The sequence below is a fragment of the Poecilia formosa genome, unplaced genomic scaffold (assembly GCF_000485575.1).
Source record: "Poecilia formosa unplaced genomic scaffold, Poecilia_formosa-5.1.2 Scaffold20, whole genome shotgun sequence".
Taxonomy (NCBI): Eukaryota; Metazoa; Chordata; class Actinopteri; order Cyprinodontiformes; family Poeciliidae; genus Poecilia; species Poecilia formosa.
The window spans coordinates 852,111-996,289 of NW_006799959.1; the positions used below are offsets into that span (position 1 = coordinate 852,111).

The 144,179-nt window shown below is 37.0% G+C and overlaps 3 protein-coding genes across 3 annotated transcripts in view; 1 reads left to right on the forward strand and 2 right to left on the reverse strand.

The window, feature by feature from the left end:
- The window catches only part of LOC103134882 (SEC14-like protein 2), a 21,473-nt gene extending 16,250 nt beyond the window's left edge, over window positions 1-5,223 (forward strand). The window contains exons 10-12 of the mRNA XM_007547366.2: window positions 3,587-3,726; window positions 4,649-4,818; window positions 4,899-5,223. Of these exons, the coding sequence (XP_007547428.1) occupies window positions 3,587-3,726; window positions 4,649-4,818; window positions 4,899-5,047 (459 nt within the window). The 3' untranslated portion in view covers window positions 5,048-5,223. The remainder of the gene's footprint in view (window positions 1-3,586; window positions 3,727-4,648; window positions 4,819-4,898) is intronic.
- A 4,920-nt stretch (window positions 5,224-10,143) lies between these two features.
- LOC103134976 (protein unc-13 homolog B-like) lies at window positions 10,144-92,796 on the reverse strand. The gene is made up of 34 exons (XM_016669155.1): window positions 90,139-92,796; window positions 87,636-87,920; window positions 87,427-87,514; window positions 58,615-58,664; window positions 58,445-58,520; window positions 57,370-57,375; window positions 55,722-55,796; window positions 53,114-53,333; window positions 52,376-52,603; window positions 47,976-48,117; window positions 47,344-47,513; window positions 46,984-47,099; window positions 46,134-46,297; window positions 44,854-45,004; window positions 39,130-39,198; window positions 38,477-38,566; window positions 38,076-38,216; window positions 37,074-37,195; window positions 36,390-36,475; window positions 34,201-34,327; window positions 33,014-33,110; window positions 30,645-30,788; window positions 27,296-27,373; window positions 27,084-27,161; window positions 16,321-16,409; window positions 16,082-16,219; window positions 15,137-15,260; window positions 14,173-14,217; window positions 13,346-13,417; window positions 12,229-12,376; window positions 12,081-12,137; window positions 11,740-11,823; window positions 10,751-10,910; window positions 10,144-10,677 (listed from the first exon to the last, which is right to left on the reverse strand). Exons 1-34 carry the CDS (start codon window positions 92,487-92,489, stop codon window positions 10,395-10,397), a joined length of 6,354 nt encoding a protein of 2,117 aa, XP_016524641.1. The 5' UTR covers window positions 92,490-92,796; the 3' UTR covers window positions 10,144-10,394.
- Window positions 92,797-103,959: 11,163 nt separating this feature from the next.
- Window positions 103,960-140,028, reverse strand: LOC107835740 (uncharacterized). The gene is made up of 12 exons (XM_016669115.1): window positions 139,762-140,028; window positions 126,577-126,606; window positions 118,704-118,803; window positions 111,805-111,922; window positions 110,673-110,796; window positions 108,609-108,682; window positions 107,741-107,798; window positions 107,338-107,373; window positions 106,806-107,019; window positions 104,240-105,657; window positions 104,088-104,157; window positions 103,960-103,981 (listed from the first exon to the last, which is right to left on the reverse strand). The coding sequence occupies exons 1-12, from the start codon at window positions 139,865-139,867 to the stop codon at window positions 103,960-103,962; spliced, it is 2,370 nt and encodes a 789-aa protein (XP_016524601.1). The 5' UTR covers window positions 139,868-140,028.
- Window positions 140,029-144,179: the final 4,151 nt, after the last annotated feature.

The window sequence follows — 144,179 nt, forward strand, 5'->3', positions numbered from 1 at the left end:
GATACAAAACTTTTACAGGTTCAGCCTGTACCAATAAGTAATAAACTTAATTTGTATGATGAATTAAAATAAACTCAGTAATTTCCATTTGCATTATTTACAGTTTTTCTTTTCTCTCCCTTTCTACCAAAACCAGGATGGTAAAACTTTTCAGTCTGGTGCTTTTGCCTCGACAATTTTGCTTAGAGACGTCATAATTCATTTTATTTGTTGTTTTTGTTTCTTTGTTTTGGATAGTTAAAACATATTCCAATTAAATGTTCATTAGAGTTTAAAGTTCATTTATCCTTGAAAATGTGTTCTTGCATTATTTAGCCATTATCATTATATTAAATGAAAATGGTCTCAAAACAACAATTATTGTCGTTTATCACAATAACTTCTGGAATAATTTATTCTCCAGCAAAATGTATCTTGACAACTTTAGCGCAGCCTGTTCCTGCCTGCTCTGTCCAGTTTGCCTTCATGCTGCTGCTGTGCCGCTTCGCTTTGCTGCAATAGGAAAAGCAAATCAATAAAAATCTCCCTGGCAGATCATCTGTAGCTGATGCAGTAAAGGCATGGGCCGGTTTGAGATCCTCACGCTGTCATAAACATAACACCATGTCATTTTATTTACACAAACATTTAAAGTAAAACAATATGTTGTCTTTCTGCTTTCTGTACAGTTACATGTAACCTAAGGAGTGAAGGGTGGCGAAGTTTTACCTTCTAAACTCGCATGTTTTACACCAATATTGTATTTATTTTTATTTTTTTGCTATGCTGAATTTAAGAAATGTATATATTTTAACAATATTATTTGTCAGCTGTGCTATGTACTGACTGAATAAATAGGAAAATTGTGGTTTTCTCACATTAATAAACTTAGACATATTTATGAAATATAACAAAACAGGAATCTCTGAGATTGCTGAATACACAAATTTAAAGTGAAATTTAAGGGGTTTGTCGAGTGTTTACATTTCAAAACAGAACTTCATAAAGTGCAATTTGCATTCCAAATTAGGTTTTTAAAAAAGAGGATTTGTTAGAAAAAACCCTGAAATTTTAACAGTAATCTCAGAACTTATTTTCTGAGCTACAAAGGTCGGATATTTGCAAAGAAAAAACTTAAAAACTTTTAGATTAATCTCAGAAATTGTCTAGAAAAATAAGAAAGTTGCTGAATTTGAAATCGGAAAATTTGCTAGAAATGAAATGCAGTAATTTTTTAGATTAATCTCTAAATTTTTGACTTTTCAAATTTTGAAATTTCCATTTTTTTCTATAAAATTTCTGAGGTCAATCTCTGTGACTTCTGGTGGAAACTTACTCTTGTTTTTTTGTTCTTGTATGCCATCATACAAACCACCCTCTGGTTCTGGCATGAGCCCCGCCATCTTTTTTTCTGTATCAACTGGCTCCCCTTCAGGATGGCCAGTGATGCCCCCTGCTGGATGGTGGTCAAACTACAACACTGAAAGAAAGTTTAAACAAACATTATAAGTTAATTGACTGGAACTAATTTGAATCTACTAAACCACTAATCGTGGATTATTTGTTTTTATCCTCACTCTGAAATGCGACTCCTTGATCAGGTAACTGGCCCATGCCTAACGTAGAGCCAACCCAGTAGAAGCTGCTCTATGATCTAATCGTAAAACTGATTCATGTTTGTGGCTGTTTCTTCAGATAAAAAATTGGGCCCAAGACGGATGAAGAACATGAGGAAATTCATTTGTCTGCATTCAGGATGTTTGGGATTAACTCGGCCTCTAAATGCTCTGGGTTTAGCTTCTCGCCGGTTAGCTAGCTGTGTTCATCACATTGTTCGGTGATATTTTGGTTAGTTTGGGACCTGATCTCTGTTCACATTGTTCTTACATGATGACACAACAAACATTATTAGAAAACATTATCCGTCGCGAGGGTTAAATTTAACTTCTAGGTTTTTTATGATCATTTTAGCATTCATGCATTATTAAGCAACTGTAGTAAATATGTTTTAGTGCTTTTGTTTTATCTAGGTAAGCGTAAAACAAATAATTTGATAAATAATTGTGAACTGCAGAAATCAAAGTGCTAATGTTATTTAAAGTAAGTGCACTGCAGACTGACGTGAAACGGATGTTTTTGTGTTTGGTTGGATAATTGACCCTTAAGATATTAAATTATCATAAAAACACCTGCTTGATCTTAAAAATTGCCCGAATATCTTTTTTTGTTTTTGTTAATTTAAGAAGCAGAAAAAACATTATTTCAAACGATAAACTATTTTTTTAATTGGAAAGTTTCTCCTGCTCTAAAGATGATGAAGAAAAACATATTTAGCCTAAAAATTTATATTTTTGTTGGTTTCTTAGAAAATGTCAATGTTGCAAATGAATCTTCCTCCTGTAATTATTTTTGAACTAAGGGTCTCAGATTCAAATGGCAAACATCAGAAATCACTATTTATTTATTTGTTTATGTTTTTTGAAAACATAAACTTGAAAAACTTTGAGCCTTATGGACTTTTGTAAGGTATTTTATTTTAGTTTATTTCTTCTCAGTTGGTTTTAATTGTGCACAGTTTATTTAATGGGAGTGTTTTAAACCTGAACAGCCTTCAGTCTGCTTTGCTTCAGTCTGTTTTTATTGTTTTCTCCATGTGAGTGTGTCCACATTAGTGGTGGGTGTTTATTTTTTGTGACTGCATGGCCCCACAAACACAAATATTCATCTTAATTTTTTTAATTTGCTTCTCTAGGACACCAGTTACATAAATAAATGTGATTTAAATAATTCAACTTTACACAGTAACTTCATTTAATCATATTTTCCAGTTTATTGATATTTATTGATGCTTTCATTGAACAAACAGTGGTGTAAAAAAATAACAATCCCAACAATACTGACAGTTTTTTATGTTATGATTGGGAATTTATTGTGACAACAATAGGCCTGTTGCAATAAGCAATAAATCAATTAATTGTACAATAAATTAAAACTAGATCAATAATTTCTATTTGCATAATTGATCATTTCTTTTCTCTCTTCCCACCAAAACCTGGATGATAAAAAGTTTTCAGTCTTTGGTCTCAACTAGCCCTTTATTTTGAAGGGCAGTTTTGTTTACAGAAACTTTGTAATTGATTTTATATTACTTTAAAATTATCTCAAAGGAACTGTATTATTGTTAGTAGCAATAACTTCTGGATCTTCCAGTAAAATTTATTGTGAAAGGCCCAGATAACGTCAAATCAAAATGATCATAAAATAAAAATAAGTGCCCACCTCCAGTCCAGATTACACTTAGTTTTCACTGACACTCATGTAACTACATTGCGTAGGCAGAGTTCACATCAGGAAACAATGGCCTGTCCTTTTAGTTGGGGTTATGTATGATACTACACTATTCTGATTTTATTTGGCTGATTTTTGTGTGAATAAATGGAAAAAAGATCCTTTCTGCGCTTGGTGTGACCTGCTGTTGAATGTCTAAATAACATGGTTACAAGCAGTCAGACAAAACGGCTCCGTAAGTCAAGCCTCGATTTCTTCTAACCTTCTACTTCCCAAGTTTTCATTCCCTGTATTTTGACCGTTTGTGACTCTTGTGCAGATAAACCATGTCGGACCAGTTCCTCCTTCCTACTACGTGTGGGATCACGTCAACGTGGATTACGAAAACTGCCTGACCGTCAATCGAGGTTCTTCCCAACAGCTGGACTTTGAGATCTTGTTCCCAGGCTGCGTCCTCCGGTCAGTGGACTGATGGGACGTCCGTCCATCCGTTTGTTTGTTCAATCATTTCTTTACACCCTTGTCCTTAGTGGGGTCGGGAGCTAATGGGACAATTACAGATCAATTTCAAATTAAACATGCATGAAGAGAAACATCCTCCATCCCTTTGACTGGATACAAACCAAACAAGCAGAACGATGTTGCAAGTAAAATGTGGAACCGCTATTTACTAAACTGAACTATTTGGAAACAATGTTAAATGTTTATATTTATTTTATTTACTTATTTTAATTTTTATAGTTTGCTATACTGGGACAAGCAAAATCCCACTCCGCAGGCGATCTTATAAAGTATCTTAAAACCAGCTGGCCAAATGTGCTCAAATCCAGTTGGGTTGCTAGGTAACGGGCTGGGCTTGCCTGTAGGGGTTGCTAGGTGAGTGGCTGGGGGTGGTAGGAGTTGCTAGGTAATTGGCTGGGCGTGGCTGGGGTTGCTAGGTAACGGGCTGTGCTTGCCTGGGCGTGGCTGGGGTTGCTAGGTAATGGGCTGTGCTTGCCTGGGTGTGGCTGGGGTTGCTAGGTAACGGGCAGAGTTCCACTGGGGTCACTAGGTGAAGGTTAGTGCCTGTTGATTTGTGACTTTACATTTCCATTTTCCAGATTCAATAAAAATGTCAACTTATTGTCAGAATACAACCAGGCATCTGTTTTTTAAACACTCTGGTTGTTTTTAGAAGCAGTAGAGACTCAGATGGAAATATAAAAATGTCCAAAATGTGAATTTAGCACATTACGTCGCCTTTAAATCAGAAGTTTTGTGTAGATTTTAGTTCATGTTCATCTCGAATACCAACACATTCTTTTGTTTGGGAATACATTCAAGTTAAAGTTGATGTCATTACACAGTTGGTATTAATGTTTCCTATCTGCGACTCTTTAAGGTGGCAGTTCGCCTGCGAGGGCGCAGACATCGGCTTTGGGGTGTTTCTAAAAACGAGAAAGGGTGAGTGGAAGAAAGCGTCTGAAATGCAGGAAGTGATTCCCAGCCAGCGGTACAACGCTCACCTGGTTCCTGAGGACGGGTCGCTGACCTGTGAGCTTCCAGGAGTCTGTGAGTCGTCCGACTGTTTACCCAATATCCCCACAAATCACGAACTTCCCCTTTAAAAGGCTCCACTTCCTGTTGAACAGATGTGCTGAGGTTTGACAACACGTACAGCATCTTCCAGGCCAAACGGGTCAGCTACACGGTGGAGATTCTGCTGCCGGACCAGCTCCAGTCCCAGCAGGAAGTCCAGCCCAACGGGACCAGCGACCAAGACGCACAGACTCGGCTCTGAAGATGAGTTCAGGATGGATTAAACGATGAAACAAGCACAGCCTGATGTACTTGATGTAAATAGAACCAGGCTGCTCTCGCGGTTTTAGCTAGAAGTCCAGTTTAACGCTACGGCTCGGTACTTAACTCTGTTTCAAATGTTTTGTTCAACCAAAAATTAAAAATGATCTCAAGTTATGAGGTTTTTTTCTCCCTCCATTATTTAAAAAAAAATGGCAAAAATGAATAATTAAGTCTGACTATGAGGAGTAACAGTGGGCAATAAATATACAGATAGGTTTTGATTTAAAGTCAGAAATTTATCTTTTTCAAATCAAATTTGAACTAATAGTCTTCCACAAGCCATTTGTCAAAACGCTCCAGTTTGAAAGATTACATTTTAAATAAAGTGAATTTATTTCATACGTCGGCAATACAAAGAAAAAATAAAATAAAATGACAGGAATAAAGTCATAAACTTTATTCAGGTAATACTGCAACTTTATTCTCATATTATTATGACTTCTATTTTTATTTTCTTAACGTGAGTCTATTTCTGTGTATTCATTTCAAGAATGCTAATAAAGTTTTCCTTTTTAATAAAATGTTTATATTTACAGCCGTGTGACAGCAGACTTGGTAACATTTATTTAGAGTCTGTTAGGTTTATAAAACCCCTAGTATCAAATTTAACTGCATTTATAGACAATCAGTGATTTAATGTTATGCAATATTCATATATTAGCCTAAAACTTTTGCAAACTGTTAATTAAAAGCAAGCAGGGAGTTTATGAATCTCCTGCAGCGTGACGAACATTAATGTTACATTCCTAATTATTACTGAGGGCCACTAGTTAGTTAACAAATAGTTAAATATTTATATATGATAATTTATATAAAAGTTGAATCATACATTTCATAAATACATGTGAAAATTATTCAAATTTATTTTAATTAAATACATTTAACTAAAATTTATTTGAATTATTTGAGTAATTATTTAATTGCTGATGTTAATTCTAGTTTTAATTATTGATTTTCATGTTTAATTTGTGTTTAATACATTTTTAATATTAATATAAATATTCTATTTTTATTTAAAGGTATTTTTTATATAAACTATTAAATATATAAATATTTGATAATCATATCTGAATATTCAGACACTTTAATCATCTCCATTTGAGACATTTAAATTTATTTTGGAGTTTTAATCGTCAAACTGTTTTAAAATAAATACGTTTATTCCACTGTCGTCGTATTGGACATGATGTAAAACTTAGTGTAAATATGATTTATGGGGATTTTCCACTAATTAACAAATAACTAAATATGTTTTGTATGTATAAAGTAAATATTGATTTCTGATCGTGTAGCAAAACAAGCGTTCTAACATTTAATCAATGTGGACAAAGTTTGAATTTTTGTTTATAATGGCAAAGATATTTAAAGCAAAAACACTGCAAAGATGTTTACATCTCATATGAAGTTCTTGAAATTAAATGTCATGTTCAAATGATGCTGATGTTAAAATCCTGATGATTTTTAATTCCTGGACTTCAAGTCAACGGTAACTAACCAACTGTCACAAACATTTCCATAAATATTCAATATAATCAACAGTTTGTGACTACAGTTTATTTATGCAACATTAACTTTTGTTTCTATGTTGAATCAATAGTATTATACATTCATGTTTTGCCTGTTGAGGTAAATAAGTTTTGTTGTTTCATGTTTATGCAGTCAGATAATTACTGGATGTAGACTGAGGTCAAGATGAAATCCATTTTTCTCAGCAATACTTAATTTATTCCAAATTATTCCTGCTTTTGGCTTCATGTATGTTTATTTTTGCAGATTAATTCAGGTGTTATTGTGTGTGTGTAATTAAAGCTGGATTCAGATTTTTATACTGGACTGGTCATCATTACCTCAGAAAAAATATTTAATTTCATCATCAGTATTATCCTGAAACAAAAAAGTCTTTAAAAAATTTTGTAATCTTTTACTATATGGGATTGTAAGAGTAATTTTTGAAAAATTCTGAAATTTTCTAGAAAATAAAAGGAAATTTCAGTCCCCAAAATTAAAAATTTGCTAGAAAACAATTACAAAATTTGAACATTTTCTCTAGAGAATTTCTGAAATTAATCTAAAAATTTCAGATTTTTTTTCTAGCAAATTTTTGACTCTTCACACTGAAATTTCTTCATTTTTTGGTGGAAATTTAATCTTTTTTATTTTTCCAAAAAAACTCAGAAATTGAGATTCTCAAATGTTCTAGAAAAGTTTCAAAAGTTGAAAATTTGGTACCGGAAACTGAGATTAATCTCAAGTTTCAACAGGCACATTTTTGACTTGGAAATTTTCTGAGTTTGAAAAGTCAAAACATTTCAGACTCTGGAAACTCAAATCTCCATGTTTCTTTCTTTTTTTTTGTTTTTAAGAAAACTTATTAAATCTCAAAATTTGAGTTTTATCTAACAAATTTGTGGCTTCCAACAAATTGTTTGACAGAAAAATATTTTCTTTTTCTACAACAGCGTCATCTATGGTGTCATATATTCCCAACAGTTTCATTCCCTTAATTATTTCGTCTGGTCAGAATGACGAAAACTGGGTTGCAGGAAGCTGTGAGCTTTAGGAGTACAGGCAAAATAACTGCAAAGTGAAAGGAGACTTAATAAAAAACAATAAAGACTTTGATTCATAAATATTTTATGTACAAAATATTGTTACAAGTATATTCAACATATGTCACATTGGGATATTTATAATTACATAAATTTACTCGATTTCACAATACATACAGGAAAAAAAAAATCACAAATCTAGTGGATTTTGTGTACAATAAATACATGCTTTTATATTTTTACAATTTTGCTGTAAGCAGAGTGCAAGTGTTCAGCTGTCACTCCAGATGTGGCCGTAGGTCTTCAACTCACTGCAAACTGTTCGGCTTAATAAGGGCTAGGCGGATTTCGGCAAAATATGGGACTCTAGAAAGGCCACTTTTGTCTCAGAAAGAAACTGAAACACCAAAAAATTGCGACTTGCTGAACACTCGCCATCCTTGGCATGTAGTCAGCGCACAGGAGCGCAAAACTAAACGATGTACGCCATTCGGTTTGATCAATGCTGCAGGTCTGTTAGAGAGATCGCAGTGGTGGGCACCGCTACCTAAAAAGCTAGCTACGCTAACCCCAAAGCTAAAATGCTATGCCAACAAGGTGTTCAGCAGAAGCTAATGCTGAATTCAACCATGTTTACACTCACTGTGTGACATATGTAACCCTGAACAGTCAAATTTATTACACAACTAGGACAGGAAATGGAACTGCTGCCTATACAGTCTTGACTTGCTTCAAAATAAAAGCATGAGTAAAAACCTCTGACTACCTGATCAATTCTTAAGTTGATAACTAAAACTTTGACCCAGATGCTGAACAACTGAAAATTTGCAAAAGAGCCAAGGAAATGAGCAAATATATTAAAATGCTAAATGAAAAATTAGCACTTCTATTAGCAGGTTAGCCAACGTGTGCCCACCACTGCAACACCGTATGAATGCATTTTAAGGTTACACCATCTGAATTGCTCTTCAGCTTGTGGAAACTGTAAATCCAGTGAAAAAAAACTAAAAGTCTCTGCCAGTGGTGAATCAAACAAACACTAGTTTACTGTAATCTTTCAAAGTAAACTGAGCTAACCTTGGCAGCTAACCATCTGTTTAAGGCTTTGTCATAAATGAGAACTTGCTACATCATCATAGTCCTGTATGATTTTTACACCATCAATCACCAGCCATTCAATGATTAAAAGCAACGATTGGAGATGACACACTTCCTGTTGGGACCATAATGAAAACATCTACGTTAAGACACATCTGGTGCTACGAGTGTTGATCAATGGATTTAAGCTGTAAAATCAGGCTTGAACCCAAAAGGGGAGAGAAGAAACCATTTGCAACTGAATTTTCAGACTAATTTACGAAGAGTTTTCTTTCATTATCCCCTCATATTGAGTCCAGTGTCAGAATAAATGGTGGTACTGATGGCACAAGAGATATTTATGAGGACTCTTAAAGCCTCAAAGCAGTTAAAAGGTGCATAGGTGCATTCACACCAGCCCTGTTCAATTCGATTGAATCCAACTCCAGTCCATTTGTCGAGAAAGTCCGGTTCGGTTGGGAGGTGTGAACGCTAACTGACCAAAAAAAAAGCAAACTCTGGTCTGCCGAAAAACCTGTTTCAGTTTGGTTGAAGTGAACTGTGGCGCGGTTCGAACGCATATGTGGATCCGAAGTGGACTGAAGACTGCTCCAAAACCAGGAAGTGGACTGCAGTGCAATGCATTCTGGATAAATGCAACCAAAACAAACACATTAGCCTAGCGTTAGCTGGAGAAATGGCTTGTTTTTTGCCAGATAAAAGAGAAATCCTAAAACTGAAAAAAATCTGATGCCACTCCATGTTTGTCTACATTTCATGAAGAAGGAAGTGACGCTCAGTGTCTTCAGAGGTTCTTGTGTCGTTTCATTCTGCACTGCCCCCACAGGCGAGGAGGGGAACGGGTTTTTTCGATCAGTTTGGATCATTTGACACTGAAAATTTAACAAATGTTGAAATTTTGGTTCCCAATTAAATCGGTGTTTAAACACCCTGAGTTGCCTGTTATTAAACAGACCTGCTGTTTTTTCCTCTTAAAAGCGTTTTTTGTAATTAGCGTCCACTGCTAGCTAACAAACATCTGTTGTGGGATTTTAAGATCTTTGAAAGTGCGCCCTTTAAATTATGTTTAATAAGTAGCAAGTTGAATTGCCATACAGTCAGTAGCTGTATTTGTATTACAAATATGTGCAAATCTGTCAATTCACAATCAAAATATGAAATTAAAATCACTTGTGAATAAGCTCGTTCAGACGACAAATCATTAAAACTCATGGATGTAAACAGTTACATGAGATTTGTCGTTTCTGCCAGTAGTAACATCCGGTTGTTGATCATGTGACTTGTGATGCGAAATAAACAAATTTTAATAAAAACACCATCTTAGTGCTAAAACCTTTTCATCAAAAGTGTTTTTTTTTTTTTAAAACTTGGCGTGTTTCCATTAAGATAATCTATTTTCATTATTTCAATTTGTACAATTTTATGGTTAATGGAAACAGAGCTAGTGAATATTTTTCAAGGGGAAAATTGATTTCTTATAAAACTACATCAGTTCTGCATCTGATATTTAGGGACATTAGTAGCCTTTTTTTTTTATAAATTGGTGTGTTTCCATTAAGCCAATGATTTTTCATGATATCAATTTGCACATTTTTCGATGGAAACGCAGCGATCACTCAGTCCTGAGTCAGAATCGGCTCATCTGCCCTCCTCCGCCGGCCGAGTTTCAGACTTCAGCTTCACAAACTCCTTGGCCACCTCGTCGGCCGGCCGCTGGGACAGGATGCGCATCACCGTCAAGCCCGTGTCGTCGGTGTGGACGCGCGGCCCGAGGGGACACCAGCACACGCAGCTCTTCCTGTCGGCCACGTCTCTCAGCTGCAGCACGGCCAAGCCGACCACGCGGTCCGCCCGGCCGAAGCAGTAGTCCTTCACCGTCGCCTGGAGCTCGTAGCAGTCCGGGGACTCCTTACCCAAAACGCTGCAAAAGCACAAAAACGAGCAAATAAACAGAAACTAACGCAACGCATTTATGAACGCATGGCGGTACTTACAACTGGAAAGTCTCGTTGAACTTTGCGGTCCAGCTGTTGTTCTTAGATTTCGTGGTGAACTTTCGCTTCTTGTCGGCCATAAAGGGGCCGACCATGGAGACCTCGACAAACGGACGAAACATCCCGGAGGTCTGCCACTTCATGTCGTTCACCGCAATGACTGATGGGACAGAATGCAGAAACAGGAAATTAACAACAAGAAAGCAAACGAGGAAAAGAACTTCAGCATCCAGTCTGTTGGACTGATGGATAAATTATTATTCATGAACCAACGTAAGAACTAGACAAGAACAAATCAGAATTACAATCATTTTCTCCATCTGTCGTGTTTAGCTCATTACATCGGTACAATTCTTTCCATTAATCAGGTTTTTTTCATTAACATTTCAAATTACTCATATAAACTTCAATGGCTGTTACTGAGCTTGTTGCTTTATGGACTGAAGCTAAAATTGAGTTGCTTTTTATCCTTTTTTCTGTCTTACTGTTAACCTTATCAGGTAGAAATGCAGTCCGTTACCATAGCTACCGCAACAAGAAAGTTACCAAAATAAAAGCATAGAACCCTAGTGGTAGTTACAATTAACTTTCTCTACTGTTCATTAGTACAGATATGCTAATGTTAGCATTGGATAGGGTAGCAATTGGCAAGCTTAGGCTGGTCGCCCTCTGGGTTGCCCACTTTCTCTAACATCCATTATGCTAGCATGAGCCCTGGATAGGCTAGCGTTAGCGTTGCTATCCAATGCTGGTCACACACAGATCATACTTTTCCTCTAAAGAAAACTTTATCTAGAAAAATGGTTGACATGCAACGTCAGCAACATACAGAGTGTGAGCGCTGAGATCTATTAAATATCTACTAAACATGCATACTCTTCTATTTAATCAAGAAAAGGGAGCCGTCTTTGCTGCTTCCTTCGTTTCAGAGGCTTTGTAGTCTGATTTTCAGTAAATACGTTTGAAGTTTCAGCGGGATAAGTTCTCACCCCTGACGTTGATCTTGCGTTCCTTTCCAAGCAGCATGTCGACCTGCAGAACAGCCTCTCCGATTGGCTTCTCCACCCCAGAGCCTGAATCACAACCAACAATATCAATGTGAGTCACAACACGTTTATCATGGCTTCGGATACCCATTTTATCATCTTCAGTTCCCACTTTAAACTTATTAAATATCCTGTAGTCCCAACAGAAGTTGGTAAAAACAATGGAAAACAACAAAGACACTCTCCATTTTGCTGTGGTACGAGTTGAAGCTGGAAAATGTTAATCAGCAGAACAAAACAAACCATATGAATCCCCAACACCAATAAGCTGCAGAAAGCCTCACCTCTGTCGGGTTTAATCTTCTCATTACCAGTGATTCTGATGCCAATCCCATCATGCACTGAGACAACAACAGATAAAACAAATAGATGATTTTAAGACAAATAAACCACACAACCAGCGTCAGACACATGCGGAGTGTGTGGGATCACCTTGGGAATGCTGCGTGGTGACGAAGGTTTTGATTAGTGCGTCGGTGCTCTGGGAGTAGAGAGAGAGAGCGTAGCGCAAAGAAGCTAGCTCAGGACTTTTCTCCACGAACGCCTTCTTGAGCCCGTTTCCTCCAGCGTGAAAGTATTGCTGATTGGCAACAGAGGAAGGAAACGTTTCATTATCTTACGCCATTCTGTCAAATACTGTAAATTAGTCTACAGTGGCAGAAGGTTACACAAATAAGCTGGTGGTTAAATTCATAGTCAGCTAACTGTATGGCTATGTTGAGTGGGTTAAAGTATACACATCCCATTTTATTGTATTTTTCTATTGAAATTTCATGTAAAACACCAACTGTGAATACTTTTGTAAGGCACTAGTTTCTTTCTCATAATGTAAAATTTTAGTTTCTGCAGCAGCAGTTTTTATTCATAATGCCAATTTTGTTTTATTTTTACACTTTTTATTTGTTAAAAAGTTACATCAATAATTGCCTGACTAAATTAATGCTAAAAATGGGTTAAAAAAATTGGGTTTGAAATATGATCAGTGAGACATCTCTGATCAAATTTCAGAGATGTCTCACTCAGAGATGTCAGTGAAGAGTCAAAAACGGGTGAGGTGGACGGCTGCGTCTGGAGATCTGGTTTCTAATCTGTCCTCTCACTGTGTTTCACCAGTGGTCGAGTTCAGAATGAGGATTTGCGGTACAAAATATCTTTGGCATGTAGAAACTCGACTGAGTGAGTCCTCTTAGCACCAAACTATCTTTGATGTGTACTTGTCCGGTAACCATGTCAACAAGAATTCTGGCAGTTATGAAAAAGTAAAGGGCTCTAGAACATTCTGAATGGACTTTAATGGCTTTTTACCTTGAAAACTTTCGTCTATTTGAGCTTTTATGTGTTTGAAAAACACTTAGACATGTGGTTGATTATTTAGCTAGTAATTACTTTTATAATATTTCAGTTTCAAAATCGTTTTGAGTGCAACAATAAAATGAGTGTATGATTCACTTTTTCCTAAGCGTTTTAAAATAACGATGATAGACGGATAAATAACTAAATTAAATTCCGAGCCCTATCTTAGTTCATTAGGAGTGTTTGTTAAACCTACCTTGATGGTCTCCAGTCCTGCATCAATAATCACACATTGCTTAGGAGTCAGAGTTTTAGCTTCAGCTCCTCCCTGGAAGAACAGACAAAACGTAAATAAAGCAACACTCAAGATGAAATCAGCAGATCCACAAGTTAGAAATGCAGTCAGAAAATTAGTTATCAGAATGAGGATTTACAAGTGAGGTGTTCAAAGTGCGGTCTGGGGGCCATTTGCAGTCCCTGAACTGATTGTTTCTGGCCCCTGATTTCAGTTCAAGAATGATACAAATTTACTCCAGGTGGTTGCCGTAGATGGAGACTTTTTATTTTTAGTTGGGGCAAATTTAAATTTTACAATAGAAAATGTTAGCAACAGCAGTTATTTCTCTGTCCCCAGGAAGAACAACATCGAGTTACTTTTACTCAAAAGCTGCCTTTGCTGCCCAAATCTGCTTTTAATTAATTACTAAAATAAGCAAACTTGTTTTTTTCTAGAAAATTTATAGGGTTAATCTAAAAATTTTGGAGTTATTTCTAACAGGTGTTTGAAAAAAAAGAGAAAAAAGAGTGGCCTAAATCCTGATTTTATTGTTCGGAAATGACTAAATTTTGTTCCAAATGTTTGAACACCTCTGCCTTGTGAAAGTACTCACACTCCATTTATTGCATTTTAATTTCTAGCCAATCAAAGAAAAGCAGTGTGAATTAAAATGTCTATTTTGAGGCTTTTTAATTGTATCTATCAGCAATTTATTTATTTTTATTCATCAGTAATTATTAATAAGGTCTAATTAGGCCCCAGGAACGTGTCAGAGAAATAAATGCCTCTGATTGAAGCTTTGCTACCTTGAGATTAGAGAGTCCCTTCGCTGCTGTGAGGAGCTGAGCTCCCTGAAAACAAACAGAGAAAATTTAATCTGAAAGTGATTTATCCCAAACACACAACCAGACAACAGAGAGAAAATATTTAGAAAAACCTTTGTAATATCCTGGAAAAGCAAAACAGTGACTGACAGCCACCAGCAGGGGGCAGCACAGCCTATGACTTACACGTCATACAGGTATAATGCTATGAAATAGGAAAAGAAACATAAAATTTTACTTTTACTCAATTTATTTACTATTGATAAATTAATACATTCATTTAGCATAAAGCAACTTGATACATTTGACTGCCAGCATGCAAAATAACGTTTTCCTGAATCTTTATGAATGTTTGTCTGTTGTCATGAGGCTTCATTCAATAGACATTTTTAATGCAAAGTTGCATTAAAAGTCCATTAAAAGTGTAAATTTTACAGTAAGTGTCATTATTTACCAAACAGTCAAACCTTCATGAAGACTTCTTCATGTTCAGTGTTATGCTCACCTCTTCACATAAAGTGTTACCATTTTAACTTATGTTTTATAAAAATGAATGAAAAAAGAGATTACATTAATAAAAAACAATCTGATTGAAAAATATATTAATTTTAATGTTTCCATTTTTTTCTCATCCTCCCTCCAATGCTCTGAGGCCTCCACTTTGAAAAACAGAATCTTACAATAAAAACAACTTTTACTGTAAAATGATGAGTTTCATTTAGCTAAATATGGTTCTAACCTGATTTTCATTGTCGTGTGAAACCTTTTCTCCTCTTCCTCTACTCTTATAATTGGCAATTTGTCTGGTGCATTGTAGATAACAAGGGAGACAATTACAGTCCTGCTGCTTTGATTCTGGAGGTTTTTATGTATAATTTTTAGAATAAATCCCATTATCTGAGTGGTTTTGTGAGTCTAATTTCCTCCAGGTCAGAGTTTCTCTCACCAGGCTGTCGTTGCTCTGAGGAAGGACGACGATCCGCTCCAGGCTGCTCAGGACAATCTTCCACAGATCCTTCAGGATCCTCTTCAGCACTGTTTTCTCACAGATGCCAGCGAAAATGCTGAGGCTGGATCACAAATAGAAAACATGGCAGTTTAAAATATTAAATATTAAAGAAGTCAGCCTGAGAAAATACGCCAAATGGCACAAATTAACAATCTACATTTTATTTGAAGATATTTAACCTTCATTTTCAATTATGAATGAAATTATTTGTTGTTTTGTTTGTAAGGCAGATGTGCAACGACATACTAGATTCATCTCAGAAATTTTCTAGAAAAAAACTCAGAAATTTCTTAGTTTGAAAAGTAGAAAATTTGCTTGGAAATTTTGAGATTTACCTCAAGTTTTTTTTAGTTTGAGAATTTGAAAATTTACCAGAAAAAAAAACTCACATTTTTAGAGTAATATCAGAAATGTTCTAGAAAAACAAGGACATTTTTCAAAAGTTGAAGATTTTTTACCTTTGAAACTCAGAAATGTCCCAGCTGTTTTTCTAGAAAATGTCAAATATTGATCTAAAAAATTTTTTTACCTTAAAACTCAGAAATGTCCTTGTTTTTTTGGGAAAATTTTGATGTGTTTTTCTAAAAATTCACTCCTTTTTTATCTACAATGGCTGTCATAATGAAATGAGCAGGGCTGGAGGTGGGAGATTAAGGGCCCGAAGGCTGGGCCAGTTTTGGTGCCTTATCCAAAAAAAACAAAAACATTTTACTCAGGAAAATTATGGTACATTATTAGTTGGCCTACACATAAGCAGGTTTAAAGTGTGACTTGTGAAATGGTTCCATCTGGGTCCCAAAAAGAAGTTCAATAAGTTCATAATGTATATATCCATAAAATGATCCTACTCTACAGTAGATGGTGAGCATCTGGATGACTTACTTCCCATCCAGGAACTCCATTAGGGGCCTCAGCGTTGTGTCGGCGTCCGCCTCCGCAGTGTTGTGGTTGGGCGGGCCTTTCATCTGGTAGAGGATCTCCGCCATCTGTCGCATGCAGCCGTTTATACGATTCTGGAAACTGGAGGGGATTGAGTTAGCAAAACAGATTTTGTTTTGTTTTTTAACATTATTCACATTAATTTGGGGTTTAGGTCCGAACCGGGTCCTGAGGGTTGTTACCTTTTGGCGAACACGGCACTGAAGTTGTCCAGGACGGTGTTGAGCTTCACCTGGAGTTCGTTGAGGATGTTGGCTGCTTCAGTATCCAACTGCAACATGGATAGAAACAAAAAGGATTAAAGAAATAAGCTAACAGGGCCGACGCAGTTTGGAGTCGGTACCTGCAGCCAGAACTGGGCTGCAACGTCACGTTCAATGTTGCTCAGCTGCTCCGTTAAGGAGACACTCCAGTGTCAGTTTGCATGATTTCAATCGTTTTTCGATTTTCAGCTCATACCAACATCTTTTTGCTCTTCAGAACATAAATATTGTTGTTGTAGGCCTGGAAAAACCAAAATCAAACTCCAGACTTTTCCCACCTAAATAAGGATTGTGTTTATAATAAATTTAATGGGATAGATTTAAGATTTAAGAAAAAATAGCAAATAAGTGTTAACAGAAAGCCAACTTCTGTGTTTTTCTTGTTTTTCCTGTACAGAAAAGAATATAGAAGCCAAAACGAGCCAAAAATCATGGGCACAACATGAAGCTTCTTCATGGAAAAAACCCTTCACCATTAAACTTGGCCTTGAGCTGCTTGGTAGCAAACCATTAAGGATAACCATTCTAGGAGTAAGAAAACTGCGGCTCATTTGGATGCTTTGCGTGCTCTCCGTGTTACACCAGTCAAAGCAGCAGCAGCTGGACGAATACAAGGCGAAGCGTCCTAATCAGTCTTTATTAAAAAGCTCCATCAATAACGCAGAAGAGCGTTATTAGCTAGCAGACACTGGGCACGCTGCCACAGAGTCTATATAAGCGGGTTAAAGCTTTACCTTCTTGCATTATAATTGATAAATGTTGGAGGTGAAAGGTCGGTCAACAAAACACACAGCTGTGTTTATGCAGAGTCACGTAAAACATTTTTATGGGCATGTAAACATCAAAGTTAAGGTCATGCACAGTTTTTCCATCATATGATACGATATTTAGGATTTAAGCTAGTATATTCTGTTTACCTTCACTGCTGGAAGTTTACTCAGTTTAAAGCAGCAGATTATAAGGACAAAACTGACACTGTCCCACTGCAGCTTCCCATAAAGGGCAAAACGAACAGGAAAGAAGCTTTTTTAACATTTACACAAGGGCTGAAACGATTAAGCAGATTAATCACGATTAAACGATAATTGTCGACGGAGCAATAATTAAGCCAAAACTGTATAAAAATATGCATATTTTACATTTAAAATAAATATGTTCAACCCAGAACTCCTGAGGTGGCGTAGATTTAGCTTCACTTGATTCAAATTCCTTTTTTTTTTTTTAAATCTCCTCTTATTAATCAATAAAATAATCAACAGCTCAGCTCTGTACTGTATCGATAAGTTGATCAGATGTTGATGTCAGGAGTATTTGCATCCTTTGCTACAAATGATCAAACATTCACTAAAAGAATGCAATAAAAATGTTTATTTTCTTATTTACAAAAGAAATTGAGTTTTTTTTTATGTATTTTCTAATATTCTGTAAAACAATAACGGTGAAATTAAATAAAATCTGCAGACTGCAATGTCTGCAGATTGCAGTCTTGGATGGGATGGATCGATCAACAAAAAGCAGAGATGTTGAATAGTAAGCAGTGGGTTAATGTTTGAAAATTATCTAATTTTGCTGTATATGGAAAAAATCAGTTCACATAATCCCTGCTCTGTTACTATAACAAACTTGATAAATTAAAGTGCAGCAAAATCATCCTTTACCATTTAGTTTCGTACCTTCTTTGTGACCACAGCAGTGGCTTCAGTCTTTCCAGACAGAAAAATAAAATTAAGAAAATAAGACAATCAGAAGTATCACTTGATGACAGATGGGCACAAAGCGACAATAATTAATTCATGATTTACTACAATGTAAAATCATGAATTAATTTAAACTGTCATTTTCACAAATCAAACTCACTGGGCGGGATTAAGGGACACCCTAACGTCTGATTGGCCGCTTCCACAGAGACCCTGAGGTTTGATTGGCTGCTTCACACAGAGAGTCAAAGCAACGTCTTTGAAGTTTGCTACTGCTCTGAGGTGAATATTTCCACTGTAAGTGTGGAGAAAATCCCAATGAATTGCTGTAATTTATTTACTACAAACTCTGGGTGAGCAACTCCAGCCTCTATATCTTTAGTTTGGTCTGAAATGTCGGTAAGAAGTTCACGGGATAGCGTTAGCCGCTGCTCGCTAGTGGGCGGGGCTAATGTTGATACAGTCGTCGGTGGCAGCTTCATCCATGCTATTATTATCGATATTTGATATTTCAGACCAAACTAGAGCTGTAGAGGCTGGAGCTGCTCACTAAGAGTTTGTAGTAAATAAAGTACAACTACTTATTGGAGATATTTATGCACTTTCAACTAGAAGATATTGACCTCAGAGTTGTAGCTAACTTTGGGGAAATTGTCTCGACTGTTTGAAGCAGCCAATCAGACATCGGGGTCTGTACAGGAGCAGCCAATCAGAGATCAGGGTCTCCGTTAGTCCCACCCACAGAGTTTGATGGATGAAGTTGACAGTTTAAATTGATGTGCTGTAAACACCGGAACATGAAAAATTTATTAAATGATGAAATCATTTTATCTAGCTTTTAATGAAAACATTTAATGTGTCATTCATTTTAGTAAATGAATGACGCATGTAAACAATTATTTCATCAGTTGTTAATTAGGTACTCTCCATGAGTCATATTCCAGTACCAACAATCTATATCTATCACATAAAATGGGAAGGAAAGATGATGTTCACTAAGCAAACAAACCTTGTTGACTTCGTCTTTTGACTAAAAAGCAAACCAAACAAAAAAATGAAACATTAAACAATGTTTAACCCTAACCATCTAAAGAAGCCTTTTCTCCCCGTTATGCTAGCAACAATTTAAAAGCACACTCAGCAGAGGTAAATAACAGACAAATAGATCCAAAATGGGTTTCTAGCAGCCACTGATGGTAGAATTAAGTTGAAATACTTCTGGGAAATGTGGGAGGAAACTGGGTCAGCAGACAGAACCATTGACCTGGTCGGCTTTAATTGGGTTTCAAAGTTATCGCACACGACGACATATAGAAACATGGACATCTTTACAGTTGATTTGTGGTTGTTTATTTGATCTAATAATAGGATATGGATTATGTTTTCCTCTAAAGACAATAAAAACTCTAAAAATCATAAATAAATATATGTTCTTTAGTTTTTTTTATTATTTTAAGCTGGAAAAAGAAAAACAAGCTAAACAGTTTCAATTAGGACATACAAGAAGAGATTTTGAAATCTGTTGTTTTTCCTCTCCATTCAAATGTATAGAGTTTTAATCTATATTTACATTTCCTAATTTTAAATGCAAAGTCTTGGCATATAAATAAAGAAGTGAGCTTCTTCTGAGTAACTAGTGGTTCGTTTTCTTTTATCACCTTTTTTTCTTCCACTTAACTAATTAATAATGTGATTTAAGAACCCACCTCTTTGGTGTTAGACTCCTCCTTTGGCAAAAATGAGAATAAAAACATTCAAGAAGGAAGTTATTCAATATTTTCCTTGCACAATAAACAGATATATTTTATGGCGAGTATTAGGGCCAAGACGTTTTTTTCATTTTGGGAATAAAGTCATAGGTTTATGACATTAATGTTATATTACCAGAATAAAGGCATAATATTATGAGAATAAAGTCAAAATAATATGAGAATAAAGTTAAAATTATGTGCAGCTACAGTCAGTGTTGCAAGAATAAGATAATACTATGAGAATAAAGTCATAATATTACAATAAAGTTGGAATAATGAGAATAGTTGTAGTCGTGTGAGAATAAAATTATACAACAAAGTCAAAATAATAATACAAGAATAAAATTGTAAAATTGCAAGAAAAATGTTTATTACCAGCAAAACGTTATAAGAAGGTTGCATATTAATGAAGTTGTAACTTTATAAGAATTCACCCACAAAAAAATAATTAGAAATCAAAATTATGAATGTTGAAAATCATTTGCGGTTATATATTGGTGTCAGTTTTACAAATGAAAAAATTCTTAATATTTTAATACATCAGCATCAAATTATAATCAGCAGCAGGACTTTGAGGCAATTGAGCAGACGACTGAGTTGGATTGTTAACTATCAAAGATTTTTCGCGTATTTTTCTACTTTCTTCTGGTAATTTTATGACCCAATTGTCACATTATTAAGATATATTCTAGTAATAAAAAAAAAATTTAGTCTGGCCCCAATAATCATGTTTCACAACTAGCGGAGGCGTTTTGTTATAAGTTAAAACATCTACTGTATGTATTTAAAATAAGCTAATCATTAAGGGAAATAAGCAGCAAAACCTACCAGTCTAAGCTGTAACGATAAGGCAGTTCAAAGAGCATCGCATTAAAGAAACACTAAGAGGAAGTTTTCCTCAGATGGAGGTGAAATGAGATCACAAACCTGCTTTTCTTCGTCTTTCTTTTCAGCCTGTAAGGACACGTGTGTGTGTGTGAGCCACAGTTTCTACTTCACATCCTCACACACACACTAAGCAAAAACAACATGCTGGCGGCCATCTCGTTTTATCACTTTCAGAAAGTTCACCGACCTTCTCCTAAAACAAAAAACTAATCAATAATGATTGATGGACTGATAAGAAACGTTTATATCGTGCTTTTTTTTTCCAGCCATATCATCTACCCCAAAAACTAGCTAAAGATTTGTGAAATACTAACAGGATGAGGATTTAGAAGCACAAACAAACCTTTTCCTGTTTGATTTCAGACTGAAAAGAGATTGAAATAGAAAAAAAACAAAAAACAGAAAATAGGTTCAAATCTTAAATAAAACCAAAAACAAATGTAAATGTCAGTTATTCTGCCTTCAGCTCACCTTCTCCTGGTCAAGCTTTTGACCAAAGAAAGGAAGAACAGAAAAACATGACAGTTTAAATAAAGATAAGAGGAGGGAAATGTATTAGGGAGAGCTACTGTCCTGCAGCTTTTGGATGCAATCCTTCCCAAAACGGCTGAATGGAAGCAGCCATTAACCTGATCCAGCTGCAGAAGAGACGCATCTGAAAGCTGCAGGACAGACGCATCTGAAAGCTGCAGGACAGACGCATCTGAAAGCTGCAGGAGAGACGCATCTGAAAGCTGCAGGAGAGACGCATCTGAAAGCTGCGTCTCTTCTGCAGCTTTCAGATGCTGTCGTGCAGGACAATGTCGCACGGAAACAAGAAACCTGGTCAACACAGGAAAAACAAGAGGATATGATCCAATGTGAGGATTTCCATGAGCAGCAACGGTTCGTTAAATAAATGATGATGGGAATAAGGATGCAAGTTAGTTATCGATTAATGAGCAAATGTTATCGATTGACTAGATATTGGTTGATAAATAGACATTTTCTTAAAAAAAACTTTTTTCTCTTGTATTAAAAAAATCATGAAATTTCAACATTATTTTGTCTCAGTTGTATTTTCACATTCTCGCTTTCGTAGCAAATAAGTAATTTTTTGTTGAGGAGTTAACGCTCCTCCATCATGCAGCTCAGTTGAATTAAGCGCATTAGGAGGAAAACTTTAACGAGTTTGTTGAGTTTTTATTTGAAAGAAGAAAGGCTAAAGCCTCTTTATGGCAGGAGATTAGGGCCCCTAAACAGAATTAGACATTTTTTCTCAGACTTCTGAGAAAGAAGTTGGAATTCTAATATTTAAACCAAAAAATTGAGAAAAGTCAAAATTCTGGAAAAAAAAAAAAAAGAAAATTCTGGAAAATGCTGGAATTCTGAGATTTTAGCCAAAATTTGGAGAAAAAAGTGAGAATTACGAGAAAAGTCAAAATTCTGAAAAAATAAGTATGAATTTTGAGAAAAAAAACCTCTGAGATTTGAGTCAGGATTTTGGTATGGCCCCGCCATCTTTGTTTCTGTATCTACTGGTTCCAGTTAAGGATGACCAGCGTCGCCCTCTGCTGGACGGCAGCCAAACTAAATACTTAAAGATGGTCTAAACGGATGTTAGTAGCTAATCGATTGTATCTAATTTTAATCTAATAATCCATTAATCGATAATCATAAGTGGATTAACTGCTTGCATCCGCAGTAAGAAGCCAAACAAACCAAACCTTCTCCTGCTCGTCTTCGCTCTCATCATAAGCTGAGGAGTCGTCCTACAGGAGGGCAGATAACAACTGCTCTAATCACAAAACAAACTAAAATCTATTAAATTCAACCAGATTTCACCAACAGCCATGAAAAGGAAACATCTAAAGTCAGGTTTCTTCTACCACTATGAGAGACGTTCTGTGCTCAATAAAAAAAGCTTTAGATATCTCAAGTGTTTGATTTCCACTTCAGCTCCCTCCTCAGTCATCTCTGATTAACTGAGAGCAGCAGCCAGAAATCCATATCTTTTCTCTGAGACAGAAAAAAATATGTCTGGAAACTCCATGTAACAGCAGGAAGCTAATCTTTTTAATTTACTTTGTTTTTTGACATCTATAACTGAGCACAGCTGCAGTTTCTGGCTCTGAGGGGATTACTTGTCTTTCAACACAAACAGAAAACCTCACTATAACAAAGCACAGCTCAAAAAACGAATCGGGAAAAAGTTTAATGCTTTTTCTCACTTATTTCAGAAAGTGAAACTCATATTTTATTGATTCATTACAGAAAACGGCTGCAAAATACAATCGATTAAATTCCACAGATTTATTTAAGCCTTTCTTTATTCAACATTAGAAATCTAACCAAGCCGTTTCTAATTCAAATATTTTAGTGCACTTCAAATGAGACAAAACTAACAAGGATCTTTTCAGCTAAATATACTTGTTTAAGTCAATTATTAGTTATTGTTTAAGTCAGTAATTCCTTAATAATGATGAAAAAGTTATATTTCCATTAGTAGATTTCACTTACAAGATGCAAAATATGTCTTGTTATAAATAAAATTAGTACTTTTTACCAATATTAAGAAATTATTTACTTAAAACAAGCTCCTTTTTGTAGCTGAAAAGCTACTTGTAAACCAGTTTTGTCTTACTGTGAGTGTACTGAGATATATTAGAAATTAGACCGAAAATACTTGGAAAGATTTTCTTTTATTCTGAGTCTCACTTTCTGAAATAAATTATTAAACTTTTTCACAACATTTAAAATTTTCTGCTGTATTTCTACAGCACAAAACACAACGGCCCGACCGACCTTCTCCTTCTCTTTGTTGTCGACCTGCGACGGGATGCAAAGAGAGCGGACAGAGTTACAAATACAAGCTGCCCTCTTTAGATGCCACACAAAAACATACAGCACAGGCGGGCACAAGTCTACACAACTAAAAACTGACTTTTTTTTTTTTAGAGAATTCTGATATTAAAGCTAGATAAAGGTCAAAATTCTGAGGAAAGTTAAAATTTAGAGAAAAAAGTGAGAATTCTGAGAGGAAATCAGAGTTATTAGAAAAAGATTTAACTTTTTTTCAATGGTCTTCAAACTGCTTCTCCATCACAAACTCCAAAATCCCAGTTTCCAGTTTTCAGCCATTTTGTGTTAAAAAAAAAACTTTTATCATGCAAAAAAACCCAAAGAAAATGTTTAACTGCTGGTTTTACTAAATGGTTTAACAAATAAATATTTTTGTGTGCATTTATTTATTCTAAAGCATGTGCACTTATTAAAACAACTAAGCAAAGTGAATGTTTTAAAGTGGTATAGTCAAAGTTTGAACTTCAAATTCAACTCAATTGAAACTTTACATGTGTCTGAATTAAAACAAATTTGCAAGAAGAAATTAAGACACATAAAAGACAAACACTTGATAAGTGATTAGTTTAGGGGGAATTACTTTCCAACTTAAACTCAGGTTTAGCTTAGAACATAATCTAAACTAAAAAATGGAGCATATATGGCATAAATACACTTAAAAGTAAAATTTGTCCAAAAACTAGTAACTAGTTACTACCCAACTCTGTTGCCATGGCTTTAGTCTTACCTCAGATCCCTCAGAGTCTGAGCAGCCAGACTGACATTTGGTAGAATAAAAGTAAAAAACATTAATAAAAAAAATCAAAGAAAACGGTAAGAAATGAGACATTAACTAAAGAAAATGATGAGTTCAGTGATCTTCTCTCACCTTAGAGTCCTGAGACTGAAGGTGGGGAAGATTTAAACCAAAGGAACCAAACAACGGACGGTTATTTTAAAACATAAAGGCCATGAAGAAGAGTGAAACTGAAAGCAGGTTTTTAGTTTCTGCTGCTTCCTACCCACCATGGCGTCCTCTCCTTCGTTATCGCTAACGGCCTGCTGGCGACGGGCGAATGGGAAATAACAGGAGGTGACAAGAATTAATGGAAAATAACGGAAAATAATTAGAAATAACAGGAAATAACGGGAGATAATTAGAAATAATGGAAAATAACGGGAGATAATGGGAAATAACGGAAAATAACAGGAAATAACAGAAAATTACAGGAAATAATGGGAGAAAATGGGAAATTTGAAAAGAGACAAATGAAAACAGACAAAGAAACGTGATTACAGAGAAATGAGATCTGATGAGAAACGAAGGTCAAATCCATCCATCCACCTATCCATCCATCCATCCATCCATCCATCCATCCATCCATCCATCCATCCATCCATCCACCCACCACTAAAAATAAATTGTGTATTTCAGAGAAACAAAGATATATTATTTATAAGTTTTATCACATCTTTAGAGGAGAATAATAATCTAGATTAGCTCCTTTATAACGAATTAAAATTATTTTATTCATTATACCGGCAGCAGTTTAACGCAGTAACCAGTTTATGTCACCAGGTGGCATAGTTGAGTCATGAGGGATTTAACCTGAACTACATTCATGATGAGATGAAATGTTTGAAATACGATGGAAATATTTAAATAAACCAAGATTACATCAACAGTGTAGCTGTTCTGATTTGGGTTTTCTGATCTTGAAGTATATTTTCTTCTCATTTATGTAATGAAAACCTTAAACTTGGTAGCGTTTCAGGAGATGTGACATCTCTGTTGTGACTGTGTTCGTTCGAGCGCTGGGCTCTGGTTTTACTTCATAATGAATAAAAACTTTGGTTTTTCACAGGCGTCCCTGAGCTCCACCTCGTACGTCACCTTTGACCTTATGGAGTAAAAATAGCAGCACTCCTCATTATTAATATTCTTCTGGACAGGATTAATATGAAATATATATAATAGGTTTGACCCATGGAGCAAAACGTTTTAGCTTAAGAAGGATGTACATCTTTCTCTCTGTATCTGCAATTTAAAAACTGGTTTTAAATAATAAAACAACAAAGTTTGCATATTTACTAAAAAATATTAATACATGTGCAAAAAACTTTTTATATGTTGTGTAATTTTCAATTAAAACTGCATCTTGATGTTCTGATGTTCTCATTGTCAAAAGTTGAGTTTTCTGGTCATCCTGCTTTGAAAAAAAAAAAGATTCAAATAAATAATTAAAACTCCAAATTAATGATTTAATGTAAACTTCTGACAACTTACCTTTATACAACATTTAAAACGCAAAAAAACAAAATTAAAAACTGAGTTTATCCATAAAACCCACCTCTTCATCGCACTCGTCAGGTTCCTCCTCATTCTCAAGCTTTTTGGAAAAAAACGCAGCAACGGATCAGTTGGAACGGGAATATTTTTGGTTTGTTTTTTATTCGTAGGGAAAAGAGGAATTGTCAGAAGGAGAAAGAGGAGTCTAAAAATATCGGGATGTACAGGGAGGGAAAAGGTTTATCTTCCCACTGACAGGAGGAAGGAGGGTGAGAGAAAATTCAGACGTACCCTCTCCTCCTCAGCTGTTAACTGCACAGGAGCAAAGAATCAGCATTACTTCTGACATAAAGTTGCTATTTTAAACCTCCAGCTTTTACATTTCCACAAACAAGCTTTGAAATTATGAAAAGTTTTCTTCACTTTCATATCCGAGGAAGAGATTAGCATTTTCTCTGAACATTCAAAGCTTCTCTGCAAAAACACAAAGTATTTCCAAATATTTCTGTTTAGTTTTTAATGTAAACATCTTAGTACATTTGAATTAAGACAAAACTAACTTACAAGTAACTTTTCTGCAAAACACAGGAGGTTGCTTTAGGTCAGTAATTCCTTAAGAATTGTAAAAAGTACTAGTTCTTCTTGCTGAAAAGTTATTTGTAAAATAGTTTTGTCTTATTTCAAGTGTACTAAGATATTTGCACCAGAAACTAGACCAAAATACTGGGTAAAATTGTGAGTTTTTGCAGTGTAACACCTGCTGACCAGTAGTGCGGACACTTCCACTAATCCGCTAATTTTGCATTTAGCGCTTTAGCATTTTTACTATACTAACATTGAAAAACATTTAGCGCACTTAGATCCCATAAATAAAGTTTTCGGGATAAATCCTAAATCGCTAATTTATTTGGCTGTTTTGTAAACTTTCAGTTAAAAAACGTTTGACGTTTCGGTTATCGATTATTAGTAATACATAGTTCCCACAGGAACCGCCATCTTGGTAGGCTGGATGTCTGCCTTAGCTTGTAGATAAAAGCTACATTAAGCTAATTTTGCTAGCTCTGCAGTAAGCACTACAGTAAACATCACTGATATTTATCATAGTATTAAACAGAGATTGGTGATGGAGTCAAAATATTTATTTAATAATTCATCCAGTGAAATCTGGATTTGAAGAAGACATTCAAGTCGTTTCAGGTCCGTGAGTTAATGGTAGGAAAGGATTCTGTTGTTTACCTGTTTTGCTCCCATGGACTCGAACATCTTCTCCAGCAGGACCCTCATCTGCTGGACGTTGTTCATCAGCACACAGGGCTGCAGGAAAACACAAGAGACGACTGCACTTAGAAAAAATAACAAAAACAGACCAATCAAAGTGATCAAGGCAAAGGAAAGAGAATAAAATCAGGTTAATTTGAGCTCAAAGTTGTATAACAGAAGCTACTCACTATCTTCTCCTTCTCACAGTAGGATGGGAAGCTCTTGGCCAGAACCGCACAGTACTGCAGCAGAACCTTGGTGATGGTCTGTGGAAACCAGAAAAACAAGAGAAAACGCTTTGGGATATTCTGGAGATTCCAAATGTTGGCATCTTTTCCTGTCAGAAAATAACACTGCTTCATGAAGCTTGATTTTTTTCATCCAATCAGCACATTCCTTGGAAGAAAAGGAGCCAATCACAAGCAACAAGTAAAAATATTCCAGGAAGTGAAATAACAAAACAAAACTGTACATAGCACACTAGAATTTTGTAGCATAATACAGAGTAGTTAAGCAAACAAATACGTTTACTTTGTGCATTTCAGGAAACATTTCTATAATTCTTGATCTACTCTGTGATGCTGCTCAGTTCTGCCTACTTTGAGCTTCTTTCAGAATGATGATTTTAGAGGATCTGTCACTTTAAATTCAAATGAGCTGCTCAACTCAACCTTTAATGAAAATTACTACAAAAACAGTAGATGTGCAAATATGCAACTGTACATCTTTGAAAAGCATAAGTGGAGCCTCCTGCACAGCCAACAAGAATGCAGCAAGCTTTCCCAGGACTATAAGTTGACAACAAAACACTTTTCTTTTCCAGTAGCCATTGTGCAGCGCACCAGCTGACTAAGCATGCTGGAGCTCAGCTGGGGTTGCTAAGTAACAGACTGGGCTTGGCTGGGGTTGCTAGGTAACGGGCAGTGCCTTCTGAATTGTGATGTTACGTTCTAGAGGTTTTTGAAACGGCTCATTTTCCAGACACCACGAAGAAATATAAACTTATTGACAAATAAAACACACGTCGGTGGTTATTTCTAAGCAGTTTTTCTGTTTTAAGAAGTAGTGAAAACCCAAATGGAAAAATGAAAACATGCAAAATGTGAATTTTGCAAAAAACACCCTTTAAAGACCAAAATCTATTTCTTTGATTCTGAATTAATTTATGTTTTCTATGTGTTTTCTTCTTTTCTTTCTAACTACTATCATTTATTTTGTTCTTTCTGTGCACCCTGTTTTAAAATGCTATATAAATGAACAAAGTGAGCACTGAACTTGTTAAAGCTAAAAAGCCAATAAGTTATTGGAGCAGCATGAGGTTATTTTGACTTTTGAACAGATCCAGACTGCATATTATCCCAGAAATTACTCTTAGACAGCAAAGAAAAAAGCTTGGATGCTTATCCAATGTTGTTTTTTGTTAAAAAATGCAGATTTCTGAATAAAACAAAAGGTCAAGAAAATGTTAACGAGCGAGGTTGCACAGAACACTCTCTCCTGGTGAGAAACCCTAAATGTCAGGTTTGTTTACGTCCAAACCTCCGTCGGCCACATTTTTAAAAAGTCAGCGGTTTAATTTATGAATTAAGATGGGAACTTATGGACAGGAAGGACCAAAGTTGTACCGTTTTCCCCTCAGAGCGTCCAGAACTCGCTGTGACAGATTTCCCGGCTTTCTGCTGACTCAGCCGGACGGCGGGCTCATGCATTAAACATTCGAGCCGTTAACAGCCTGCAGTCCGTCCCTCAGTCTGTCTGTCTGTCCAGTTAGACCTCCCCCCTGCTGTCATAAAGATGAATAACTACTGTTATCTAAATGAGGGTAAGAGAGACAACGCTGCAGGAACTGATGACACAAAACGTTTGCAAAAGAAATCAGAGACAAAAAGGGAAAATTAAACAGAGGGATTTTAAAAAACATGAGTGGAGTGGAATAAAAAGAGAAGTCATTCACTGGCAGGGGACAGAGCGATGGCTACATTAGCCCTTCTTTTCGTAATGAGTCCCACATTGATCCAGCCTTAAGGGCTATTAGTTTTAATGGAAATGCCTAAGAGGTGTGAAACTACAGTACATCTGAGTATAACAGAAATGTTAAACTCTGTTGGTCTGGGTATTTTACATGAACAACTGATGTGAGGAGGTGAAAAATGACCATAATCTGCAGCGGGGGGAGCAATTTTAGGCAAAAAATAAACACACCTCTTCATCAGAGGTGATTGAAGAGCACTTTTAAAGAGGGCAAAATTCACTTTTTGAAAGTTTTTATGTTTCCATTTGAGTCTCAACTCAAAACAAACCAAGCGCTTAAAAAAGAAACACATGCAGTCATTTTATGGCAAAAGCTTAATGTTTTTTGGTGTCTGGAAAAGGAGCTGTTTCAAAAACCTCCTGGTTATTAAGTCACAATCGAGCATTACCTAGCAACCCCAGCCTAGCCCAGCCCGTCACCTAGCAACCAAAAGCAGATCTCCAGAACGTTTGATCAGCTGGTTTTACCACTGTATGCGCTGTACAATGGCTGCTGGAAAAAACAAGTGTTTAGTTGGTGACTTACCATTCAAAAACCACTTAATGCATTGTTGTTGGTTGTGCAGGAGGCTCCACTTCAGCTTATCAAAGTTCTACTGTTGTTTAATTGCACAATTGTTTGCAGCCATTTTCTCTTGTGAGCGTAAAAGTTGAGGTCAGAACTGACCAGATTAAAATCGTTTTATCTAATAGTGATTCAAAGAAGCATAAAAGGTCATTATCATGAATTATCATGAATGTTGTAAAAGTCGGATACAATGTGTACTATGTCCATTTAGCTCCATGTGGAAGTGAGACAAATCAAACTTTTTGGGGTAAAAAGATCAAAATTGGGGAGTGTGCTGTGGAGGCGCAGGGGTTAAGCACAACCCACATATGGAGGCCTTAGTCCTCGACGCAGCTGTCGCAGGTTCGATTCCCAGCCTTGGTGACCTTTTCTCAGTACCCACTTTCCTGTCAATTAACTATCAAATAAAGGCCACTAGAGGCAAAAAAATCTTTAAAAAAAAAGATCAAAATTGGGCAGCTCAGACTTCCATGAAAAAGTCCAATGCAGGTCGAATTTGGGCAAAAAAAAGGGAATTGGGTTGCATTTCCCTGCTTGTTGTATTTTGCCACAGACAAAAGGGAGATCCTCCAACTGCTAAAATCTGGCTCTACTCCATTTCTGTTCATATTTTAAGAAAAAAGTTGCCATCAGTGTCCTTTTCTGAAGTTTTTGAGTCAGTTCCGTGGTGTAGCGCCCCTGCAGACGGGGAGGGGAACAGGTTTTTCAAATGGTTTGGTTCATTTGACACAGAGCAGTGTGAAAGTGAACTGCAGCGGCTGAAAATGTAACAAAAGTTGCAACTTTGTTCCCAATCCTGCTCCAACACAGCTGGATCAAATGGTTGAATTAAATGTCCAGGGCAGACGCCTGGAAAGGAGCTGGTGATCCGAGCAACGCCTGTAAAAGCACAGTAGCTCTACAGGACTGAAGTTGAGCTCAAATCTCATAGCTCTCACCTTGGCGAAGCGTCTGTTATACTGGGCCACCACTGTGGGATCGGGACAGTCCAGTTTCTTGATGATCTCAAAGCTCTGGTTGAGCTGAGTGAAGATGTCCACCACTGAACTGGAGAACAGAACGTGCTCCGATGTCTGCTGAAACTGCAGGAAGAGCCAGAACACCACACATTTCTTTAAGTGCAGACAAACAGCTGCTCCACATCTGAGACAATCTAATCGCTGCACTTACAGTATTGAGTGTCGCTATACAGGAAGGCATCAGATGGACTAATTGTACCCAGATAATTAGAGAGTTCAATTTCTGGCTTCTGCTGTTGGTTCCTTTCAGTTCTCACAGCAAAAACACAAAATATTACCAATTTTTGGTCCAGATTCTAGTGCAAATCTCTTAATACTCTGGAAAAGAGACACAACTAACTTACAAGTAACTTTTCAGCAAGATATTTTAGCTTGTTTTAAGTAAACAATTCTTTACTATTGATAAAAAAGTACTGGTTTCGTTGGTAGATTATTTCACCTGTAATGTTTTGTAAGTAAGTGAAATAATCTACTAACAAGACTGGAAGTTTTTAATCAATATTAAAGAACTACTGACTTAAAACAAGCTCTTGTCCCTTTCAGAAAAATTACTTGTAAGCTACTTTTTTCTTATTTGATGATATTTTCTCTGGAAACTAGGCCAAAAATACTTGGTAAGATTTTGAGTTTTTGCAGTGCTCTAACTCTTAAAACATCTCAAAGAGACTGACGAGATCAATGACATAAAAATGGCATCATATTATTTCACTTAAAGTATTTTTGCTACATTATTATTTAAAGATGGAGAAATCTGATATGAAAAACATGTCTATTAATTTAAAAGAGGTTTAATATATACATTTTTATGAAATAGTTCTTAGTAATTAGTGTCATTTGGTAATTATAAATCAAAGCAAGTGAAAATCACACGTGGAGTCCCTCAGGGCTCCGTTCTCAGTCAGCTTTTGTTCAGCATCTACACAATCTGAACAGCTCAGATTATGAAGTGTCACATAATCTCTTTAATATATATTATATGTGCTGATGACGTACAGTTTTATATTTCTGTCACCACTTGAACCAGACATATATACACCAAATAAAAAGACACATTTTTCCCTCACCGTCTGAAGTTAAACCTGTTTTGTTTTAGGTAAGTTAGAATTACCCAAATTACTTGTATTTCTTAAATGTCAGAAAACTCAGCAAGAACATATATTTTAGATTTAGTATTGGATCAATTTATTTGATGTGTATTGACCATTGATGATTGCACCCTATAAAATATAATGTTTGCTCTCTAATTAGTGTCTGTATGTTGTTTGATTTACCTTGTTGCTGAAATGTGTGATACAAATAAACTTTATTGATTCATAATGGGTTCAACAAAACAAATCAAACCCTAAAGTGATCAGTGTTAAACTGTAGCTTCCAGGAGCCTCTTGATGCCAAAAGGCTCTGAACATAAAGTGCAGCTTCTGAACAAACCAACAGCTCAACAGACTTGTCCATCATCCTGTAAAACTGGGCTCTAGGTGGCCAAAAGAAGCGCCGGCTGAACCCGAATCAATAAAACGATCCAGGAGGGAGTCTGTGACCTCGAGGTCATCAGACAGACGCTGTAAATTAACTGCTTCTGTTCTGCTGCTGCGCTCAGGGTCCAATTCAACAATCTGATAAGAAACTCTGAAGAAGACAGTCTCAGTGTGGGTCCAGCTGCCGGAGGCAACAAGAGCCAAAACTAACGGGTTTGGTGTGAAAACTGGATCTGCCTTCAGGAAAATGTCCTGGAAGATCCTGCTTTTTATCCCCTCTTTAGATTTTTATTTTCATCCATCCCTGTCTGTCGTATGTTCGTCTTTACACACCAGCTTCAAACATAATTTAACTTTACAAATAAAAAACTGAGAGCATTTTGAACTATAACAAGCTTAATTTTCTAAAGAACATTTAACACTGGAGCTGGAATACATTTTAAATATCAGGAAACAGAACATCCAAAACAACAGCAATTAAAATGGATTATGAAATTTCTGTAACCAATAATATAAATTCAGCTTAGACAGGGATAACAGGCAAAAGAGGCAGGCAGTGCTGCAGTTTACAGCGTTTTGCCAACTTTTCAACGGCATTAAAAGGGGAGCATCTCTTTAACAAGTGTTGTTCTAACGAATATTATAATTTTAGTTTATCATTCAATTGATTGATTTATTGTTTAAGAACATTTAACACTGGAGCATCACCGCATTGAGTTTTGCAGTAAGAAGCGACATGCATGAGATCAACCTTGTGGTTCAGTTAAAAGTTTTTAATTATTTTTTGTTGTTTTTTGTTAAATGAAAACTCACCCCTTCTCTCTTGTCTCTCTCCAGAGCTCCGGACATGAACTCCATCGACACCTCCTCGTTCTCGGCCAACCAGGCCAGAACAAACTGGAGGAACCACCTGCAAAAACGCAGACAGAACAAATGAAAGACTTCTCACCACCTGTACTAATAAAGATGTCCTGAAGAACAGGGGGAACCTTCCCAAGCTACCATCAGGCAGAACGATCACGTCAAGTCGGAAAAAGGTTGGTCCACTGAAAGAAAATCATGACGCTGCAATGCTATTAAGCCAAAATGGACATATTACGCAAAATTCACATTTTTATACTTCCATCTGGGTTTTTACTGCTTCTAATATCAACCCAAGTGCTTAAGAAACCCCACAAAGTTGGTTTTGGCAATAAGTTTATGTTTTTTAGAGTCCAGGAAGTGAACCATTTTAGAAAACTCCGGAGTGTGAATGTGCCGTTACCTAGCAACCCCAGCAGAATTCCACCCGTCACCTAGCAACTCAATCTGAGCTCCAGCTTTTGTGGTCAGCTGGTTTTACTAATGCATGTGATGTACAATGGCTGCTGGAAAAGACAAGTGTTTTGTTGCCTTTCAGAAACCATTTGCAAAATTCACATTTTACACGTTTTTATTACTTTGATTTGGGTTTCAAACTGCTTATAAAAACAGTTTAACTGCATAAAAAAACCAAAAAAAAAAACCCATCCAGATATTTTGTTTTCAGTAATGCGTTAATGTTTTTTGGTTTCTGGAAAATGAGCCGCTTCAAAATCTTGCGAATGTAACATCACAAAAAAATGTCTGAACATGATTTTTAAACGCCCATAATCCTAACCTATTCAAGAATAAGAGGACATCTTTAATGTCGTACTCTTCACCAGTCTAAAGTTGTTGTTGAAATGGCTAGAGACTTTAGCACTGTGTGACATCTGTTATTCAGTAGATCAGTATTTCCTGTAGTTTGGGAAGGAGCACTGATAGAAGTGTAGAAAGACAAAAGTTAGTAGAGCAAACATTTGCTGAGTTCAGGGTGAATTCAAACCCATAACCATCTTGTAGCGAGGCAGCAGCAGCGCTAACAGCCGCGCCTCTGTGTAGATCGACACGCAGCACATTGGGGACAAATTAAACAATCGATCAAAAATCGATGGGGAGGAGCTTCCCTTTGAAATAGGGGGAGAGAAAGAGCGTCTTACGCAGAGTATTCAGGCACAGCGTCTGCGAAGGCGGGCAGCTCCTTCACGTACTCGTTGTACAGCCACTTGACTTTGAAGTGCAGGTTCATGTAGTCTGAAGACTTACACAGCTTATGATTCTCATGCTCTGTGAAAGAAAAACAAAAATTATACAGATTAAACAAAGAAAACAGCATGAAGCTGCAGCATAAGACCTGTTTTTATCAGAACAAATCAAATGAACCCCTTCAGACCTGACGTGATATTTCTGGGATTTTGTCATTTCAGTGATTTCTGTTACTGACTAGATTTTTATTAATATTGCATTGCTCTGAAAGGGGAGGAGACAGTGTCTATTTTCCATCAAAAATATAAATTTAAGTTCATGGTAGCCTATCAAAATTGCTCTTGTGATTTTATATATTTTCAGTGATATTATGTGAAGTTATTTTGAATAACGGCGGATAAACGATTTTAGTGTAATGTTAAGTTGTTAGCACATTTAGCAGCGAGTACATGAGGTTGACTGACAGCGCTAAGACCTGCCTCCTGGCTCTGATTGGTTGTTTTTGGTCAGGAGCGATGCATTTCTTCAGACAGTGATAATGGCTTTGGGAGAAGGTGGAGATCGATCTTTTCACAGATTATCTGTGTCATGGTGACAGTTTTAACAAATATGTAAAAAACAGTATTTTTAAATAAAGGTTCATACTGCAGCTTTAATTCACACACCCTAACTTTAATTCATATTTAGGACATAACTTTAGTCCCTACAAGGCTTAGTTTCCACTGAGCAGTATGACACAGGTTGGTGCGCTTCAGTACGACATTTTGTCTGTTTCCATTGTAAAAGCGGCATTTTTGTGGAAAAAAAAATGAGAAATGCTAAAACACGCACGCACGCACACACACAGAAAGTCTTACCAGCATAAAAATCAACTCTGCGGATGTGAAATGTGGCAGGAGCTGAGATGGCAACAGAACAATGAGTGAAGCAGAGAGAGTTCAGAGAGCGAGAAGAAAGCGTGATGCGTTAACAAACAGAGGAGGATGAATTTATAAAATAACACTGATGTCACACAAATCCAGAACCAGGATAAAAAAAATATCACTGTTTATGAATGATCTAATACTTCAGGATAAAACATTTTGCAGGATTTCTACAAGTCTCAGTAGAGCTACAGTGAAAGAGTTTTTTATTTGTAAACAATGTAGCTTGAGGAAAGTTTGAGAAAACACAGAAAGGTTTCATTCAGTCAGATTAAATATATGTCTTCTTGTAGTTTCAACCCATTTCAGAGGCACTTTCACCGTGGCCACATGTTGCTGCATGCTGTCAGTTAGCTGCTAGCTGTTAGCATGACAGCTAAGACAACCTAAAAATCTCTACTGCTCATTAAAAAAGGATTAACAATAAACACCTGAAATGAGTTGGTAACTAGAGGAAGGCCACAAATCTTAATTTCTAAGCTAACGCTGTTGTTAGCAGCTAGCTACAAAGATTAGCATGTCAGTCTGTCAGATAAACAAATACTACTAGTGCGCTAACCCAGTTAGCATTGACTTCTTAAGCTCTCAGAGTGACTTTCCAAAGAGATTTAACCCTAAATATTCTGAATATAAGGTTTATTTTTCTTAATTTATTTGTATTTAATCTTTATTTAAACAGATTTTCTACGATGGCTTATTAGAGCCAATGTACATAGAAAAAAACATATTACATCTCCACCAAATAACTTGGAAATTTTGAGATTAATCTCAGAAATCTTCTAGAAAAAACAAGGAAGTTAAGAAATTGATAGGAAAAAAAAATCTGAAATTTTGATATGCTCAGAAATTTGAAAAAAAAAAAGAAAAAAAAAAGACTTTCTGAGCTGAAACAGAAGTTTTTTTTTTTTTACATATTTAATTGGAATCCCATTAAGAAAGGAATAACAATATTTAATGCTAGTTTGGGTGAAGCATGTTAACAACATTGTATGATGATACCCTGAATATGTTGCATAGAAATAGAAACAATGATTAATGCACTATAATATAAACACCTATTGACTATCAGCTACATTGCCTCTAATCTCACCATTGTTCCAGCGATAGTGATCAACTTTATCCAAAACTGAAGAAAATGATGAAGAAGAATGAGAAGAGAGTTGATGGCGAGGATTTAGAGGCTGGATGGAGATAGTACCAACCGCTCAACGTGTTTTTACCTTCCAGAGCGTATTTCATGTCCTGAGCAAAGAGAGTCCACATGACCTCAGCGCTGACTTTACCCACGTTCAGTTCCTGAGGAAATCTGAAAGGGTCGGAAAGGAACAGCTAAATATTGACACGTCTAAATGTGAAAAACTGAAGTAGTTTTAGTGAATCTGTTTTCTTTTTGGTTCCTGTGCTCTGAATAGTGTGTATGTGCTGGGAATTCACAGCGTCCCGCTGACCAGGACAGGGAATGCTGCTTTTACTGTGTTTCTTTATTTATGCCATATTTCAGCATTGACTGCCTTTCTGGGAATATAAAAGTCTCTACATAAGAATCAGACAGAAGTCGAATTCTTCAAGCATCCAGCATGCCGACATGAGTAACTCATCATCAGAGCAGCCAGCAGAGCAGAGGATAAAATCATTTTTTGTCATCATTGCTGCCATATTTGAGTTACAAAATAATAATCTAAAGACTTCTGATGTTGTCTGGTGGACAAACTTTCTCAATAAAAAGTTGAAGTGAATGTCAGAAAAATAAAATTTTTTACTAAATGTCATGCAATTAAATCTTGATTTGCTAATTTGAAGTGACAATAAAGAAATTGAATTTACCTTGATGATGAAAGTGAGTGTAAGTCTGTTCAGGTGAGTGAAATAAAGTAGATGTGCTAATCAAAGCGGTCGGTACTGACTGGTTGATGACGGGCGCGTATGAGTTTTTATCTTCCTCGATGATGGACACGATCAGCGTGATGAGCTTCGGCCAGAAGTCCAGGTTCTGGATGCTCGGGCCTTGCTCTTCAGGCTGACTCTCCTCTTTTTTCTCATCTTCTTCTTCCTCCTCCTCTTCGTCCTCCTCCTCTTCACCATCCTCTGCTTCTCCCTCAGTTTTCTCCTTTTTTTTCTTCTTCTTCTTTTCCTGCTCAGGCTGCAACAGAAAAATCAATTTGAAAAAATTAGAGTAGCTGACAAAAAAGAAGACTTTGTGCAATCTTTGTTAAGATCAATCAATCAATCAATCAAATTTTATTTGTATAGCACATTTCAGCAGCATGGCATTTCAACGTGCTTTACATAATTAAAATAAAAACAGCATGTGAGAAAGAGAAAGAGATTTAAAAATGAAGAAAAAAGATTAAACGTTTGGTTAATTTATGCACAATAAAAAGACAGAAAAACAGGTTTCCACTCATTAACAGACACATATTTCAGAGCAAAGTTATAAAATATTCAGAGGCACTGATGGTGACTCTTATTAGTCCATTAGTTTGTGCAGCAGCATCCGTGAGAATACATTTTACTTCACATAATAATCCTTAAATGCATTTAGAAATATTGAAATCCATCAGAAAATTTTCCAAAACCACTGGAGGTCGTGAAAGTGTTTTATTTAATCTGACAATGTAGACAAAAAGGAACAAATTAAGGATTAAAACAGATAATATTGTGGATTATCTTTTTTTCTTTCATTCTATTATATTTTATTTGTATATTTGATCTTTGTGGTAGAGAAGATATCTGTGATCATAAAAAATACTATCATTAAAATATTAATGAAACTCTATAAGTCTGATTTATTTTTATTTTAGTAGCTGCACAACCTTCTGGGTCGCATTAAGAGTTGTTCAGAGCGCTAACGGATCACAGATGTGAGTAAATGAAGCTGATTGATCAGGAGCTGCAGACAGACTCACCTGTGGGCCGGTGGGCTGGAACTGGCGGCTGAAGAGCTCCAGACAGTTGTTGAAGATGTATTCGTAGGTGGAGTTCAGGCAGGCCTTGACGCAGTCCCGGACCACGCTGGCGGCTCTGGGCGGACTCGGCAGCTCCAGCACCTGAACGTCAGCAGCCAGTGAGCGGGAGGAGGGGCAGCAGCGAACAGAACCAACAGAAACACTTCATGAAACATCATGGTGTTAAAACCACATGGAGGCCCAGGCCTGTCATGATCACTAATGTTGGTGGAGGATAAATTGCCTGAAATGCTCATATTTGTTTGCTTAACTTCACTACAAAATTCAGTGTCATGTTCCTTTGTGCTCCATCTAATTCATTCACAGCATGAAGCTCCATAAGTTGGATGTTTTTCTGTCACCTTCATCCTGAAGAAGGTGATGCTGGTGAGAAGATCTACCGTCGATTTCAGGTCGCTGAGTCGAGCCTTGTTGCTGGCCGGGAAGTTATTCTGCATCAAAAACACACAACATCTCCGGATATCACATTTTATTTAACACTAAAAACTAACATCTTTAAACTTTTTATAACTGGTAGAGGATAAGATTTATTACTCCAACAAAACTTTAAATCGCCCTTAAATACACTTTGTTGTACATTTGGAATCTCCAGGATTGCAGAAAAGTTTCATTTATCGTCTCTTGGTGCCATGTAGAAATCTTTGTTTTGATTTGGGTCATATTTTTCAACCCATTCAGTTTTCTCTATTCCCTATTACGTTATTTGAACAATGACATCAAAGCATTTCCTGCAGAAGAACTAAATAAAGTTTTGGACATCCAGCTAACATGTTCTGCAAATCCTAAAGACTTAGAAACAACAGACACAGCAAGCCAATAACATTAAATGACAACAAACTTTATTTTAGACATTCATTTTGACATTTCTATAGAAAAATTTGTAGTTTCCATTTTCATATAGATAATTTGCATTCTTTTTCCAGGAAATATTTTCCTTTCTTGCATTAAAACCACTTATTTTCAAATGCTGACGATGCCAAAAGCTTCCACTCACTCTGTATGTGGAGAGGTCGATTCTCAGAGAGTTGTGCAGCTGATCCAGGAGCTTCACAAAACGATCCCTCTGTTGGAGCAAAACCAAGAGAATCACAGAAATGTTTAACGGATTCTTAGAGTTGTTCAGACTGCAAGGAAAATCCATGCGTGAGAAACACTGCAGAAATGCAAAAACAGAAAATATCATGAAAGAAAATGTGCAAAATGCAATTCAAATGTAATATTCAGATTATGCTGCGTAGAGATTACAAATAACTCTTTCCTCAATAGACGGGTAACTTCCTTTATTCAGTTATTTTTACTGAAAGAATCTTAAACTCACAACACTGAACAGCTGCTACCGATAATTTGCAAAGTTAATGTGTAATCAAACACCAGGCAGAAGATTAATTATAAGCAATCAACTTATTTACAGGAGAAAACAGTAAGAAACTGTTAGAAACTCCATTAGATGGAAGCTAATAAAGCAACAGCATCAGTTACACACACTATTAATGATGCACATCTTTATTTATTATACTATCTCAGTATCACTAACAGGCTATACACATATTCATTGTTTCAGATGTAAATAATGCTTAATGCCAGATATACCTTAACTTATAAAGGTACAATACTGGTGGGGTCCAAAACTGCATATTACTTTTAATAAAGTTCAAATTTAACGAGTATATGAAAAGTTTTGCCATTTTGGGGAAATCTAACCCACAATTGTATTAATGTTCTATAGGTTTTACCATGTATGTGTGTTCATTATTGTCTCTGTGTTCATTATTGTTACAAATGTGTTGCTGTACTGGTTCATTCCTTTTAGCTTATTAGTTTATTGAATTTATTTCTGTTAGATTATTAACAGGCCTTTTTCCTTTTTGCTTTGTAGATAATTTAAGTTCACTTTGTCTTTATTAAAGCCTGAACTTTAACATGTTATCTTTGATTACTTAACTACCTATATTAATCTCCATGGCAACCATTCAGCTGCGCAAATGCCAGGGTGGAGCTAGCTCCGCCTACAAGGCTCAGCTCCACCCCCACTCAGCTCCCCCAGCACCAATTAGTGAAAACCTGGTGGACTCATTACATTCTTTTTATTATCACTTTTTTTTTTATTGTTGAATAAATATTGTGTTTATCTACTGAAGAATTTAGCAACAAAAATGGTTTTTGATTTGAAAATGTTAATGATACATAGTTTCAGATTAATATGCAATGACATACCCTGCAATTAACTTGATTAAAAATTTCGATCGAGTCCTGTCTTTGCTCTTGGGTCTTTTCAAACCCTAAATATGACACATAAATCAATATTTATTCTGTTCAATTAACTTGTATTACTGCATCTCACTTACAAAATGGAGCAATTAGGACTGCTCTGTTTCTGTGCGAAAGACACAAACTCACAGCTTTTAGGATCACAAACATTGAAGCTGGTTTATTTACTTGAAGATAATATCAAAAAATGTTCCGATTATGGTTTTGCCATTTGAAAGCAGGTTGATCTCACTTTAAAAATCAGGCGTACAGGAGCTGCTGGATCCTCTAACTCGGCTCTCTCATCTGAATTATGGCCAGCAGCGGTATCCCCAATGCTTATTTTTATCCACTTTCCTCCACATTGCATTGGCTGCACAAATGTATCTGCATGGCAAAGGGAAGACAGAACCTGCTGCTTGGAGGGAGAGTTATCTGCTGCGGAGGGAGTCACGACTTGGACAACAAAATGAGGAACCAGACTGGGTTTTATCTCAGATTACTGCAAAGCTGGGCTTCTACTCTCACTGCTTATGAACTGATTGGTTACAAGACATGGAAAAGATTCCCAAAATGCAGCATTTTTATTATGCAACCATTTAAAATTACGTTTGATGTCTGCCTTTATACTGTCAGAAAAGTGGAAACTAATGTTTGTAGGCATACTAAGAAAGTTTCTGTGCTTAAAAATAAAAAAATCTTTGTATTTTTACAAAAAATGTGATAATCCTGAGAGTTTTGTTTTTTGTTATGGCTCTGGAGCGTCCCATGTAGGCAGGAGCAACACAAACAAAGAGGGAGAAGCGCAGAGCATGCAGAACGGCTTTGTGAGTCACGTCTGTCATGACAAAAAAGAATAAAAAATAGAAGGAAAATCCACACCAACTAACAACTGCAAAGAAATTAAGTTGTATTCTACTCAACCATGTGTCACTCCTCTTAAAGGGACGGTATCATGTAAAATCAACTTTTCTTTTAGCTTCACATCATGTTTTATATAAAATATACCTGGAGTGTTGCTTTGACTCTTTCATGCATGTTTGAGAAATCCTCTAATCTCCATGGGAATCAACTGTGTAAAACGCCTGGGTGGACCAAGCCTCGCCTTAGAGGATGAAGCTCCTCCCCCACTCAGCTCCTTCAGACTAGCCAGCAGCAATTAGCAAACACCTGGTGACACTGTGCATCTACTGACTCATCATAAGACCCAATTCTTAGGTAAAAACGTTGATAAATGATTAATAGAGGAGCCATGTTGTGATGACTTTCTGAAGGCGGAGAATCAGAAAGAGCAGGAGCTTCTTAAAGAGACAGAGACCCAACTTCAAGGCATTGAAATGTGGAGTCAAATTTTCTTTAAGTCATATTTATAACAACTGAAGGTAATGTAGTTATTAATTGTGCTATAATATGGCTCTGTGTGCCTGGGAAAAAAACATAATACTGCCACTTTAAAATCTTACCTTAACTAATCTATGAATCTGTCCAGATTTTGGACGTAAAGCTGGTTTTGGACAATCAGAGAAATTGACTTTATTTTGCATATTTGGGTGGTTTAAAAGCATTTACTGTCTCTATAATTGTGTTTTTGTCCTTCGTTGACAAACATAATAAAAATGTCAAGTTTCTTAGCTTTCCAGTTAGATATAATACGTATATATGAACCCCAAAACTTCAAAAGGTTTTCTTCAACTGAAATATTTTTAAAGCACTAATTTCTTCACACAGCTTTAGGAAGCTTTCATTAATAACAGATAATACGGAGTCTGTTTAATGCAAACCTATTTTTGCTTTTGAGAAACAAAAACATCAGAGAAAGAGAATCCAGTGGGATAAATGTTATTTTTTATAAGGAGCGACAGAGAAGAGAAACTGCAACTTCATTAGGAAATCAGAATGTAACCATTAAATGAGACAAAACCGAGACAGAAAATAAAACGGACTCCCTGCTGTCTCTGGTATTTTATCTGCGGTCAAAGATAAAAAATATATGGACAAGAAATATGGGATCTATTATTCTGAGAAAATTATAGGCTTGAAAACATGTTTTTGTACCTTCAGTGAGAGAAATCCTGAGCAATTCAACTGAGAGTTTCATTTGAAACTATTTCATCAAAGTATTGTTTAAACAGAGCAAATTTTTAATCACAAATTATATTTATTTTCTTAATTCCTAATCTAGCATGAGACTATGTTCTGGTCTGGGTTCTGATTGGCCGATTCCCAGAATATATTTATGCGTAAAGGTTTTCCACGACAGCAGAAAGCAACAAAAGTTGAAAATTTTTCCAACTCTCTTGTGTTTTGTTGCTAACCCACATGCTAACATCATCAGAAAGGGTTGGGGACACGAAATTAGAAGAAAAAATATATCTTATGCGCCTCTTGTCCCCTGAACAAGTTTGACATAATTAAAAATAAAAGCAGTTATACGTGGATCTTGCTTTTCCTTTTTGTTACACGTGTTTTCGTCAAGAATGTATGTATTTTGTTTTTCAACAAAGATTTGTAAAAGGAAAATATAAAACAAAGCAAAGACATTTCTTGACAAAAACACATCTGTAAAGAAAAGCCAAAAGAAAATATACACATTTAATGAAAACACGTGTCTAAGGAAATCGCAAAAAAGAAATACATTTCTTGAAGAAAATGCATATATAAGGAAATAGAAAAACTAAATATTTACATTTCTTGACAAAAATGCCTGTGTAACTAAAAGGAAAAACAAAATATTTAAATTTCTGCTTTTATATTTAATTATGTCACTTCTGGTCCTCCGTACAATAAAGGCTGACTTGTATTTACTACTAAAATATTTGGGAATTTTCCACTAATGATATTAACAATTCACTGGTTACCTCCATTAGGTTTGTTTTCACCCTCGTTAATTAATAAACAACCAATCACTGAGCTAATTCAGGATGAAAAACGTTGCAATGCATCATTTTATTCTACTATTTCATGCTAACTAAGACATTTCCATCTATTAATAGCCTATAAGTTGACCAGATGGGAGGGAAACAGCTTACAGGAACATTTTAGTCAGGAGAACCTAATGAGACAAACAAACTAACCAGCAGGGCTTATTATTGAGCTGACAATCCAAAAACACTCCTACACCATTTCTCATTATGAGAGCGGACCTGTCTGCTTCCTCTGACCCGTTAAAGCAGAACCGAGCAGGACAGGAGAAACTGTCACGATTGGCAGAAAACCCTGGAGCCATTAAGTCCGGCCGAATTGTCATGCCTGCCTGCGGTTCCCAAAATGGCCACCGGTCCGATTTAGACCAACACACGCGGTTCAGAACCACCAAGTCTCACAGGAAGTGACAAAGTAAGGATGAAAAATAGATCCAATATGAAAATGAACCTGCTGGAACTGTGCAGGTTACTTTAACAAACTGTAATGTTCAGAATAAAACAATTCATCTGTAACGACGGTTTATTCTTTGTTCCTCATTCAGAAAAAGAAATGTGATTTTTTTTCCATTCTGGAATTTGTCTCATTTCACTGAAAAATATCAAGTATTTGTATAATTTATAATCTAGAAACTGTGGCATGTGCACAAACTCAAACTTAGAGAAAAACGTAGATAATTAGCAGAAAAGACATAAAGTCATAAATTTACACACAAAAAAAGTTGTTTTAATGAGAGCAAAGCTTTGATGTTATGACTTTATTCTCATATTATTTAGACTTTACTGTTACAGGACTTTTCTCATTTCATTAACACTTTATTTTGGTAATCTTATGACTTGTCAAATAATAAAAAATGTTACTCTTGTATTTTCACTCCTTTCTTCTGATAATATCTTGGCTTTATTCTACAATCATTACGACTTTTTTTTTCTAGTTTTTTTAAAAGTCTTGTTCTGTTAATATTATGATTTTTTTTCTCAAATTGTAAAAACTTTTTTCTTGTATTATTATGACTTCATTCCTATAATATTATGACTTTTTTTGTACAACTTTTTTCAAAATCCAAACATGGAGAATCTATGAAACAAGCTTGTCAAACAAGATGGCCGCCTCGGGCGCTCTGACATCACTGAACTATTGAAATCTAATGAGTGTATTAGTGAAAAAAAAATCCAGAACTTAAAAAAATGTAATCTTAAAAAATGTGAATATTCGATAAAATGGATGCACATCTTAATTTGAATCCATTGTCACATTATTTTGACAATCTACAAAACTTTCTCTCTAAAAAAAGCCAAAAAGAAAAGCTTTTAATGCTTCCACGTTTTAAATAAACCACAAATAATACATTGAGTACATAAATTAACCAGCACAAATGTTCCATGTTTCACCTCTCTCTCAGTTTTTGTCACTAATTTCTCTCCAATTTAATAAACACTAGCAATATTTTGACACTTTTCCAAACGGACTGACAGCTCGACTCGGTTTCCCGTGAGGAAAACACCAGAAATGCTGCGTTTGTTTCCCCGTGACTGCGGCGGCCACTCACCCCAAAGTTGGAGGCAGCGAATCTGGCGGGAGCGGAGACGTTTGTGGAGGCAGTGGGGTGGGCGTAGAAGGCATTGATGTTGGCCAGCAGGGTGCTCATCACTGCCGGCACTCCTGACAGCATGTACTTAGACGACAGGCAGGAGAAATGCCTGGAGGGGTGGAGGAAAACAGTCAACGTTTCTGAGTGGCAAAGAAATAAACAACCTTATTTTTCCACAGGGTAACTACAACCAACGGAAAGCACGGCTTTATTTCGGTTTGTCGGATTGGGGGATTCGGAATAAAGCAGGGAAGAAAAACCTGCTGAGTCATGCTAGAGCCGGGCGTTCTTTGGTTGCCATGGCAATTCCAGACTTTTCTAAGAAGCAGCAAAGCAGAAACCTCTGGAGGTGTAAAAATTAAATTAAGATTTTTTTACTACCAGATCTAATTTCCAGTTTTTATTTCTCGCTTTTTTTTTAATTAAATTACAAATGACAGAAAGAAAATGTAAAAAGTGTTTTTTATTTCAATCATTCCTTATGCGAGTTTAACAACAAAGTATTCGCTTAATTAATCAAATCGATTCATCGCCCAGTCCTAGCGACAACTTAGGTTTGTGTAGGCCATACTAATATAACTGTTGTTTAATTACGATAAAATAATTATAGTCCTAGCAGGGAAAAAAAATCTATTTTAATAAAATAAAAAATAAAAAAAACTTCCAAAAATCACAAGAAAAAAAAAAATTTTAATGAGATAATATCCATGCTTAATGAGAAAAACCTTGGATAATTAATTTATTTTTTTGTGTTTGAGTTAACTACAACTTCATTCTCTTTCAGTAAAACCTTTGTGTTTCAACCCCAGTTTTAAGTTAGCATTAGCTTCTTTATTTTCTCAACAGCTCCTTTTCCACTGGGGTGAAGTCTGGTTCAGCTTTAATTCATCTAATTCTGGGATTATTGATGAAATTATATCAGCTTGCATTTGCTCACATCACCGGTGCGCTCTGAGTCTTTCTCTCCATCTGATCACACGGAGGGGGAAAACGCAGCAGGTCATACGTTCTCATTACACGAGATAAACTGATTTGGATTCTGTTTATAGTTCATGAAAACCTCGCTAACCTCACTGACCCCGCACACAAACACACACGCACGCACACGCACACACACACACACACACGCACACACACGCACACAGAGCTGCTCAGAAACAATAATATAAAGCGTTTCCTGATTTAATTGAGCTAAAATCCAGGACTAATTGGTGAACTGCACCAAGCAGCTAGCTTACGTCATGGCCTGGTAGATGGACTCCACGCCGTAGCGCATCGCGAACTCGTCCACGATTTCCTGCTGAACTTCGTCAAAGTAGACTTTCCACGCGTCGTCGCCCTGAGCGGACGGGATCTTCACCATCCCGCCTCCCTCGATGTCCGTCGAGTAGTGAAACATGTTCTGAAAGAAAACAAAACTCAAAGAATTAGAAGCTAGTTTGGTGATATAAAGTTGCATTTCGATTTTAGCTCAAGTCAAACTCAATTAAGTTTATTTATATTACATAAATTAACTACAACATATTTTACATCGCACTCTGCTGCTTCCCAACGTTTACATTCACATTCGAAAATGTCTGCTAACAGATGTGCAATTATGCAACAGCTCATCTTCGAAAAGCAGAAGTGGAGCCTCCTGGACAACCAACATATTCTCATAGATCAATAAACATTAAATTATAATTAACATTTAACACTGGAATTGGAAGACATTTTAAATACCTAAAAATAAATAAACAACAGAAACAACAAATAAAATAAATTTTGAAGGTCAATTTTGTTTAAATTGACTATTTGAGAGCAAAGAACCAGACTGAAGATTTTTATCATCCAGTTTTTGGTAGAAGGTGAAAATCAATAAATCATGCAAATGGAAATCATGCTAGCTTTAATTTATGAAGCGACTGATTGATTGATTGATTGATTGATTGATTGATTTATTGCAACAGGCCAACGTGGGCTGTTTTCAGAAGCAGCAGAGACTGAAACAGAAATACAAAAATGTGCAAACTATGATTTTAAAAAATTTGAATTTGATCGAAGCTCTTTCAGATTCTGAGTCAGTAACCCTGGTTCTTCAGTTTGTACCTCGTGAAGGCAGGTGTACTGCACATGGTACGGCGCCACCTTCTCCTCTCCCTCGATCTCCACGCTGATCTGAAGGCGGACGGCACCAGACACCGCCGACTTGTCAGTTCTCTTCTCTGACAGCGAAAACAGACAGTCACAGTTTTACAGTGAAGCCAAAGCCCTGCGTCACTCAGCATGAGCTGAGCTGAACCTTTTCCTTCATGAATGAGTAAAACTGGTGCAGCTTCATGTTTTGTTTTCTTCACCTGATGTAAATTAATGGGTAATTAGTAGGTTTCTGCAGAACTTGACGGCATGCTGAGGAAGGAAAGCATCTTAATGAGCTCTGTTTATACATTGTTTTGTAGTAACACGTACCCAGGTTGTACCAGACGTCCATTTCTCCACTCAGGGTTCGGACCTCGATGATGGTCTGACCCAGGAAGTCGTCCGACTCTCTCTTCAGTCGCTGCTTCACTCGCGACTTGATGTCGTCGTCCTCGTCCCACACTCGGAGTTTGATCCGGTCCGACGAATTATGGCACTCGCTGCAGAGGCAGAAGATGAATAAACATAAAAATGAAGAGAGGAAATGTCTCTAGAGCTGTCCAGTTGTTTCTGCAGCTAGATGTGTTGATATCAAGTTGACTTGTGGAGTAAAAAGTGAAGGTAGATGATCCAAACAATCTCATTTAAATCACTTAAGGATTTGACTTCAAATTACATTTAATTAGGGGTGTCTAAACTTTTGAATCAAAAGTGTTCAGAGTACTCACATACATTTGAAGATTACTTCAGTGAGGAAATGTAATAGTGATTTTCTGTGTCTCTAAAGATGAAAGGTGTTAATCAGATGAAGGTAAATCAGGATAATCATTACTGATTTCCTCACAGATATGAGAGGTTTGAACCAAATGATATCATCACCGTGGGTTTGCAGTGTGAGCGATTTTAAACAAGGGCATAACAAGCAGGACTGTTTTTCATAGCAGCCAAAAATCTGCACTCACAAGCTAAACTTTTCCTCCCAGATGGGGTTCAGGTTTCCGTAGATGGTCTTTGTTCTCTTTTTGGTTTTCCCCACCTGGATGGTGACGTACGGGTCGCTGGAGCCGGTCCGGTCCTTGGCCTGCAGACCCTGAGCGCTAACCACTGAGGGAATAATGAAAACACACCATGACTGTGGAAATTGCATAAGAAAAACAAACACCTACTCTTTCTTTTTCTCATTCACACACACACACGCACACACACGCACACGCACACACACACACACACACACACACTCATCAAAACAGAAGATATCACCCACACTGTTATGCAAAGACTCGTAACAGTTTTCGTGACTCACAGGCAGATGCAGGGGAAAAGCGATTAACTAAAGTCATCCAGTGCAACAAGGCAGTAAGAAAACCTTCACAGAAACACGGAGCCTTAATACGAGTTAGAAAGCAGAGAAGGTGGACTGGAAACACTGGAAATTAGATTTTATTTTTTAAGGAATGAAAATCAGAAATATTCGTTCTATGTGAGCAAAAATTTTTTTGATGCTGCTTAAACTTTTAAAAGTTCATAATTTTACGTGGCAGAGCCACACAATTTATTTTAGTTTGGATAAAAGTTACGTATTTTCATGCCACACTGTGAAAATAGTTTTGCTGGTTTTTGGAAACTGAAATTCATAAATCGTCGTCTATCATGCTTGAACTTGTGACTCTAAATATTCTTGATTTCTATGTGATCTTTCCTCGATTCTTTGACTGACTGGCGGTGACTGATAACATCACATCAAAGGGAATTTTACATCAATTGTGGGAGAAAGTCCCAAATTAATTTGTGGAGATCAAAAAACATATCCTGTCAGTTAACTGTCAACTTTAAACACTTTGCAACATCAATTTAGGTCTGATTTAATTATTTAAAGAGGACATGCTCAAAAAATTTATTTTTTTATCCTTTAAGTGCTTTTTTTAATTGCAGATGGTAAAGTCTGTTTTGTGCTTCAGCCTTGATGAGCAGGAAAAAAAAAAGGAAATCCTGTGACCATGAATTAATTTCAGGACCAGCTTTAAGGTTATCTCTGCATCTTTGGGCTCATCACTGTTGATTGGAGAGACAACCTGTGATGAGTGCCATGGCAACACCGCTGCTACGACACGCTGGGATGTGTCTGGTCGCTTTGGTAACAGCAGTCGCCTTGATGCTGGGTGAACTGGAGGTAAACATTGCCTGATGTTCGTATCTGCAGAAACCTGACATGGAGTAATATTCACACAGCCACAGGAGTTTGTGACAACAACCTCCGAGTCACTGAAACGGTTTTCATTTCTCTCAATGTATTTTCGAGAATGTGGCATGAGGCATTTTCTGCACCTCTAACTTATAGATACACTGAAGCATAACGTCGAAATCTTGCCTCAATCTCCCTGCTGGAGGTCAAAAAGCTGCTCGCTAACGATGATTAGCATTGGTTTTAGCTATAAAGTTCTCAATATATCACTCTAAATCTTAAATGTGCGGATGACAAATAAAAGAAAAAGGGACGTAGTTCTTTGCTACTATTTGTCAACACTACAACAACTAAATAACAAGGTGAGGATAATGTTTTACTTAAAGCAAGGAAGAGAGAAGCAGGTCAGTTATGCTAGCTTGACTTTGACAAACTCAACATCTAGAGCTGCTGCAGAATTTGGTGTATTTCGGTTCAAGTTACAAAAAAATAAGGATATCCACACACCAGTAGAGCAGGTGTTTAAGTTAGCTAACAGAAAAATAGCTAATCTACCGCAGCATTAGCTTAGCTATTAGCATCGGTAGCTAATAGCATAGGTAGCTAATCTACCACTGCAGTCACTTATTAACAATCAGAAAATAATCATCAGACCTGAAAACAAAAACTAACAAACTAAATGTTCTGTTCTTTGCGTAGAAAATGTTTTTTGATGATAAATCCTGATACATTTAATGCTGTTGCTGTATGTTGCCATGGCAACGAGTCTGTGTGTGGAGTAGCCTGCACAGAGGGTGAGAAAAAGGAAATACTAGTGGTTTTGAGTTGTTCTTCAACAGTTTTTCTCTGTTATTTTTCCCTTTGCTGTGACAAACTGCACTAAACTAATAAAACCAACATTTCCAGGTCTCATTTGATTAAAAACTGGCTACGGATTGGCATGTAAAACAATCGTCTTTTCACTCCCCAGAGTTGTGTGCATGCGCCAAATCTCTGGATGTAAACAATAACATGGAACGTGCCTATGCTGAAGCCTCCTTCATATATATCCTGATCAATTAAAACCGGTCGTCATTTCAGGGTCCTGAGTGTGTCTCACATTTGGAGAAACCTACAGTAGTGCGGCTTTTACTTGAAGTATTGACTCCCGGTACAACTTTCACTAAGAGAGGGAAAACTTTGGAGTCCTGTTTGTGCTTCAGTCATACTGCACAGCAGAAACACCAGTTAAAAAGATCCATGACTTAGTCACAGACGTGGCACAGCAGAAACAGCAGCCACTGTTTATGGAAGCAGTAATGGACGCCACGTCAATGGGTCGATTTTAAAGTTGTTGAGTAATGGGAGCTGACAGGATCATCACAAGGTCATAACGAGACGAAGGAAGCTAATAAAAGAAAGCACAACTAATACCAACAACTTTTAGTGGAGCAATTTCTGTAGAGGAGTCTGTCTGGGTGTGGAGTGAAAAGGAGATGCAATGTGACGCAAACTTCTTTCATAATTTCAGAATGTTGAGGAACAGCTTCGAGTTGGAGACTCGGCTCGAGTGGGGACCAAAACGTCAACATTTGTTACATGTTCAGCTGCTGAGGTTCGTTTTCACTTTTGCACCGAGTCAAACAAACTAAACTCTTTGAAAAACCTGTTCTCCTCCTCGCCTGTGGGGGCGCTGCACCAAGAGCCACTGGAGGAAACCACACAAAAATCTCTGAAGAAGACACTGAGCACAACTTCCTTCTACACAAAATGTAAACAAAAATGGAGTAGCATCAGACTTTAGTGGTTGTAGGATTTCTCTTTTATTAGACATTTCTCCTGCTAGCGCTAGGCTAGCACGTTTCTTTTGGCTGTATTTACCCAGAATGCCCTGCGTTGCATTCCACTTCTTGCTTTTGGAGCGGTCTGTGGTCCACTTTGCGTTCATAAATTAATTCAAACTGAACCAGAGTTCACTTCAACCGGACCGAGACCGAGGATTGTAAGCGAACCAGCGTAACCAGACTTTCTAGAGTAACGAACCAGAATTCGATTAAAGTGGACCAAACAGGTCTGGTGTGAATGCGACCTGAATGGTCAATGAAATAATTGGTGGTTATCGGATAAAACGTGACATGACTATTCTGACTGCTGACACTTTGGATTAACATTAACCCTTTAAACAAAAGCTGTCATTGGTCAGATTATCATTATAACATAACATAAATATGTTATAATAATAACATTATTATTTATGTTATAAATAATAAAACTGTAGATTTTTGACTAAATAAATAATAATAAAACTGTAGATTTTTGACTAAATAACCATTAAAAACCACTTTAAGGATAAAGATTATTCTGTTATGTTTGTGTTAGTCACACAAACAACAAAATGCAATTTTTAAAAAGAGTCTCAGTAAAGAAAGCAAAACTTTGGAACAAAAGAAAATCCTTGTGTTCAATCTTTTGGCTGACTTCACAGAGATATGAGTGTTATCCACAGCCAGAGGTTCAGAAAGACATCATCCTGAAGCCACACGCCCTGCGAGGATCTGTGCTGCCGCAGACAACGATGACAGCATGAGGAAAAACAAAAGCAGCCATTTTTCTTTCCCCACTTAGTAAAATATTTTCTTTACTTTGATAAAAACAATCTCTGACCAAGAGGAAAACTCCTTTCAACACCATTTTAAACAAAAATTCTACAAAAAAGACTTTCTTAAATACCCTTCTGCTGTTGCAAGAAGATGCACTACAGTCTAAGTAATATAAGGAAGCAGAATCTGCTGAGTCACCACTTGCTATGGTGATGAGGGGAAAGGTGCCTGAACGATGAAGTAAACTATTTGAAACAAATGTTTATGTCCTTGTTTTTTCCACTCAATGAAATCTGATCACTCTATAAACATTAGACATAAATGCTGAAAAATTATCGTGATCTTCCTAATTTTCAACCTGTTTTAAAAAAAGCAAAATAAAGGAATACACTACCTATGAAATGTAGTTGCTTTTCCTCATGAGTCACAATGTCTCCATGTATTTCTTGCAGGGTTTTTTAACGCAACAGCAGAAGTCAAAATCAAAAATGCAATAACAGCAAACCAAAGAGAGAGTGCCGTTTAACGCTGTGAAGTTTTTTCAGATTTGCTAAATGAATAAACCATGAGTCAGCATTTTCTCAGGCGTTTAACGGCGTACCTGTGATGGTGATCTTGGCAGACCATTTGGAGGTGCCGTCCAGCACACTCTGCTTGATGCTCTTCATGTGTTGAGCATGAATCATCTTAGAAATGACAAACACTTTCCGGATCTCCTCGAAGATCTCAGGCTTGTTTCTCTCGCGGATCTTCATCCGGTCCTTCATAGCCATGATGATGTGCTGCGTCCGATCTTCTGCCCCCGTCTTTGAACTTTTCTCCGCTGCTCCTAAAGGCACAGAAACCAGTTACTTCAACACATCCTCGTACGTTAATATTACTGTCACTGTGAGCCATATTTTCTCATAAGTTGTGTGGAACTCACAGTGTTCTGCTTCGTCAGCACAGGGTATGTTACTTGTCAAATTAAATTTAGATTTTACTTATTTTTTATGATCAAGAAAAACTGAACATCTCTAAATCAAATTTAAATGTTCTACAAAATAATTTCTTTAAAAAAAATCTGCAACTAGGGAATGCCCTCACTTTCACTTTCAACCAAACAGCATTAGTGAATTTTCATTAGTGCAGACAAAGTGTTGGCATAAAGTCGCATGAGATTAATTATTGGGTGATTGCTGCAGGTACAGTACATAAAAAAGCAATGTCTTCCCACACTATTAAAATGTGCGGCAAGTATTCAATAGCAGGATGTGGCTTCAGATATTTAGTTTTATTCAAAATTAATGACTTAATGACACCTTGAAACATTTCCATATCTTTTAGTAACTCAACTTACTTTGCAGGCAGTCAGCGTTCAGCAGCTCCTGGCATTTCTCATGAACTTTGACCCCGCACTCTGCGCAGCGCATGCCCTGCCGAGCGATGCCCCACAGCAGACCCTCGCACTCGTAGCAGTAGGTAGGCGTGGTGGCGGTCCACACCTCGAAATTGTGCGGCGTGGTGCAGGAGATGGGGTATATCAGAGCCTGCAGAGTCTTCTTGTAGACGTGGTTTTTCTGTGCAAGCAGGAGGAAAGAAAAAGTGACAAACAGTTTGATCAGAAACAACAACCCTTACTTTATTGACACTAGCTGCGTTGCCACTACAAATGTGTGCAAACTTTGTTGAAAAAACACATTTTCCCAATTGCTGCGTTTTTGTTAAATAAGAAACGTAATTAAAATCACACGTGAATACATTTGGTTAAATCATTTTAAAAATGCAGTGTCATCATCCTCCAACTACTTCCTGTCTCCGTCGTCTTCCTGGTTTGCGCCAGTGGCAACCATCGGTTGTTGATCATGTGATTTGTGTGATGAAAAAATTGTTCCCATCGCAGTTTTGCAAAATAAACCAAATAACCACTTGATCCTAGTGCGAAAATGTCTTATTATTTAAAAACAAGTTTTTTTAAAAACTGGCAAACGTCCTTGGTTTATGGAAACGCATCTTACGAAATGGAGGGAAAATGTTACATGGTTTAGAATTAAAAACCTCAAAAATGTGCAATTCTTCAGATAACTCTTAACCAAACTCATGAAATCTCCCAAAAATGTGGTGAAATTTGGGGTCGTAACATGAAAATCTTCAGAAAATCTTGCATGGTGCTGTACAGTATTGTGTAAATTCCTTGGGGAATCTTTAGGAACCACGAGTTCAGTCCAATCAGCAGGACAACTCCTTTAACCATGGAGCAAACATGGTTGAAATCCTTATTTTCTCCTGTTATCTTCATCAAAAGCAAACAGCTGTCATTGCTCTGCATCAAAATGGCGACAAATGAAGAGAAAGAAGAGTGTTGTGCACCACTAAGGACCTCAAAAGGTGAAAGGTCAGCTGCAGAGATGAAGGTTCAATGATCCGAGAGTTTCAGTCTCCCACTGAGAAATGTGCTAATGGGAGCAGAGAATGCTGAGCACCGGCAGCAGGTGGTTGTTAGCGCCTCTGCACACACAGCAAGATGAAGACTTCTGGACAACGGCGTCACAGAAAGACGAACAGAAAGAAGACGCTTCTGTCCCGAAAAATATGGAGGACGACATCCTGCTGCTGACAGTTTTGAACTAGAAAGTCATTTGTCCTGAGAAGAAAAGGTTAAAATCCACCATGAGTTATGGATGGTGTCAATAGTTAAGATCCCTGATGAAATTAAGGTGTTTGGACGCGTCTTATTCCAGAGGACTGGCTGTTTTCTCCCTGACTGATCAGAAACCTGCTGAATAAAGAGCAGAAAAATCCACAGAAATCTGATGATTATCTCTGGCTTTTCCAGCTGTGTTTCCATTAAAATTGTTATGCAAATTTTAAAGGTTTTATGCTTCCCTGAACAAGTTAGGATAGGTTTATGGTTTGTCCAAAACATGTTTGTTACATTTTTTCCACAAAATCATTCTTAGATAATAAGATTTTAGTTTGATCTTTTCAGAATGAACTATGTTAGGGCCTCCTGTCACTTTAAATCCAACAAGCTGCTGCTGGCCACGCCCCCAACTCAACGTTTACACTCGCTTGTGAAAATGGTTGCAAACAGAAGTGCAACAAGACAACTGTACATGTTTGAAAAGCAGAAGTGGAGCCTCCTGCACAACCAACAAGAAAGCAGCAAGTAGTATGTAGATGGCAAGTCAACAGCAAAAAACTTGGTTTTACCGCAGTATGCGGTGACCAAACGCTGCCAAGTAACAGGCTGAACCTGTTAGAGTTTCATGCCTCTGGTAAGGTACAATGGATGGGAAAATTTATTGCATCAGATCTTATTTAGTAAATTTATTTCCATCTTCCCTTTGGCAAATTAACTCTTTTCTTGAAAAACCACTTGAAGGAAGCATGAAACCTTTATCATGAAATTCAGAAAGTTAATTTAAACTAAGAGAGTTAAACTCTGGGTTTTCTGTCCCATATTTTGTTCTTCTCAGCTGATTTCCTTATTTTTGCTCACCATGAACAGGATTAATTATTTACTGAAATGAAGATTTGAAACTAAGGTTATTAAAGTAAGAAAAAGTCTATATTTACCATTAACAAGGACTAGAGGATGAAAAGATGCTCTTTTATCTCATTTTTATTCCCAGTATTCCCAGTTTCACTTTGCAACTCTTCTCCACTAGATTGTTTTCTCCTACATGCCGTAGAGTAACCTACTTTGTGCACCTGAATTATTAATGTTTCTTCCAATGTAAAATGTAATCATCATTATAAATTGACAAATTACAGCGCTGTCAGCACAAAGCAAACCATGGAGGCACACTTCGGATCCATAACGCTGACTCAGCAAAACTGAATTCTCACAATCATTTCCAACAAATGATGAACAGCTTGGTTACAGGAGACACAGACATAATGAAAAACTGAGCAGAAACTAATCACACAGCGTTTAAACGAGATAAATAAGATAAACTACTCACAAGCTCTTCATCTTTTAGGGAGGTCCGAGTGGCCAGAGCGTAGTTCAGTCTGGCCTTCCTGGACTGAATCATGGACTGGAAACAAAAGAAAAGTGAGAAATCAGAAATTTACAGTGACACACAGTCAAACACTGTCAAGATTAAAGTAATTATTTGAAGAAAATCTTGTTTTGATGATTGATTCTTTTAAGTTTGAAGGTGAAATTGCAAAAACATACAATAGACCATTTCCTTTTTGTCTTCCAGTTTTTCCTTTAACAAAAACATTTCAGGGTTTATTCAGGTTCCACAAACTTTAAGACTTTTTAAGACCTTTTTGAATAACATTTAAGACCTATAATCATGGCAAAGACATACAAGAGAAATGCAGAGGATCAAAACTGTGAAATTTCTGGTGTCTTTTCTCATATAATCAAAATGGAGTATTGCACTCCAGCTAACTGGCAATGTAGCTATATGCTAGCTGCTAATAACTTCTTTGTCATTAGAAAGTCACTAATAAGCTAGATAGCTTTTTAACTGTTGGTTAGGTAGTTAGGTACCTAGCAAGCAAGTATTAGCATCTTTTTAAGACGCATGATTAACATATTTAAGGCCAACTTGCATTTCCTTTAATGAATTTAAGACATATTAAGGCCTTAAGTTTAGATGAATGAATGTAAGATTTTCTAGGGATGTGTGGACAACCTGCATTTTCTTCCCTAAAATGTTTGACACAGTTATCAAGGTTTTCCCTACAATTTAAAAATAGGACTAATTAAGTAAAACATCTAAATGAGCTAGCAAACTTTAACTTTAACAGGTGCAAACGAATAAAAATATTACAGGAGTCGTATTACTTAGGTTAATATTCGTTAACCTTTTGATGTGCAGTGGGTTTGGAGCGGATCTTAGGAGCTTTTCTTTATAAATCTTTAAGCAACATGAATGAAAGCTCAAAAGCAGTTTTTGATGCTGCAACGACTCTTTGATGCTGCGTCACACCTGTGAAACGCCTCAGACATTTTAAACCCAACAGCACAAGCTGTCAGAAACCATTAAAACAAGCTGCCTCATGGGTTCGTAATGCATTTCTTCTACTGGAATAAACATATTATACAATAATGAAGCAGAATCAATAGGTGGAGAGACTTAAGTTGAGGTTAAATGTGTCATTTTCTAGTTTTAACAGTTGTGAATACAGGACGGAGATAACTGTATTTTACTGCTGTAACATAATCTAAAACAGAAAAAATGCTAAGTCCAACTTTTAAACTCAAATGCCTTGTTTTTAAATTAATTTAAGACATTTTAAGGCCTACATTTTATACATAACCCTGCAGTATAAGCCCCCCCTTTTTTTAATCTTTTTCCTACAATTTTCAGAAAGTCAAATATGTAATAGCATTCGGTTTTGTGCTACTGATGTTAATTAAAACATTTACATGTAAAACAAGCAGAGGGACTTTTGCTTTTCTTCGTTATCAGTCCAGTTCAGTTTGAGAACACAAGAAAAAAAACAACCTTACAGCTGATTTTATTTTGTGTTTGCTTATGGGTCTGCATGCTGGTACAAAATACGATTTCACCACTAGCAGACTGAATTTCAAACCAAACCCATCAAACCTGCAGACTAAAGCAAATACAATCTCACTGGTCTTTTACTCACCATGGCCTGAGCGGCGGCAATCACAGAGAGGGAACGTGAGCAAAGAGAGGAAGGACAGAGAGCGTGGAGTCAGATCCTTATATGCATTAGCCTTGACAATTGTTTTATTCACTTTTGATTTCAAACACAAAATATCAGCCTGAATATTTTTTTTCATCTGTATGAAAAAAGAAACAAACAAACAATCTCCACAAACATTAATTTATAGTGAGCAGACATTCGACTTCCATGATGTCTAATAAATCCTGACACTGTTAATGTGAAAGTGCATTTTTTATTAATTTTTCCTGTATCTTCTCTAAAAGGATCAATCTCTTTACTTGGCTGCATTATTTTAAGTGTGTAAATGTCAAAACATATTGACTCAGCATAACATTCATTCTGCAAAGCCTGTAATTGCGCTATATGGCTCCCTAATTAGAGAAACCTGCTACATATTAGACGCTGTTGTCATCCACTTACATTGACTAAGGTCACTAAAAAAAGTGTTTTATGAAATTAAACATCGATCTCATGCATGAATGGAGGTATAGTTTGCAGATATTTACAGTTGGTTGCTAAGAAACCTTCTTCTTACTTTGCACCACTTGGTGAGGGTATAAACACCCCAACAGGAATCACCGTTTCATTGTGACAAAATGACTACTTGATTGGTGTTAAAATAAAAATATAAAATCATAAAAATGTCCTTGTTTTATTTTAATACAGGAATTGCTTGGTTAATGTAAGAAGATAATTTTCTGGTCCTTTTTTTTTTATAAATTTACATCTTCTCACTTAATGTTGAAATAAATTATTCTCTTTGATGGCTTCGTGAAAAACAAGCCACAGTATAAAAAATTTAATTTAGATTCAATATCAAGATGTTTCACCAGTAATACAAAAACTAAAATTAACTTCAAGTTGTTTACCAGAAAGAGGTTGAAAACATGTTGTTGTCTCTCTTTTTCAACAGTAATTTTTCTTTGCTTAGTACATCTCCAAATATAAATTTAATCAGTGGAGTTTTGACTTAGTGCAGTGAATTTCAAAACTGTCAAAGGAAGCTATAAAAAGCATTGATGGGGTAACTCACCAGTTCACTAACAAGAGGGATAGGCCTCTTCTTGCGGAGGTCTGGCATGCTGTCGATGCCAAATGGTGTGTTTGCCCTTCAACGGATAAATAAATAACAGAAAAAATACATAAAAACAGAATAAACTTTGTACCGTTCACTAAAGCAAGCACACATAAAGCTTTACAGACCCTGGCTTGGCCCACGGCTGCTTGCTGGGGTCACCGTCTTGCGTTTGGCTCTGAAATAGGAGGTCATAGGTCATGCATTAATTAAGTTAAAAGCGAAAGTTTGATTGAAGGAGAAAGGAGCATGCAAATGCAAAAGTTTAAAATAAAAAGGAAAGTGAATAGAAAATAATGAGAGGGAAATGTTGAGACTAAAGTGTGTTGGTTGAGTTTCAGTTCTGCATGCCAAACACCTTTCAATCAATCATTTTTATTGATTTGTGAATATTTACATTGAGGGAGTTGATAAAAATAAGATTTCTATAGAGTATCCTATTATGGACAACATTGTGTCCATCAATGCTACTTTTAAAAATCAAGTAGGTATAATTATGGGCTTTACAGGATCAGCATAAACATAGCCACAACAGAAAATGAACCACAGAACAAGAAGATAATGTTAAGACGGTTGTTTTAAGGTGACCTGATCTCCATCTTGACTTCCATCTGTAAAACAGCGAGACAGAAACACACAGAAGAGACAAAAACAGTCATTGACCGGCTTTATTCATTGTGTAAAAACAACAGCGTTACAGTTTAAAAGCGACACCAACACTGAGTTTTCCGACAGATGGGGTCTGAGGTCATAAATGTTTCATTAACATGTATAATTCATCATGAAAATGACTCGTAATATTTTCCTCGATCCCCGGTCTTTAATGTCCGACTTGCTTTCTGAGGAGATAATTAATGTTTTCTAATTCTGCAAATGGATCGTGCTGACGCCTTGGAGAGGAGCGAGGGAGTCCTGAGTGTCAGCTGATGCATTACTCACAAGTGGGTAGAAATTATCATTCCAGAATAGACCACGGTGCAATAAAATACCCCGGGGAACTTTAGATAAAAAGCAATAGCTGCCAATCTCTAAATGGGTACCAAAGACAGCCCCTTTATCTGGGAAAATCACACTAACAGAAATGATCAAAGACCTGGTGTCAAAAAAGGTCAATCAATGACCTATCAGAGCCGCAGACAGATAGCATTATATACATGTACAGCACTGTTCAAAAAGTTTTAAAATGACCCTATTTTCTTTGTTTTTCACCTCCTAATAGAAAAAGTTTCTGGTAATCGTTTAAAGTGGCTTTGATCGATAGATTGCTAAGCTCAGTCCATTCCTGACCCTTTTCAGAGATTTCTCTTTATTGTTAAAGCCAATTAACCCCGACCTAAGAGGCATCCAGGCTTTAAAATGCTTCTATAGATAAACCTATTTTTGTAAGAAGTAACTCTCAGCTACAGTTTAAATGTGGTAGATAGTTTCATCTGTCCTTCACTTGACCAGTGGACAAGATTCTGTCCTGATGCGGCGTAAAAACTGAAGATGAAATGTAAACAGGCAATCAAAAACTTTAAAAGATTAAACAAAACCACAAAAAATATTGCTAAAGAGTTGTAAACTCCTGCTGTAGGTCATATGACTGAGACACCGAGATGCTAAAGATCACGGAGTGGTGGGGCAATTTCACACTTTCCTAGTTTCCCTGGTTCAAAAAACTTACTATAAAGAGGGTAAATACAGCTCAGTTGTTAACAATCACAAAGACAGGATGACCAGAGGTTGAAACAATGGCTACCTTGGTCCATTTCCTCCTGGGAGAAGGTGGACATGGTCATACTGACAAGGTTGCGTCTGGTCTCCCTCTTCTCCCGTAGAATCTGCTGAAAACTCCTCAGACACTTCAACTTGCGTTCATCAATCTGGGTAACTTCTGCTGATGACTCTGCTGCGTCTCGCTCTGGTTTGACCTCTGAGCCTCCAGAAATGTCAGCTGCAGGCTGCTGTGGTTCCTCCAGTGCTGCAGGTTCATCAGCCTGGATTGAGGCTGGAAAGGACTCTGCAGTGATGTACAGGGAAAGCCGATCCTTATCACTAACATCTGATGGGCCTTTCGAAATCTTTTCACCTAAGCTATCTCCAGGTAGGTCTGTAAGGCCTTTGACTAATGAATCAGGATCTACAGATGGTTCTTCAAAACTTGGTGGGATCTTGTTCCAATAAGGAGGACTTTGGCAAGTCTTTAAGGGCTCCAGTGAAAGGCCTTCGCTGGTTTTCACATCTAAAGGTTCCACTGAAAAGTTATTAGTCTTTTGAGTAGTACTATTTTTGGACAGAATATCAAAAGCATGAGCAGAAGTAACATCTTCATGGAATTGGTAAGAAGTCTGTTCCAAATATTCCTCGTAGGACCTGTTTAAAGGACACTCATCAGAAGGCATTGATAGTTCAAAGTCTCCAGGATTTACCTCAACAGGTCCTTCAAGTTTGCGTAGTGCACCCCGCAAAGCAGACCTGAAATCAAGAACAGCTCGCCCCAAGCGTTTGACGGTTAAACCTCCAGCTGGGACATCTGCAGTACCGGAATCAGAGAGTCGGTTTTCCCAGCTTCGACTGCTGTAAGGTCTTACAACGCTGTCTCCAGAGGCACCTGAGAGTCCCTCTGTCCAGGTCATAGCAGAAGTCTCTTCGTAGCTTAAATAGGCTTCGGTCTCACTGTTTGTTGTGAAGGTCAGCTCATTTGTTTGATCAAACTCAAATTCCTCTGCTTCACCATCATGCACCTCAATCGAATGGTAACCTGAACTTTGGGGGTAGGACAAATCAGTAGAATATTCATACCCAATGGACGAGCTTCCAATGCTGTTAGCAGCTGGATCGTGACTCCTGGGCTGACTCTGAGGCCGTCTCAACCGTGACTGCCGTTCCTTCCTGCTTGAAGTGCTGGCAGGTGAATTGTAATGCTTTCCAGAGCTAACAGAGAGAGGATCTGAGCTTCCTGTGGATGACTGTAAAGATGAGCCATATCCTCCTGCTCTTCTGTAGTGACCCCAGTGTCCAGCTCCTTCACAGTAGTGAGAACTCTTTCTGGAATTGTCCTCTACAGCCCTATCCCTGAGGTAAATGCTATCCTTATGCCACTTTGACTCCCTACTGTGTGGGGGTATAGTGTTAGCCCATTCTCTCTCATCACCAGCTCTGTGCTCCTTTCTTTCAAGACTAGATAACTGTCCTGGTAAATCATACTCAGACTTTGAACTATGGCCAGAAGACAAAGAGCTTGTGCTGGGAAAATCTTGGCAGTTTCCATGGTCAAGCAAGCTTAAGCTAAGATTTCTTGCTGTTGCACCTTCTGGTATATCTGAACTATGATCAGAAGTATCGTCGGCGTCCTCCAGTTCCTGATGATCAGCTGTTGAAACAATTTGCGACACCTTAGGCCCTTCTGGCCTTGCTGGCAGTTGGACCCCATGTATACTGTGGTGCTCATAACCTGGCTGAACACAGTCCAGATCTGACTTTGCTACTGGGCTCCCTAAGCTACCATAAGCACTGACTGGCCGCCTACGTGTGGCTGATCCATCTTTGCTTCCTGACCATGTACTTGTACCGCCTTTGTTGCTAGAACGAATGCCTTCGATTTCCAATAAAACAGCATCTACACATGAGGACACCTCCTCAACTGAGCCCCGCACTGAGCTCAGGTAATCCCTGAGGTCTGAGATTTCCTCTTGGATCTTGTTGATGCCCCTTAGCTCCTTCAGAATATGGTCAATGATGGCACTTGACGTCTCTTCTCTATCTTCATCATCTTCCAGAAGTGTATTTGGTAAAGCTCTGTTGAAGTTGTAGTCCAAACAGTCACCAGCAGAATATGGTCTTTTGGGCCGAATGCGAGGGGAAGTAAATTCTCGTGTTCCTGATGCAAACTTTGTCCCGTTCATGTCTGGGCTGACTGGACTGTAAAGTGGGATTGGTTGGATGTCCTCTGGAGGTTCCCGGAGTCCACTCTCGAAGGATATACGTTTTTGGCTTCCTTGGGATCTGGAGCTTTTATGTTGTAAAGTGCAAGGTATTCTAATGCAACCCTCTCTGTTCAGCTCCACTTCTCCCACGCATGGAGGCCCTGATACCACCGCATGTCGTTTGATGATTGAAGCTTTTGGGGGGAAGGCTTCAGCCCTCGGGGTAACCTTCGGATACATGCTTCGGAGCTCTTTTGGACTGTCAGGTGCCTCCGCCTCCTCTTCCTCCTGATTAGTGCCCGGATAATAGAGGTGGGATTCGGGGACATGGTGGTCTGCAGACCCTTGCAAAAGACGATGAATTTTGCCACGGATAACCAGTGCTACTTTGGGATTTGGAGCTCTCTTTTTAGGTGGGTGAGTTTTGGATTTTGCCCCACCTTTAGGAGAAACTCCTGCTCCATGTTGTCCATTGAAGCGATTTCTGGAGAACATTTTCTCATGAAAGCAAATTATATTCACCTAGTCTCCCACATTGTTGGTGGGAGATGTAGTCAAAGTTCTTGCAGTACCATAGTTCAATATTAAAATGTTTCCAAATAGCTAAAAACCAAATGTCAGCAGTCCATAGCTATAGAGAAAAGAGAGAGAGAAAAAAACATTATCCAGGTCACTTTATTACTTTGACACCACCTGAGGTTTAAATTGCTTGTTTAAATTGCTCTTGTAGTTAGCAAGTAAATAAATTCCAACAAAGATGTAATTTGTCAAGCTAATAAGTTTAAAAAACGTTCAAAGTACTGAAAAAATGCAGATATTTTGCAGCTTTTACTTGGGTTTGTCCATATGTTTTTGTGTTTTATTTACAACACATTTCCCATCTTTGCCATAAAAACAAAAAACTACTTCCTAATATATTGATGTAGGTTTTAATGAGTAACTGGCCCTGCTCTCCTTTTGCTTCAATGCTTGGGTTGTTAACACATACCATAGTCTGAGTTGTTGTGGTCTCATGTCTCAAAGTGTAAATGTTTGTAAAACCATCCAGAGAGAAAATCAAGTAAAGGTTGGAAAGACAAAAACGATCCTTGATTTGTAACTCTGATAGTTTTGTGTTCAGGACTGAATAAGCCTTCAGGATGAGCGATGAAATCCCCGGTTACCTTCCATTTAAGCACTAAGGATTGTACTTTAACGTTAAATAACATTACAACATGTAAAGGTCGGGCTATAAACCATCTCCAGGTTGAATCGACCTCTTAGAGCTCAGTGACCACAACAGAGCAGATGGGCCAAGATTAATTAAACCTAAAAGCAAAATTCATTGGATGAGCATTTAAGGCTTTATGTTCAAGGGGAATTAGTTCTGGTCGGGCATGTTCCTGTATCCTCAGATGTAACAAAGAACCCATTGCTGTTCAATTAAAATTGCAAACATTCTTGGATGAACAATGAATTGTAAACTGAAGAATGTAAAACTGTTCCAGGATATCTGGACATAATTAAGTTTCCAGAACCTGGATTCCCACGTGTTTATCCTCAGATTTCTACCTCATAGGCTTATGCAGATATTCAGTCACAGACGCCAAAACGATCAAACCTTAAAGTTAAAACACCTGATAGAAAAACTAAAACAGAAACTACTGATTTATCTGAGAGAGTTTGAGGTTTATGATCATCAAATCTTAAATATTCATTCATTTTTAATTTATTTCAATAAGCTTCAATGAGTTTGTATCACCAGGTCTGTAATAAATCAATTAATCACATGATAAATTAAAATAAGTTTTTTTTTTATTTGCATGGTTTATTGTTTTTCTCTTTTTCTCGCTCTTTCTATACCAAAAACTGGATTTTAAAAGTCTTCAGTCTGCTGTTTTGGTCTCAACCATTTATCGCATTAACTTCTGGGATAAATAAACTTCTATTTATAATATACTATTTTAAATATCACTGCGTAAAAAAAGTATCTTCTAACATCAGTATGTAAATAATATATTTAGGCAATGTGAAGATTTATACATATTCCTAAGACAATTTAAGTTTAGTTCCCAAATAAATGAACATTTATGGAGAAACGATGGTTTTCTGAGCCTGATCTCTCACACAGCAGGGAGCCGTCTGCTGGAGCTTCAGGTTGATTTGGAAAAGCTAACTGCGTTAGCGATCCAAATGTATCAGACAAGCATCGAAGTCTGAAATTTATCCATGGCCAGTATGATCCAGCCTCCACCTTCAAGAGCAAACTCAGTTAAATCAGACATTCTCTGATAAACTGACCACTTCAAGTCTCTAAAACTCTACAGAAACGCAAAAGTATGGAAAAATATCTTTAATATTTAGGAAATGATTCATAAAATGGAGCTAGAAAAACAAGAATAGAGCAGCTCAGTGGACGGACCGGAGTGATTTATTGATCTAAACAACTTTAAATCAACTTTGAAAGACGCTCAGCTCCAAGAAACACATTTACTCCTTGTTCTGTGAGCAATGAATCACAAACAAATGGGTCGGTAATTCCAACCATTTCAAACCCAGAAGGCATGAAAATGAGAAATCTCTCACACAACAGGTCCCAAATTACAGCTCAACTTTTATGTATCAGCTGTAAAATGCCATCGTCTTCTCGGTTGTATGTTTATTTTTTCTGATGAACTTTGTACCCGAAAACCAAACTACAGGTTTAAATTCCACTTTTATCTAAAAATAGAGAAATTGAAATTTAAACTTTTGAAGTTTTTATTAAATTTGATTTTTTTCTAGTAATTTTCAATTTTTCAAATTTGAGATTACTCTCAAATTTTGAAGTTTTTGGGTGAAAATGTACCTGTGTTTTATCTATAATGGCCCAAAAACGCCATCGTGGTCATGAGACGATATTAACAGATAAAAGGTTTTCAGACATTAAACAACCTTTTCAATCGGCATTTTATTTACTTTTTAACGTTGATGGAGTTAATGTTAAATAAATGAGATGGGTTTATAAGTGTTTTTATCCGTACTGACCAATCAAAGCAGTGATCGGTGGCAACTAGAGGTTAATACTGGCATTCACTTATTACTACGAGGAATAAGGAAACGTAATAAACCGTCTAAAGAACGGGTGTTTAGACACAAACAGAGGCTCTAATAACCAGAACAGTTTATTCTGAAAGGGAGAATAAAACAACTATGTTAGAGTGAGATTAGCTGTTATAATATTTCCCAGCTTAAACGGCCGTAACAAAAGCACTTGTAGAGTCTACTCCAACTATCCGCCTCTTCACCATGGAAACTGCAGCTCAGCCTGGTGGGCTCAACAGAGCTAAGAGCTCTTCATTAGACCAATAAGACTTAAAAAAATCAAGCAGGTGTAATTAAAAATAATGACCAAGGCTTCAAAATGAAGCTTTGTGTGGTGGAACATCTTGTTCCTGATTACTGTTAGCCGCTCCTGTTGGTCACAGTAGATTGAACTGTATCCAGTGCTGCCTCAAAAACCAGAAATTAGCCTGAATAAATTTTAAATTATGTCCTGAACTCTTTCAATTTGGATAATCAAAGGGTAAACGATCCTTTCTCTTTCTGAAAATAGGCTCAACAATCATTTTGTGTCAGAATCAGTGACTTTTTCCCATTTTTATCCCCTGCTGCGTCTGGTGGGGAGCAGCTGGTTGATGGCAGGTTAGGAAGCTGCATCATCGCCATCTAAGCCCGGCTGATTAGTGAGCTCCAGGGAGAACGGGCCGACGCTCTGCCCAGGTGCCAAGGCCTTTATCCACACCAGAAACCCTCCGACCCCATTAATATAGGAAAACCTACAAGTTAGGGATGCAAGTTATCGATTATGAGGTCATCTAAAGTTGATAAGTGAACATTTTCTGCAAAGCCTCTTGTTTCAAGATGGCCGACCGCCTTTTCATAACATAAATGGATACATTTTTCATATTGTGTCGAATAAAATAAAAAATCATAAAATTTTGACATTATTTTGTGTGAGCCATATTAAATAGTGACTGAATAAACTGAAAGTTTTGGTTTTCTTGCATTATTAAACTTAGACATATTTATAAAACATAAACAGGAACCTACGAAGGCGTATTAGGACGCCAGAAACCTAATTTTAAAAAAAAAGTACATCTCTGAGCTTGAAAAGTTAGAAATTTGCTAGAAATTTTTTTTAAATTTTGAAAAAAGAAAAAAAAATCAAAATTCTGAAATTTCTGAGATTTCTGAATTTGAACAGTCGAAAATTTTGTACTTTTAGAAATTTTCCAAGTTTTTGAAATTTTTGACTTTTGAATCTTAGCAATAAAAGAAAGTCTAAACCAGACGTTTCTAGTTAGTCGACTGCACAGTTGGGTAATAACTAGTTACATTTACCTGAGTAACTTTTTTGAAAAAAATAAATCTTAAAGTATTTTTACTACGCTGTTTTTTGGCTTCAGTAATTTTATTATGAAGTATTTCTTCTCTTACTTGAGTAAAATTTCTGGATTTTCTTCCCACTGAATGAAAAACAAAAATGTTTTAACCAGGACTTCACCAGACACACACAGCTGCAGTTTTTGGTAAAGTTTATAAGTTTTTTATTGAAAGAAACTAATTTGGAAAAATTTCTTTTGTTGTTTTTTTGTTACTGATATGAATTATTTTCATTTTGGTTCTTAAAATACCAGAATTTCCACTTTACTTCACATTTTCGTCTGTCTGATGATGTAATTTATAAATATTAAATGATCGATAATTTAATGAGCAGACTTTTTTCCAAATGCTTTTTTACTCTTACCCGACTAATTTCTTTAACACTTTTTTTTAACTTTTCACTTTAACTTGAGTAAAAATGATAAAGTAGTGATATTGTTACTTGAGTAAAGTTCCTGGGTTCTCTGCCCGCCTCTGATCGATTGGAACAAATTTTAATCTAATAAACAACGAATCGACATTGAATTAGCATCGCTAATACAATTAGAAAGCATATGTCCTTCATATTATTCAGCTCAGTGCATTTTTCCTTTTTATTTACATCTTCTTGGCAGCAATCCCCAAATAATTTCAAGTTGGACTGGACCCAAATGGAGGTGCTTATACTGGGGGAGATGTTCCAAGTGTCTGCTCTGGTGCCAAGGCTCATCTCGGAGATTTGCTCCTCCGTCTTGTTGAGAACAGAGCAACGCAGCTCCTATGCATTCATGCTGCAGAATAAAAGCAGGGAGGGAGGAGTGGGATGTCGGCTTGTTTGGCCGTTTTCCAAATAAGCATCTTTAACTTGCTGGAATGAGCACTTCCCAAATTACAGTGGATCAGGTCGATTACTCCCCGTTCTCGTAACCCGCCTATTAATAAAACCCTGTTGCACTAGAAAAGGAAAACTAAATTATCGCCTCATCTTTTAAATCTTCTGATTTCAGAACATCTTTCCTTTTCACAAGTGGAAGTGTTATAACTTTCCCATGACCGGGAAGCTTCATAGTTTATGATTTGATCCGTGCAGCAATAAATTCTTGGCGATTTAAGATTTAAATAAAGGTATAAAAGTTGAAGAGGGTTGGAAGAATTAAGTGAGAAGCTTAATGAAAGCTTGTTTGGCTGCAAGCCTGGAAGACACTGAAGGACAGAGAAAATGTTTGATTAAAACTGCAGGTCAAGCTTTTAGAAAAATCACAAATCTGCCAACAATCCTTGGTAGACGTGATGTGTTTGTTGTTTTTGGTTCGACAATCCCATTATGAGTAAAAGGCAGTTATTATTAATAAACTGAGTTCACAGAGTGAAGGTCGTTCTTACAGATTCTGCTGCAGTCCGCCTCAATATTTGGTTTTCAGCTAATGGATAAAGCTTTGCAGACCTTTATTCAGGTCTGACTACAAGTTGTTTCTCATCCACTAACAGCATTTCTGGTCATGCAGTCACTGGAAACAGTGAGTCACATGGCAGCAACTTAAAGCATCTGGAAGAAACAAAGACGACTTCTTGGAATTTAAACTGAGATTAAAAATGGAGAAATATTTCAGATTATGAAAAGACAAACCACTTTTTGAGGCACTAGCTACAGCTGAAACCAGATATTTATATAAACTGGATAAAAAGACTTTTAAAGTTATGTCAGACCAAATTGTTTTGTTTTAGGTTAGTTTGAATTACCAACATTGTTTATATTTGATAAATGTCAGGAAACAGAACATTTTTTAGCAACGTTTTTATAACAGAAATTCAGCAGTTCAAACATTTGGTCAGTTTGGGTATAATAGTCTTTAAACTGTTTGAACCAGAAAGAGTTTAAAGGACAACAACATCAACATTTTGGCCATCACAAAGCCCCAATCTCAGAGGCATGTCCGAGGGTGGTGGGCTGCAAAATACACTCCAGTTCCACCAGTTCTGCCAGGAAAAACGGACCAGAACTCCAGCAAACTACTGTGAGAAACCTGTGGAAGGAAACCCTGACGTCATCCACGTTAAAGAGGCGGTGATATGCATTTCCCAGGCACATACCACCATTTTATAGCACCATCAAGTAACTGTGTTACTTCCAATTGTTATAAAAATGCTACATATATTAAAAATGACAAAAGAAATTTGACATTGTAAATTACCACCTTGAAATTGGGCCTCTGTCTCTTTAAAAACTCCTTCTCTTTCTGAAACTCCGCCTTCAGGAAGTCATCACAAAATGGCTCCTCTATCAACCCTTTAACAACCTTTTAAGCAGCGTTGCTCTGAGAAGTGGCTCCTATAATGAGATCATCAGATCCACCGGGTGCTTGCTAACTGCTGCTGGCTAGTCTGAAGGAGCTGCTCTGTGGCGCAGAAACATGGAAGCTGCCTCTCTGAGGAGGAGCTGCGTCTCGAAGGCGGAGCTAGGTCCACCCAGGCGTTTGGGAAGCTGAATGGTTGCCATGGAGACTAAAGGATTTCTCAAACATGCATGAATGAATCAAAGCGACACACCAGGTGTGTTTATGATGAGGGAATCACATTATAACATGATGTAAAGCTCCAAAAAGTAAAGTTTACGTAACACTGTCCCTTTAAAGATAATTATGACCAACTATATGTAACACTTCGCTAAGCGTTTTTGCTTTTAGCAAATATAAATTATTTTGGTAATTCTAATTAACATGAGAAGTTTGGTCTAATTTAACTTCAGACTGTCAGTTAAACAAATTATGTTTTTATTTTTGTATGCTGATTTTTTACAAATGAATCTTCTACTCTAAGAGTTCTTCCTCATCACCACAGTCATCATCATCATCAGCTGCTGGTTTTAAAAAGTTTGAAAGCGTTTTTCTATAAGTCACACAGGAGTGTGAGAGGCTAATTTTAACAGTCGGGCTGCAGGTCACCATTTCCACCATCTGTTTCTTCCCTTTGCTCCTCATGAGAGCCTGGATTTATTTTCTCCTGTTGCCTTGAGGCTTCAAGCCTCATTTATAAAAGAGTTTCCACAGATGTCATATTTGTAAGTAAAACTATTAAATCACCGTAAATCAAAAAGTTATAACTTGATAAATTACAATAACACATCTGCCGTCTCTATAAGCTACAAACTTCTCTTTAAATTTAAATGTATTTATCATTTCTCATAGGCCTGTCATGATAACACATTTTGATGATAAACTGTCTCAGAAGCTAAACAACAGTTATATTGTTGTTTTGAGACAATTTTTGAGTAATATAATGGTAATAATGGCATGAAATGGAGGAAAACATTCTCATCTTTAAAAGCTAATGAACACTTCACACTGGAACTGGAAGACATTTTGAAATTATCCTTAAAAAAGGCTACTAGAGAAAAAAGCTGCAGTTTTGTTTGGAAGAGAGGCAACAAAAAAAATTGAGCTTGTTTTAATTCAATCATGTGATTAATTGATTATTACTTGTTGCAACAATCCTAATTCCCACATACTGACTCTGCTTTGACCTTAAATATGCTAAACAAAGCAGCGTTTTTGTAACTCCAGATGAATGATGAATTCATAAAGCTGCCTAAGGAATTGTCCTTCCAGGAATCAGATTGAGCTCAACAATTTCGTCAAAGCCTTTTTTCATAATGGCTTTCTCTCTGCCTGGTCCAAGCCTTGTAAAAGCTCTGCAGCAGGTTTCCTTTTCAAAAGGCTGTACGTTTATTGATCCGCGTTTTAAATGCACTCCTGTAACCAGGCAGACAAATTCTGGTTGCATCCAGACTGTGAATCATAAGGAACCTAAAGCAGATGACAAACTGCACCGTGTGTCTGCATTACACAGTGGATCCATTTAAAAACTCCAACAATAATAAAACTAATGCTCAGTGAAGATGTTTTTCATTTTGCTAAACTTGTAGAAACCTGGATTGAATATTAAAATGTACAAACATGCAAAACAGCAGCTTAAAAATCAGTTAATCACAAAGTCCAAAACTTAGATCCATGTCTAGGTTTATCTTGTCAAATGCATAATTTAAGTAAAACCATTCAGAACTTCAACAGGAGTTGCATTTAGTGGCATAGAAAACAAATGTAGTTGCAGCAGCTATAAAAATCTGCAGGCTTCTGCTAAATACCAGTTAAATACGGCATCTACGAGTATCAAAAATCAGAAAGTGCATATTTGCTTTTTGTGCAACGAGCATGAAATTATGTTAGTGACAAGGAGTGCCTGATAAAAAGTAAATACTACCGTTAGGGGAAGGTTAAATTCAGAAGAAAAGAATGACAGCTAGAAGAATAGCAGGCAGCTGGAGGAGAGGAAAAGAAAGAAAGAGCCCAGAAACAAAGCCCAGCAACAGCTGTTCGACACTGAAGCAAAACGGATAACAATGACGGGTGGTAATTTTACTGAGTAAAGAGAAGAAGACAAAAGAGATCCAAAGATTATTTTCTCTTTTTACCAGCAAAAGCTAACGGTGGTTGTTGCTCCGCTTGGCCATTTTTACCATCAACAGTTAGAACACAAAGAGAGAAAAACGTGAACAGTCGAAGGTGAGCTAGGCTAACAAAAACAGAACCGTTCAGCTTGGATAGAAGCATTTGGTTCTGCATGTCCAGAACCAGAACCAAACATGGAGAAGCAACATTCAGTTTCTGTACAGCACAAATCTGGAACAAACGTCCAGAAAACTGCAAAACAACCGAAACACTGAGTTAGTTTAAATCAAGGCTAAAACCTCACTTATTTTAATTTATAAGAACTGGAACAATAATCAATATATTTGACATATATTTGATTATGACATTTGACAAAATGTAATGTTTATTGCTTGGCTCATATTTGGTTTCTCTGTTGTTTTTATGGCGTAAAGCACTGTTAAAATGCCTTGTTGCTGAAATGTACTATAAAAACTTGCCTTGAAATAAGAAATACCGCCACCTGTAGGTGGGAGTTGGCATCACTTAAACCCAATGTTTCATGAAAAAATGCAAGGATTGATTTTGTATGAACTGCCACAAAAAACTGGAGCTACTGATTAATATGCATTTCATAAGTGAAAGTGACACTGAATTCAGTCTAAAGTGGCGTCATGCACATCACATCAGTTCAAACGAGCTTCCTGCCAAGTTTATGTTTCATATAACGTCTGAATGAGAAATCCATTCTAGGGCCTCACCCTTCTGTTCAGCAACATAAATTCAAAAGTGTTCATTTTAAAAACAAAGTCATGAGTCGTCAAGTACAAAGTTAATGCAGGCAGATGTTCGAAGCACCACTTTAACGGGATCTTGTCTGTGAACGGAGCACAACCTTAAGTTATCCTGAAGAGCAGCATTATCACTGAAGAGTGGCTGCAGTGAAACAGCGAGTGGATTGAGTCATGGCTGAGTGGGGCGCTGGGATTGCTGTCACCTTCATTAGCCTAATTCTCCAGCACACCACTGTAATTGATTTACCATCACCACTCCACCTCCGTTCAGTCATTTTTCAAACACAAACTGCTCATAAGCACAAGAAGAGCGTAATATTTCTATAAATATCACACCTAACTGCACCATTTGGGTGTGAAGTGGAAGTAACAACTTTTCTTTGGGATGAGCAGGAACAGAGTACATTTACTTCAGTGCTGTACGCTGCAATTACGCCGTTGTCGTTAAGTGTTTCTAGATAAGCTGCTGCTTTCATTCAAACTCGGCATCGAGAAGTTTGGAGAAACTAAAAATAATGAAAATGTTATTTTATATTGTTTTTTTATGCTGAAGTTTTCACAGATGGTGTGGAGTTTTTGTAACGGAGTTGTTCTGAACGTTAATGTCAGAAAACTACAGCAATGTTCTCATGTTTGAACATATTACTTGTACTTCTGAATAGTATTTTTACTTTCTCAGAGGTGGGTCATGTACCCAAACATTGTACTCAAGTAACAGAAGAAATGACTCAAATAAAAAAGTATTTGGTAAAATGTTTACTCAAGTACTGAGAAATTGGTCAAAACCTTAACCAAAATATAAGGTTAAGTGGAAATTTTGGTATTTCAAAGATCAAAATGAAAATTATCCACATGAACAGCATTATAAAGTAAAATCAGACAAAGCAAACATTTTCCCAAATCAGTTTGTTTCAATATAAAACTGATGAAACTTTAACAAAACCTGCAGGTGTGTCTGTGTCTGGTGACGTTTTAAAACATGTTTTTCACTCATTGGGAAGAAAATCCAGAAATTTTATTTACATGAGAGTAAAAATACTTCATAGTAAAATTACTCAAGTTCTCAGCAAATTAAAAAAACAACAACTGAAGTTTAATACTGCAGTAAACAGTCAGTATTAAGCTGTCTTACTGTCCACCACTGCATAAACCTGCAGTGAGGGAAACGTTGGCGATCAGCAGCCGCCGTGCCGGAGCGAGCGGGGGGAATGTTGGGAAGTGGAAAGTGTAATCACTTTCCCGAGCAAATCGAATGAGCCGGTTCTGTGCCTTCTCCTTCATCCCAGCCCGACTCTCCCTCCTTGTTTCCTTAAATGAGCGGCTCTTGCATGAACCGCCGCTGGCCGGCTGCCATCGGTAACCCGATGCGAATGACAATGGGCGGCCTCCTGAGGCTAATTGATTTAGGTTTCGCTCAGCCATTTAAGAGATGCCAAACAACGATGCTGCTTGTTGTTTCGGCCAATTCAGAAAAGAAAAGACGAAAAAAAACTCGGGTTTAAATGGAAAGTTTCCTCCTTTCAGGCGACTGATAAACGGCTCTTGATCTCTGGCTGAAGCATCTGCTCAATCTCTTGATATTGCTTGTCTTTTTGTTTGAGATTTCTTAATCGCTGTAATTTATTGAACATTATGGAAAACTCTCAGATTTTAAAATTATTCTCCAGGCATATGGAAGACAAGAAAAATGGGCCGACTCCTTGTTGTGATTGTTGTGCAATTTGCAATAATCTTTGTCATTTTCGCTTCATGTTTGAAGCAGAAGGACAGTCAACACCATAACTTAGCATCTCAGGGCTTCGGATTCTCCAACAATGAGAGTTTCCAACATACAATCGTTGAGTATTTCAGATGTAATCTGTCTGGTAACTTATTGCATTTTATACATACATTATAGATTCTGACATGTTTCTTCTTTACTGTGTCCGAAAGTTTGCTGCTGCTGCAAGCCAAGTTTCCAGCTTGTCTTCTTTGGTCAACATCTTATTTTTTCCATAATTAATCTAAAATGCATGTATTTGTGTTGAACTGTTTTGGTACAGTCAGTGTAAAGTGATAACTACTCATCCAGACGAGGAGATGTGATTTTCTCCTCTGCTTTACAGCAGAAAATTAGCAGATGCTAATCTAAGCACATGCTAAGATGAGTAAATGTTGAGCATATGTCACAACATTATAGGCTGACTTTACTTTTTAAGACCTTCTTAAGACCATTATGAATTAAATCTATGTAGTGTATCGCGACTGAAATATATATGCATACATACCTGACAAATATATAAATAGTGCTAAAATAGCATTTAACCATGATAGATGCAAGAAAGCTAGCCAGGGTATATTAGCAGCTAGCTAGCAGTAGATTGAGCCCTCTCGAGTCACAGAAAGTAATGAAGATGTCAGCAAGGGATTCAAACTTTTGCATGACAGAAAAGAAAAGAGAAAAAAACTATGTGGAATATAAGACATTAAATAGTCCTCCAACTGCAAAATTTAAGGCCCAGGCTTACATTTTTAAGATGAATTTAAGACTTTTTAAGGATGCATAGAAAATGAGTAGACAAATGTACTTTCTAAAGCATCCTCACACCAAACTACTGCAGGAATAGCTAAAAGCAATGACACAAAGGAGGTGGAAGAACCGGCTGCTGGTGTTGGATCAGCAGTTTCTCAAGTGGCTTTCAGATTCTGGTGATAAACCAAAAGTGGTGGAAACTTGACGAGACCGACGGTCATATCATGGGAGTATAATAATGGCATTACATGGTTCCTCAAACCAGACTAGAACTGGAGTCTAAACATGTACCAACTAGTGTTCAAACTATTCAAAATGAGTTAGTGTTTACCAAGTTACAGCCAATTTATTTTGTTTTTGTCACATTTGGAGAAGTTTTTCAGTTCTGAACCACCATATCATTTGGACAATGGTCCCTGCAGGACACATTAGTCTCCCTCCATCCCTCAACTCATTTAACGTTGCGGTAACAAGGCGCACAGTGGCCACTGTTCCCTCCGATTCCTTCATATACCTGCTTCAAGGCATTCAGTCCATTAACCACCTGTCAGGCTTGGACTAAACCAGACATATTTTCTCCAGACTTGTACTTCTGCTCTTATTAGGCCATTATTTATAAGTTTGACTGCATTCATGTATTTGTGATTTGTTGGCCTAGAAAGTCCAGTTTGTTTATGGAGGTGTGAATGCATAACTGAACTCTGATGTGGACCAACAAAGAAGTGAACTCTGGTCCACCTAAAACCTCGGTCTTCGTTTGGTTGAAGTGAACAAGGGTGCGATTTGAATGCATATGTGAACGCCAAATGGACCAGAAACCACTCCAAAAGCAGTAAGTGGACTACAGTGCAGGGCATTATGAGTAAATGCAATCATAACAAACATGCTAATTTGCGCTAGCAGGAGAAATGGCATGTGTTTTTTTTTTTTTTTAACCAAAGACAACAAAAATCCTACACCGGCTAAAATCTGGTGTTACTTAATTTTTGTTTACGTTTTGTGTCTTCCTCAGAAGTTTTCATGTCGTTTTCTTTAGTGGTTTTTGATGCAGGGCCCCCACAGGCAAGGAGGGGAACTGGTTTTTCTATTAGTTTGGTTTGTTTGACACGGGGAAAACAAACCACAACTGAAAATGTAACAAATGTTTTTAATTTAGTCCCAAATCAAACTGAGTCTAAAGAAAACACCCTTAAAAAACTAAAACACATTAGGTTATTAGGTTCTCCTGCAAAAACAAAATCTTATAGTTTTTTTTATCTAGTTTCTAATGCAAATCTCTTGAAATAAGACAAAAGTAACTCATAAGTAACTTTTCAGCAAGATATAAGAGCTTGTTTTAAGTAAATAATCCTTTAATATTTATGAAAACGTTCTTCTTACAAGTGAAATTATCTGAATATTTCACTTATAATAATCCAGTGAAGAAATAAAACAGCCAGTGGAACCAGGACTTTTTCATCAATATTAAAGAAATATTCACCTAAAACAAGCTCCTATGTCTTGCTAAAGAGTCACTTGTAAGTTAGTTTAGTCTAATTTCAAGTTTACTCTGATATTTACACTAGAAACTAGATTTAAAAAAACTTTGTTTTGGCTGTTACTGGTTCAATTCACCCCATTACCAATTCACTTTTTTTTCTGCTTCATGAGGAGAAAATCCAGTCACCAAAACCTGCAACTCGTTTATTTAACCGGTCGTCTTTTCCAGGAGTCTGAACAATAACTAAAGAACTACTTCCTGCTTACTTCAAATTAAAAGTCTCACACCTATATCTTCAAGTATATATACTTTGTATCTGAGATTTATGAAAAATGTAGCTTAAACTAAAACTAAATAGTGCTCCAACACAGATTTCACTTTGTCCAGAAATATCTTGACATTTTGTCACTAGTGAGTCCGCATCAGGTGGAAACTGGAATTTTAAATGAGTGTGTCCTATATGTGGCACATATAAATGTCAGTGTGTCCATTGAGTGAATGCCTGCGTAGCTTAGACTTTCACCCCACCATAGTTCATGCACACATTGTTTGATTGATGGCATGGAAATCGTTGTGGCCTTTTGCAGTATCAGCCTCCTTTTCACGCACGTCTGCAGACAATTAGCGATGTCAACAATGGCGGACGAGCTGGAGATTGTCTTCATTGTACGCCGGTCTAAATGTGAAGAGGTCGAGAGTATTTTCTTAGACTGAAATGATTCGAGTTATCATCTAAACAAGCAGTTAATCTGCTGCGTCTAACTCACTTTTTAATTGCTTTTATACTTTGTAAATGAGCAAAGTGACCATTAGTAGTTTCGTTTTTATGAATAGTGTTGATTCTGTGTTTACCAGACACAACTGTTAAATAGTTTCCAAAACCAAATCCATTAATCCCTGATAAAACCTCTACATCCTAAACTGTGATGACTCTTGGTCTTTAATTTCCTATTCTCTGGACACACAAGTAACCAAATCTTTTTTAATATAACTAATTAAATAACTCTGGACAAAACATAATTTAATAAATTCATCCGGGAAGAGCTTTGCATCCGTACTGTGATGATAAACAACCTTACACTGAATGTGTTGTTATAGAGTTTTTGAATTTGACTTTACACCAGAGCATGACTGGTAATAAACGGCTTTCTATGACCTGATTACAGGTGACTATTTGGGATAAACATGGGGGCTCATTGTAATTCTGTTTGGACCAGATGTAATTAGCGCTGCTGCAATTGGTTCAGGTCAGGTGTGTTTTAAAGGCTTTGTTCAGAAATAAACACATGAGAATATACAGACAAATCCTGGAGATCAATATACGAATCAGAGCATTTTCTGAAAGGTAAAATAATAATAATTAAAAAAATTAACTATTTTGACTTTATTAGAATTACCAACTGATAGAACGACTCCTGTTGTGCTTAGAAATTTTATAATCAATCCATCCGTCTGTCATTCATTTTAAAACCAGGAAACAGGCCGCAGAACAGGGCATTCTGGGTAAATATGACCAAAATAAACGCGCTAACTCCTGTAGCGCTAGCAATTCTCTTTTACCAAAGACAAAAGAAAATTCCTCAGTCTGACACTACTCCACTTTAGTTATCATTTTATGAAGAAGGAAGCTGCACTCAGTGTCTTCTTCTGAGGTGTTCATGTTGTTTCCTTCAGGGGTTCTTGGTGCAGCGCCCCCATGGGCGAGGAGGGGAACAGGCGTTTCAAAGTGTTTGCTTTGAAAGTTTGAAAGAGATTCACATCAGCTGAAACTGAAAAAGATTTGCAGTTTTGTTCCCAAATTGAACTGAAAAGTACCAAACTACCAAGTATGAAAAGATCATAAAACTATCCATCCATTGTTGGCAGTCGCTTATCTTTGCAGGGTCAAAGGGCACTGGTGCCTATCAGATTGGGCAAGAGGAGAGAAAGAACCTAGACGAGTCACCAGTCCGTGATTTGGCAACGTAGACATTCATTCACACACTTATACCTAAAGAGACCAATTAACCTAAAAGTCGTGGAGAAAACACACACAGGCCTGTCACAGCAACAAAGTTTGCTGAAGGATTCTCAAAGATCAAAATTTTTTTTAATTCTAATAAACATTTAACCCTGGAACTGGAAGACATTTTAAATATCCAAAATAAATAAAACGGCTAATAAAATCACTTATGAAGTCTGTAAACAAAACTGTCCTTCAGAAAAAGGGCCAGTTGGGACCAAAGAACCAGACTGAAGACTTTTGTCAACTAGTTTTTAGGCAGGAAGAGAAAAACGATAAATCATGCAACTGGAAATCATTCAGCTCATTTTAACTTATCATGTGATGAACTGATTTTAGCTTTTTGCTACATGTACATTATGAAAGATTTGAACCTTCTTGCTTGCAGGAAGGCCATATTTTTATCCATGTAATTTTGATTTCACAGTGAATATGACAAGACATCCAGAGTGGTTTAATCAAACTTTGGCTTGTTTTAGCAGCGCTGAACTTGTCCGACTGCCTCCATTTCACTCCGCATTGATGCAGTTATCCATGTAAAACATCCTTGACTAAATATGAAGTGTTGGCTGTATTACATATACATTTTTATAGGAGACCCTCACTTCTGCAATAAAAATCCAGCTCACTTTTATTTTGGAAGGCACTATCCTGACAGCAGTTTTTTTTTTCATTTTGAAGGCTGCTTCACTTCCAAAAAAAATATTTTAATATTTCTACATGACTCACATCGCATCACTTCTCCAGTTTACCTTCAGCAAAAGTCCTAACTTACAGGTTGAGTATTTAGCCAATAGAACTAATTAATATTTTATGACCCTGAATATCTGAGGCTTCCAGCTCTCAAACCTCGACTTGCTACGCGACTGAGGCGTCACGATTAGTGAGCAGTTTGCAGAGGCTGCACAGACTTTATTTTTGGTTTCCATTTTTCTTTCTCCAAGCTAAATGCCAAATAAGAGCAGCCGGTGGAGGGAATTAGGAGCAGAAAGAGGACAGAATATAAATAAAAATAGTTTGGAAGTGAAAAAAGAGGCAGCTGGAAGGGAACAGGGAAAAAGTTCTGCTTCATAAAAAATTACTTTTTAGTTGGAGAGTGAGATGGCAAAGACAGGAAATGTGTTTTGTTTTAATCACACAAAATAGATACAGACTTTTCTAATTGAGTATTGGTTGCAAAATGTTAATTTATTTGACGTCTAAACCAGCTCAAAAGAAGCTTGAAGCTCTTTATTTTTAGTCTCTTTCATGCATTTTCTGAGAGAACACCTACCTGAAATCAGTCAAACTTTCACACAGCAACCCAAGCTTCCAGAAAAACACTAAAATCCCACATCAACGCTGACAGACCGACGGCACTTCTACTTAAAAAATGTTGGGGAAAAAAGCCTTCGAGATGATCCATAATCCATTTAGAGTCATAATGAATTCAGAGACTTTTGTGCATCAAGTGTTGATGTAGAAAAAGAAGAAAAGTTGCCGGGTTTTCCAGGTCTGGGATGTTGACGGGCGTGACTTTCCCTGCACATCCTGAACGCTCCTGTTTCTGGTTCGCGGCTCTCAGCGTCTCTTCCACCCAGCTCAAACCACGACGTCTCCTCCTCCTCTTTTCTCTCTTGCCGTTTCACTGTCGCTCCCTCCTTCTCTCATCCTCCTCTATCTGCTTAATGATTTTTACTCTTTTTTCCCTCCTCCTCCTCCCATTAGCTCCGCTGATCGCAGCTTGTTGCACAGCTGACAGAAGCGCAACATCTCCAGCGCTACCTCTCCTCCCTCTCGCTCACCGTCTCTCTCTCACCTCCTTCTGTTCTTATCGGTTTTCACTTTTCACACTCCAGCTGATACACATATGCCAGAGCAGAGGACACACATGCACATTATGCATCAATTTCTACCAGAAATACAGTTAAATACTGCTTTATCAGTGCAACCGGACACCACAAAAGAAGAAAAAAATGGATGTAGCTTCAGCAGAAAAAGGTGATTTGTAACGATTAGGTTAGGTTAGGTGGGACTTTGTTAATCCAGGGGAAGTTATGAGGTAATCTCATGCTGACATACATGACCGTCCATAAAAATACTGGATTAAAAATCTTAAAAACATGATAAATTTACATTTAAAACATAAAAACTACAACAAATATAAACAATAAAGACTGCATAGCAAAAACAAAATCTTACCAGTATTTTCGCTCTACATTAAATACACTTGAAATAAGACAATAGGTGAAAAAATCTACCAGTGGAACCAGAACATTTTGTCAATGTTAAAACCTTTTTGACTTAAAACAAGCTCCCACATCTTGCTGAAATGTTCTTGTAACTAGATTTGAGGATGCAAATGCACATTATGCATCGATTTTTACAAGAAACACAGATAAATACTGTTTAATCAGCGCAACAGGACACCAGAGAAGAAGAAAAAGTGGACGTAGCTTCAATAAAAAAGGTGACTGGTAAAGATTTGGATAGGTTATGTGGGATTTTGTTAATCCAGAGGAAATTATGAATTAGTCTCATGCTGACATACATAACCGGCCATAAAAATATGAGATTAAAAACCTTAAAAATACAATAAAATGCACAATAAAAGTGTAAAATCTATAATTAAGGGCACTTAATTGAAGGAAGAATAATTTAATTATTCCAGACAATTAAATAATCACATAAAAGGATGAAATATTTTATTTAATTGAATTATAATCTGAAAATTTATGTTTGACTACAACAAATATGAACAACGAAGGGTGCAAAAACACAAAATCTAACCAAGTATTTTCTAGTGCAAATATGTTTTTACACTTGAAATAAGACAAAACTAACTCATATGTAACTTTCAGCAAAATATAGGAGCTTGTTTTAAGTCAATAATTCCTTAACTTTGATATTTAAAAAAGTATTGGTTCATCGGCAGATTATTTCACTTGTAACAAAACTTTTCCAATGTTAGAAGTGAAATATAAGGCAAAAATAAGGAGCATTTCTTCACAAAAATTAAGGAATTACTGACTTAATACAAGCTCCTGTTTCTTACTATAAAGTTAGTTTAATTATTTTCATGTGAACCAACATATCTGCACTAAAACAAAAACAGACATACTTGGTAAGATTTTGTGTTTTTGCAGTGAAGGTCTCATCTGTAATTGGAGGTTGATCGTTTGTGCCTATATTTTTTATCAGTTTCTTTTTACTCCACTGGAGATTATTATTTCATAAAAGCATGGAGCTTTCTACTGTTTTGGTCAAAATGTTTCTTCCTTTGTGGCCTGTGGACAGAGATGTGACTTAGGCCTCGTTAAAAAGCCATTAGCACAACGGAGCATCAACGCTCCGGCCTCTGGATGCTCGGCATTCAGACTCAGCCTGGAAGTTGAAGCTCATTTTACTCATAATCAATATGACAAAACTAATATGGCCGACATAAAAAGCACGAAAACAGACGACGACACGCATGCTGGGAATGAAACTTCGCCCAGAGGAATCATCAGAATAATCAGTTTACAGTTTAATAACGAGCTGCTTTTCTGAAACTGACTGCAAAAAAAAAACAAAAAAAACAGAACAGAATTTAAACTGGGCAATAAAAGGTTGGAAAAAGAATAAATTGTTCAGATTACGTCCAATTTCTGTGATTTCATTTAGCTACCATTGGAGGGACGTCCAAACTTCTTGTCATGTGGATCAAAATTGACAAGGAAAAAAATAAATAAATAAAAATAGAAAGATTAAATAAAATCGAGCAATGATGTTGCACATTTTTATTAAAAGAAATTTAATTTAATTCTTTTGGGCTTGATATAACTAATTTATTCTGTCATAAGATTTGAGTCACTTCCTTTAAAAACAAAACAAAACAAAACAAAAAAAACTATCCAAGATTATATTTTATTTTGTACTTAATAATTTCTATGGTTACAAAGTTACAACCAAATTTGTATCATTTTTGATTTGCAGTTGTGGGCCGCACAAAACCACTCCAAGTGCCAGAAATGGCCCCCGGGCCGCACTTTGAAAAATGATAAAGTTTTAGCTGCTCAACAATAAAGCATAAAATAATTAGACATTTTGTAAGAACAGAGGCATAAATCATTATATGTTCAAAAATGAAAAAGGATTCTGCAAATTTTCCTTATTTGAAGAAAAGAATCCAATTTTTACATTCAGTTATCTTTTTATTCATTCATTCATCCATTGGTTTATTCATTCACTAGTTTGTACATTTGTTTGGTCATTTAATCAGTCATTCATTCACTGATTGATTCATGAATTCATTCCTTTCTTCTATTTATTTTTTCATTCATTCCTTTGGTTACTCATTCATCATCTGTTCATTCATTCATGGTTTCATTCATACACTCATCAGGAAAGCTTTCATTCATTCTCTCAGTTCATTGGTTCATTCATTTCCTTATTTTTCACTTTCACTCATTCCTTTGTTCATTCATTCAATATTTTACTCATTTTTTTAATCAAAAAAGTTTCAACCATTCATTCATTCACCCTCTCAGTTTATCAGTTCATTCACACATTTCTTTTAGTTCATTCCTTTGCTCATTTTTTACATGTTAATTCATTTCTTTGCTCATTTATTAATCTGAAGAAGTTTATTCATTACCTTAATAATTAATGAGTTCATTCACTCATTCATTTCTTTGCTCGTTCGTCTATTAAATCAGGGAAGTATTCATTCATTCTTTTGCTAATTCAGTGGTTCATTGATTTATTCATTCATTCGTTTGTTCATGTTTACCCATTCACTTTTTAAATCAATATTTCATTCATCCTCTTAATAACTCACTCATTCATCCTCACATTCCTTTCTTTTGTTCTTTCATTCATGCACTGGTTCATTCACTCATTCAATGGAGCTCTGATTTATTGGTCCATTCATTTACTGGTTTCTTCATTTGATTGTTTGTTTACTTATTAAGTCAGGCTAGCATTCATTCATTCATTTCCATCCAGCTTTAGAGGTTTTATGGAGACTGAGCATTAAAAACGTCACGCAGAGAATCTAATTGTGACGGTTCATTTCTGAACCAGGAAGGAAATCTTTCCCCGTCATCATGTGAAAAGATTCTCATCAGGAACACAAATCATAACCGCAGCTTATGAGCAAAACAAAAAACAAAAAAAAACCCTGAGTTCAGTCAATGCAGCCATAAAACTGCCTCAACCCTTTCATCTACCAGCTGCAAATTGTAACAACCACTTGTGTGAAAAGGCAAACAGCAGAAAAGAAGCTAATAACGGCTCTCAGACACAGCGGCAGGCGGAGCAGAGAAGCACATCCTGCCATTGAGGGGAATTAAAGTGAACATTAAATATCTGATCCCACTTTAGTTAAATTCATACTATTACTGTCTCGCGAGTAATAAAACAGGAGGAGATTAAAAAATAAAAGCAAAGTTCCCTTGCTAACGTTTAGCAGGAAGGCAAACATCGGGGCATAAAGACGAGCTCCCCCACAGGCATGATTTCCACGGTGACTTTCAGCCAAAGTCAGAGCGGCGGGTCGCTCACGGAGCGGCATTGTTAGTATGCTGAGCATCATTCGTCATCACCAGAAGAACTCATCCTCCCCTCGGTCTCCGGCTCTCTGTTCTGCTGCTGTTATCATGATTGTTTCTGTTTTTTTTTTTTTCTTTCTGCTTTATAACCTGAATGGAGATCAATACAATTAAGGCTAGCTTGAAAATCCCTCAAAGCTAATTCGTTTTGAGCCCCTTATCCTGTCAGTTATGTTTAGTGTTTAATTCTTTAAAGGGGCAGTGTAATGTAAAATTGACTGTTTTAGTTTGGTTCCCTCATCAAAAGTGTACCTGGAGTGTTGCTTTGCTCCCCCAATTTGCTCCTTCAGACTAGCCAGCACCAATTAGCAAGCATCTGGTGGAACTGTGTATCTACTGAACTCATACCAGCTACTTCTGGTAAAAACATTGTTAAAGCTGCAGTATGTAACTTTAATTAAAAAAATATATTTTTCTTACATGTTTTCTGAAACTGAATATGCTGTATTTATGAATATGTGACTGAATGATATCAGTCAGATATCTCCCAGTGCTAACTAGTAACAACCAATCAGAACCAGGAGGAGGGTCTTAGCGCTGTCAATCACCCTCCGCAAAAAAAAGGTTTAGTTACTTTAGTTACTTTAAATGTTTCAGAACATCTAACAAATTTAAATACTAGTTAAAGACAACACAAGTAAAAACAAAATTAACAAAATTTTAATTAACCTTAATTAAATTAAAATGTTAATTATTAAGGGGGAAAAGAAATCCAAACCTACATGACCCTGTGCAAAAAGAGCAAAATAAATAACGTAATAAAAACATAAATGATGCTAGCATAAAGATTAGAAAAGGCAACTAAATACCTCACTCATTCTTCGGTTACCTAGCAACTCACTCATTCTATGGTTGCCTAGCAAGCAACATGTTGAGTAACTAGCGCAGCAGCAGTTTCAGGTTTCGCCACTGTGTCTTCCTATTGCTGAAAATAAAAAACAACTGCGTGGAGTAAAAACTGTCAGACAAGAAAAAAACTAAAAAAAAGCTATTCCATCCCATCAATATTTTTCACAATAGAAGAAAAATTCACCCGAACTTATTACTGATGATTTGAAATTCAGCACTTCACGTCTGAGTGACTGTAGTCATTTCCCCACCACTAAGCTAATCCTGTCGAGTCGCTCAAACAGCCATCCCAGAATATTCATCAGCTGGTTAATAAACCATCCGCATAATAAGGGAATAAAGTTGTTTTCAAACGTATTTGCTTCCTCACACTGCTTCAGTTCCCGACTGAAGAGCTGCGAAGTGCAGATGTAGTGTGAATAAAACTATTTATATTTAGAGGAGCTAATTATTTTTATAGGGAGAAAAAGGTGTTTCACTCCATAATAAACTTACATTAAAAGGATATCATAGAATTACAATTATAAGAATTTGCTGCATCATCTTGGAGTCAAATCAGAATTTTAAACTGTCTCCCAACGCTTTTATTTGTTTTGAAAATGTTGCCGTCTTGATTTTACATCACTGCAGATAATTGCAGAGGATTTTAGTTGCAAATGAACCGCCCTCCTGCTCCTCTCTCCCGGCTTCAGTTCTCTCTCCTCTGGAAATCTGCCAGACAGACCACTTAGTGAAACTGACAAAAGATGAAGAAGGATGCAGCTCCTGGCTTTGCTTTCAGAGCATGAAGATTATTCTTAAAAGCTGCGCCGTCGTACACAGTGACGCTGCTTTCGCAGGACGAGGAGCTCAGTGTCGGAATGAGGGCCTCTCTTTGAGAGAGGAATCAAAATGATCGTTTCCTGGTTGAACTGGGGTAAGATGTTGTTTTCACACAGAAACTGAAGCTCTGGCGGTCCCCAGGATTTAATACAGATAAAAGATAAAAGTTCTGCTTTAGAAAATGGATTATCCATCCATCCATCCATCCAAGAAGATCTATCCATCCATCCAAGAAGGTCTATCCATCCATCCCTCCATCCTTCAATTCATCCATCCAATTATTAAGGTATACATCCATCCATCTCTTCCTCCATCCATCTCTTCCTCCATCCATCCATCCATCCATCCATCCATCCATCCATCCATCCATCCATCCATCCATCCATCCATCCATCCAAATAAAATTATAAGTTTTAACTAAAATATCATCCCTTCTTTGAAAATCTGTAATAAATTAATGAAAATGTCTGAACATGGAGAATTCCCACTGTGGTTTCCACCATCTGCAGCGATCACAGCCTAACCTTACACTCGTTTAAGGTTGTGTTTCCATAGAAATGTAATATTGTTGCCATGCTACATTGTTTTCTGCAGAAACACAGGCACTATTTTTGTCTTTAATGTGATAACTGCTGGCCAGGAGCAAAGCAGGGAGCCATCTCTTTCTGCTGAGCATCTGAGACAGAGGCAGGGATGTTCGCTGAAGAAAACGAGGGAAGCTAAATTAATGATGACAAAAGTTGGGCAAAGTCAGGAATTTAACGTAACTCTGAAAACTGATAACTGAACAGGGACTTTGGTAAGTTTCACCAACATTTTCAGAAAATGATTAGACTTTAAAAATGTCAAAGGGAAGGCAGGAAGAAAAATAAATCATAAAAGTTCCAGTGAGTCAAATTTAAAACTTTTTAAGACCTTTTTTAATGCCGTCTCAAGTTAAATTTAAGTCAGAAAAAACTATAAATAAAATTCTCCTGTATTACATTCAAGCATAGTAGTGGCTTTTTTCTCCACACACTATATATGGCTTCTACACCCTTAAAGTCGCAATATGTAAATCAAAAAACAAACATGTTTTTTACATATTTGTTAAAACTGTCACCATGTTGTGACAATATGAGACAAATAATCAGTGAAAAGATCGATCTCCTGCACCTCCTCCAAATGGACGATTCCCAACCAAAAACAACCAACCAGAGCCAGGAGGCGAGTCTCAGCGCTGTCAATCAACCTCATGTACTAGCGGCGAAGTGACCTAAACCCTGTTAATAATTTGCAGCCTGTGTTTAAAACAAGAGACCAAATAATTTAAATAGATTCCACCAATTATCCAGCCAGAACTATGCCATTAACCCATTAACCCTAGCCAGACAATATAGCTGGAAAATGTGTTATGATATAAGCATTCCTTATCAGTCTGTATCAATAATTATTCATTATCTTTTTGTTTCAAATATCTAAAATACCTTTTCTGTTTTATCCACAGTTTTAAGTCCACGCTGCTGTTTCTTTTATTTTTAAGCAGTAGTGAGGCATGGTGGCAAAATCTTACAGTTTCTGCTAAATATACTCAACAATTTGTTGCTAGGTAACCAAAGAGTGAGGGCGTTGCTAGGTAACCAAAGAGTGAGTGAGAGAGTTGAGTCCACCAACTCTCTTTAGCTAGCTGTGAGCAGCTAAAGCCATATTCCTCTGCCTACATCCCCCAGAATGCTGTGTGGTGTTTGGTAAATATTCTTTCAGATGTATTATCTATCAATACTGATCACATGCCAATCACGACATATATTGTTATTGATTTATTGTCCAGCTCTGGCTAGAAGCTTGTTAATGGCTAAGGCTAATGTATGTATATATTTGAGCCTGTAAGTGTAATTTAGATTCATTACGGATAAAAGAAATGTCTCTACCTAATTTCCGATGTTGATGACTACTAAAATCCTTAATGGAAAACATAATTGTTGCAAAATCTTTAGGCATGGCCAGAAATTCAACCAACACACAGGGAAAGAGAGGCAAAGCATCATACAAACACAGAGAACCAGCATGTCAGAGTGTGCAGAGTGATGCTATCATAATTAGGCTTATGTGAAAGATCCAGAGTAGATCTCTGGATCTACTCTGAAGATATTTTGTCTTGGTACTAAGTGTGTAGGAGAAAGAGATGAACCAGGAGAGGGAACCAGTGCTTCCTACCTCATGGAGTTGTAACCTCACTTTGTTGTAAGCCTTCAGCCAGCGAACTTTAGCTGGAGAGCAAGGCGGTGGGCCGTCGTCAAAGAGACTGGGAAACAAGAATACACCAGTTGTTTACCAGTTTCATGAGAAACTATCAACATAAATGTTGCAAAATCCTGCAATTTTAACAACAAACACAATAATATTAAAAAAATTTAATTACAAACCAAGTTTGTGTTAGATTTGTGTCATCGTGTTTCGCCAAACTCTGCTTTGGGGAGACAACTGAAGAATCCTTCCGGTCTTTGTTCACACCAGATTCTGGAAGTCCGTTCACTTCCTTCTCCAGCTCTTCATCCTCAAACGATTTGGAGGCCTCACTGCACAGAGGCGTACGGGCGCTGCTGGGGGGGCAGGACTCTGGAGGGTGGCGGTCCTCGAGTTCAGAGCTCAGCTGGGAACTGACGGGGCTCAGGTTCCCTGATGAGTCAAAATGGCTGCTGTCCAACGGACTGCAAAGTGAGAGTTTAGTTAAAATAATCAGTGTAATAAGTAGAAGGTTTAGAGAAAAATTGTAATGGTGGGCACATTTCCACTAATCTGTTAATGTGACTGTTTAGCATTTTTGCTAGCTTAGCTTCACCTGTGTTAATTTTTTCAGATAAAATCTAAAGCCCCAAATTACTTTGTTGATTTGTTAGGCTTTCTGATGAGTAACACTTGACATCTCTGTTAAAGTTTTGGTTATAATCTGTTAATAATTCTTCCAATAGAAGTTTATCTTCATGCTCTTATTTTGAAGTGGTTGAAAACAGAAGTTCCATTTCCTCTCCTCGCATCCTCTTTTTTTTCTCAATGACTATTTCAACCAAAAGACATACAGGAGCAAAATATAAACATAAATTCAATATCTAAGAGGTATTATTGAACATGTAAATTGTAATGTCAAAATTGAATTGGTGTTTGAGGGTTGTAGTCCTGCAGGGGTAGATATAATTTAAATTGAAGTTAGCGTTTAGCATTAGTTCTGCTAAATACTGTGTTGTTGAAGAGCTTTGGGGTTAGTATAACTAACGTTTTAGTTAGAGGTGCCCACCACTGCAATGTTGATTCTAAAAATAATGTCCATTTAAAAAATAATCACTAACAAAAGGGAAAGGAGAATAAATACTCAACCACTGGAGGGACTAGTAGGGTTCAGCAACAACTAAACACAGATATTTGAAGTTTGGATTAGATTTGGAGAACAGAAAGTTGTTTTCCCAACTTTTTGGATGGTGTTAGAAAACTCAAGTATTCCAATCACTCAACTGCGTATCTACTTTGTGTTTTATACAGAGATATGGAGCTTTAATAGTTCAGGACCCGTCTGATACTAAAGAATATACAATTCAAAGTTAAGATAAAATGCAACACAATTTCTGAAACGTTAAAAACTTTCTGAAGTAGAAGCCACAGATATAATTCACTGTTAGTTTACATAATTGTTACTAGAATGCAAGTGGTTCTGAAAGCTGGCTGTATTTGTGTGAACACACAAAGCTGCAGAACCTTCAGTTTTGTAAAAAGGCTCACATTCATACCTATGTAATTTGCACATTACCATTGCCGACATTTAATTCATGGTTATTTCTACGAAATCTTAGTACAAAATGTTTTTTCTGACAAAAATATTACTTTGAAAAGCTTCCTAGATCCACCTTTAACTCAAATAAGAAATAACTCCAATGTAAATGCAGTCTGAGCTCAGCTGATGTAAGTCAGCCCCTACATAATGAAAATAACAAATAACTGACTTTGAAGGGGAGAGAAAGAGAGAGAGGTGTGACTGCTGGTTGATTGAGTTTCCTAACGAGGAAAGTGGCTCTGCGCTTTAGGTGGAATGATTTACTTAGTCTTGGTTGTTTGCCAGATTACTTCTCACTGTTGCTTTTAGTCCAGTGTCCAGGCTGCCTCCACGGTCTTTACTGCAACACCATCATAAATCTACCGGACTTTGATTCATCTAAATTAATTGGCTGAATCTTGGGTGTAATTCAGAGAGCTGCAGGGGACAAAGGAAGGAGGGACTTTGTAACCGCCTCAGCAGTAGAGCGCTAATAAATAAAACCATCACTTTCTGCATTCATTGAACCTCCATCACAGTCAGGAAGCCCATAAGTAAGACGGCGTAATGTGCCTGCACTATATTTTTACACTTGAAAGGAAACACCTTTTCACATGTGATGATTCGCTAAAGGTTTGGCAATAAAACTCAGAATGAAAGGGTGTTAATAACGGCTTTGGATACAAGGTTGTAGATTATTTATGAGATCCAAACTATAAATATTTTCATCAAAGTAAATTTAACTATTTACTAAGAACTAAAGTAAAACTACCAGATGGAAAATGGACAAATGGGCAGAAGTACAAAATACAACACATATTAGCCATAACAATGTGACCATCTGTCTACTTAGTGAATATCCCACTCTTCTGCCAACAAAAGAGCTCTTATTAGATAAGGCACAAGCAAAAGATATGTTAGAGTATTTTAAAGTAATTTATCATTTTGGTGCAAGTCAACAGAAAACAAACATCCTTTATGAAAAATAATGTACATGGTTTCAATGGTCACAATGTTATGACTACTCAACAGGAAATAATGGGAAATAGGGAAGGATATGGGTTGCATATGTTTCTACAGAGATATGATAAATGAATAATGTCATTTATCATACAGATACTAGCCTTTTCGCTGCTTCCTTCATCAACAGATCTTTTGGTTGTTCTGTTTCCAACTCTGCTTGCCTGGTGTCGAGTGTATTTTCTTCGCTCTTATCTAACTCACATGGTGTAAATGTTACCTGAGGCTTATCTAAGCTTTCTGACAGAGAACCTGACAGAGACGGGATGCCAGATTGTGCCATTTGTGCTAAGGTGTCACAGCTTCCTGTTTTAGATGTCTCTGTTGGTCCTTCTATATCACTATTGTCTGCACTTTCAGTTTCCCCAGAACCTGGGGATGGTTTGTCAAATTCCAGCTCATCAAGTTCTTCTGCCGGTTTAGGAGATTCACTCTGAGGCTGGGCTGTGACCACAGGTGGGGTGGATTCAGGTTTGGGAGAGTCGGAGGTGCCAAACACTGAGCTCAGTTTCAAGCCAAAAACGGATGACGCACTTGGTGTTTCCTCTTTTCCTGCTGGCTTTTCGTCCTGGAAAATACCAGCTGAAAGGTTTTTAAAGCCTGAAAAGAGACCACCATCTGTCTGTTGAGGCTCTGAGGGTTTAGTGGCTGAAGATGTAGTGGAGAAAAGGGATCCGATAGATGTTGTGCCTTCAGTAGCTGCAGACATGAAGCCAAATTTAGGGGTAGACAGAATGGGCATATCAAACATGCCTTTGGTTTCAGGGGCTGCAGATGGTATACTTTTGGAAGACTCTTCAGTAACAGGCTCTTCTGAATGCTCAACAGCCTCCAGACACTCTGCCTTTTGTTCAGGGTCTTCAGTTTTTACTGTTGATTCAATGAGAGAATCATCTTCCGTTTTGTCTTTTCTTTCTGCCTCCTCAACAAGCCCTTTTTCAGGTAGGTCAGAATCTTCTGTGGTTTTAACTTGTTCATCTTCAGTTAAGGTCATATTATCTGCATTTGCCTTTTCAGAGTCCTGAGGGTTTGCCAAATTTGCAGGAGCTTCTGCTTGTTCAGATTTTGTGCCTGTTTGTTCAGGTTCCTCTGGTTTTGTTGTTTCTTGACCCTTGAACATGCCAAAGAGGTCACTGGTGATGGATTCTGGCGCAATGCTACTTGGAAGGCCAAAAAATGAGCTTTTCTGTTGTTGTTGTTGCTGCTGTTGCTGAGGCTGACGAGGAGTAGGGGACGATCCAAAAAGGGATCCTGGAGAACTTGAAAAAAATCCACCAACAGTTGGTGATTTATTTGGTGCACTTGGGGTGGAGAACATAGACATGAAGCCAGAAAAGGAAGATGGTTCAGGGGGTCTCTGCGGTCCTGATTGTCTTGGACCAGCCATTCTCGGTCCTGCCATTCTAGGTCCAGCCATTCTCGGTCCTGTCATTCTAGGTCCAGTCATTCTCGGTCCTGCCATTCTTGGTCCAGCCATCCTTGGGGCTCCCATTTGTGGTCCTCCCATTCTTGGTGCTCCCATTCTTTGTCCAGGTGGGCCAGATGGTCTGACCATTTCTGGTCTCTGCTGTTGCTGTGTTGAACGATCAGCAGATGCTACTGAACTGTTTTCAAAAGTTTTTTCTTCACTTGATGATGAAACTGCCGCAGAAATGATATCACTTTCACAAATTTTGTCTACTTTATGCACAGGATCTACATTATCTTCTGGTTTTTGTTCAGCCAGTTCTTTTGGAATTTCAACAGATGATGCTTTCAAGTCTTTTTCACCCATTTCTCCAGTGGGTTTTTCTGTAATTTCTTTGACAGAATCAATGTCAGTTGCCTCTTTATTTAGGTTTTCTAGACCTGTGACAGTGGCTTGCTCCTCCCCAGGAACCTTTACTTTGTCAACGTTAGATACAACTGTTTGTTGCTCATCAGCAACTACCAAAGTCCCATCACATGATTTTTCAACATCAGATATGATTGTTTTTTGTTCACCAACTAACAAATCCTCATCAGGTAATTTCTGAACATCAACAGCCGGTGGATGTATCTCAACAGCATTTCTCAAGGTCTCTTCAGTTTGTTTCACATCTGCTGCTGAAATCTGTTCTTCATCCTCAGCCTTCAAAGGCTCCTCAGATGATTTTTCATCAACTGTAACTGATCTGTCTTCAGACAGCTTTATAGCATCCTCATGTGATTTTCCCACATCTTCAACTGAAGTCTCCACAGCAAAATTTAAATCCTCTTCATTTCCCTTCTCTGAAGGAATGTTCACATCTTTAGTCTTTGTATCTTGAACTTCTTCTACGGCAGTAATAGAGGTTTCTAGTTTATCCAAAGAATCTGTTATACTTTCTGGTATTTGAGGGGAGTCATGTTTTTCTGATAACTGACTGATCCCAACTCTTTCAGATTCATTTTGAGTAATCATTTCTAATGCAGCAGTTTCTGGTTGTACAACCATTTCCTCAACATTTACTGCACATTCTCTTTCTTTAGGTCCACATGGGATGTCTGATTGTGATTCACTGACTTGTTTTACATCTTGTGAATCCACAAATATCTCTTTCTCAGAAAGATTACTTGTAATGTTCAATGACTCTCCAACAGAAGTTTCAACTGTCTCTGAGGCATTTTGAGAAAGGTTTAACTGTACTGTGGCTTCTTTGTCCACATCTTGTGAATCTCTTTGAGGAACAGAAGCTTCATTAACATTTTTAGAGACATTGTTGACGGCATCTTGGACATCTTGACATGTCTCCTCTACATTAATTTTTTTCTGAACTGAAATTATAGAAACAGGCTCAGTGGGTTCATGTTTTACAGTTTTATCATGGTTATTCTCTGCTTCTTCTGAAGGTGCTTCTGCATCTAAAGACTTTAATGGCTCAACTACAACCTCCTCTTTGACAGGAACACTTTTTTCTGGCTCAGTTTTGCTTTCCTCCAAAAAGGACATACCAAATAGACCAAACCCAGTTTTAGATTTGTTGCTGTCAGTATTCGAACCAAGTGAAAACACAGATGACACTTTAAAAGCACTGTCTGATTCAGTTGTTTTAGAAGCTGTTGGTTGTGCTTCTGGTGGCTGTTGACTCTGTCCACCGAACATGGCAAACAGCCCCTTCCCTGAGATCTCTGGGCCACTGGGTTTTGGTGGTGTAGCTGTTTGTCCAGGTGTGCCTACCTTAGGCCCTGTTTGGGACTGACCCCCAAGACCACCAAACTTGGAGAACAACCCTGTACTAGGGGTGTCTTTTTGTGTTGCTGAACCTGGTAGGATGCCACCAAACAGAGAAGATCCTGGTCCTCTGGGTGGAGGGCCAGCCCCTGGATGAGCCCTGGGACTTGGTGCTTGTTGAGGCACAGCTCCACCAAACATGGAAAAGAGACCTTTTCCTGGAGGTTCTTTGGGTGGTGACCCCCTGGGCCTCACACCTCCAGCAGTTGGACCCCTTGGGCCAGGTGGTGGTTGACTAATAGAACCACCAAACATAGAGAACAGACCTTTTCCCTGGGGTTCTTGTGGTGCTGACTGTGGTGGTATATCTTTGGATTCAGATGAAGATGGTGCACTTGACCCACCAAACATGGAGAGTAACCCTGTCCCAGGAGCATCTTTAGTAGATGAGCCAGGAATAATGCCCCCAAGTATTGATAATCCAGTCTGGGAGGGAGTTTGTTGCGAGGATGCTGTAGAACCACTGAACAGTGAAAATATGCCTTTTCCTGCTTGTTCATCAGTTTGTTCAGCATTGGGCAGATCACCCTTAACAGCTGCACTGTCTTCCTTAGAGATAATAAGTTCCTCAGTAGGAGCACTAATAGGAGGTGGCTCAGGCACAGATAAAGTGACATCTTCACTTTTCTCATGAAGATGTTGGACATCTTCAGGTGATTTAACATCTGAAACTAAGGTTTCAGATGTTAAATCTGAAACCTTAGGAGCACTAATAGGAGGTGGCTCAGGCACAGATAAAGTGACATCTTCTTCACTTTTCTCATGAAGATGTTGGACATCTTCAGGTGATTTAACATCTGAAACTAAGGTTTCTACTTTCAGAGACTTGATGCTCAAGCAGTCAACTTCTCCTGGCAGTTCTGTACTGGGAGATTTGTTTTCATTCATAGTAACTGACTCTTGAGATGGCTGAACACATTCTGGTGACTCTTCAACAACCTGACAGGCCAGGTCAGTGAGAGGTTTTACAACTTCACCTGGTGATGTGTCTGATATTAACTCTGTGTTTTCAGAAATCGATTGAAGTTTGTCCTGAGGAACCTCAGTAGTCTCCGATTTATTTTCAATCTCTGAAAGGGTAGTGCCTATTGAGGTTTTATCTGTCACAGTGTGCTCAGAGTCTTGTTCATTTATAATTATCTGATTTGATGTATTCAGTGAACTTGGTATATCTGGAAAGCCAGTCTTAGCCTCACTGCTCAATGGTTCAACAGATCCCTGTATGGTACTGTCTTCTAAAGTACTGGTATCTTTAGATGCATCAGACTTTACAAAAACATCAACATCAACTTCCCTTTGCTCTAGTGCTGTTCCTGCACTTGATGTAGTATCATCAAAGACACTAGCTTCTGGAAAATTAGGTCCATTACTTTCAGGGGTACCAAGGTTGGTCTCATTATGCTCTTCTTCTGGTGAACTGGCAGCTGATATGAAAATGTGGGGCAGTCTAACATAAGGCTTTTGATCCCCCGATTCCATTTCTACCCCAAAAGGAAGTGTGTCTGAAGAACTTATGCCAATATAGATTGACCTTGGAGGTCTGCTTTTTTCTTGTGAAGAAATTTCTTCGAATTCACCCCTAACATTGGCAGACTGTGTAGATATAGCTTGTTTAAGCTCTTCTAAACCTTGCTGTTGTGATAGGTCCGACTGAGATGCTATTTCACTTATTGCGGTCAATGCTACTTTACCATTTGATTTTGATTTAGTCTCTTGCAATGCTAGTGGAAATAGTGGAGATTCGTCAGAGCTTTGAAGTCCTTCATGTAGTTTATTACCTATTGGTTTAACTGGGAATGGTTCAGAAGGAGGTAAGTCATCAAATGTTTCTTTTCCTGTGCAAGAATTTATTTCCTGTAGTTCTTGACACTTTTGAGAAGGAGATGTGGACTTAATACTCTGTGATGATGCACCCTCCAGTGTCCCAGCAGACATTCTGTGACTTAAATCACTTGATATTAAACCTATTTGTTGTGATTCAGTGCTTAGAGGTAGTTCTGGAGACAACACTTTCTCCACATTGGCAGACTGATCTTTGGATGCCTCAGATGAACAAGCTAGTTTAGCTTCAGGAGTCACTGATCCTGATTCAACATAATCCTGACCAAGAGTTGTTGTGAGTGGCACAGAATCTGCTACAGTAGAAAATTGTGAATTTGAGGAGATTCCCTCTATGTTTCTGGTGTTATGAGTAACTGGGACAAGATTATCTTGCTTTTGTATTGAAAGAACGTGGTCTACAGGTTTTGATTCAGTCTTGGCATAGCTGGAGATAGCAGGTGATTTTGTACCAACAGAAGATTGTGAGTCCAAATTACTAAAAAGTGAAATCAAACCCTTCACAGAAGAAGATCCTGCTTGTGTTGAAGCCACTTGTGACTCTTGTGATTGAGATGCAAAGCCCTGATTTTGATAACTTCCTTTAACATATAACCCTGGCATTGTGTGATGAGTTCTGGCAGTTTGTGAAACAGATACACTAGTTTGTGAAACGCACTGTATTGGATCCATATTATTAGAGGGTAAGGCTGGTGTGTAATTATTTTGTGCAGTGGTGTGGTGTTGGCTTATGCTTGGTGGCTTTGAGAGATGAAGAGGTACTTTTGAATCATTTGCAGCTGAATTGGTGTAACTTTGTACAGGCTGTGCAACTGCAGGTGCCATAAAATGTTCAGCACCACCCTGTGCATCTACAGACAAAGGGATAGCAGCTGTTTGGGATCCACCTGCACCTTGTTGTGTAGTGCAAGAAACAGAGGAGTGCCTACTGTGTGTCACTGCTCCATTTTCTTCAAACTCTTCTGTACTCCCATAACTATCCACAGTTGCCTGCTTAATAAGAATTTTGGGTCTATGGTTCACATCCTGCTGTGTAGTCGTGTCTTGTTTTTGCAACGTTTGTGTCTTTGGCAGAGGAATTGCAAATTCTGCTCTGGGTTGTGGACATTGGTGTTGAGAAGCTAAATATTGAGTTGGCAGTTGATGTTTTACAAAAGATATTTGTTCAGGTACACTATTGACTTGTTGATATGCACTATTAAGTGACAACTGAGTAAATCCAATGTCTTGTGTAGATTGGGGAGTAAAAAGCTGAGGAGGCTGTATTCTCCTTTCAGTTGCAACCAGAGGTGCAAATGCAGATTCCAAATTCCTTCCTGTTCCTCCATGGATTTCATGATGTGTTCCAGCATGTGTGGTTATGCATGCATCATTTGAATGTTCTGATAACTTTCGAGTTTGAGAAAATGTAATGTCACTTCTGAAATCAATAGTGTTTGCAGGTATATATTGTTGCTGAGAATTTATTCTGTGTTGAGATGGGACACAAACCGAAGAAGTAAAATCCGTTGCACCTTGAAGGTCAATTATTGATTTGTTTTTAACATTCAAACTTAGATCCACAGTACCCACAAACGTTTTCTTTTCTGGGTCCCTTTCACTTTGCCATTTTTTGGTAGTTTCTTTCTTTGCTTTTGCAACAGTGAAGTTCATTGGCTCTCCATCTTTAGGTTCAATTTGATTGTTTGAAAGATTATGCGTAACAAGGTTGTCTCTAGCTGAGAAATCTACAGGCTTATTGTGTTGCCGTGGGTCCTTATATGGGGTCCTAGAAGGAGAAAATGCTTCATTACAATGAGAGGTAGATACTTTTCTGTGTAGGGTCTCTGTTGTAAAAACGTCTGTCATAACATGTCTTCTTTGTTGACATACAGGTTGCTCCACAATGAGTGGTACACCACCACAAGGATTCCTTAATACATGTGTCCTATTTCTGACTAGTGGCATAACTTCACATGGTAGTACAATAGGAGCTCTTTCAGACTCCTTCTGTGGGGACTTTGGTGACATGTCCAAAGAGCTTCTGATGGAGTTAGCAGGTGCAGTGGTTTCTCGAGATTCACTATGCACAAGTCTTTGTAAAGGCTTCTGGGGTTCTACCAATGCTGTCTGATTCCTTTTAGGGTGCTCTTGGGGAATGTGTACCTCCACTATTAAGGGGACACCAACAGAATCTTTTTGAGAATATATTAAGCTTGATCGTCTTGAGCGAACCAGTGAAACTGGATGTGAAGGCATACTTGTGTCAGGTACAGAGGCCTTTGTTGACATGTCTAATGTGCCTTTAACTGAATTTGCTGGAGCTGTACTGTTTGAATTTGATTTAACAATAGTCTGGGATGCACTTGAGTGTTGCATAACTGTGTAGCCAGGAATGGACTGCTGTAAAATACAGACCCCATTTCTGTTTGTGATTTGGCTTTTTTGCCCAGAGATCATATTTTGAGACTGCATTTCGCTTGTTGATTCCATCTGGGTTTGATCAACTATGAGTGCAACACCAACAGAATCTCTCCTGGCAACTGCTCTTGCACTTGACTTTTTAACAAGTGAAACTGCTTCGTCTGTGATAAACTCATCTCCAGGCACTGTTTTTCCCAACATGACTTGAGACGGCTTTGGTGACATATCTAACACATTAGTGGCATTTGACGGAGGACAAGCAACATGTTGTTTTGTTCCAAGTAACTGAGAAGGTGAGTGAATTGATTGCATTAATGTGCCATCTTTGCTCTGCCAAGAGTGTGGCTGAAGTGATTCTGGGTTTAACTGACATGGAAGTGGTTGTGCATTTGGAGATAGACAGGTATAGTCAGTAAGAGGTTTTCTAGTTGTGATATCTTCATTCAGAACCACTGCTTTTGAAGTTAAAGACATAGAAGTCATGTCTTGTGTGGTTTTTAGTGAGCTTGGGAGTTCCTGGAGAGTTGGTGTATGACTAAAGTCTTTCATCTCAGGTTTATTCAATGATGACACTGATTTACATGTCAGGTCAATGGATTCTTGGCGACTTAAACTTTGGTCTCTCTCATCACAAGCTAATGGTTTTCTATTGGTTAATGACAATGCCTCGCCGGCAGGATCCTTTGTTGGCACAACAGTTTTCTGTGTCAGCTGTGTTTTTGACTTGACAGACATATCTAACGTGGCTTTAATTGAATTTGCAGGTGCAGTTGTCTTCTGATATTGCTGAGTCTTTTCAAAAGACTGATGAGAAACAAGTGCAGAAACTGGACTCTTGTCAGGGTAAACCTGAATAGAATCTGTTGCAACTCCAATTGAACTCTGTTGTTTTGGCAGCTGTTGTTCCTGACTGTCCACTTGTTTTCTCATTGCAGGGCTCAAAAGCAGTGAGGTTCGTGCTGGTTGTTTTGACTCAGTTCTTGATGTTTTTTGGACAGTTTCGCCAAGATTGGACTCTTTACTGGAAGTATAAGACACTGTAGAAATTGATTTTTCTGATGTAAAATTGGTGCCAGGAATCTTCGACAATACAGGAGATGCACAAGTCAGCTTGGAGGAGTTGTCTTTATCTTTCTTAGAAAACTCAGAATCTTTTTGACTAGACTTTGCTTCTTTGGTTGTACTAGCAAAGGCTTGTATTTCCTGTGCATGGACTTGGCCATGGACTCCTAGCCTGGACAGATGTCTTGCTGATTGATTTTGTTGGCCAACTGTATCCCTGTGGCTGGTCTGTGATATGGTCAGACCATCCTGTAAAGGGCTTACACTAGTACTTTTTGAATTTGGCCATTCAATTTCCTCTTCTTCTACTTGCTTAGTTAGATCTACAGCAGTTGTGGTTTTATCTGGCATGTCCACATTTGCCTCAAAATCAACTTGCTTTTTTTCTTTGAATTTTTTTAACTTGTACTTCGTAAAGTCAACAGCCTCATTCCTAGGTGCAGGTTCAACACCATCATCAGTTCCATCTTTTTGTTTGGTCATGTTTTTGTTTATTGCGGGTGAAAAATCTAAAACTTTATGGCACATTTGAGAGTCACCAGGGGAGGTAAAGCACTTCTGGTTTCTGTTGTATAGGTAGGCTTCACTATAAACACTTGAAGTCTCATTCAATATATGCAGCTTTGGTTTAAATACCTTAGGGATATCTTGTGGCTCTTTAGGAGTCTCAGAGACAGTTTGGGTCATTGGTGAGGTACTTTTCTCTTTGCATATCCCAGTGACAGTGCCTTTATTAAACTGAGATGATACTGTTTTATCTGCTTGAGATGGTTGTCTTGTAAGGTGTGGTCTCTTGGAAGAAATAGAAGGCACCATTGGGGAAGATGCTTTTGCAACAGAAGAAGCAGCAGCTACTTGTCCTGATGGAGTTGAAGGACTGGTTGTCTTACCGTCAATTGGAGCATTAGGCAGCTTCCTTCCCAACTGTATTTTTGAAGTTGATGGGGAAGTTTCTGAACGTTGACTGGAAACAGATGCTGAAATGGTAGATGTTGCTGAAACTGTCTGAGTCTTACTTGTGTTCGTGTTAGTAGAGTTTGCTCTGAATCCTGAAAATGTAGAACTTACTTTTTGTTTTGATTGGTCTGCATTTGTATCATCTACATGTGCGATCCTGATTTCTGGAATAGGACATTGTCTGTTTTGAGAGATTTGTGGCAAGTAATGTTGAGGAGAATGACTTGTTGTGAGTATATCTTTAAGTCTTTGATCCTTCCAGTAGGGCCCTCCGTGCCCCCCTTTTAGAGACTTCAAGCTAAAGTCAGCAGCTTCCATTAGTTCCTCTTGACAAGAGTAACCATTTTGGACAGACTCCACTTTTATCTTTTTAAGCTTATACACACTAAAGTCAATAGGTTGCTCTGCTTGCGATGTTACAGACTCTTGAAACATTTGAGAGAAACTCTGCATATTCAAGTTCATTATTTTTTCACCTTTTCTAAGAGCAGCAGTCAGATCCATTGGTGCATCGTTCAATAATAAGGCATTCTGCTGATTGTCTGAAATGCAGAAACCTCTACTTTCATCATTCAGGGGGATTTTGAAACCACAAAGGGTCACTTTATCAGTTTCTTTTTGCTTCAGAATGTTAGCTATGTTTTCAGTAATATTTCCCAAAGTTTGCATATCCTCGTCTGTAGCACAGGCGTAGAGATGCCTTCCAGCTTTATCAGTTAAAAGAGAATAGATGTAGTTTTCATCTGTATAAACATAATATCCACAGTCTCCTGCCTCAGCTGGCCACCACAGCCCATGTTCTAATAGTGACATCCACTGTTGGTACCACTCAGAGTCCTCAAACAGCATATAATCTTCTGTATCGCCTCCAGTGCCTGCTGACTTGCTTAAATTAAGAGCACTGCGTCTTAAGTCGACGGGTCCTTTTTTTGTTGAAAGTCGCTTTAAAAAGTCAGTTGCTGATTTTAAATCAAAGTTGTCATTTTTCAAGAAATTATCTACAACACATTTGTCCTCCACTTTGCCAGACTCTTGAACACTGCATTGCGTAAGCGACTGACACCTATTTAGACGTCTCTTTGATTTTTCAGTCGACAGATTTATTGCACTACCTCTTGCAATCCATGGTTTACTATTGCTATCAAGATCATTCAAGTGGTCACAGCTGCTCCAAGCTTTCTTGTTCCGGCAGCTCATGTCAAACAACACCAGATCTTCATCCGTTTCAAAAAAGCGGTTTCGGCTCTCAAAAAGCTGGGTGGAAGTATCCCTCCAAGGATGAGCAGGTATGTTGAAGTCACTGATGTTCATTTCTTTAGGATTTAAAGTAACGCGGTTGTCTAGTTGAGGAGCTTTAGCTGTAGGAGGAATATAGTCGTGGCATGTTTGGTTGTGAATTTGAACATTGGTGGCCAGAGCTTCAGCTTGGACATAATCATTGAGTTGTTGCCACAGCAGAGCTTCTATGAGACACTGATGTTCATATAACTCTGGAGGAATCACTCCATGTTCTGTAAAGTTGTATAACAGATCCTTGTAACCATATTCATCTGATGTCCCATACAGGAGATGCTGGATTTCTTCAAGATAACGCTGTGCTGGGGAAATTGTATCATCTTGCCTAACCTGTGACTGTGGAAGCTGTTCCGGGGTATCAACACCACGAGTAACTGAATTAGCAGGAGCTGGGAGCGTTTCTATACTTGAGGGAATTTTCTCCTTATTTTGTGGTAATGTTTCAAGGGAAGCTTTTTCCTTTTCCTTTCCAGGAGCAGAAGTGCTGATGTCACTAGAATTTGTTTTGAAAATGCTAGATAACAAGCCAGTAGATGTCCCAGTAGAGCTGTTTTTTGGGTCTTCTGTCCCAGGTTTAGAGGACTCCTGCATCTTTGATGATGGCTCTTCCGTGACATTAAACAGACTGGAGAGAAATCCTTTTTGAGCTGGAGCTTTTGTCTCCTTATCAGAGGATGCGTCCTGGAAGGACTGAACTTCCACTGGTTTCGTTCTCTGAATCTGTGGTCTACTCTGACTTGAACGTGGCTGTTGTTGCTGCTGTTGCTGAGTTGACTGAGTTAACTGAGGTGCTACCTGGTCAGAAGATGAGGATGACTGTTCTACAGTGGCTGAAATTTTGGTTAATAGACCAGAGAATAACCCCCCAGATTCAGGCTGGGGTGGATTTTGTCCTGCCTTAACTGCTGCTTCTCTAGCCTGAGGAGGTTTTGCTGATGGTTGTTCTTGTACATTGTCACCAGATGCAAGTTTGAGAAAACCTGAAAGCAGGCTTCCACCTTGATTAGCTTGCTGTGTTGTTGTTTGTTGAGGACCTGCTATTTTACTAGGTTGTTGTTGTACCTGCTGAGGTGGTGATGGTCCAAACAGACCAGATAAAAATCCACCCTGCTGACTGGTTTGAGACGACGGTTCATTGGAAGGCTGCCCAGGCTTACTGCCCTGCTGAGTACTAGCTTGTTGGCTGGGCTGTTGTGATATATTATCGCTGGAAGCTAATTTGTTAAACAGTCCTGACAATAACCCACCCTGTTGTGGCTCTGGAGCAGAAGCAGGGGGTTGTGGGGGTATCTGGTTTTGTCTACGCAGAGGTTGTCTGTTGCCTTGTTGGGGTTGCTGCTGATGTTGTTGATTAACAGGGGACTGCTGCTGAGCTGGAGTATTAGACCCCGAGGAGAACAGTCCAGAAAGAAATCCCCCCTGTTGATTAGGTGGTTGTTGAATTGTCTTGGGGGCTGGTCTTTGTGCTTGTTGCTGAGTTGGTTGACTTCCCACTGTTTGCTGTGGAGCACCCACATCTGCAATTTTATTAAATAATCCACTAAGCATCCCTCCAGGACCACTCGGCTGCTGCTGTGGAGGCACTTGGTTATGTTGAAGGTTTTGTCTACTGCCTAGTTGCTGATTTGGTTGGTTCTCAGGTTTTACAGTCTGTGGTTGGTTTTGTGAAGGTTGAGGTGGGTTTACAGGAGCAGATTCTTGTACACCAATTCCAAACAGCCCAGACAGCAAACCCCCTTGACCAGAAGATGGTTGCTGGGGTGTAGATTCTGAGAGTTTTAGTAAACCCCCAAGTAATCCACCTGATTGAGGTGCTGTTGTTGGTTTTGAAGCTGCATGTTCTGTAATCGTGCTACTTTGTTGTGGTTGCTTTAAATGCTCATCTGAGGCTATTAGTCGCCTTTGTTGGTCTGTTTGATCTTTATCAGGAGGAAGACTATCTGTGGATCCTAATTTAAATCTTGACAAAAGTCCAGTCGACTCAGCATGTGAATCTGATCCTTGAGGCAAGTGTTTTTCTGGCCCATCCTTAACCATTGTTTGCTTAGCGTCACTTGGCTGGGAATCTTGACTTGACTGGACTGGCTGGGTCCCAGTTACTGTATCTGTAGCTTTTTTCAACAGTCCAGAAAAGAGCCCTTGACCTTGAGATGGAGGCTGGCCAGACTGACCTCCTGGGGTTGTTGACTGATTTGCAGAACCCGAAACAGTATCAGAGGCCAACTTTAGGAATCCAGAAAACACTCCTGATTGTTGCGGCTGTGGTTGAGAGGAAGGCTGGGAAGGTGATGAAAATATACCAGAAAACAAACCACTCGGTTGAGACTGTCCTTCTCCTTCCTGGGTTTTCTTATCGGATGACACAGATTCTGTTGGTCCTATTTTTAACAACCCAGAAAGAAATCCTTGAGGCTGTGAGGTCTCTGGTTGTGATGTGCCTGCATTGACCTTGGGAGGTTCTTGGTCTTGGGAAATAGCATTTATTTCCTGCAAAGTTTGCCCCTCAGAGGACTGCTCTGCACTGGAAGCAGTATCTTTTGGTGTGTCGGGAAATATTTGCTCAGAATGAGGTTCAGTTTGTTCACTAGGTTTGGTAAGTGTCACAGTAGGAGTCACTTGGTTTTTTTCTGGTTCTTTGGCAGGTTCAGGTGGAGTCACCTTAAAAAGGTTAGAAAACCAGCCGGTTCCAGTGTTTTGTTTGGGAGCACTTTCAAGAAGTGAAGAACGACTTGGAGAGGGAGACCTTGATGGAGCAGGCGTTGAAGTATTTGAAGTGACATTAGAATCTTCCCCTATTCCAAATTTAAGAATCCCTGACAACATACCTCCTTCTGCTTTAGGTGCTGTTGTTGTGGAAACATTTTCTGACAAAAATGGAATTTTCAGTTTGCTGCCTAGAAATGACTCCTCGGCAGGCTTGGTATCACTATGCGAGGGGTTTTCTGGAGGAACCGCAGACATGAGGGTGGAGAGAGATTTCTTAAAAGGACTGAAGAATCCAGTTTCTTCTGAACTTCCCTCAGGTTTTGCTTCAGACACTGAAGATGTTCCTCTTTGCTGAATGTCAGGTAGCTCACCAGAGGACTCAGTCTCTGGAAGAAGTTCTACTGACCCAGTTGCCGTTTCTTGGGAAAGCTCAATTGATCCGCTTCCTGTATCTGGGAAAAGATCAACTGATCCACTTGCAGAACCTGGTCTTATCTCTCCTGATGACTGCTGCTCTGTTTGTGAGCCTTCTCTACTAGGACTGGTGCCTCTACTTACTTGCCCTTGTTGGGATTCTTTGCTTGCAGCAGATGGACTTCTTTGCTCCGGTGGTTGTGGTGATGTCTCTCTGGGAGATGGTGAGCTGGAAAAAAGCCTCAAAGGACTTAGCCTTCCTAACATGGATTCAAACCCAGATGCAGACTGGTTACCAGCTGTTGAACTACTTTGTGCGTCTGTGGGAGCTTGGGTAGGCGTCTGGTTGGCCTCCACTTGTCTACTGGTCTCAGAGGATTGAAAAGGCAAAAGTGACTGTAGAGAGAACTTTTTCTCTGTTGAGGGCTCCTGAGAGGCAGGCGGAACTATGGCCACTGGTGGAGATGTACCACCACTTTTGGGAATAAATGCAAGCAGCTTGGAAATTCCTGATTCGGTTTGGGGTGGTGTTTGGGAGGTAGGTGGTTCTGTTGCAGATGCACATTGAGTTTCAGGGGTTTCGGTATTAGATTTAGGGATAAATGATAACAATTTTGAAATACCAGAATCAGTTTGTGGTGGCTGGGGAGATGAAGTACTAGAGGCTTCTGCCTCAGTTGGAGACTTTGCTCCTGTGATTGTGCTGAACAATGAGCTCATTGCATTTTTCACCCCAGTTATGCCTTGTTCAACAGGACTTTCCTCTTTAACATCAGGTTTGGTCATATTACTGTCATTGTCTTCAGGTGGTAACATTTTTGCATCAGTTGGTAGAGCAGGTAGTTTTCTTCTTGGTGGCTTGGGCATTGATTCATAGCTGTTGACCTCCTCCTCTTTCACTGCCAGGTATTCAGACACTGAGTGGACTAAGCTCCGCAGTTCACCCATTGGATCTATGTATTCATCATCTGGGTCCTCCACAGGAGATAGCATTGGATCTTGTTGATCAGTTGTTCTGCTTTTTCTTGAAAAATCTTGTCCTTCAAAATGTTCCATATACTTGCCAGAGTAGCCATAGCTTTCATATTCAAAATTAGCATCTCCCTCAGTGAATGTCAGATCTTCCAGTTCTTCCTCAGATCCAAATGAGTACTGCATCTCATCAGAGCCAAGCGAGTTATAGTCAACACGTCTTCTGACCCTAGCAGCTTCTTCCCTCGCAGTCTCCTGCTCACGAAAAGCAGCATAGTTCTCCAAAGTGTCTTCTAAAGCGGTTTTGGCCCACAATCTGGTCTTGTAAAGGAGACTCTCTCTGTCTGTCGGTTGTCTCAGCTGTTTGACTGACGGAATTATGTCAATTTCAGGAGGAGATGATTCATCCTCAAAGCTGCCGGCTGCCTTGTAAACTAATCGTACTTCCCCACTGCCAAAGCCATGCCTCTGTCTGGGTGCCCCGTCATTTGGCTCCAGCATGTCCTCTGGGGATAGACCATCACACTCTACCGTCTGATAAAATCTGCTGCCTTTGGACTCACAGCTGTCACTGATTCGGTAGATGATACTTTTATCTTCATCCTCCCAAAGTTTCTGCTCAGTGTCTAAATAATCATCCAGTACACCCGAGTTAGGCACATTATATTTACTCTCCCAGTCCTCCACACCCATACCTGAGTCTACAGGAATTATTCTAACGCCTCTTTTGCTGTTTGATCGTCTAGATTGGATAAATAAAAGTATATCATGCAGGAAGAGGTGGAATGTGATGCAAAGAAAGAAAAATAAAGGAAGGAAATCATAGAGGAACAACAGAGAGAAGCATTAAACATGATCTAAAAGAAAAGATCAAAGAAAGTCAGAGTCAATGTACATACAGATGAATAAAAGACAGGTAAATGTTTAAAATGACAACAAAATGCATGACAGGTTCATCGCTTTAGCCTAAAAACAACATCTGCAGTTGTTATACAAAAGAAAGCTTTCTTAGAAAAGTTTCTTAAAAATATTTAGAAAAACTACTGATTTACTGAAAGTGTCAACAAAATGTTAGGGTAATATTAAATAACTAAAGCCATACCAAAAGTTTTACAGTGACACAAATGTCTGAGAACTTTCTGGCTTCATTTTCTCACATTGCTTTGAAATTATTACGTAATTACCTGCATGTCCAATCATTTTGAAAAACAAACAAAAAACTGGCTTTTATCATGCTTTAAATCATGCTTTAGTCATGCTTGCTATATGTCTACAAAACATTATCAATCAACTATTAACAAAAAAGTGTTTCCATTAACCAATGTCAACACAGCCAAAAGAAAAACACATCATTCCAGAGCCAAAGATTTTCATCAAAAATGTTTTTTCAAAATTGGTGCGTTTCTATTAAGTGAATTTATTATTTAAATGTCCAACTGTGCAACCTAATAGCAGATTTTCAGACCTTCGCAGAGGGGGATAAGTCCAAAAGATTGGTTTCACATTTAAGTATTGGCCGATTATTGATCTCACAAAATTAGGAAAAATTTTGGAAGATCAGCTGATTTATCGGTGTGCAACTATTTTCTAAATCAATTGAATTAGAGGAAAACCTCCCAAAATAATCCATGTCTGGGGTTGCTTCTCATCTGAAGACTTCCTTTCACTTCGGTCAAAAAGTATTAATTTGCAAACAAAATTCATAAAAAAAAATCTCACTTTTGACACTCCTCTATGGTAGATTGGGGATTTGTGTAAAGACAAAATAATCTCCACACTTGTGTTACTGCCAAAACTTTTAACCCAGATATATATGCAGATATACACAAGTGAATTACATTTTTGCCAGTATGTGATGCTGCCTAGGCAGAAAAACATGTCTGTGTTTACCTGTTTGCCCTCGTTTCTCTATTGTCTAGATCGTAACTGTGAACAGAGTCAGACTCCCTCGACAGGCTCTGATGCTGGACTCTACGGCCTATGGGGTACTGATGGACGGATGAATTCGTCTGGGAAGTGTTGTGGAACCGCGGTGGCCGGTTCCCAGTTTCACTGGGGTAGTCGCTGTCTCGGTCGTCCACGGCGCTGTCGTGGTCATCATACGCTGGAGTGGAAACAACGCAAATACTTTAAAGAAGCATTTCCACCTCCATTTTTTCAGTTTATAACCTCACTATGAGATGTAATGCGTTTTAAGGATGGAAAGAAAACATTCAGGCAACAAAATATTTGAACAAATGGCTCCCTCTTGTGGTAGCAGGCAAACAACACAACAAAATGAACGCTGTGTGACAGACAAAACAATGAGACTCCACACAAGATTTTTTTTGTAGCGAGACAGCAAACCATTCTGCAACATGCAAATATGGAGAGAAAAATGGATCACAGGTGGTAAAAAACACCAAACAACCTCTTTACATACTTTGCTGATCACTCCATCCAAAATAACTCCAACTGCCTGGTGGGATGAAGGAGAGTTTCCAAAGAAGAAAAGTAAACTGTGTTACTGAAAAATTAACTCTGTTGTGCATGGAAGTAAACCAAATGTGTTTGACTGGATGAAATATGTGTCAAAGTGATGAGCTATCTGCTTTTCTGTCAAGAAAGAGCGAAATTAAATTACTGTATTTTTTTTTTATACAATTATCCTGCCAAATTAGAACCAACACATCGGTCATTAATCAAATTTGTTTTAAGATAAAGACAGATACTCATTTATGTTTGAATTCATCAGTTAACTTCTAAAAAAATAAATAAATAAATAAATAAGAACAAAGACTTGTTTCTACCTGCATGCACAAAATATTGACTGTCTGTGGACTTACAGCACTGTGACGGCATCGACGCCATTCTTCTTCTCTGGACCTCTCCTGGTAACGGATACTGGGAAAAAAGAAGCAAAAACAACAGGAAAGGTGAAAAAAATAAAGAATAAAATGATTTTAAAGTGATTCCAGCATCTGTTCCCTGTAGTTATAACCTTTATTTGACACAAGGTGGCAGCAGAGAGCCAAACAGATTTTATTTATAAAAGCAAATAAAAGGGACAGATTTCAAAGAAAAACCAGATCTTGTTTTAATTTGATGAAAATTAGTTTGTATTTCTTCAAGACAAAGACATAAGTAATATTTAAAATGTATAAATGCAGCAGGGAAATCAGACAGGGATGCTTTAAGGTAAAACTTTCCAAGTAAATGAAAGATTAACAAAAAAAAAAAAAAAGAATCAGACAACAAGGAAAAATGTTTTAGTTTCACCTAAAGACTGTACATTACAATGTGAAACAGGGGTTGTACTAAAACAGTGTTCATGTTGTAGTTGAGATTTAGTTTTATTTTAAGACCCTTTGAACTGAGTTTAGATAAAACTTTAAACTCTGGTATTTTAAAAGAAAAAAAAAAGTTTTATTTCCTCCACAGTTTAAATTTCTTAATGCGAAAAGCTCTTTTACAGAATAATAAAAAAATAATGATTAAAAAGATTAAATTCTGTTAAAACTTCATCTGGTAGTTCAAATATTTACATATAATATAGATAAAAGATGCATTATGCTTCATGTTCGATCTTTGAAACCTGCAGATTTACTCTAATGCATACAAAACTTCAAATGCACTTCAAATAAAAAGATAAGGTACAGAAAGTGGTTTTGGCCTTTTTTCAGATTACCATCAGTGAACAGTCATTGAACCGACCTCGTCGTGGATCTGCATGGTGTTGATCCGCTCCAGCTTGCTGGTCCAGTACTCCGCCTCGTCTTCTGGGATATCTGGTCCGAGGAGATGGAGGAAAGCAACAAAGTTAAGAAGAAAGACCCGCAGGCAGGCAGGGATATGTCAAGTGATGAGTGGAGAAACAAAATGAGAAAATAAAGCAGATAATCCTGGAAAAATCAGAAGTTAAGTCAGCCAAAGTAGAGAAAGAAATGAAAGACCATGGAGGCTGGAGCTCCACCCTGATCTCTGCTCTCTCTCTGCTCTGGACTCTCTCACCTCAACGTGTTCAAACCTTAAAGTCATGCATTTTTCATGGCTGATAAATGGGAACTTTTCTTTCCAGGCCTCAGAATCAAATTAACCAGCAGCAGCTCAGGGTTTCCCTAAAGCCAATGCAGGTTTTAAACAGGAGTATAATTAAGTGAAGTTTATAATGTCCGGCTGTAGTCTCCAGCATCAACACGAACAAAATGCAACACAACTTTACATGAACTAAAGATGAACCGATAGACACGTTTTCCCTTACTCTCCCCATGTTTCTGCAGCAGGCTCTTGTGTTTGGTTTAATGGTCTAAAAACGGCTTTTTCTGAGCAAACAGAAATCCTCAACCTGTGTCCTGTGTCTATCTGGGAAATCTAACCAAGCTAAAACAAGAGACGTTTGGTCAGATTTAACTTCAGACAGAGAAAAAAAAATTATATTCAGAGTATGTAAATATCTGGTTTCAACATGTAAAAGAAGAAAAATAAAACAAGATCCCAGAGCAGGAAGAGTTTAATATGGATAGCTGGGAAAAAAAGGAGAGCAGGAAATAAAAATGAAAAGGTTGTGAAAGATTAACAGAGTGTAACCCATCATAAAAACTTAATGCAGCCTAATGGTAGTTCCACATGTTCCACCATTTAACAGGAAGTGAAGTGAGTAAAACAGAGCAGGCAGCTGTGAGCAGCTAAAGAAGGATTTATAGTAACTTTAGCTTAGTAATTATGATAAAGTAAAGACAGTAAATCTTTCAGTTTAGTGGTTTGTTGAATTTGTCCTGGTGATTTGATTACTTCAATTTGCAAAAAGCATGTTCTCTCTTGAGTTTTACATCACTGAATTTGAACTCAATTCCTCTCTTATGAATGAAAAATAATTGGACAAATCAAGCAGTGCAGCTGCCCCACAATCCTCTTTATTACCAGTTTGAGTAAAAAAACATATTGTAACTTTATAAAATGTTTTCTGGCACCACTAATGTGCCAAATATCTAAACAATAAGGAGATCACTGGGATGGTGTCAGTGACTACTGTGATCCATGGGCAGCATTTCATTGTATTTTTAACACTTATGTTCTCTAAAATGTCTTAAATAAAAGCATCAATAAACATGCAAGAGGAGTACCGCTTTCTGTCTGTTATGCTGCTAGAGCTGCAACTATTTTTATAATCGTTTATTCTGATGGACAATCGCGTAACCGGACAACACATTTTCATAAACAGATTTTCATTTAAGCTTATTTTATAAAATATTAGAACTATATTAAAATTTGAAAATAAACAATTTCCATTTTTAAACAAGAAAACATTTTATAACCTATTTACATATCATTCCTAGCCTGGTAATTTGATGCATATGTAACTAAAACAAATAATACTTCCAACATCAATATGTTAATATCTCAGGCCTTTCTGCTTGATTTAACATCAATACTGTATTGAAATGATCTGTTGATTATTTTTTGGATTAAACGATTAATAATTGGAGTCTTAGAAGGAGATTTTTTTTACAGAATTTGAACCTAAAATTATGTCACTTTAGGAGTCTTGGGTAGAATATGTTTACAGACAAAATGTATATTTATTCTTTTACAGTTTGGGCTTAATTACTGCTCTGAGTCTTCTTTTTTGGGGGTTTTATTGAGTGTTTGTAATGATTAATCGATTACTAAGTTAGTTGATGATTAATTGAATAATCGATTAATCAAGTTTAATCAAGTTTAATCACGATTAGTCATGATTAATCGTGATTAATCGCTTCAGCCCGACGTGATACACACCAAAAGGAAGCTCAAAGCGAGTGTCCAGCAGCACTTGGTGAGGCGTTGGGTTTGTGGTGCCGCAGATCTGATCCTCCTTCATCAACACCTCCGAGTCCAAAGCCGTCCAACTTCCTGGTCCCTCCTGGAGAACAGGAAACTCTCAGAAAAACAGATGGAAACTACCAAGACACTCATTTGCATTTCTTTAGGTTCGTCTTAAAGCAGCAATCAGGTTCCCATCTGTGCATCAATACAGTTATTGATCCTTATAATGGGTCTCTCTCTTCCTGCTGATCATCAGTGATGTTAACGTGGTTCAAAACAAGGCAGTGAAAGACTCACTCCTCCCAGTAATTTACTGAATTTATTTGTTTTCTTCTGAAACCTTCCCTAATAGTAACAAATACTAGACTCTGTCAGAAATGTCAGTTTTCTATGTATTTTAAATTTAAAGTCTCAACTGGAAAGAACAGTTAAAGGCCAGAAATATCCTTTGCGATGCTTGAATTTTATTGTTGGCCATAGATCTAAAGAGCTTTATATTTGCTTATTGAGGAGAATGTTATGAAATTTTACTTAATGTCGAAAACAAATAAATAACTTTCAGATTTCTCTCTGTACAGTAAAATGATAAAACTCGAACTGAAATGATTAATCAGATTAATCGTTTTTTAATTATATATCAAAATTATATATGTATATGTTCTTACATATGCAAAATAAGGTTGTTGTTTTTTAAGATTAAAAAGACATTTTTTAAGATAAAAAAACAAAAAAAAAAACACATTTATTTTTGGTAAATATATTTTACCCAAAACTCCTCAACTGGCAGTTTATGCAAAAATATATTTTAAAAATGTTTTAATTACCTTTTTACCCAATTATTAATCAGTTAATCCAAAAACTAATCAACAATCAGCCCTACACTGCACTAATCAAGCTGAAAGGGCTGAAATTTAACATGTTTATGGCAGAAAAATTTACTTCAAGACGTATTTTGTTAAAAATTATCAAACATTCACTAAAGAAATGTTGTGTAAATAAAATCTCATTTAAATGAAAAAAATGGGAGAATGTGCCATTTCGTTTACCCAATTAATCAATAAATTGTGAGAATAATGTGTTAATTGCTAATTAAATAAACGGTTACCTCATCAGACTGATGGATGGTGTCCAGCGGGATCAGTGCTGTGCCGATCATAGTGTCCCAGATCAAACCTTTGTTCCACAGCTCCACCACCAGACCCGAGTCCAGATTGCTGATCTCGCTGTGGAAATGAGCAAACACAAAATACAGCAAACAGTCTTTACACTTGGTCACAACTACAATCATTTAAAGGAGTCAAGCTTATACTTTTATCACTACAAACACAGTATAAACAACCTACCAGTAGTACCTGAGCGTTGTACTAAGTGATTTTAGATTTGTTTTGAAATGCATTAATAATTTGGCTCCGTTTTATGTTGCTGAACTGTTTCACCATTATATTCCAACTTGTACTCTCAGATCAGCAGATTGGATGCTTTTAAAGGTACCTAAGGAAAAGTGCTGAGGAATACGGCAAATAAATGTTTTGCTCTTATTAAAATAGTCAAAGTAAAAATATTTCTTAAGGTGTTCATTTGAACGAATGGTCGACAGGAGCAGCAAACGTCGAAACCTGCTGCAAACACGGGAATAAACATGAACCTCAAAACAGACAAAAAGAAAAAAGAAAAAGTAAATGGATCAGTAAAACTCTGCAAACAAGAAAAATACTGCAAATAAAAAAGGAGCAAAGGGAAAACGTTGCAAAAACAACTGCAAGTACAAAACATTGCAAATTCGCTCCACAAAACGAAAGTCCTCCAGAACACTAGGGGGAGTATGGAGCAGGTAACATAAATATGCTGCTGTTATAAAATGTGTAAAAAGAAAATAAGCATAACATAAATTCTGTCTTCCTTTTGGACATCCTGTCTTTATTAAGGGTCTGATCTCACAGATTTGCTAGTTGACTGCCCCTAGTGGTCTGGAGGACTTTTGTTTTTTGGTATTAGTGTTTCATATTTAAAATTTTCGTTATTTGTCGCGTTTTTCTGTAGCACTTATTTATTGTGTTTTGGAGTTTGCATCATTAATATGTTTGCAGCGCTTTTTGCCCCGTCAGCCACCGTACCTAACATAACACAAAACACGACAAACTGCTTTTAACCTGCAACTTTGGATTTTATATATAAACACATGAAAGGACCATTTTCAATATTAGCTAAATGTAGTGAAGCTCATGTTAAAATCACAACCAATCAAAAGAAAGCATACATCTGGTCTAAGATGGGATTTATTTTTATTCTTCAGTCCGGCACAAATCTTCTTCCCCCTTAAGGTCACGAGGTTCACCAGTTTTTGTGCAGAAACAATAAGTGCCAAAATGACAGCTGTCATTTTCTCTAAAGAGAAACAGAAGCCAACTGTCTCCCCTGCTCATCTGCATATTCATATTCACATCCTCATTCACATTCATGTCGCCTCGGTTTGCCTGTCAATCATCTCTGATGACGCTCAGCAGCTCAGATGATGGAGAGACAGTGGGTGGGAGAAGCTAAGTTGTGTATATACTTGTTTAAGTTGCCAATTAAGGAGATTTTCTGGCCTTATGGGGGACAAAAGTCATAAAATATCTGATGACTCGGTTCATTTGGAGACCAAAGTTGCAATAAATTTTTACATTTTCAGCTGCTGCGGTTCGATTTCACATTCAGTCAAACTAATTCAAAAACCTGTTCCCCTCCTCACCTGTGGTGGCGCTGCACCAAGAATTACAGAAGGAAACGACTCGAACACCTCTAAAGAAAACAGAACTTATTTTTTCATAAAATGTTAACAAAAATGAAGTAGCGTCAGATTTTAGTACTTGTAGGATTTCTCTCGTCTTTGGAAAACATCAAAAGCCATTTCTGCTGCTAGCGCTAGACTTGTGCGTTTGTTTTGGTTGCTTTTACCCAGAATGCCCTGTGTTGTATAACAAACTGACAAACAAACTGGAGTTTGATCAAAGCAGACTAAATGGGGCTTAAGTTAGGCTTGTCACAATAAGAAATTTTGCTGATTACTTGTTTTAGAAAAACTCTGAATGATATTGACTTTTGGATGACAATAAATTGTTCCAATAATTATTGCGATTAATGATAATTTTTTTGAGACCATTTTCAAGTAATGTACTGATAATGGCATATTAATGCATGTCAGTAACTTGCGCAGCAGCAGTTTAAAGTTTAGTCATAGTTTTAACAATTATTTAAAAAATCATTTTATAAAAGTGACATGTTGTACCTTTAATTTTACAATTTCTCAGCTAAATCTGAATCTTAAATGAGTCAAAAATATGATTTATTAGCAGTTAAAAATGACATTTTGGTCAAGGTGAGCTGCTTTAATCTCATATTACATAAGATGACAGTCTGTTGGTTTAAAGGGAGGGAAATGGAAAGAAAGAATACAGTTTCTATTACTGACTCAGTTTAATCTATGGGATTATGCAGTTTTATGATTAAAAACATATCTGGTGTCTGAATGACGTTCCTGAGTTGCGTCTCTGGTGAAAACTGTCAGAATCGGTGCATTTTTAAACACCCAGAAGGACACTGTGTGTGTTTGAGCCGAGACTGAGAGCAGACAGACGGGAGATCTGTGAAGACAGCGGTGAAATTCAAACATGTTCCTGCTGGGAAAGCTTTGCACAAACACACACGGCCGTTTCAGGATCAGGAACGAGAAAACAGCATTTTCTTCTTGGCAATGCTCTTCTATATGCCATCAGTCTTGTTGAGTTGGTTTGATTTTGACATGATCATCAATGTTTCAGCACTTCTGGCTGTTTAAATCTTAGAGTCCATACTCAACACCCAACCCTGCGTCACTGTGTTAACTGACCCTATCGGTATTCTTAATTAAATCAATAATATCTACAACAAAATGATTTTCATTCCTCCCAGATGAAAGTGGTTTTAAGGAAGCGGTTGTGCACTCACACAAGCCAAAGCTGAAGTCGATAGTCCTCTTTAAGTTGAAAGGCTGCAGTTAGGTTTATGCATGAGATGGGTTTTTAATGCCCACATGTAAATTTATCAATACTTTTACCCATTTCCTGGAAGATGTTTAACAGGACCTAATCAGTTAAAATGAGATTGATCCTTTCAGTTCTGATGATTAATATTTTTCAAAGGACAATTTTGATCACAGAGACAAAACATTCCATCTTATTTATGGTTTTGTTGTTTCTGTTTTGACACTTTGAGTGTTTGGTGTTCTTTACAAAATGAACGTTTTTTTGGTTGTTGAGAGAGCAAACCTGTGTTATTATCAATATGTTAATTGAAAATCGTCTCAATGACAACAATATTATCACTTATTGTCCCAGATGATATATTGTCTTTGTCAAAGATATATTGTTACTGACAATATATCGTCCAGCAAAATTTGTTATTGTGACAGGCCTGGTCTCAGATTTCTGGCAAAAACTCACATTTTTAAATTCATGTCAGAACTTTTCAAGAAATGGACATTTAAAGTTGGAAACTTTTGACATTTCAAATTGAAATTTACAAGTTTTTTTTTTAAGTTCTGAGATTATTCTTAAAATTTCTACTAGCAAATATTTGACTTTTCAAACTCAGAAATTTCCAACTTTGTTTCTAGAAAATTTCTAAAATTAGTCTAAAACTTTCTGAGTTTTCTACTAGCAAATGTTCAACTTTTTAAGCTCAGAAATTTCAAAGATTTTTCAAGAAAATTTCTGACAATCTCAAAATTTTTTGGCATAAATCTAATCCCTTTTTTATAGAACTAATACATCATCCGTTCAAATGATCACTTCTAGTAAAGTCAGCTGCATTTCCCCATCCTCTATTCAATAAATTCCAATTAAAATATATAAAAAATCTGAATGCAAAACAACGTGACGACACACCATGAATTGGATTTATAAAGAACAATACGTAGCATCCAACTATTTCGTCTTATTTAAACATCCAGATGTAAGAAACTTTGCAGATCAGAGTCAGAGAAGCAGAATGAAGAAGGGCAGGAGGAGGAGGAAAGGGTTTCCAACAGACAGACGTTAATCACTCCTGTTGTTGTAATTTGATAAAGTCACTCCTCAAACACTTAATACAGGCTGATGCAGGCAGAAGGAAAAAGGTCACAATTTGTTGATACTTTAGCAGACCTTAATTGAAGGAAAGAGTAGGCGATGACCCGAAACATCAGACAAACCGATCAATAATCAGAAGAGCTTCTCCCCAAACATCTAAATAAATGTATCCTTAGTTGTTTTCCAATTAAAATAAAACACATACATCTGTGAGCTTAGACCAGCCCATTCTTTACTGCAAAAAAACTAAATCTTACCAAGTACTTTTGGTCTATTTCTAGTGCAAATATCTTAGCATGCTTGAAATGAGACAAAATTAGCTTTTAAGTAACTTTTCAGCAAGACATTAGAGCTTGTTTTGAGCCAATAATTCCTTATTATTAATAACAAGGTACAAGTACCATTATTTCACTTATAACCAGACATTTTTCCCGTGTTAAGTGAAAAAATATGTCAATAGAAAAATAACTTTTTCACCAATATTAAGGAATTACTTACTTAAAACATCCTCATACATCTTGTTGTCTATTGGTTTGTTTATGTACAAAAACATTTGAACTAAAACTAGACCAAAAATACTTGGTAAGATTTTGACTAATTGACAATCAAAGAGTCATATTAAAGCAAAGTAAAAATGCTAACATTAGCCTAGCATGTCATCTAAATGCTCGGTATAGAAATATCAGTTTAACTGGAATCTGCAGCTGTATTGTACATCAGGTTATTTTTTAAGCTGTTTAGCATCATTTCCTGCTGCTAGGAGAATCACTGAAGCACTGAAGTTCACTGCAGAAAACACAGAACCGATAACAGCTTTAAAATGAATGAACTGCTGCGTGATGTACTGCACTACACTGCAGGCAGCGGCCAGATTGGGAATTGATTTTGCGGCTCTGTGGAGTAAGATCTAATTCAGTCTGCAGCGTCACTGAATTTAATCTAGTATGATTTAAAGAATTACTCATGAGCATCAGCACTAACCCTTTATTGTTTTGCAATACACACGTTAATCGTAGAATTGTGACTTTTTTCTCAGAATTTTGTCTTTAATTGTAGAATGCTGACTTTTTTGAGAAAAAAATACATTTTCTCATAATTCTTGTGGAATTCCGACCTTTTTCTCAGAATTTTGACTTTAATCGTAGAACTCTGACTTTTGATCTCAGTCGATTAATGTCATAGTCCTGAGAAAAAAGTCATAATTCTATTAAAGATTAAATAATTCTTTTTTCCCCCCAGTGGCCCTGATCGTCTTCCGTACTCTAAACACTGAAATAAGAAAATCTGTGAGCAGAGAGCAGACCAACTGTTCAAAGTAAAACTGTCAAAAATCCCCCTCTGTGCATATTGCAGTCCGGTTGGCACAATGGGCTTGGAGAAAAATTAGCAGCCGGTCTGCTAGTAGCTGTGGCACAATCATTACTTATCATGAGATTTTCCAAATTAAATCTGGATTTTTCTGCTCTTCAGATGCGCCTTTTTGCACTAAACCTCATTTTGCCATCAGTGTTTCTCTGCACAGCTGCCAGATGCAGGACGAGTTAAAAAAAATAATTATGGGATGCCATTCAAACGACCTAACAAGGATGTTTTGCCCATCAGACAATACTTCCACACACAAATTGCTGATTTTCTCCTCACACATTGATTCCAACATCACCACTTACAACAGAGCAGGAAGCGTAAAAAGACCCAGCAGATTTCTAAATCAGGTGCATCTTTACCTCCATGCCCTCTGGAATCAGGATGGGCTGGACAATTCATTAGATTTCTAACTGGCTCATCCACTTATCTGGCAGGTAATTTCACTTTCCATCCATCCAACCTGCTTCTGCCCAAATTCCCATTTAGGAGGCCGTGTCAGCCAGCCAGACCGAAGTCCCACCGGCCGCTGCTGTGCACCACTTTCAATGCCACAGAGGCCCATTTAGACCAGATAACAAGTCAGCTTGCAATGGCTACCTGGCCTGCATTCATCTGCAGGCTGCCACAGCGTCTGAGGCACCAATTTCTCTCTGCATTTGTCTTGATACATCCCAGAGGTTTGGGGGCAAACAAGCCGTTAGTGACAACACTTTGCAAAAGAACGCCAGAAAAATAAAGCAAAGCGACGATCCAAACTGAAATAAATTAATTTAGATGTTAAATAGGGCTGAAATGACTAATTGGATTAAATGTGATTAATTGATTTTTTAAAAATAATCGTCAAATAATTTAGTAATCAATTCATCATTAAGTGGAGAATACAGACTAACTTGATAAAAAAAACAACATATTCAAACCAGAACTGTACAAAATATATTAAAACATTGAATTCAAGATAAAAACACCTTTATCTGTAAATATGTTGCATGAAATACATGTCCCTATAAAATAAAACAAAAATATTTTTAAAAGTTTTTTTTTTCAAGATTTATTTCATTGTTTATTCATTTAATAACCGTTTTATTTTGTGACACTATGCATTTCATGGACTTTTATCTTTTAAACTCTGTTTTTATCATCAATAGAAATAATAAAAATGGAACAAACATTTATTTGATCGCATGAAATAAATGTCCCTATGAAACAAATCAAAAACTGATATTTTAAAAATGTTTATGTGTTTATTTTTTGTTTATTTTAATATTTATTTATTTATTTCATTCTTTATCCATTTAATAACTGTTTTACTTTGTGACATTTTAATTTTGTAAAGCTACTTTATGCATTTCTTGGACTTTTAAATTTTAACTCTGTTTTCCTTGCATGGCTGAATACAAAAATCTTCTGCTTCCCATTTCTGCCCTCCTTCATGTTTGTCTGTCACATGAAATCCAATTGAAAACCGCAGAAGTTTGTGGTTATATAATGTGACAAAAGCAGAAAGGTTCAAGTGGTTTAAATACTTTTGTAAATATTAAAGTATGTTACTTACAACATGAAGTCCTGCTCCCAGCATGGCTGATCTCCACGGACTGTGATGGTTGTGCTCTTCACATTCTGGACCTTTAAGGTGACATAGGCGTTGAATTTGTCTGGAAAAAAACAGAAAATGGAAAAGTAGAAACTCAAGTATTTGTTAAACACTTTTGGGGGTCAGACATGAAAGATACGAAAAACTAAATGTTATTTTAAACTTTTGTTATCTTTTATTCCAGGAAATATTCAGAAAATCCCAGATTAAAATGGAGAGTTTCTCCTTGTATGTACTGTAAGCTGGGGTATTATTGATGTGATGAAATGTTGTAAAACATTTTGTCACACAATAAAATAAAGGGGTAAAACACTCTTCAGATCAAATACATTTCCAATATTAGCCGTTACTGTTTTTCACATCTGAATAAAAATAAAAAGAAGAAAACAGGTTGGAAATATATGAAATATTTAGATTTTTTCCATGTTTTAAATCCATTCATCCATCTTTTTACAAATCTATCCACCCAAACGTTTACATGCATATCCATCCACTAATTCATCTCTCCACCATTCATCAGTCCATTAATGTATCCATCTTTCCATCCGCTTATCCATCAATTTACCTATCCTTTAATTTATCCATCCATTCATCCAGTTATCTATCCATTCATGCATCCTTCCATCTATCTATTCATCCATCTACTTATTCTTTAATTTATTCATCCATCCGTCGGATTATCCATCCATCCATTCCACTGCTGCCTTTGCTTTTTGCTGATTCCATATGAATCAGTTAAACACATAACTAGTATATTCACAGTGAAAGTTTGTATTGACGCTTTAAAAAAATATTACCGGTACAAATAATCAAATGGCCAAACCTCTGATTACCAACTGCTGTTGAAGAAAAAAATGGTCTGAAGAAAAAAGCACAGCATGTTTGTGCCTTAACTTTTCCTCTAACATCAAATGCATTCGTTTCTCTCAGCTGCCTGCTAATGCAGCTGCTCTTACAGCGACAGCTTTTAGGGAGTCAATCTACACAGGCTGAGGCATGAAGAAAACAACATAAAAGGATCTGAAACGGAGCTAAAAATCATTGCAAAAATGAATCCAAAAAGGATCTGCTAGTATAGATGATTCAGATGTTATTCTGTGTTATTTTGATAAGATTTCAGGTGGTTTATACAGACTGAAAGAAAAATCAATGCAAGAACTGGCAACTTTGTAAAGGATCAGCTGTTATTAGAGATGCAAGTTATCGATTCATGAAAGGCGAGTCATTTTAGTTCTTATCGATCAACTAACGATTAATTGAGAAGCGGTCCTGCTAATATGAAGATGGCCATCCATCTTTCCATAACAAAGTGCTACATTTTCAGAATATGCTGAATTAAGAAAAATAGATAATAAAAAGTATATACATTTGTGTTAGCTATATTAAATACTGACTAAATAAACAGAAAATTGTGGTTTTCTCACGTCATGTTAAAAACGCAGACAGGAACATATTATCAATCAATAAATCAATCAAATTTTATTTGTATAGCACATTTCAGCAGCAAGGCATTTCAAGGTGCTTTACATAATGAAAAAAGAAAATAAAAACAGCATGTGACATTGAATAAACAGTAAGAAAGAGAAAGATTTTGGAAATAAAAAGAAAAAGATAAAAACATACTTTTGTTACGGAATTTAAGCGGCTGTCATCGCTGGACTCCGCCGTCCGTTTAACACGGGTATTATCCAGGCCCGTCGCCTAACAGGACAAGGTCTCCAACCTTGCAGCACCAGGCTCCGTCCACCTGTCACGAATTTTTGCGCTAGGACTTCGTCGTCCTACACGGATTTTTGTGCACTATTTTTACCTGTTAGAGTCTAGAATTTACAGGGTTTTTCTGTGCGCGCAATGACCGTCAATCACTCGCCACTTTTACATAAATAGATAAAAAGTAAAGTTAAAAACATTAAAAACATCGAAGACATTTTGCTGTCATGCTCTCTACCCCTAATTTAGCCATAAGCAACTCTAAACAGGTGGGTTTTAAGTTGAGGTTTAAAGGCACCCAGTGTTTCAGCTGTTTTACAGTTTTCTGGAAGTTTGTTCCAAATTTGTGGTGCATAGAAACTGAATGCTGCTTCTCCTCGTTTGGTTCTGGTTGTGGGGATACAGAGCAGAACCAGAAGACCTGAGGGGTCTAGACGGTTGGTACAGCAATAACAGATCTTTAAGGTATTGTGGTGCTAAACCGTTCAGTGATTATTAGGTTGTTGAATAGAAGAAAAGGTGGAAAATATTTTCTTCTGTTCATGAGAAGTGACATACTTCCCATGAACAGAAAAATGTTCATGCATTAGTACCGTCTGTGGTTTATTTTTAATTAATATTAATTTTAATTTCTCTGCGTTGTCTTAACCGCTTTATCCTCACCTTCGTAGCAAATCAGTCATTTTTGTTGAGATATTGACACTGCTCCGCCATGAAGCACCTCCGCTTAATCAGCGCTATTAAAGTGAAAACTTAAGCAGTTTATCGAGTGTTTATATTTGAAAACAGAACCGCTTAAAGCGTATGTATCATCCCACACCGGACTCTCCCTGAAAGATTTTTCTTTCCCAGTCTGAAGTGGCGCCGCCGCCATCTTTGTTTCTGTAACGGCTCCGCTTCAGGATGAACAGCGGCGCCCTCTGTTGGATGGCGGGCAAACTACAACACTAAAATGAAATATGGCCGTTATTAGTTATTCAGTTAAGTTAATTAGTTAAGAGGTGGGCAGAGAATCTCAAAACGGTACTCAAGTAAGAGTAGCACAACTTCAACATATTTTTACTCAAGTAAAAGTAAAAAGTAGTCATCCAAAAAAATACTCACGACATAATGTAAAGTTAAGTGGAAATTTTGGTATTTTAAAGACCAAGTAACAACAAATAACACAATCAGGCAAAATACATTTTTCCAAATTTTTGTTGTTTTTTTTTTTCAATAAAAAACTAATGAAACTTTACCAAAAACTGAAGGTGTGTGTCTGTGTCTGGTGAATTTTTGGTTAAAACATGTTTATTTTTCATTCAGTGGGTAGAAAATACAAACATTTTACTCCAGTAAGACTAGAAATACTTAATAAAACTACTCAAGTAAAAGTAAAAAGAACAATGTAGTAAAAATACTCTCAAGTTATTTTTTTCAAATAAGAAACTCAAGTAAATGTAACTAAATACTACCCAGCTCTGATCAATTGCAATTTAATCTAATTAACCTAGCTGTTATCCTGATAAAGTTATGATAGAAAATTATTTTTAGTTTACCAAAACCTATAAATCATCAACTCTGCACTTGTTCTGTTGTGTTGATCTCTTATGGGCTTTCTGCACCATAAAATGACTTTTCTTTCTGTTTCTGAGCGAGTTAATCTGAGATAATTCATCATTCACTTTACAGAGTCTCCAGGTCTGTGATTCTTGTAGACAGCTCCATTAACTGACTGCTAGCACCAGTGAGAAAAACATACAGGGTCATGACTGTAAGCAAAAATAACCCAACGAGAAACAAAAACACAGCGGCGAGAGTATTAACAATCCAGCATCTGTTGTCTGTGACCCTGCAGAGGTTGTTGAAGAACAACGCAAACTTCCATTAACGTTCTTGTGCAAAACCCACAGAAACACGTCAGATGCAGGCGAGCTTGGGGAGAAGATATCCCAGCATGCAGCAGGGCCTTCTTGGGAGAGCATCCGGCATCATTTATAATTAACTGGCAATGACTTATGAAAATGAATAAGTTATATTCAGTTACGCATGGACGTGTGCGGCGCGGCTGGACCAGATGACATTTACTGGGCTGTCTACAATAATGAATACTCTATTATGGGCACCGAGGAAGATTGGAGAGGTTTTGGAGATGGAGAAGAGATAAAAACATCCAAATCTGTTTATTGTTCGACAGCAGAAGGACAATATGTTCCCTGTTTCATTACAATTCCCATCTAGTTGTGTCTAATTAATATTTGCACACTGAAATTAAAGTAAGTGGAATCACACAGGAGCCATCGCATATGAGGAATCGGAAGGTAACTCAAAATTATTTGTAGAAAATTCACAAATAATTTAGATTTTTTTGTAGTTTATCTAAAATATTCTAAAGAAAATGCAGCTTGGGACATAGAAATACCATGACTCAATGCTACTTGAGACCCTATACATAATTTCCACAAGTCTGAACTGGATCAGCGCCATCTTGGTAGGCAAGTGGAGTGCAAAGCAAAGATGAACCATGGCTTCTAGACCAACAAAAATAAAGTATACTGACACTATTTTTTAAGATTAAAAAACAGTAGCTGATTAAATGCAGCTACTATGTTCAGTTTAATAATATAAATTATTATAATTTTTTTAAGTACAGTATGTGGCATCCTGAAGAAACCCATTTCAAATGGTAATATTTTTCAAGAACAATATTTGTGTTTTGGGGAAATAAATGCTGTACCGTTAAGTCACAGCTATGCAGTCAAACAAGCAATAAATAGTTATTTTGATCACAAGTTGTGCAAAAATACAGCGGGATTGGTTAAAACAAACTTTAAGCAAACAAAGGTTTTGCAATTGTGTACTGAATTCTGCGTAGCATAAAAACAACCTGAATTTTATTTTTCCATATATTCAAACACTGTGAGTTCTGTGTATTTTTTGTCTTACAGTAAAGTGCAATACAATTTTTCTAGTGATTACAGGAAGATAGACCTCTGAAGTGGCCACACAGTTCCTGGATGAAGTAAACTGACTCAGAAGAAATTGCTAAAAGTCATTCAGCACAACAGTTCAGGCTGTGTCAGCGCAGGCCGCCTCATTACTCCAACACTATCCCTTCATTAAAGGCAGAGACTCCTCTGCATTCATTATTCTGCAGGTATAACCAGGACATGACAGGAAATATGACACATTTTGCCTACAATTCGCTGCTCATAATAAATTATATAACAATATGTGGTGCAGATATTTAGCTTAAGAGAAATTTCTTAAGAAATTAAGAAATTCTCTTAAGATTTCTTAAGAGAAATCCCTAACAAATCCAATCTATTGTCACTTTACACTTGGTCTCAAAAGGAAAAACTTCAAGTCTATAAGGATTGTATTGAAACTTTTCACTGAAACTTTAACCAGGATTTTAGAAAAATAAGTCTTCGTAGAACCTAGGCTTGTTACAATACTGAATTTTGGATGACAGTGAATTCTCCCAATAATTATTGCAATAATTGATAATGTTGACCATTTTCAAGCAAAATATCGACAATGGCATAATAATGCAACTTTTCCCTCTTAGACCAATAAACTTTAACTGAAAGATATTCTAAATATTCAAAATAAAACCCAACAAAAAACAATAAAACGGAAATAAGAACCACACACAATAGAAATCTTAAATTAAATGGATTATGAAGCCTCTAAACAAAATTGCTCTAAACTTTAATGAGTCTTTTTGCCCTTTCTGCTCACTTTTATTCACTATTTTGTGATGGTTAATCTCATTAAATACCTAGTAAAATACATAGTCTTGTCACTGTAACCCAAAAGTGGAGGAAATACTTTAAAATCTGGATAATAAAATGACATATAAACCAATCAGGTTTCGGAAATGTCCTGGGACAGCAGCCAGTTCCCTCTGGAAATAAATCCATCGCTTCTTACCATTAAGCATAAATCAGAGCATGTTTCCAAACTGGGGCATTAGAGCGGGACAAAACCAACAAATTTTTCCTTGACCTGAAACGAATAACTGTGTCACCTGACAGAGCGGCATCCTGGGTAAAACATTTATCGGTCACATCGCCGGACACCGCAGCCCCAAGGAAACACAGATCCTGTAAATAGGTCAAGTTTTCAGAGAACTGAAGTTTCCCCATCATGTCTGGATAGCTGTCGATTTATAAAAACTAAGGCTGACTTAAAAACACTCAAGTGTTTCAGTCAATTTTACCTCTCACTGTATTTGATGGCCCCTGACCCCACTCAGACGCAGCTCATTATCCTCACTCTGAAAGAGTGAATCATGGTGCAAAGATGGCCAACATGGAAAAGTATAAAAATAAGTTTCTTGTTCCAGTTGCTGTAAAAGCAAACACCAAATTATTTTAATCTATACAAAATAATGTTTTTTTCTGCACAAACTTCTGCATTTTGAATCATTCAGGTCCACTTTTCAGCATCAGTAGCTGTGTTTTTATTACAAACATGCGCAAAACGTTGTCTTTTTTCTGCTAATATTGAAAAATCACAATTTTGCAATTGCAGGATTACCATTAAATAAGAAACTAAATTAAAATCACATGTGAATGTTTGTTCACTTAAAAATAAGTCAATTTTTCAGCATCAGTATCAGAATTTCCATTATAAATGTGCAAAAAGCTCTGTATATTTTCCCACTAATGGATGTAATGTATTTTTCACATGTGAATAAGTTTGTTCATGCAGTAAGTAATTCCAAATAATCTGTGCCATCATCCCTCAACCACTTCCTGTCGTCATCTGCTTTGTAGTTTCTGCCAGTAGTAACATCCTGTTGATGATCATGTCACCTGTTTGATGTGAAAAAAAGTGTTTCCATTGCAGCTTTGCAAAATAAAGCAATTTCAATATTAGCTCATCCTAGTGCCAAAACAAGTTTTTCCTAAATTGTCGTTAAGCTAATTTATTTTTAAATGTCAAATTGCACGCAGCTTTTCCATTAAATAATAAAGATATGACATGTCCTTATTTCCTCTCCTTAAAACTGCTCATCTCTGTGCTGTTTGTCTCCTAAAGAGCTTGAAAGATTTTTCTCTGTAAATGAATGGCACATTGTCATCTCAGGCTAGCAGGTGGCCCTTTGTCTGTGATGATCTATTGATTTTCCTTCCCTCCTCCTACAGCTTGATTTCTTATTCTCCCACTCATTCCTGTTGTTCTCCCCTCATCACCGCCTGCAGAGAAGTGGAAGGGACAAACAGCTGCAGCCTAAAGAGACGTTTAAGACGTAAAGTGGCTGGGAAGAGGGGACCATTCTTGCATCTCCTCTTAAAACAGTTTGAATTAACGTCATGCTTCTTACATGGCTCACAGTAATAGTAAAAATGGACTTCATTGGGAGAAAAGCAGATTGCATAACATGACTAACACTTTGGCTGGTTGGAAGTCCAACTGTGACACAGCTGGACTTCGATTTCTCGTTGAAATCTAGGTCTAGAATATATATAATGCAATAAGTAGACATTAGACATTATACTATTGAATCACAAAAGGTCACAGTTTGTGCCAGAATAACATGTTTGCTGAACGTCAACACAGTGCAGAACTAAAACATAATCTTAGGTATAGTTATAAAGACAGTTTTGTCACTAGCAAATTTTGATGCAAGATACATTCTCCCAGTAATTATTGCCATGTTGTTTTGAGAACTTTATAAAGTAATACATAATTCTGTAGCAATCACTTAACACTGGAACTGGAAGATTTTTTAAATATTCAAAATAAAACTAAACCCGATAAAATGGAAATAAAAAACACACACAATAGAAATAAAGTTGATTATGAAGTATCTGTAAACAGAATTTCCCTAAATCTTAAGATCTTCAGCATTTTAATGTGCCAGAAATTGTCTGAAATCCCACTTTTCATTGGATTGTCTTTATTGCACAGTTCTTCTTCTTCCACTGCATCATGCCATTAGGTAAATATAGACCAAAACTTTTGAAGAGTGTTTCTGAAAACGTCGTAACTCTTTGAATTGAGGCAGTTTTGTAAAATAGCCTGTGAATGTATGCATCTAATGTCCAATCCTGCGGTAGTTTGAGGCTTCCTATAAAGGTAATGCGTTTACTCACGCATGTGAATAAAGGAGAAAATTTGAATGGGTTCTTACCTGGCGGCCCATGAAGTTTGGCTTTCTTTACTGAAAAAGGAGAAGAAACATTGAGTTAGTCAATGTGTCAAAAAGAAAACATATTTATTTGACAGTTTTCAGAAATATTTATCTTTGGAACATTTCACACTTGTAAAAATTTTATCGCGAATGTCTTTGAATTTTTATGTAGTCTAATAAAATAAAACAGAATTTGTTTTGAAAATGTTGCCTCACTAAATGCTCGTAAATTCTCCTGAGGCAGCAGGAAATTAATTCATTTAATAAAGAAAATTAAAGGGACTGGAGTAAGCATTCTCCCAGTGATTCTACTATATAGTTAAAAATAATATAAATAATACAAATAATAGTCAAGCTCTTCAGCCATCTTTTTTGCTAATCTAACACTTAAGCTAATACTGTTGGCGCTAACAGCTAACACTTGACAGTTAGCCGTTTTTGTTGTTGTCTGTTCCTCTATTTTTTATTAAATTAAAGTTAATATTTAAGTTCCACTAGTTTAGTTACCATAACATTTCATTATTGTTTGCTTTTATTGTAAACCTTGCCATAAAAAGTGAAAAATACATATAAATAAATATTTATGTTGCATATCATCAAAATGGCAACTCTGACTCAGTGTTATCAATTAAGTTGCTGATCCACAATGTAAAAAAACAGTTTACAAAAGCCTAATTCCTATAATCATCTTCCATAAAGTCAGCAAAAAGATGAAAAAATAATTAATTTTAAAGTTTTCTCTATTACTAGAAGAGAAACACAATGAGAAATAGAAACAATGATAAATTGTTCTTACAGACAAAAGGAGCTGATTAAAAACTAATCAAGATTAATCATGGCACAAGATAAAACAAGACTTTCAAGAGAGTGAATGCATCATTTCACCTGAAAACATAGAAATGTATATGTGAACAAATGGATAGATTGCTAAGTAGCAAAGAAAAACAATTGATCTTAATGCTAATCATCAAAACACTTCAATCAAATTCAGCAATCAAAGAACTTTTCAGACAAAAGACCTGCAGCTTTCTATTTAGATTATGCAAAATACATTACATTATTCTACTTGTGCAAGCTACTGATTATGTTTAAAATATGTGAGCAAGACAGATAGAAAGATAAATAATTACTACGTCACTCAGACACATTGAACGTTGAATTATGCCTTAATTTAAAATTTAAACCCAAATGCCACAAGTTAGAGACATGTTTAAAAACAATGTTGTCTTTGGCCACAATAAGAACCTCATTTAACTGAAATAAAAACCTATAGATCATCCAGTCCTTAAAACAAATGTATGAGACGATTTTCATACAGACGATGGAATGCATCCTTAAATTAGCTGATGATGTCTCCAAATCACAGCAAATTGCCTTGAGGTTGTAAATACTATGTTTATAGACATACCGGTGTTAAGGTCTTGCAATCTACAAACTAGAATAAATAAAGTAAAAAACAAAAATTAAATAAATTTACACATAAAATAAAACAATGTACCTTTTATTATATACAATTTTCTTAACAAAAGTGTCAAAAACACATTCAAATATATAATGATGGGTCTGTAACAGCTAAAAGAAAAGCAGGGGATCTGCTAACAGAGATAAAGGTAATAGAGTTAATCTTTTTACATGTTTCTGGTTATTAAAGGTGGAATCAACTAACTCACTCTTTGGTTACCTAGCAACTCATTCGTTCTCTGGTTACCTAGCAACAACCTGTGGAGCAACTTAAGGTTCCGCCACTGTTAACAGTTGTTTAACTGCACAGTAACATGGAGCGAAAACTGTGGCAGTATTTCAGATATAGTTAGATTGATATGCTGATATCGTGATACGTTTTCCAGCCGTATCGTCCAGCCCTATAAATCTGCTCAATAAAATAAAATAAAACGCTGAGCTCAACAGAAAGACTGTTATCAGGTCACGTCTCTCAGACTGTCGGCACAAAGCGCCTTGTGTGTCACTAGTGCCAGGTCCTGCAAAGCGTCACTGAAAACCTGATGGCGACCTGATTGGTGGCGTGCCAACGGCGCTCAGCCAAAACCTGAAGGGCTGGGCTTTCACCAAGCGAGCGAGAAAGAGCCTTCACACAGTTCAATCTACTAAATCTGTATCTGCATTCTTATTTAAAACAAACAAAAAATGTGTATTTGTCAACTACTATTAACCCTGAATAAATTAACATAAAGTACAATGTGTTAATGCAATTTAATTAAAGGGTGAATCAATCATAAACATCCCAAATATTAACTGTTGAAATGTTAAAATCTTCGCCATGCAGCTACTGACATGTGGGAAATGTTAAATGTCATGAAATTCCCAACAGAAAATAAATATATAACATGAAATAAAAATTATAATAATTCTATTACATGTTTAATTTGTTTCGCTTATTTTTCCACTGAATTTGACAGCTGCATAATTTTTAATTATTATAATTGTAACAAATATATAATGCATCAAACTTTTTCATGCTTTTTTGGACGTGCAATAAATATTACTGATAAATCAATAACACCATACATACAACATATAAATAGATATGTTATTTATTTAATTCTCTTGTAAAGCGTCTGAGTCCAAAAAAGTGCAAAAAATTTATGTATGTATTATTATTGTTTTTTTAATTATACAGCTGTCAAATAAACAAGCTGTAAAATATCAAAACAAATAAAAATTTTAATATTTTAGTACAAAATAAAGAGTTCTGACTCTTTGAACTCCTTGTTTGTTTTTTTTGCAGTTTTATGACATCAGAAACATTTCCCCTTGAACTCATCCACATCTTATTGTGCAGTACTCCTGCTGCAGAAAGCCCAATCAACTTTCCTGCAAATGAAATGAGTGTCACAGCGAATCCAAAATAACCCGACGGTAAAGCGAGCGGCCACTAAAGACGGGATAAGTGGATACACACGCTGCATTAATAGCAGCAGACGTGTAATTAGCCCTTTAAGCTATCAAAATAGCTTACATCTCCAAGCCAAGGGCAGTTTACATTTGTAGATAATTGTCGTGTGAATTGTGTTATTGATCCCAAGGAGACAATTAAATGTTTTTGGTCAAATAGAGAGTAGTTTCACTGACTGAGTAGATTTCTTCTCTCATTTTATTTTAGTTGGGATCTATTAACAAGATGCTTAGACGGTAATCTTAAACCCAAATTGTTGTTTTTTTTACTTTTTTTTATAAACTGCACTTAAATGTTTTTTTTATTTATAATTAAATATGTAAACATCCCCCATTCATGTTTAGTTGACAAAATGCAGAGAGAATTTGTGCATTTTGCAGCAAACGCTGTATCAGATGCCAGGCATGGTGGTGGCAGCATCATGCTGTTGGGCTGTTTTATTGTTTTATAAATTCTGTATTTTCACCTGAAATTAGCAGCTGGACAGTTAAAGCACAAGACACTGACCCAGAACATTCTGGAATAAAGATTCTGGAATAATTCTGATCAAAATTAATGGTAACGCAACTCAAAAAAAAGAAAAAAAGATGAATCAGCCAATCACAGCCAGGACGTGGGGCTTAGCGCCATCAGTCAATCTCGTGTATTTGTTCCTAAATGTGCAAATGGCAGAGAAACAATTCATTGTTACAGAAAAGCTGCTTATCCACCATCATTGGTGGCCATGCTAACTAGCCTTAACATTCTCAAAAGGCTATGCTAGCTGTAGCGTAGCAGAGAGCAAGAGGGAGGGTGATTGACAGTGCTAAGACCCGCCTCCTGGTTCTGATTGGTTGTTTCTAGTTAATGCTGGGAGAAGGCAAAGGAGTTTGATTTTTTCAGATTATTTGTCTCATACCATACTGTAATGACAGAGTTACATTTCAACAGATATGTAAAAAAATATATTCTTTATAAAAGTTACATACAACAAAGTTGCTTTTAGGACCAATTTATACAGTTAACAACAAAAAAATGCTGCTTTCAGGCTTAGTTACTCTCAAAAGACAGAAAAGATCCAGAAAGGCAGAGACTTGACCAATTTTCCCAAATAGAACTGAAACAAGATGTCAACATAAAAGGATGTCAGCCAGAAATAATGCAGTACAGCTACATTATGACACACATCTCCGTGTGTATGGAGGTCTGAATCCCTGCTGGTCCCGGCGACGGGGAGGCAGAAAGCGGGGCAGATGTCAGACACGTGTCAGCTGGAGTGATTGTATGAGAGGATGCGTGCTGCTGGTAGCGGTGGGATAATCGCTCTGAGCTAATGCCTTAAGCAGGGCTGAAACCTAGCGGACCCGGCTGCATTGTGCCAGGGGATGAATTACAAAAAAATATATAAAAATTACTCAAATTTAAACCTTTCCTCTTTTTTTAATGAAATGAAGCGCAGGAAGTATTGTGCATGATCAAAAGCTGTTAAAATGCTTTTCCCAATTAGGGAGGTTTTGAGACGACAAGCTATTGTTGCTATTAGTAGAAAACAGAGTGATGTTCACGTGACGACGGATTAAAGCTGCTGCTCACAAGCTCCCCTGCACGGGAATTGTTATGTCACACTCACATCTGTATAGTCTGAAAACAGCAAATGGACAAGAATCGCAGCTTTGATTGCAAACGCTGAACATTTTTCTGGTATTTATGTTGCAAATCATGGTCAATTTTTTTTGACCAACAGTTTCAATAAACAACATGTAAGGTTTTTTTCTTTTTTCAAACACAGGTTCTGTGTTTATCTGAAAAGTTTTAACTTAAGGTTGAAAAACGTATCACATTATAAGCATTTTATATCAGTCGATATCAATAATTATCAATTAGTTTCTGTTTTAAATATCTGAAATTCTGCCAAACTTTCCTGTTTTATCCAGTTTTCACTTTTTATTTTTAAGCAGTTCTGAGAAACTTGAAACTGCTGTTGCACCAGTTGCTCAACAGGATGTTGCTAGGTAACAAAGTTTGAGGGGAGGGACTTCAAACTGCTAATTACCCAGCAGGTTGTTGCTAGGTAACCAAGAGTGAGCCAGTTAGTTGATGCCACCAACTTTTCTTAGCAAGCTGAGAGGTTGAGCAGTTATCTACATCTCCCAGAATGCTGTGCGGATCTGGAACAAAGTTCAGAGAATATTCTATATATTTCTATCAGATGTTTTATTTATGGATACTGATCACATGTCTATTTCAATATATATTGTTGTTGGTTTATTGTCCTGTCTTATTTTGACTATCACTGTGGTGTCGATGGAGTTCACTTTGATTTTATAGAAAGTAAAATCACAATCATCCAGTGACTTTTACTCAAAAACATACTAGGGTCAATTGCTTTGAGTTGTGTGCCAGTCGCACTAAGCAGTGCACTTCTGTCTAAAAGTGCAATAACAAAGGAACAAATGTTATCTACATCAAAAGCAATAAATAAAAACTGATTTCTGTTGGACTTTGAAGAAATAATGAGGCTAGAACAATAATGCAAATAAAAAAAACATTACAGATATAATTTTCTCTGCAGAGTTTCCCCCTTAGTCATCCTGCTGCTGAGAGCGTGAGCACTCAGGCAGGAGAGGTGGCTCTGGTTTGATCTCCTAACAGGGATGTGAAAGTGGAGCTTTGAAGCTCAAAGGAAGAACAGACCTCTGAGTGGTGAATTAAAAACATTTCAGGCCACAAACACACAGAGAAACAATACACCTGCTTGTTCTGTGGGACTCGCCCTCCCTGATCAAAGAGTGAAATCTACTTCGTATGATCTATTTTAATGAAAATATCGCATTTTTATACAACATTGGGAAAAATTAAACACAGGAAGAAGACAAAAAAATTGTTTAGTTGTAATCCTCATTTACAAATGGTCATTCATTCAAACCAGTTCGACCTTTGTTGACTGCAAAGTGTAGCTTTTATCTTTGGTTTCAGGTTCTGGGAGTCTCTGCTCCAAAATCCACAAAACCCAGAGGTTTCTTAGCAACAACTTGTTGAGTAACTTGTGCAGCAGCAGTTTCATGTCATAACTGCTGAAAAATAAAAATAAATGTTGTGAAGTGAAAGGAAAAAATGAGAACAATCAGCTCAAGAGGTTGGTATAACTTTTCCGACATTGAAATTCAAACATTTTCAAGCATTTTCAAGGTAAGTTTTCAAACTTTTTCAGCACCACATTTGGAAAGAAAAACACTACAAATTAACTAAAAAAAGTGTTTCAATTCACTATTATTGGATATAATTTATTACTGTTATTTACAATGTCTTGTGATAGTACTCTACATTCTACAGCTGAATTAAAATATAACAAAATTTTACGTTTTAATCATTTCACACCCAAAACGTATAAAATATAAGCCAACCTGTATTTCAATTAAATTGATCAATAAGTGACTGAGTCATTAGGAATAATAAATATTTAATACTTTGAAACAATCCAAACAAATCATGTTAAGGTAAATTACCTTCCTATTCAAATTAAATGCTTAAACACAAAATAAAAGGCAAAAAAAATAAAAAATGTTCAAATTTTTCTGACTTTTATCAAGACAATTTTAGTCTGATTTAACTTCAAGCAGTGAGAAAAAGATTTGTCTTTTTATTAGATCTATAAGAATATTTGGTTTCAACAGTAAATAATGTTTTCCACATTTAGGCTGTAGATCAAAACTGCAGTTTGAATATCAAGTACTTTCAAGGATTTTATACAAAAATCCAGCACTTTCCAAACCCGGAAAACACCTACATGAAAGGCTTTCAAGCACCTGCAATTTAAATAGATGCGAGTGGCCTAAAACGTGGGTTAGGAGATCCCCAGTGTGTTGCAATGTCTGATAAAATCTGCTGAACAGCAGCAGCAGCAGGCCGGCAGGAGTAGACTGTGTCATTACAAGGAGCCAGACTGCGGGTCTATTTTTAGCTTTAGCCCGGTGGCTTTGAGAGCGTACAGGTTGGAAACCTGTTGGCCATGAAATTAACACCCTTTCACTTCCATTAGATCATAAATAACCCCGCAGACCTGCTGAAATACATCTACCGACAGCTCAGAACATGTTGGATACGCTACATTCAGGGTTTTACACACAACTTAGCAGCTGCTCGCTGCGTGGCAGCAGAGAGGTCCTTTAAAAAAAAAAATCTGATTTCAGCTCAGAAAATAATTCATGGGAAAATACAGTGAAGTCAGAAGAGAAAATGTTGATTGCACTTCTTGTTTGTCAGTTAATTTTACGTCGGCATATTAAGGCACAAAATTATAAAATAGCCTTTGGATTCTTCCTTTTTGGTAGTATTTTCTAATTTTTGGCACTTCAGTACGTTTACGATTAAAATAATAAAGCAGTTTGGATATTGAACCAATAAAGAAGATTAAAGAAGTAATTTTTTCACAGATATCAAATACCTGTCAAATTTCTTGGTATCAATAGCCCTTTTTTTAAGGACAATTAGTTTACAGAGACTTCATAATTTATTTTAGTTGTTTATTTGGAATATTTAAATGTCTTCCAGTTTCCAGTGTTAAATGTTCATTAGAATTTAAAGTTTATTGATCTTTGTGAGGGTGTATTACTCTATTTACTGATTAGAGATTAGTAGCTGTGGCTGATGCTACTGAAAGTTTACTTCTGCCCATTAAGTGTTTCTATCTGCTTTACTTGGATTATTGCCTCAGACTTCAGGCTATTTAAGGTTTTCATGTCAGTGGCACAAGCAGAAGTGTCTCCTTTAAGTTTCCCTGGAAGCACTGCCAATTAAGCAGCAAGAAACACACCAGGACAAATCAAATTTTATTTGTATAGCACATTTCAGCAGCAAGGCATTTCAAAGTGCTTTACATAATTAAAATAAAACAGCATGTGACATTGAATAAACAGTGAGAAACAAATATAAATAAAACAAAACCACATGTGAGCACAAATATTCCAAAATTGATTGCAAATATTTCTAAAGTTGCTCCACAAATCAGTGATTTTGATTTAAATAAATGTTAAAAAATTCAAAAGTCCAACAGGAACTGGTCTATGGTTGCATATCATAGATCGGTTCCTGGTAAGGCCACTGTAGTTAGAAAAAAAAAAGGAAGAGTCCATTTCTACCAAAAGAATTCAGACGTTTTGAGATTAATACAAGAAATCTTCTAGCAAGAACTCAGAAATTTCTGAGCTCCAAAAGTAAAAAAGTATTGCATTAAAAAAATCTAAGAAATATTCTAGAAAATGAAAATGTCTGCACTAGAAAAGTCAAAAATTGCTAGAAAAACACTCCTTTGCTACTGAAGAGTAGCAAAGGAGTGGGCCAGCACCTACTGCTGGCCAACATTACTGACTTATTTTACAGCTGCACCTAGATTAATCTGAAAAATCCAAGAAAAAACTTGGAAATTTCTGAGTTTCAAAAGTTGAAAGATTCTGACTTTTGGAAATTCTCTTCAAAAAGTAGATGTTTTTATACTTTTGAAACAGAAGTTTTTCTAGAAAATTAATTAATCTCAAAATTTCTGAGTTTTTCAATGAAATTTACTACCTTTATTTTCTACCTACAATGATCCTAATGCGTCGACGTAATGATCAGTTTGAAAAGATGTGTAATATCATTTCATTTGAAAAAGCATTTAAGCATACAGATATTAATATTTTAAGTTTGTTAATGGGTTTACCAATTCATTCTAGCAGGACTGCCATGATCTAGAAATGAAAAAGAGTTTGACACTCCTGTCTTAAACAATTACAGAAAATGTCCTGAAGTTATACTAGGGCAGAAGATCATTCATACAGCGAGTCAAAAACAGAAGGAGCTTCATACAGGAAGTAAAATAAAGAGTGCAGGGACATGAAGTCCACATTCCCATACGACAGAGAGAGGACAGTGAGAGCAGCAGATGGCCTGGGGATTACTTCCCCTCGGTTCCCATCCCCCTGATTCCAGAACGGGCCGCTGAAGCTTTACTGCTCTCTCTGCCGATCCAGTCCACCGTGCTGAATGACCCGGTCTGTTCTCACCTACTGCTGGCCCACATTTCTGACTCATTTTACAGCTGCAACTATCGATTATTCAGACAATTAACCAGTTATTCTAACGATTAATCAGTTATTCTAACTATTAATCGATTATTCTGATCAGATTTTAAAAATGCCCTATTGTGCAGATTTTTTTTATTTAAGCTCTTTTTATATATGAAAGTTCATTTAGCATATGTCTGATCATTTATTGCAAAGGAAGCATCTAGTAGCACTTCTGCAGTACATTTTTTGAGAGCTGCACCCACCTCTGGCAACAATCGCCACGCTTTACAGACAGTTGGGCAGTAACTAGTTACATTTACTCAATTTACCTGAGTAACTTTTTGAAAAAAGAAAAATAAACTTTTAGGAGTATTTTTACTACGCTGAACTTTTTACTTTTAACTTAGTAATTTTATTATGAAGTATTGCTGCTCTTGAGTGAAATTTCTGTATTTTCTACCCACTGTTCTACCAACAGACACACACCTGCAGTTTTTTGTTAAAGTTTTATACATTTTTTACTGAAAAAAAAAACTGATTTGGAAAAATTTTCTTTTGCCTGGTTTTATTTTACTTATATAAATTGTCATTTTCTTTAAAAAAAAAATCCACTTAACTTTATATTTTGGTCTGTCATGATATAATTTTTAAATATTAAAGTATTGAATACTTTACTCTTACTTGAGAAGCTTCTTGGACAGATACTTTACTTTAACTTGAGTAAAAATATGTTGAAGTAGTGCTACTCTTACTTGAGTACAGTTTTTGGTTTCTCTGTCCACCTCTGCTTACTGCAAAAATAATTTCCTCTAATCCAAATCGTCACAGCAGCCTGATTCAACAAAGTATGATGTAATCCCATTACTGTTTGCATTTACTCAGCTGATAATTGCCTTCCAGAAATAGAGTGTGGATGAGATGTCAGAAAACATGTGCAGGTTTTTCTCTTCCTCGACAAAGCCAGGAATGAGGAAAGCATTTTTAAAATGTCGCCTCACCTGTTCCTCTGCTTTTCCCAGAAGGAAGTGAAACTAGCTTTAGTCAGGCAGAACAACTCTACCTGTCCGGATGTATGAAACTCCTGATGAATTATCTCTCTGAACATTATCTGGAGATCATAGCTAAGAAAACTCAGAAAATCTCCAGCAGCTTGGTCAGGATGATAAAGAAAATCGTCTTACAAGAACGTTTCAGCAAGAACTGAAGAGTAAATAAGTTTGCATGTAGCTATAGTAGAAATGATGGCAGATAAATCAGGCTGTTTACAAGCTATTCACAATTACAGAATCCTGCAGAGGTGGCAAAAAATAACTTCAGAATTTCTCATTTTAAACATGGCAACAATCTGGACACCTTCATTAATGGTGCAATCGCCTCATTTTTTCTGTTTAAAAAAATAAGGCATTTTTTTAAATGCATGTCTTTACATCAACACAGTATAGTGTGAAGTTTTTCTGCAGCTGCTGTTCACATGTCACAGCAAACATGGTCATATTGTCATTAGCATCTGGCTCAAGCGTTAATCAGAATGAGCTAATGAGCAGCAACTGTATCGCTAACTGTTAGAGCACCAGGAGGGACGTATGGCATCACGGCTCTGCCAGATTTATTTTCACTAGAATCACCACAATTGTTATTTACTCAAATATAAAAGGGAATTAAAGTGGTGTAAGCCTCCAGAGTCAATCATGTTTCTTAAATTTTACAGGACAAACTCCTACTGTTTGATACAAGATCACAAGATTTTTGAAGGTCAATTTTGTTTACAGACACTTTATAATTCATTTTATTGTTTTGTTTATTTTGGATATTGAAAGAGTCTTCCAGCTCCAGTGTTAAATGATCATTAGAATTTAAAGATTATTGATCTCTAAGAATATGTTCTTTTGCAATTACCATTATATTAATTGAAAATGGTCTCAAAATAATATCGTTTATCGCAATAACTTCTGGGACAATTTATTATCCAGTGACAGCTCTGCTTCTGATTTTGCAGAAAGATAAGAAAAATATCTAAAAGAAATCTAAATATTCTGGCATTTACCAAGCAAATTATTGAAGTAATACTTCATTTGGGTTATTTAATGAATCATTGAGGAAATAAAAAAGGTTTTGTTTCATCTAACTTTTAATTAACTTGAAAAACATTTAGCTTTACTGGCCACTTATAAGCAAATTTAAAGCAAGATTATTAGTTTTCTGCCTAAAGAAGACAGGTGACAGTTGAAAACCTGCAGCAGTATTTCAGGTGACAGTCTGAAGCCCTGCGGGTTCATCAGTAACAGAACTACACTCTCCATTTCTGCTCAAGAAACAGAATTACTTTTTTCTTCTTTTTTTATATATATAAAGTCAGCCGCCTGAACCCAGCTGTGCTTCACTCCCTCCATCTCTCACACTTCATCAGCGAGTTCAGTGATGGAAAAACGGCCCGAAGATGAGAAACAACACGCCGCAACAATAGTTTGATGGTGTGAAAATCAATATGTGAGCGACAGGAGAGCAATTAAAGCTACGTTCACACTGCAGGCCTTACTGATCACTTCCGATTTGTTGTGAAATCTGATTTATTTTTTGATGTGGTCGTTCACATTTCCAAATATTCTTGACATGTATGTGTTCTCCAGTGTGAATCGCAAACGACCCGAAAGTGTCCCGCATGCGCAGTAGAGGGCGCAATAACGTCACACGTAGCGAGCGCTCCCAGTGTTTTGCCAACTGTCATAAAAAAAAAAGAAAAAAAAGACGTTCTTACCGTTTGTAGAAGTAAACATGGATGCTAATAGTGGAGCATATCTTACGATTTTAAAGTTGTCCGACTGGAGCCAGCACATTAAGAACTTAATCCTCATTACCGTCCCATGGTTGTTTTTCTCTTTTCTTTCCGCTTGCGCGAATCCAGGACGCAGAATAGTGACGTTTGTCGAGTATCAATGACGTTCCAAGTCGGATGAACGTAGACGTTAATACGCGGATGAATGCGCCCTGGCTGTTCAGGTCACATTTGATACGTATCAGATACCTATATCCTAGTAGACTGGGTCGTATTCGGAAAAAAAATCGGATCTGTGTTGTTCAGACTGTCAAAGATCAACTACACGTCGCTGTATGACAAAAAAAAGTGAACGTAGTTTAGAGATCCAGAGCGGAACCAACGCTGCAGATCTGGTTGTGTTGGCCAGATTCCCAACTTTATCAGTAAATATACACACGCTGTTTTTCACTCCTCCTGCTGAGCATCACTGATAAGCTCCATATGAAAACCTGCCATATCCGGGCAGGTTTGTAAAACAAATATGTTTTACTGCAACTCAAGGTGCAGTAAAACATATTTGTCATGTGTTTTACCAGTTCTGGTAAAAAATAAATAAATAAAATCACTGGAACTGGTGATTATTAAACCAGTTCTGGTAGAAAAAGCAAGAAAACAACCTACATTTTGTTTTTTTTTTAAACTAATCCACGTGGCAGAACTTTCAAAAAGCAATATTTTTGTTTACATGTCTTAAATACCACATTTAAATTTCTATCCATTTGATAACTTTCAGTGATAATTTGTTTTCTAAAAAAAACGAATCAGACAAGTTTGTCTACAACACACCTGGAATGAAGGCTGCATTCCTGTAAATGGCTGCAGAAGTCGCATGCAGCCTTCATTCATAAGTTATTTTCCTGTCATTTCAAGTTTAAAATACTTGTATTGACAGTTCCCCCAAAGCCGTTTTTCCATATTCAACTAACCAGAGTCAGCATGGTAGTTTATTTTAAAATAAAATGCAAAGAAATCACTGACTATTCAACAGGTTCCAATTGTATTTTGTAAGAAAAATATATGTAGTAATCCGTTTAAGAAAAATGTACTAAACTTCAAATCACTTCAGATTGACGAGATAATTGAACCATGATTTGGTGGTAGTTTGCATTTTTTCCCCCGCTAAATGTTACTTTAAAATTTGCTCTCCAGTTTAAAACTTTTTCTAGTTAAGTTCAAGTTTTAAGGAGGTTCCACACGAATAAAGTAGATTTACTGTAATTTTTTTATTTAGACTCGAAGGCATCGACTTCAAGGTTTCTGTAAAACAATTGGATGTAGTCGAATTCACTCCTGCTTAAAACGCGGCGATTTTTAACTAAAACTAGACTTTACGCTTTGAGTTCTGTATAATTCCTTCTACAGTTTTGCACCAATTTCCCCTCTCAAACCATAGCAAGCATAATATTTAACATAAATCTAACCAGAGCGCATACCTCTGACGCACAGCAGGGACATCGCAGCGGGATTCTGCAGTTCCTCCAAAGCCGAGCAACCCTCAGTGAGTTTCCCCAACCCAGTTGCCTGTTGCTCCGCAGTCATTTATACTCCAGCCAAAAATCTCACTCACTTTCCGCGCCATCACACAAATGAATAAAATAAAAAAAAGGAAGCAGCAATGATGTGACGCGGACAATCCGCGGAGCCCTGAGGGGTTTCAGGGTTGACTGTCACCGGCTGAGACCGACAGACTACCGGCTGAAATCCGGTAGAGCGAGGCGGCTCTGCTGCTGCGTTCACGGACCGGAGTAAGGAGTCGGAGTTTAGAGATTCCGATTCGTAACAGGTGTTTCATGCAACTTTTAGAAAAATTGTATTGACCGACGTCTTTAATATAAAGCTTTGGCCATTTAGATTATCTTTTCTAGAACAAAAAGGTAATTTATACTTTACCAAAACCAATTGTAACCTTCAACATGAAGTTTTACAACCAGAACCCATCCTTAAGATAATATTTTAATTGTGTGAAGAAATTGAGGCCATTAGTCATCATTTATCTTTACTGGAAGGGTTATGAAAAGACAAAAAAAGTCTCAAGTCTTCTTTCTTCCATAGTTTAGAGCAAACTCATCATAAAGAGACAGTAAAAAACAGTCAAGGGGATAAATATAAATGCTGTAAACTTACCTGGTGGAACTCTTCGTCTTCCTTCATTTTGATCCAAAGAATGAAACATTCTATCAGAAGGCTGGTGTTGTTCCCAGACCTGAGGATTTGGTTGATTTGGTCCTTGAGGTTTGGGCACCTGATGTCTTTGGTGGCTGATAGGTGCCTCTAAAGAGGGGTTTTGCTTGCATCTTTGCCCATGAGACAGGGGTAGATAATGTTGCTGGTAGGAAGGACCCTGAGACCTCTGGGTTGGGGGTCTTTGTTAGTGGTTTATTAACTCTTGGGGTTTGGGCCCCTGCTGGAAGTTAAAGGCCTGGTTTGGAAAAATGGCCTGTGGCTGGTTCCGTGGGACTCAGGCCTCTAATATTGCCGATAGTTGCTAGGTTCCTGAGGCATAGGGTTTATGGGAATGTTCTCCCTTGGTGCCCAGAAACATGGAACTGAGGTTTCTGCTGATATCTTGGCACCTGAGTTGTAACCTTGATTCACAAAAGGAACATGGGGAAAGTTTTCTTGATGGTTGAGGACCTCAGACTGCGAAGTGGGAATCAGTTGGTAGCCATGAGGGACATTGCTCTCAGCAGGAGCAGAATCATGAGGGAAAGCTGTGAAACAATAAGTTATAAGCTCCGGTACCCAAGATATAGAGTGTATGACAATCCAAAACTCATAATTCAAATGTTAATCAGCAAGCTGACATTCAGTTCTGGCTTGGAGCTCCCCAATGAACAGCAGCCAGAGCAGCACCAGCCTAGAAATAAATCAGGTTAAACCATAAATATAGACCATTCAAGGAAATGTTTAAGTCTGAAAATAACTGCCCCCAAAAATGCTACCATTGAATATTTGCCATGGCTTGAGAAAAAGTCAGGAAAACAAACATTTAGAAATACCTGTAAGACTCAACAAACTAACCAAGTTTATGTCTTTCTTCTTTCCATAAAGCTGAGAAACCTGTTAAGCATTTAACTAGATGTGAACTAACCAATCACAGCTGCTTCATCCTGAACGCTTGACTGACATGAGGTGGATCTAATGGAGGCAGGTTCAACCTGCAGGTGTTTCAAGAAAGAAAGCTTCATTTTATGTCTGTTGAGAATTTTTATTTTATTTCAAACAAGTTTTTAAAAGACCGAAAGACTGATTTTATGTAAGAAATGTTACTTTTAGTAAAAACTGAGGAACGCTGAACATTTGACATTTTACAACTGAAAAAATTCAAAGACATCTTTGGAAGAGGTAAAATTTTTATTGATTTTTTTTGTAGTTCTTAAAATACCAGGTAAATATCTAAAAAGTATCTAAGCTCATAACATCCTTAAGTTAATTAAATATAATGATTTATTCTTTGTAATAAATGAAATATTTGCGCAACTATTGCCAGATAAAGGCAACTTCTCATTTTGAGTCATATTATATGCAATATTTACATAAAATACAAAAGTTACTTCAACATTTTCTAGCTGATGTTCCTTTCTGATCTTATGAGAAATATTTTATTTTTCATATATTCTAAGACATGAATGCAACACATAACTTATGTGACTGCTGTATTTAAAACATTTTAAAATGTATTTACATTTTTTAATAGTTGTATAGATATAAAATAAGCCTCTGAACAACGAGCATGTGTTTTATTTATTCTTTTACAGTTGTTTAAGATTGCTTTGTTGTATTAAGGTTTGATTTTGGATACTTTCATAAATAGAACAATTTATATGTATATTTGTACAAAAAGCTACTTGCAGATCCACTCTGTGAGGGATCCATGTAAGATTATACAGCTGAGCAACGGATGCCAAAGATCAGACTCTAGTACAGAACTTCCACTCATGTTATGTAAACAGATCTTTTTTTTTTAATCTGAAAAAAACAGAAACAAACATTATATAATGAACTACCTCGTCGGTAGTACTGGGATTATGGGGAGATCCTGTATGCACATGATCCCGCCGTGATCCTCATCTCACCGGACGAGACCAGATCAGAAAACGTAGAAGCTATAGTTCTTAATAAACTAAGAGTTAAAGACACCAGAGCAGGTAAAATGATGTTGAATGTATATTAAAATGTTTATTATAGCAGAAACTAAATATTTCATTCAAAACTTATTGTGAAACTTGTGGATCCTTTGAGTAAGTGTTACATCATCTTTGGTTTGGTACAAAATCAGTTGTTTATAATTAATTAAACCAGAAATTAGTATATTTCACCTATATTCTGCAAGCATAAATCCATTACAAGTTGATTTAGAAAAAATGCAGCTCTTAGCTACTCCTACAGGACACATTCTGCCATCTAGTGGCAGAAAAAGGGAGTTCATTGGTCAAGTACAAAAAATCTCCTGCCAAAAATGCATGTGGAGAGTATTAGGATATTAAATCCATATTAAACCCATACTAATAATTGCATTACCTTTAGGTTGCCAGTAGGGCCCTCGCATTCAGCACAGTGGGATGTTTTGTGATCCAGCTAAAAGGTGGAAAGAGCAAAAAAATTGGTAGAAATGTTGATCCATAATGATTATTTTTAATTTTATCACAACATTCACCAGAATTATCAAATTAAAGCCTTAAAAAATTTGCTTTTTGCAGTTGTCACTCTGGGAATTAAACAGCTAACTCACAACTAAACTAAATTTTTACAACTGAAACCTCCCATCACTCTCTTTACCCAGTTAAACCCAATTAAACCCAATTAAACCACTCCAGCAGTTTCACTTTTGCAACATTACAATCCAAACCACAACAGATGACTGGTTTAAGATGCTAAGTACGTAAACAGATGGTCAAAAATCAAACAAGTGGCGGTGCAATTATTTTATTATGGATATTTGTACTGTCATTTCTTTTTAACTTGACTAAAAACTGATGTGTAAACATTTTCAGATAAAGTACTTAACATGGTTTTATTATTCATGCCAACAAGAATGAAATACAAAATTTTTCTGGTAGCCCTGATACCCCATCAAGATATGGGGTATCATGATGGGGTATTCAATTTGCTAGTTAGTGCTTAAGCCTTTTCAGAACAGCCTTGAAAAAGAGTTTTTTGTTTTTTTTGTTTGTTTGTCTTTGTTTTTTATTAAACTGCAAAAATTCACCCTACTTCAGCATGCTTAAAAAAGTTATATTCAAGTACCAGACATACAGAACTTTGGTTTTGGATGGTTGACTTCCCTCACCACCCAGACAGATGCTTCAAAGTTACTATATGAATAAAGCACCACTTTACCTTTCCAGGAATATACTTCCTTAATTCAAATTAGTGTCCAACACTGTAACAAAGAATTAGAAAAACCCAAGAAATGCAGTTACCACATGTCAATGTATTGGCTTTTATTTTCTGAGTTGTCAAGTTTTGGCCAACTTAATAAAGGTACAGCTGCATGGTTGGAGGGCTGGAAAGAAAAAAAATATGAAAAGAAGAAGAAGAAAAAGAAGAACAGAAAGATGTACAATTTTTCTGCCACATTTTATGCTTAGTTTAGTTCACATAATCTAATGAGTTTCTGGAATCTGACCAGGTGTCCATATTTGCCTTATTTTTGGTGATTTATTGGAGGAGGTCCACTTAATTTTATGAAAATGATGGCAGCCAGCTCAATTGTGCAGTGAAATATATCAGTAAATTTCAATTAATTCAATGACAAAGCAGGAAACTGTTTATTTTCTGAATGAATTTAATGTGCTTAATTGTGCTAAATGTCATTGTAAAACGTCCTGTTTGATTGTAATAAAAAATA

Coding starts and splice junctions, on each gene's coding strand:
- LOC103134976 (XM_016669155.1), bottom strand. CDS start 92,489: ATGGTTGTACAACCAGAAACTGCTGCATTAGAAATGATTACTCAAAAT. Junction 58,665..87,426: donor TGAGGTTACAACTCCATGAG/GTAGGAAGCACT, acceptor CTCCTATTTCAG/AGCCAAACGCAAGACGGTGA. Junction 30,789..33,013: donor AGAGAGACAAGAGAGAAGGG/GTGAGTTTTCAT, acceptor CTCTTCCTGCAG/TTTCAGCAGACATCGGAGCA.
- LOC107835740 (XM_016669115.1), bottom strand. CDS start 139,867: ATGACTGCGGAGCAACAGGCAACTGGGTTGGGGAAACTCACTGAGGGT. Junction 110,797..111,804: donor CCATCCATCAGTCTGATGAG/GTAACCGTTTAT, acceptor CCTGTTCTCCAG/GAGGGACCAGGAAGTTGGAC. Junction 105,658..106,805: donor AGAGAAACGAGGGCAAACAG/GTAAACACAGAC, acceptor TATCCAATCTAG/ACGATCAAACAGCAAAAGAG.